Raw genomic sequence first — 144,179 nt, 5'->3', positions numbered from 1 at the left:
AATCAATTATTGTTAGCAGCACTATAAGTAAGAATTCTATTTTTTACTTTAGAATATTCTGACTCATGCTAAATTAGGTTTATTAATTTACTTTTCTTATTTTGCATATTTGAACCTGTACCAATATACCCATAATTCCCCAATACATCAGTGTAACTTCTTAGTAACTAATAGGTTTATTAAATTATGAGTAGTGACTATTATATTAACATGACTGTCTGTATTATAGATTAAGCTGGAATCTTGATTAGAAAGTAAGTAAGAAAAATGTAATCTTAATGTAATGGAACTCAAATAAAACAACACATATTAAAACACTTGTTTTAATATATTAATTAGACTACTCCATAAACAAGAAATTACTTAATGGGTTCGAAATATTTGTATAAAGCTGATGACTGATAGCATATTTGTCAGCACCATACGCGTCGAACGCACCACATAGTACACGAAATGCGGCGCGTATTCGGACGAATGTGCGAGGTTTCACATAATTTCATACACGAATTCTAAAATGCAGCGCGTGTGTGCTGATAAATGCGCGATCACCTTAAAAACAGCCTCTTCATGTTGGTCCATGATGGAAAAACAAAAACGAATTCCAAACCTCTAATAGAGGGGCTATAATAGTAATAGGGAATATTTATATTACGCAAAGGTCGCACCAGAGAGCGCTACGACCGCATACAGTAAAGTGTAAACAATCCGACGTGTTGCATAAGTCATAATAGGCACACCGCACAAGTCATAAATACATGAAACTGACAAACTTTGTCAAACGTCGAACAAAACTTTCTGTTTACTGTCTGTGCTGGTGCTGCCTCTACCGTGAAAACATTGCAGTAATATATCCTATTGCCAGTGTTCGTCGCTAGTACTATCATGTTTGTCCATCATAGCCCAACGTGAAGAGTGGCCTTCAAGTGCATTAGTTTCTTACAAATACAATCTCTGATGTGGAAGGATAAATAAACTTATTGCTGGAATTCTGCTTGTAGGTACTTCATATTGCTTAATATTAAAACAATAATTTGGAACTTTGAATTATATCAAACTAAGATATTTGTTATATACCTACATATTCCGTGATCTGTAGCTGTATACTGTATAACATATAATTTTATCGCTTTTCTAAAAAAAAGAAAGCAAAGGCCCCCATTCTCGGAATGTCGGTTCGATTCTAGTAGAGTTTTGACTTACGAGAAACCTGAGCCTGAGCACAAAATAAAATAACTCTACATTCCAAAATAACTTTGCTCTTAGATGCTTATTGTGCTTTAACCAAGCATTGATACAAATAATAACTAAGTAGCAAATGTAAACATGAGTGCAGCCTGAGAGTGCAGCATTTCAAGCAGAAAAATCGTATACTTCTGAGGTAATTTGTAAAATTAACTTTCTAGCTTTAAACTAGAATCTAAATATTATGTCATCATTATAAAGACACTATACTCCTTAATAAAAACATTTACTCTAGTCTATAGCTATTCAAGGTTTGTTGTCTTGTCTGTCACATGTCTTTTCTAATGGGCCAGACAAAGACAAAAATACCTTAAATAGTGAACTCTGTGAATATTTTCATTAGTAAGGTATAATAGTTTTAAATATGAGGGACATATCTTAATATGTCCCTCATTTTTTAAACTATTCTCCCTTTTTTACTAAAATGACTGAAACACTTATGACATTTTAGTAAAAATGTGACTTTTAGTAAAAATACTAATGAAAAATAAAATGATAATATTATGGATTATGGATATATTACAAAATAGCTGTTTCCAAACTTCTGCGAAGTCTACGGGAAATAAATGATTTAAAGTGGATAAAGATCATGTCATAGTTTAAAGAGTGGTCGAAGACAATAATTATTATTATTAAGTAAAGTGCTTGGGAATCGGGTTGTTAAATAAAATAACATCTACTTTTGTGAAACTGCATTTTCATCAGTTTATTACGACGTTCATCTTATATAATAGCATCGAGTGAAATATGAAAAATGCAGTATTATCAGGAAAATAAAGGTGTGGCGCATGATTTTTGTAAAAGTAAAAATATTTTTATATTAATCTTCGCCGTTTTATCCATTTAATATCCTAAAAAAACTATCGTAGGACTAGTTAAATCTATGTACATAAATTTATGTAATTGATTTCAATATATTAAATATAATAAATATTAGAAAAAAAGCGATCTAAGAGGTCAATGTAACATATGCTAAAATCTACAGTTAAATATATGAAAATTATACCTATGTACGAAAACTACGTCGCTATTATAAAACTTGTCCAAATGTTACATAAAATAACTTCTTTATTATTTACATAATCCAAATGCCTTAATGCGATTAACGATAAAAAAATATGTGCACTTGTAGTTTTTTATATTTATTTTTCATTATACTCTCATACGCAGCTCGATCGTATAACGACACGATAACATCCAATCTTTCTTAGTTGTAAAAAAAGGAGTATGCATAGTTTTAAACGCTTGACGCGTCACCTTAATACCTAAATTTTCCTTAATTTTTCTGCCGCCATTACATAGTTTTTCAAATTTAAAATAGAATCATAGCAATATTTTGCAGTACCTAAAGAAGGCAAAAAAGCTTTGCTTGTTCAACATTCATATTTTTAAACCTTATCCTTTCTAAAATTAAATTATGAGAATATAACAAGTTCAAAACGCACCAAAAAATATAAAATTGAAAACAAAAACTATCAAAGAATCTTACAATAACATTAATAAAAGTTCAGCCGACGATATATAATGCGATGTACCACTTAACACTAGAAAGACCGAAATTCTGAACTTCCTAGAAAGACCAAGAGCAGTCAAATGACCCATCGTATATTTTTACATTTTTTGTGTGTTTGACTTTTACATTTTATTGGTCATGTAATTATTTATAAATATAACTAAATTAAATTATACAGCAAATATTCAAGAAAATTATTTAAAAAAGCATTTTATAGACCTTCTACTGATATAATGACATTATAATGACTCCACAAGATTTATTGGTTTTGTTCCTGTATTTGAGCATAAAACACCATTTTTTTCAGATTTTATATTTTCTCATTTTAGCAATAGAATGATAAAGTTATTCTTATGTACAGTAATTCACGTCTAGAAGTCATGAACATCTTATGAAAATACCCTATTGGAGGACAAAACTATTATTTTTTCGTGTCGTACTTTTGGTCACAATATAAAAATATTTTATTACTAAAGCTAAAAAAGTACAAAAATATGCTTTAGAAATGAAATATACTTTAATTTAGCATAAATATAACAATTTTTATCATATTTTCATAGAACTACAATTCGCAACCTTTAGTTTGTTATTTGCTTCGTTTGTGTAGGTTAAACAAAAAATAAAACTAACGCAGCATAAATATACTATCGAAATTCGAACTACTAATAAACCCTGGCTGTGTTAGGTCAACTCAGGCAACAATACTATGAAAATTCAGTCAGATTTTCCTAATAACATTGATAATTTTCAAAAACAGGGTTTCATTAGGCAAAAAACTTGAAATACGTTACAATATCAAAACAGGCAAGGCAAAAGGTTTTATTTGTGCACATACTATATTTGTAAATATATTGTTATTATTTTTACATATAAAAATGTGAAAATTTAGACCATTTATGTAAATAAAAGTATTTATCCCACTTTCGTCCTATGAGTCATTGACAAGTCTATTTCAGTCGAGTTTTTTATAAAAATTTAAATCAAATTTCAAATACAATACACAAAAAAAACCATAATAGTAATAAAATATTTAAAGAAAAATAAAACTTGCAAGAAAAACCCTTTCTTTAGAAATTTTATTCAAGCGGTCAATTGACCGCTGTGGTCTTTCTAGGTAGGTTGTTATATATATAGTTGAACTTATAATTATTGAGCAATCATTAAAAACAGGTTATCACAATTTAAACAATCGAAAATTATTAAATGTCACGAGAGGAAAACGAATTTCACGAAACGGTAACAAAAATATCGCAAATTAAAAACGAAAATGCGGTCATTTGACCGCTCCGGTCTTTCTAGTGTTAAACCTTATGGCTGGTTTACACATATTAAGTAGATAAGAAGTCAACTAAATTTTAACTTATGACTTTATACTTACTTAACTAAATTTGAACTTGCTACTTGCAATAAATTTTGTGTTTACATGCAATTAATAACTTAAAATTAAGTCAAAATTTAGTTAACTACTTATCGACTTAATACGTGTAAACCAGCTATTATGCTTACAAGGTCGAAAAGTGGCACACCGGATCTACCTTCGACTATATGTACCTACTTAATTTCTGGGAAGCTTCAGAATTGCTTGCGATTAACATCTAATACACTATCTTGCAGGGTAATCTTACATACAGTTCAAAGTTGAATAAAAGCAGTCAAATCATCCCTCGTAAACGCAAGTCACAACAAAACATAATATTGCTGTAATTTTGATACATTATCACAGAATTCATTTTACCAAACAATTAATGAAGTATCGCATACAATACACATACAAGTTTAATTATGCTTAGGCGCTCCGACTTCTAATTTTGTTGCCTTATTTTTTTTTTTGGACGACATTAATTGTCAGACGTGCCTCACTCGAGTTTCAACCAAAAATCGGGGCTTTACATTTTCACTTACATTTTAAGCCTACACACTTGGTAACGTAAAAATATCACTACAAATTCAAGTCCATATAACAATGTTAGTATAATAAATGCTCCTTTCTGATATTAGTAGATTATTCTAAGAGGTAGGGAGAGCCATGCTTACCGGCGCTTTAGGCGGACCACAAACTAAAGGCAACGCACACTACGGTTTATTAAGGCAGTGAAATACCTAGTGACCAAAAGGAAATATGCATAGTTATTAGTTATAGCTTAACCATGGAGAGTAGAAATTAATTGAAGTGGAACCATAATTTTTCTTCAGAGCTACGAAGAAACTTTCAACCCGCATGCTCGTAATCACAGAGGACAGTATTATTCCTCTGTAAACATATTGTGCTTCTCAAAAATAAACTATACATATTCCCAATTCTCTTGACTGAACTTAAATATGAACTTGTCAGTTCATATTTAAGTTTCAGCTTATATACTGTCTCATCGTACACTTGCAATATGCTAAAATACGCTACAGACAACACTGTCGCTTATCGCAGTATTAATAGGTGAAACTGGTGAATCAAATTACCATTATGAAAACTAAATTGCAACTTTTATTTCGATTAAAACATATTACAGGGATAACGATAAAATACATCGCATATATCCACCCAACATAAATAGGATCGTGAGTTCTATTACTCAAAGACACGAATTGGAATGCTACCGAGTAAAGCCATGTGTTGTGTATAATCAGTGTAATCTTATATGTCTTAACGAGCAATTCTTGTATATAATATATATAATTGGAATCTCGGAATCGGCTCCAACGATTTTGATGAAATTTAGTATATAGGGGATTTCGGGGGCGATAACTCGATCTAGCTAGGAATAATTTTTAGAAAATGTCATTTTATTCGTGTTTTATCGAATACCGAGCAAAGCTCGATCAAATAGCTAGTGTAAACTTACAAGAATGTATGGCGGAAAGCCAAAATCAGAACTAACGACCTCCTCTTAAGTGACACTTAAAAAGATGATGGCATTAGTTCCCAACACGGCCACGCGCCAAAAGATCTTTGCATGTATTTTTTTCAACCCAACGTACAAGTGCTTGAAAAGTTACTTTACAAATCAAGCGTACGTAATCGTAACCAAAGTCGAGCAGAATAATAAACATATTTTGATGTAGACTAAACTAGCAAACTGCAAAATCAGATATATACAACTTAAATTACTTATTACTATTATATTTACAGGATTTTAACTATTGAGAATAACTTAATATATTAGTGAGCTGGGTTCTGTGTTGTGTTCGAGCAAACGAATCAATTTATGAGCTATCATTATGGCCACAATTTTACAGGAGGAAAAGTGGCTTTAGTAAATTGTTACCGACGATTTTTTTTATTCTTTTGACGATTGAAATAAGTAAACCGTAGTGTGCTGATCTTACAAATCTGTTTTCACCGCATATTTACCATTTTACTTTGCAAAATACAATGTATTCCTATCGTAAAGTTAAAAAGAGAAATAAAAGAGAAACATAAACGGCAGTTAAGGGTAGTTTAAACCAAGTCTAACGGCGAATTACACTTATTTCACTCTGAACCTGGGTTTTAGGTCTCGGTCTAAACATTTTATATTTTAAGACTACAAATCTAAAAAGCGGTCGCGCAACAAGTTGAATACAATGATTTTAAAAGTAGGAGACAAGTGACTCAACGCTACTTACATTTCACTCCCGTTCTAATATAATATTTCTATCCCTTTCTCTCACGTTTAGCAATATTATATTATTCCCTCTCGATAATATAGAATGCGAGTCAAATGGTTGCACTCATCTACATTTAATGATAAGTTAACTTGAATTAATTAGAAGTTTATCAGAAAATTTATAAAGTTTCATTCCATTAAAGCTGAGTAATCATTGAATGCCTCCAAGTGCGACCGAAATTCCGCAATAAGTTAATACACGACCGCAATTCAGCAATTGAGATCAAAATAAAAAGGCAATCAGAGGCTAATACTAGTGAGACTACACATATTCTTTGAATAAAAACTTTCAAAAGGTTTCAGTTAAAAATCCTTAAACTGTGCTGTTTACAAAACAATATTTTTAACTTTAAATGTAAAATATAAAATATCTAAAAATACATTTTTTGTTTTTAAATTATTATAAAAATGATTGGGGTAAACTAAAGTTATGGTAAATATAATGTACAGTGAAACAGATAATATTATATTTAGTCAAACAGTCACTATCAACAACGACTATGTTAATTATATAGGTGAAACCTTTTTTCTTTTTCTTGTTCAATTTCTAAAAAGATTAGCATATTTAGGTTTGTCTCTTTCTTACTTCATGAAGAGCGACAGAGACAAAACACAGAAAAGCGGTCTGCCTCTTATAAAATCTATCTTTGAAATCCGATACAGTTTTTCTTTATTTTAATAAAGAAAAACTGTATTGTATTAATAAATTATAAAGCCATACTGTATCACCTATATTAATTAACATTTTTACATTTAACATCAAACACGTGTCTAAACGCTAATTCTATAATAATTTAATTTTTTGTTATTATACTCCACTCGGGCTAACTTGTCGCTAGCGGTCATTGACTTCCTGTCAAAAACTTGTCATTTTCAATATAAAACCACGATTGACAATTTCTGACATTTCATTGTCAATCGCTGTTTATATGGAAAGTGGCAGGTTTTTGACAGTGGGTCAATGACCGCTGGCGACAAGTTAGCCCGAGTGGAGTTTAAAATAACATTTAAAAAAATAGGCCAGGTGGGAGACGAACTCCCGCAGGAAGCGTTCCGTACCGTTATAGAGCAAAAATAGGCCAACATTTTTGTTTTTTGTATGGGAGCACCCTTTAAATTTTAATTTTATCTTAATTTAATTATTAACTATTAAAGTACACAATATATAATTGAGGATTTTGCGAAAATGTCAAGTGCTTTTCTGTTGCCATTATCAATATCGAGCAAAAAAGGTAAAAAAATCACGTTTGTTGTATGGGTGCCCCCATTAATTAATATTAATTTTATTTTGTTTTTAGTATTTGTTGTTATAGCGGCGTGTATGTTTACACAATCTGTGAAAATTTCAGAAGTCTAGCTATAGCGGTTTTTGAGATACAGCCTGGAGAGAGACAAACAGACAGACAGCCATTATTTGTAGTTTTTTAGTAAATGACAAAAAATGTTATTGTGGGATATCCTTAAGATGTAGACGTATACCATCGCGAATTTTTCTGTAGACCTTTTCATAGTGTACATACTTGGTAAGTACATTATTTTGACAAATCTCATAGGGTTCAGCCTGCGTTTGCAATGTAAGCGGAAAAAATGTAATTATTTACGACATCACATTAGAAACCCCGAAAATAAAAGTATTTCTCCACTATTTAATTAATGTTTTGAAACTTATAAACCTTCCTCTTTAATCACTCTATCTATTAAAGAAAACCGCATCAAAATCCATTGCGTAGTTTTAAAGATTAAAGGGAACGAAAGGACATGAGGGAAAAAATCGACTTTGTTTTATAATATGTAGTGGTTTTAAATGAAATAAATAACTAAGGGGGCTCTCATACAAAAACAATTATTTTCCTACTTTTGCTCTTTAACGGTACGGAACCCTTAGTGCGCGAGTCCGACTCGCACTTGGCCGATTTTATTTTTAATATACCAGATGAATCGTCGGTGAATCTATATAACTTTTCTATAGCCTCTAATATTCATTTATTAATATCAGAATGCAATAGAGAAGTTAAAACCTACGATAGTGACCGTTTACATTTTGATGTGGTCGTCTGTGCCAATGTTCGCCAAAGTCTTCTTAATCCGTAGCGCCGTGAGTCGAGCCGCGGGGTTCTGATACCAGCACTCTTTCATCACCTTCGCAATCGCAGACAAAATCTGGAATTATTTGAACAAGTTATATTTTAAGATTTTTTTAGTTAAGAGGATACACCAGGGGCTAGAGAAATGAAAAAAGTACGTGTAGTATCTATAGCTGTCTCCCTTACCTCAAGCCTATACCGCAGGACGCGATAAAGACAACTGCAGAAAATCAACGATTCCTTGTCCCCATGATTCCTTTTCCAAAACTTAACCGATTTAAGTATTTTTTTTATTAAAGATTAAAGAAAGGCTTGAGCTGTGTTCCTAAACTTTACCGATTTAAGTACTTTTTTCATTAAAGATTAAAGAAAGGCTTGAGCTGTGTTTCTATGTTTTTTTTTTTTTTTGCATAATCTAGCCAAATCTGTTTTCTTTATGTTTGAACACAGCGGAAAATCTGGCCATTTTTTTTTGGGTTTTTGAACGTTCATATCTTATTTAATAATTAAATTATGAAAAAAAAGAAAACATAGGGACATTTTATTAGTGACCGTGGATATTCAGGAAAAAAATTATAACTCTACTAGCATTATCCAGGGAGGACACAGGGGACAACGTTTGTATGGAAAAAAGGGCGGTGTGGACTCCTCTTAAGTTATATTTATTTAAGATTTAAATTAAATTTCGATTTAATGAAGAGTTTGACAAATTATGAAAAGGCTATAGGGCTTATATCAAAATCTTAATTTAATTACAATTAAGAAATATTCGTCTCTGAGCGCGGCAGTGAGTTTAAGCGCTCGGTGCAGTCGTTACTGCCGCAGAAGTATTCAGGGCAATGTCGCCGGCAGTGCAGCGCGAGGAGCAGCGGCAATAGCTGAATATAACCGTCCCACTAAATCAGGGATCAGAGAATGAGACGTAATTGGAAGATATTAATAACGTAATTGGAAGATATTATGTATTAGCGTTAAAAACGACCGAAACGCTCAAAATGCATATTTTGAACGCGGGGAATATGCTCGATTTACACGGGTGACTAACGGGTCGATTTTAGTCACGCGGCAAGTCACTAGTCGAATCGCCACCCCATTTACACATTCTACAAAAATCGCCTGTGCCGCCCGAGATCTCCGCTATGTGTTTGCAGCAAGCGATCGCTTGCGACTGAGCGTTTGCACGGTCGATTTTAGTCACCAGCCGCATTGACCGCACAACTTTTTGGGCTTGCGGCTTTAGCCGCATGCGGCGTAGTCGAATTGCCATTTAGGCGGTCGACTTTCGCCGTGCGACGTAAATCGTGCGGCTTTAGTCACCCGTGTAAATCCACCATTATGCGCCAATTGCCAACTTCAGCCTAGTATAAAGAGGGGAAATAGGTTATCTCCGGCCCAATCCGCGAGTTAATTGCCTACTGTCTTAGGGTTGTGTTGCTTATACTATGACTTCGGTCTCGATGAGCAATCTTAAAGTTGTACGCGTCATATTACAAAAGGTTGTCCACAACATATTAGTATTTTTCTCATTCTAACGCATACATTTGGAATAGAGATAGCGTAATTTCCTTGGCGAAAGTAAGAGACGGAAGCGATAGGTTGTGTACAAATTTCTCTTTGATTCCTGAGACTTTAGTATATTACGCTGCATAAAATAAAAAAAAGTGAACAAAGTTCACTATTGACAGCTATAATGCTACCAATTTAAACGTGACGTGTTGACCGTGAAGTCAAGAGATTCAATGACACATGCATTTGGTTGATATGCAAGTTGTTTACATTTATATCAAAATGAATTAAATGGAGTAGGTATAGTACGTTATTAGTGATTATGGTAAACAATATTGTTTTCTTTCCTTGACCTTATCACGTTTATCTGCTAATTATGTTGATTTGTACTTCGGATGCGTAGAAATCACGCGATCTTCTTTATTTCAAAACAAAACACCGAAAGCTTATCACGCCAATTTTCTGCCAGGCTTTGGTATTTGTTCGAGTCTTGTGGCTATTCGCTTTAAGGTAGCGAGTATTATGTATAAATCGACGCATATACCTATCAATTAATTAGTAATTATGGTTGGGATGCACCAGAGGCGTGGTTAAAGTTATGGTTATAGTTAAGGCTAAATTTAACTTTAACCTTAACTTTGACCGGAGAAATTGACAGATGACAGCTGGTCCAACAAGGTTATAAATTAACGTGGGCGGGGGCGCTGCCGGTAAAGGAGAACTATCAAAAATGGCGTTTTTGTATGATGACAGCGTCCATTTTTAACTTTAACCAAATATTTGACATTTTGCATTGTAGTTAAAGTTACAGTTATACTTAAAGTTAGTTGGTGCAACTCAAGGTAAAACTTTTTTTTTCTTTCTTTACACAGCAAAAACTTTGCAAAGTCTGGTTGTCTCTGTCTAGCACATTGGAAATGCTCAATACAGACAAATACGGCGAACCATGAATACGCTGCATAAATGTATTTATTAGTAACTGCTGCACTCAGAGTTTCACAGGTATTATTTATGGGGCTTAAGTATGTCAAAATCATCATTTAATAAGGGCTGTTCCTCACATACCACAACAGTCAACAACACCACGACCGCAACCACACCATGTGGTCTGGCTATACTTTGTATTTAAAACTAGCTGTTGCCCGCGACTTCGTCCGCGTGGACTTCAGTTTATAGCGCGCGATGTCAACAAAATTGGTGTCAAAAGCTTTTATAAAAAAACCCTGGTACCCCTTAAATCAATACAGCTGTGCAGTGTGCAAACAATAAGTACTTCATTTTTGTATGTTAAACTTTATATATTATGCCAAATTTTAAAGCTTATTTAGCCCCCCAATTACACAACTTTACCCATAAACTATTTATCATTGATAGGTTTAGCCCCAATTTCACCAACGTCTGTTAGTGTTAACAGCTTGTTAAAATATCCTGTCTTCTCTTTCATTCATATGAAAAACGAAACAGCTAACGTGATACTAATTCGAGCATTAACTTTAACAGTCGTTGGTGAAATTTGGTCTTAAGGTTACGTCACTGCCTGCACAGATAAAGTACTGAGTTATTTAATACCGTAGAATAGATATAACAATCGAAAAAAATCGAGACTTAAATGTAAGATGATACCACCTCTTATAGAAAGACTTTTGAGCAAGCGTCAGCGCGATGTAGAAGACGCACGGCGCCATCTATTATGAATTTTTTGAACAAATTTACGACCCTTACAACCCTTTTTTCCAGTAAAAAAGTAGCCTATGTCCTTTCTCAGACTTTAGACTATCAGTATACAAAATTTCATTACAATCGGTTCGGTAGTTTTGGCGTTTGGCCTGAAAGCGAGACTGACAGACAGACAGACAGACAGAGATACTTTCGCATTCATAATATTAGTACAGATTATGTGCACACTGCACAGCTGTTTTTGGGTATTTTGATTAATTAAGGGCCGCGCTACACCGGAATGGCAGCGGCGAGGCGAGCACTTTCAGCGCTGCCATTCCGGTGTAGCGCGCTGCGCGGCCCTAAGAGGGGTACCACTTACCAGGGTTTTAAAAAGTTTTTAAATTTGACACAAATTTTGTTGACACCGCGCGCTATAAACTAAAGTCCACGCGGACGAAGTCGCGGGCAACAGCTAGTTATGAATAAAAACAATAATATATAATAAAGTAGGTATGATTAGTTCTGTTATAATAATGAAGTAAAAAATAAAGCGCCATCTGTTTTCATATATTAGAATTAAAATGTAAAAATATTTTCTGGATGGAATATAGGCCAACACAACACACTCGAACTCCTTAGAAATGCAGTAGGAGTTCTATAAGATAAGATAGATTGATTATTATTATAGCAAGTGATAATATTATTAAACATAATATTCTAACGTATTAAAAACTATAAACAAAAACATAATAACTAATAAGTATGATTAGTTCTATGTTACAACGAAGTAAAAAAAAGCGCCATCTGTTGAATCGTATTAGAACTAAAATGTTCATTGCATCGCGTCGATATATTTCTGGATTTTTTATAATATTATACATAAAATATATTTAAGATTTTTGAAATATTATTTTAATACACATCCAAGACCCAGGAACATTGAAAACTTTTTGTTCCGCCTGCGGGACTCGAACCCAGGACCCCCGGGATGAGCGCTGGCCACGCGCAATGCGAAGTAATTTTCATCGATATTTTCATGGAAATAAGATATTTTCCCACATCAAAATGTAGCCTATGTCCTTTCTCAGACTCTAGAATAACTGTGTACAAAATTTCATTGCAATCGGTTCAGTAGTTTTGGCGTGAAAGCGAGACAGACAGACATACAGACAGACAGACAGACAGACAGAGATACTTTCGCATTTATAATATTAGTATAGATGAATATTCACACTTACCGCATTTTGCAGTCGTTATCAACCGCGTGTGTGATTCAGTCTACAGATAACCACATTTGTGTGTGGTGTGGTTGTGGTGTGGGTCAACCCTTATAGTTGAGTAATTAATATTAGTCTCTGAGTGAGGCAGTAAGTTTGCTATATCAGAGAAGTTGATTTATAGGCAGATTGCGGAACTGCATATTTTGGTCGCGTTATGTCAAACCCAGCAGACAGATGACGACTAACATGTTGACATATTCGGACCAAATGTCGTAGGTCCGTCAAATGCCTATGAATTAGAGGTGGATAGTGGGTAAAACCCATTCATTCCATTTGGGTTAAAGTGATTTTTTACATAAATTTAATAAAATAAGGTAAGTATTGTAAATGTAAACCAACAAATTAGGTGATACACCGATTAATCATCATCATCACTTTCAGAAATTTGGTTACAATCAAAATTTTCAAATCTGTTAAGATTAAGACCAGATGTAGATAGATGGTCAGGACTTTGAAATTCCTTTGGGACTGGCGGCAAATCGGGCACGCAGTCATCGGAAACATCATCAGCGTATTTTTTTTAATAAATTCCAATTGTAGCTTATAAATACTAATTTTGCTGCTCCTTTCGTTGTCAGTCTATTTCTTTATTTAGTGTGTGTGTTACTGTGGGCACTAAAGGACCGCTCTACAGCAGTAGAAGTGCGCGGTGCTGTAGGAATCCTTACAGCGACTTTGCTCAGACGTGCAGTAGATCCACATAGTATAGCCCCTACTAATATGTTACAGCGCTCACATCAATACTATTATCCCAAAAAAGACGCGAACACATTGCCGCAAGCGATTTTACGTGCACAATTCAGTGTGGATGACACGGGAGCCGTGCCAGACATGTTTTTAACGTGTGGCGTATGACACGTGAGTCGTGTCATTTAAAAAACAAGGTGCATTCATTGCGGATTACACGGCAGCCGCGTCTTATATGAGTTTTTAACGTGTGGCGTATGACACGTGAGCCGTGTCATTTAGAAAGCGATTGTATCTCCCTCAAATTACACTTTAGAAGGTTCTACTCCGAACAAAACCGTCTTAATTTTCTACGTAAAACAAGCCTATAGACTTCATTTCTGAATATTCTGTGAATTGGAAAAGTAGGGGCTGTCTTCTTTTTTAGCCCGGCCGCCGGGCCCCTGCCTGAACGCACTCTGTTCATACATATTGTTGTGGACCCCGCATACTATCAGAATTCTGACGTGTCAAAATGTATTTTTCTGATCAGAAATTCGGATAATGTGCGACCGGGCTTTTTAGTAGTAAACTTTTAAGAAAATAAAGAAGTAATATTGGGAGCCCATATTATTCTATATTATTTTAGACTTTCAAGTTTTCGCAAAATTTTTTAAACAATCATGTAGAAAATACTTACGTTGGCATAAGTTGTTTCTATCGAAAATATTTCTAACGAGCTGTTTCCGCAAACTTCCTTATCCATTGGAATAAAACGTTTCTCTGCTGTTAAAAGTGGTCTTGTACCTTAAAGCTTTATTATTGGAACCCAATTATCGTGCTTATAAAAATTATTGAAAATCGATATAATATTATATCTAGAAAACTTAGTTTTTATGTATGGAATTGGCTAGTTCTAGGTTCCCATCATCAAACCACCACTTTTGTGAACCTGGTACCAACTCGGAACCGGATCAATCGCAACAAATACCCCATACAACAAAAGAAAAATTTGGAAAATCCGTTCACAAGTGGCGAAGTAAAAACACACAAAAAAAATATCCACAGCCGAACGTATAACTTCCTCCTTTTTGGAAGTCGGTTAAAAAAACTTAACAACGAACTTCTTTAAATTTATCTACGAACGTCTAAATTACATCGGAAACGCAGATCTTCTTAATATACTCATTTTTCTAACTTTGAAACCTACAAAAGGTTTGCAACATCTGACCAAAAAAATCGTTTCCTGCCATTTTCAGGTTAAAACTTAGTAAAACTACTCGAAATTAACTCAAAACAACGTAGCCTTCCGTTAACATCAATGGTTTGGGTTCAATTAAATAAATCAAGTTAATAAACACGTAAAAACCAAGAAAAACATTAAACCTTTTTGAACGTGGCGGGTGACACGGTAGCCGTGCCATCTACTTCTATGACACGGCTCACGTGTCACGAGAAAATTGTATGCCGCCACGACTGAAAGTCTTAAAAAAGGTGCGCCGCATTGAATCGGTTAAGTGTCGTTTCTTTTTGCGTAGTATTTATTATTTGCCACTCTCAAGCGAGAGCGCGCATAGCTCGGTGCACCTATTTTTGTGTCGATTTAAATTTATATACACTCGAAAATATAAAATGTTTAGTTTTCACCCGCCCAAACCACCCAATGGGTGGAATGAAATGAGTGATAAGTGGGTTTTAAGCCAGTGATGGGTTTTAACCTGGGTGATTACTGATTAGTGATTACCAATCTCTACTATGAATCAGTTTCCTCCATGGAACATTTCCCGCGTAAGCATATTATATAGTATTACCGCGTATCTTATCTCTATTATTACAAACAACCAGTAAACGTAATCACTGACGAATAACGACAACGCACTAGATTAGTGTATAAAAGCCAGAACCCTGATTCTACTATATTTTTAATAATAATAACTAGTTAAAAAATATAAGAACACTCTTTTTTGTGTAGCGACCAAACCGCTGTCAATGCGGACGCATTTAAAATTTAGAGACAAGCCATCAATTTTTTTTATGTTTCTAATGTGTATTTAAATTTGTCGACCACTAATTGGTGAATCTATAATATAATATATCTAATATATAAAATTCTCGTGTCACGGGGTGCGTGGTTGAATACCTCTGAAACGGCTCGACCGATTTTCGTGAATCTTAGCGAGCATATCGGCTAGGGTTGAGAATCGTACAACATCTACTTTTTATATTGATAATTGCATTTGTTGAATAAATAATAGTAAATTATTACTCGAGACTGCCGGCGACCATTGTTTGTGAGACGGGATAGCGATAGACGCTGCCATGGTGCCATACTTATTTAGTCACTTCAATAAAATAATACCTATGGGCAAATCGAAATACTTTAATGAAACCGGGCCAGCTAGTAATCTATATATATAAAAATCAATTGCTGTTCGTTAGTCTCGCTAAAACTCGAGAACGGCTGAACGGATTTATCTTATCTTGGTCTTGAATTATTCGTGGAGGTCTAGGGAAGGTTTAAAAGGTGAGAAAAATTCGAATAATTGCCGGGAAAATCCTCAAAACAGCATTTTTCTATTTCCCATACAAACGTTTTCTAAATAAAATGGAGAGTCAATTTGTAATTTATTACCGCTGCATAAAGTTCAAATTCGCGTGCGCGTTGGAGGACCTAATATCGCGTTCTGAAACTCAACAAAAGTGAAAGTGAATCGCGAACGCGACAAAATTGCATAGTCTCAAAATACATAGTACATAAATAAACACAATAGTATTAAATAAATAACACATAGGCTACAATTTTAACCGACTTTCAAAATGGGGGAGGTGTTATGTTCGTTTTCTTATATTCAACGATTACTCCGCCGTTTGTTAACCGATTTTCAAAATTTTTCTTTTGGTATATAGGGTATCATCCCAATTTGGTATTATATTCAGAAAAGTGGTGATCTGATGAAGGATCCATAAGTAATCGAGGGAACTCCTCAAAACTTATAGGGAAACATATGGTGACTTCGGTTTCGTGAGAAGTATTCTAAGCATATGCTACCAACAAGTAAGATTTTGCACCGAGATATACCTGGTATACCGTGGTTCGGAAGGTGCTGACAGAATTCCTGATTCTTTATAGATACAAGTTTGGGAGTTTCGGCGTTGTTTTAAGAACAGAAAGCATATGCTATGCAAATTACATTCTTCATCATCATCATCATCATCATCACTACCATATTATACCATTTCATAGTCTTTTAGATCGAGACTCGAGTTTGTCAAGCGATAATTAAAAAAAATCTATATCTACCTAATATTATAAACCTGAAGAGTATGTTTGCTTGAACGCGTCAATCTCAGAAACTACAGGTCCGATTTAAAAACTTATCTCAGTGTTAGATAGATCATTTATCGAGTAAGACTCATCATTTATCAAGAAGGTTATATTATATTATTACTCTAAGACTAATACGACAGAAGAAACTCAGGAAAATGTGGGAAAAACGGGGGATATATTTTTTATGGGAAAATGTACCTACGGATTCTGTAAAATTTCTAATTTACGCGGGCGAAGCCGCGCGGGACATCTAGTTTTATAATAATTTACAATTGTCATTTTCTTATCAGTCGCGTGCTATCGCGTGCTAACTGCTAATGATGACATCGTTGTGACATTGGTGCGTCCAGGGCCCCCGCTACCATATGTGCAATGTGTGCAATGCACACGGGCGCCATCTTCTAGGGGCGCCAAATTGCCATCTTTATGGGCGCCAAAACCAAGGTCCCAAAAAAATTTGCCTAAAGGGGCTCCAAAATCCTTTTTTTGCACACAGGCGCCAGTAGCCCTTACGCGGGCCCTGGGTGCGTCATCCCAGCTCTACTGTAACATTTTTACTACCTTTTTTACTTTCTATTGTAACATTGGATCTAGTTATTCTATAGTATGTGCGTTTTAAGATGATATGGGTGACAGTTCTCATATTCCTTGCTACGGATTTTTTTTACAAGAAAACAAAAAAATCTAAATGTAATAAATTATATTCCATCTACAAAAACAAATGTTTCCTGTATTTGTAAATGAATAAAAATGAAAAGTTGCTAAATGCTAACTTATTAATATAAAATTATAATAAACTGTGAAATAGGAGTATAAAATTATTGTTACGAAAACATATTTTGAAAAATGTCAGATGCATGAAACGGAACTTATGTCAATTGAGATTGACTCTGTTGAATCGAAATCAAATCGATAAAAAAGGGTTCGATATTTTTAAATTATTATCGATTAAATTTAGTTAGGTAACTTCCTTACTATTGTCAATTATAATGTGTCACGCATATCATCATAAAACGCACAAACTATAGTAAGGTGATAAATAAGCCAGTCCAGGCTCCACGAAGTAAGAGACTTTTCGGAGGTTCTTCCTACTCCTATCTTTCTTACCCTTTTGTTGTGGGTCTATTCAGTCTTAGCTTGTCCCTCGGACTCTCTAAGACTATATTAAAGACGGTCATGGTAGCCGCTGTCGATCCTGGTTAACAGGAGTTGCAGTGAGTGTTGAGTTTGAGAGTTGCATGTGTGGTGGGTCATCACCCAAATAATAATAAAAAGGGACACCTGGATGGAACGAAGTTCCAGTTTATTACTTCTTATATAAGTACAAAAAACCTGTACCACACAACGGAAACACACTAAAAAAAAGACAAACAAATTCGCTACACCACACTGTTAAATGCGAGAGTCAGAGAGAGAAACATATGAATACATATAACAACTATAGCATTTTTGCTATAGTTGTAAGCCGTGTGGTTGTAACGACACTTTGGTGTCGTTACAACTTTTCGTCTTAATTTTTTCCGTCTAGCCCCCATTCGCAGCGCGCTATAATGAACTTCGTTCCAGTAAATACGTGTGGCACTCTAGAATTACCGCGGTAAAGCTATTGCATATATTGTTTATCAACTTTTAGCGATTATAGCGATTATAATTCGCATACGTCTAGTCGCACGCAAAAAAACACTGTGGTGGGTGTGTTAGGTTTTGTTCGATACGGGATTTCTTCATTCGGTCGCCGCGCTCAAACCCCGCGATAAAAGCTATGCGATAGATTAGAAAAGTGTGACACACGGACAAACTTTTATCGCTCGGGTACGGAACCTTACAAAACTTGTCGGATCTGTTTGCGGACACGGAACCCCAAAACTCACCGGATCAGAGTGCCATCGGTTGGGCACGCTCGGGCGGCGTCTTTCAATGCACACCACACGCTTCATGTCGTCCAAAGCTGGGTCGGGAGGTACACACTCGTAGTACGGAGGCTGGTACTCATCAGGTGAGACTCCGCAGCGCCGAGCCATCTCCCATAGCACCAGCCCAAAGGAGTAGACGTCGGAACGCTTGTACGGATCGAACTGACGACAGTCCATCGTCTCGTCTAGAACCTACAAAAAATGGTAATTTAAACTGAAAATCTTTAAGATGTAATTGGATGCAAAAAATCAAACATCTTCCTTCTCCCTTCCCACTCGCCCGTCTTTCATAATTGTGAAAAAGAAAAATCAGCGCCAAGTTATTTTTTTTATTTAGCTTTTAAAAATCCGCTAGTACAGTCCCTCGGTAATAGAATTTCATATTATATTTTGTTAATTTCTATTTAGTTAAGTGCACCGTTTTGAAAAGAAATTTAATATTCGTGAAATTGAATGCATCTTTCTATCGACAATTTTTTAAGATGTGTACTTATCTTGTTTTCGTTTAGTGCAATGTTGTATAAAATGATTATGAATTAAAAATGAAACAATTCGTAGCATATTATCGAGTATAAAAATGTTTACAAGATCATCTATTTTGCTTTAGTCGTCCCCTTAAATATATTGCTTACAATAATAAAGTTTTGACATGGTTTTGATGCACGTTCTCATCACAATCGAAAGTTCAATACAACTTATCGTCTGATAGGACTATTTTAACATTGGATTAAAATTGCAGAATCGAGGTATTGATTTCAGATAAGATTTTAGCGATGCCACCTCAGACTTCAGAGCAAGGCCACATTGCTGTGTTCCCAAAAATAGATCCACTATCGGTGTTGTAAGGTGCCAATTTGTAGTAAGTACGTTATTGACGTTAATTACCCAACTTTATAAAATATTCTCGTGTCCCAGTGTTTGTGCGCGAACTCCTCCAAAACGGCTTAACCGATTTTATCTACTTATTATATTGATACTAGATATAATTTATATGGCAAAACAACGTTTGCCGGGTTAGCTAGTTATATCTATATAAAAAAATTAATTTGGCTAATTTTCACCTTGAAATATTCATGGAAGACCAGGGAAGGTTTATTAAGATGCAAGTGATACGAAGTTCACTGTTCACCGGGTAATCTAGTTTTTTTTTGTGAAATGTAATTTCGTATAAGAGCGTCGAGCACCACCTATATTTGAAAGAAAAATCTCAAAATCTTGATGGGTGAATGCTCGGGCATGTCGGACGCTTATGGGTGTGTATTTTATCTGTCTATAATCTATATGGATTATGGATAAGAAAATGCCCGGGTCCTTTAGACCCCATAATATATGTTTTCCTACCTAATGTTGTATCATTATATATATATCTTTAAATCACTTACCTCCGGGGCCATATATCGTTTAGTTCCGACACGATTCGTTGACGGCACGTCGACGGAGTCGCTAGCGACATTATGTCGCACTGCCAGGCCCAAGTCGCCGATAACACAAGTGAGGTTACATTTCACTAGAATGTTCTTAGACTTGAGATCACGGTGGGCTATAGCCGGTTTGCCTGTAACCAAAAGGTTGATATTATATTTCAATTTCTTGTAACCATAAAACCATATTATTATTATCTATCTACACAACTATTATAAAGAGGAAAGATTTGTATTTTTGTGTGTATGTTTTAATTTATAAACTCAAAAACTACTGTGTCGATTTCAAGAATTCTTTCACCAGCTACATTCACCCTGGCTATATTTATTTTCCGTGAAATTCATAATTTACGCAGGAGAAGCCGCACGGAACGTCTAGTGTAACCATAATTTTGTATTTCATTTCTTACCTTTAGTTCCAACGATATCCATATGCAGGTGTGCTAATCCGGTGGCGATGGACAGAGCCATCATGACGAGAGTGGTAGGTGAATCTATAGTCCGGCCGGTGAGGAAGTCGAAAAGCGAACCGTTTTCATGGTAGTCCGTTATCAGCCATAGCTGGGTCCATGTGCCATTGTCTGTAACAAATTAATTTTAATTACTTAGGAGCTAGCATACATACAAATATTTATATTCTGACACTTTGTTCACTTGAGCAATAATTCTTAGACTTGATAATAGATGTGGTGAAATATTTACCCAGTCCTATGTTTGTCTAGTGCCTAAGCTACTGATCGAATTTTGATGTATGGTTTTATATTGTACATAGGTTAGACAATTTGTATAAACGGCTATAGTTTACTTGAGCTTATAACGCAGGAACTATATTATATTTCCTGAGCTAAAAACCTCCTTTGTCGTTTACCAAAACTCTTAGTATCTCCGTACATATCATCACAATCGCTACAGCGCGAGCGGTTTAAACATGAATAGATGACAAACAGACAGAAACAAATTAATTTGTAACAAAACTAAGTGATAATTACAACACATACACATTACACACTCTAAAGTATTATCACTTATAGAGTTCAATGTGAAAGGAGTAGTGTTGAAAGAGCAATATTTTTGTGATTTGTATGGGCAAGCGCCTAAACGTCATGACTTTGCCCACACCCAGTATAACATGGAGTATAATATACAATATGTAACATAACATTTCAACTAGATCCTACCTTTATTATCAGCTGCGATGAACCCAAGTATATTCTCGTGACGCAGCATGACAGTCTGATAGATCTCCGCCTCACGGAACCAGGAACTCTCCTCGCGAGAAGAGAATATCTTCACGGCGACATTCTCTCCCCGCCAGCGGCCGCGCCAGACCTCGCCGAATCTGCCCTTTCCTATTATGTCCACCAGTTGGATCTGCCTAGCTATAGACCGCTGGACTAGGAGAGGTAGGCCTGAAAATATATTGGTAATTGAGATCCGAACTTAGTAAAAGACAAACAAGAAATTAACGTGTAGGTATGTCGATTTGAACCAAATGTTGTAATTGATTTTAGATTTGCATAATCATTATTCATGAGTAACTCTTAGGCCGCGTCCGCATTAAACAGTATGGCGTCATCGCAGTGTTCCGACACGACGCCGCCACCGTGACACAACACGGCGCCCGCCGCGCCGCGCCGCAGCACGGTGCCGCGAACGGTGCAAAGGTACGCTATAATTCATCTGAGTGAAACTTCCAAACAAAAAATGCGTTCCTTTAAATGAGGCTTATAAGTTATAAATCTACTCTTTTTTGCAAATTATTAAGCTCTTGCTTAAAATTTCGACTGCGATTGCCTGATTAAAAAAAGTCGGCCAAGTGCAAGTTGGACTCGCGCACGAATTGTTAAGTACCATTATAGAGCAAAATAGTAAAAAAATGTATTTTTTGTATTTGATTATGAATTTTATTAAAATTTTATTATTAATTATTAAAGTATTAATCCAGCTGAGTATATTGTGAACATTTCAGGTGGCTACCTGTTGTCATCATTGATACCGAGCAAAAAAAGTTTGAAAAATCACGTTAAATATTTAATTTATTTTGTTTTTAGTATTTGTTGTTATAGCGGCAACAGAAATACATAATCTGTGAAAATTTCAAATCTCTAGCTAGCTATTAGTTCGTTAGTAACAGCTTGGAGACAGACAGACGGACAGACATCGAAATTCCTTTGGGTACGGAACCCTAAAAACGAAAAAGAAGAATTTACGAATATACAAATTGACCCAAAATTTCCTCAGATTTTTTTTCATTCGTTGTCTTGGAACAACAGGATAGGTATATTTACAATAACTCTTTCGCTATCCATATCCAAACAAGAACGTTCGAGCGCACCATATAAATCTTGTTAATAGGAGTTAATAGGCATTCACATAAATTTATGTATAAACCAAAATCTAATAGTTACAATATCGCACGAGAACATTGTATTTTCGGGATAAAAGTAGCCTATGTATGATGACTCGAAATTAAAGGGATGGTGCTTTTGCTGAAAATAAGTAAACTATCCTAAAAAGTAATGAATATATTACACACTCACAAACTTTCGCCTTTAATGTAATAGTGTTATAACTTATAACATGTGTGATAATAATATAGCAATGTAATTTACCTGAACCAGATCCAGAGGTGGTCAGTTCAATCATGTCCTTGATGGTGGCAGTGATCATGGGGTGCCTGGTCTCGCAGCACGAGTCCTCCGGTGGGAACAGCGAGTGGGAGCCACGCTTTATCAACTTCGGAGACCGTCGGGCCCACCAGAAACTTATGGCCGCGCATATCCCGAGGACAATCAATCCCATGATCCATGGTATCACTTGCCACGCGGTAGCAGACGGGCTCGACTCTTTATTTTGAAAAATATGTTAGAATCTCTTGTAAAAATGAATATAATGCGGCCTCTGCGTTTTGGGCCATGATGGACAAATACGCGATGTAATAAGCTTGGTCAACTATTTATTGGCCAATAGTAGTAGCAACGACCATGATTGCCCATCATGGCCTAGTGTAATGGTCGCATACATACTGGTTTTTGATTGATAATAACGAATTTATTATGATAACAATTGCACGTGTCGAAATGTATTGCATAAAACGTTTTACAATCAGCAAAAATTCAGTTCGTACGCGGTTTAGATTTAAAGAACAACTTAAAAACGTTATTTTGATAATATAATTTTTCCTGATTGTGGCACACGCCAATATCATGCATATTCCTGTGTACCAATACCAAAATGCCATTAAACTTACAAGATATTACAACTCTATACCAATTACCAACCAAATCAGTCTAAACCAAGAAATCTAGTAAACACTTGTTTACAAAATTTTGTAAAAAATAAAAAATATAAGTAATCAAAACTATGTATGTACTTAGGTATTTAAGTAAATAATAACATTTACAATGAAAATTAATACTTATTATGTATTTTGTTATGTATAAAATATGCAAATGTAAAACATTATGTAAGCTGTTATGACGAGGACTGACAATTATAATTTACCCAATGTACCTTGTACCCAGTACCCACCCACCCGTATAAGCTTACTGGTAACAACAATAATATTATATACAATTTAGAGCAAGCTCTATAAGCCCTAAAATAAAAGATACCTGTGATTTAATAGTAGCACAGTACCCATTTACAACATTCAATGTAATTGTTAAATAAAAGAAGATTTAACTAAATAGCCCTTTCAAATAAGAATGTAGCCTGCTAGTTAAATCTATTACCTATTGTATGATAGTTAAAAAACTCGCAAATGTAGCACTTATTCTAATGAGATAATATATTCTAATGGGATGATAGGATTATTACCAAAAATGCTTAGTGCCTACTCATACCATGCTTATGAATTAGTGAACCAAACTCCATGCAAAAAAACATTAAAACCGGCACATGATCACTTACGATAAGTCTTACCGATGACTTTCGACATTCCACAAGACATAAAATGAACCTACCAACGTTTCAGGTCTGATTATTCTCTGCTCTGTTAATTCCTTCTTCTAAAGGTACCCTATTTTTAGACAAGATTTCAGGAATTGAGTACAATAATTTAACAATGCGTAATGAATTCCCACATGTGAACAGCACATAAGCGCACAAGGTACTGATGAAAATGTACTTCACTTACAATACTTTTAATTGTTTTGATCGTCAAACGTCCCAAGTAACTCCGACTTCATTCTCATGCATTTCTGTATATGCATTAAATGATAAACCACATTATGGACCTTCGAGAACAATTATACTAGAAATTATGCTGTGGACATCACAATACAAAGCTACCCAGTTTTGGCCCGACGGTACAATCTAGCGCCGTACCTGGGAAGAAGTCACGGTTACAGAAGTCCGTAGCACAGCAAAATATATCGGCCGCCTCCGATTCGCGACACCAAATCGGTTTGTCGCCGGGAGGGAATATCGTTTCCTGGTGCCAACATCTACGTCACAAAAATCGAATTAGTTCCATAGGTGATCAACGCCGGTCTTAGAAGTAGGGTTAAAAGAAAATCACAGCTAAAAAGAGAACATGCAGGGTGAGCCAAACACCGCAGGGGTAAGGCCGGTGGCGACAAGCTACTGTGCTAGTTAGCGGCACATCCGGCTACGTCGCTCCTACCTGGAGGCTTGGTGGGTATCTTCAGGCGGCGCCCCCGGTTGCACATGTCAACCTTACAACACTCAATCACCACCGACTCATTCCTAGTTCGCGTCGTGGAGCAACTGAAGGGGTGCTCCTTCGGTATCAGTGATTTCTGGTCGATGCAGCTGAACCGCGGAATCACCAATCATGTTTAGTTAAGCAAAACCAATGCACACTCGGAAAATAGTGTTTGTTAACTGCACATCATTCAAAACAACTAGATCTCATCATCCTGAGTCTCATTAGGTACATATTCACTATGGAAGCATACTTGTTAGAATTGGCATCTCAACACAAAACTTATAGTAGGTATGGCAAGACATAGTCTAGGAGTACATTCAACAAACTCTTTGCATGTACGTATCGCACTCCCACAAGTGTGCATGATGATCTTACCCACGGACGAGGCGTGCAGTATGTTTGAGAATTTCTCTCGGTAAGTGTCATCTGAGTTACAGTAATCTCTGTCACAGCAATATGTTCTTGTGTCTCTGCACTTTGACGGATACACGGGAGGGAAGGCTTTGCCATTCAAACAGCTTAAGGCCACCTCTCTACACAATATGTCAATGAATTCAATTATAATATCAATAACTTTATGAGCCGATAAAAATAATTTAGAATTGTGTTGATATTTTGCCAATTGTTTTTTTTAATCCAAAATATGTACCTTTAACACTTGATGTGTTGTAAACAAATTTTGAAGTGTGGGTTTTATAAAAAAAAATATAATTGAGTATATACCAACCCCATAAAATTTTTGCCAATAATTGATATTAGATAAGTTATGAAATGGATACAGCCAGCATCATAAAACTGTTTTTGTCACATAATCTATAGTACTATTAAATATTAATAATTATCGTTAGTAAATTTGTTTGTTTTTAAATTAATTATAACGACTACCATTAAAACTGTGTTGATACCAAAACAACACAATAACAAATCCTTTATCAGAACTAATAGGATACAATATTTTATATAATGTTACATGAATAAAATAATTACAATTAATGTAATATTTACATTTTAACTTAAAACCCCTTATGAATAAAGAAATTAACGCTACACTAATTTGTAATTTTCTTTGTATGACCCATAAAAGGAAATTTAACAAACAAGCAGCATTTAGAGTAAGTGTAGAGTAAATATTCTCACTAATAAGGGGGCATTAGTAGTAATTATGTCACTTTGCTATACATGTATAAAAAGGTAAGTTCTAATATCATAGTATTGTTGTAAGCTCAGTGCTCACTGATGCTGACTGTAATCTATTCAATGCAATACTAAAGAAAATTAATGAGTGAGAATATTGAAACTTACTGGTATGTGTGTTTCTGAACTCCATTCTCGAGATTTGTGGAGGCCAAGCAGTAGCCATCAGTTTCACATGTTGAATTCGGACAGCTCGGACTGTCACTGTTGCAATAGCATTTCAAGCCTAAAATTCAAGTATTCGATGTTCAGACCAGACAAATCTATTATATTATTATGTACATAATATTAGTATTTTAAGATAAAACCGGCTTCGAAATTGTATGTAATTGAGAAATATTATAACTTAATTCTGAGTACTATTCACCATTCCATGAGTCTGATTGTCTTGTGATTATTAAGAACATTAAATTTACTTTAATGTAACTGATACAATATTTTGTATCAGTCGACATAATATTGTTATTACATAATATTTTACATAATGTTTTATTTCATTAAACTACAGACATGAGAATTTGATAAAAAACCTTATCCTATATTATATAAATTTTTATCATATTTCTCCACACAAGTCAATAGACTCTAATTTATACAATTTGATCTTGTAGTGCATAAAATGTGATATTAAAGGCAAGTGATTCCTTTCCATTATTAATTTCCGGTTTGGGCAATACATTTGCAAAGCACATACAAATTCTCTATGGTCATTCTCTTTACCAGTTTTATGCTGCATCGCCAATGATGTTTTATTAAAGATGGCGTATGCTCATACGAAGCGGTCCTCAGAATTTGTTCCTGTACGACATATAAATACCTACCTCTAGTATATTTATAAATTACAACAATGAATGCGACAGATAATACATTACGAATGATATAGAAAAGGATTGCTATATGTATATTTTGAGTTGCACATCGGCACGCATGCGCGATTATTCTGTCACACGATTATCTGTCCTTATCACGTTGCAGTTGTTGTCTGTATTTTCTATCCTTTTTTAGTTTATTTTTTTGCATTAAATAATTTGTCGATAATGTTAGAAAATATCCAAATAAAAATTAATTACTCACTGGCAACATGCAACTAATTCAAATGAAGGGACTTACCTTCGTTTGGCCGTATCAGGCTGTATGCGCTAGTGCGATATCTACCTTTTTTTAAATAGAATATCATAGTGCATCACCAATTTATTTGCAAGCATTAAGTTTGTATATTTTTTTTTACTTGTAAAATGTTGTTATTTTTCTATTTTATATGCAAAATGTGCTAGCTTGTAACTTGAAAATAAATAAATCTATTGTTCAAAAATACTTACAACATTACAAACAAGATACAAAATTACAAGAAATTATTGAGTTTCATTATTTGAGTTGAGTGACATTTTTACATATTGTTATGGTCACTTTTGCAGAGCACTTACATACTAAATTATTTATTGATAAACACACACAAAAACTTATAATAATAAACTTCGCAAGCCAGTTTCTATAAGATGTTCTATTTAGGTATACAATATATTCAAAGCAAACTCAATCACTTACCTTCGACCACGTCCAATTTTCGACAAACGATTAATATAAATAGGATAAACCACTTCTTCTTATGTAAGTTGTCCATAATCGCATTTCTAAACAGTAATTTAACCATATTGTTAGTACCATACGTTTATGCACTTGTTATTGACACTCCAATAGCATGGGTCTCAGCCATTGAATAATTTTGAGAGCATTATACGTCATTTTTCTGGGGATAAACGAAAGATACCTATTCTCTTCAGCTCGAGAAAATTGAATTCACTAGTCGTCTAGTTGTCACAATAGTAAATAGTCTATTTAATGCTTTAGATCGGAATTAGTTTCATCCGGTAGACAAAAACTTGGCGTGAGCAACAAGAGTTTTTCAATTTTCACATTCACAGACAGAGTACACAGTGTTGCCAACTATTCACAACATTTTCCACCTAAAGCAACTTCAAATTCAAAACCATAGATAAAGTATTATAGTATAGGTGAAGTCTGCCCCTCATCGCGTGGCCATTTTGTGCTTATTTTCATACAACTTACAAGTAGAATGCGTTTTTTTTCTTGAATATTTCTATTTGTCGATTATTTCGAAACACATTATGAAACAGGAAAGAAAGTCAATTAGTTCATGATATCGATTAATTAACTATAGTTCAAGTGATGAGAATCCGTAAACACACGTAAAAAGCTATGCAATTTTTATAGCCAAATTATTAATTGATTTAACATTTTTAGCATAGCACGAATAAAGGATTAATAAAGTTATAAATTAACTTTTTAGCTTACCGATTATTTTCTTGAATATTTCTATTTGTCGATTATTTCGAAGCACAATATGATACAGGAAAGAAAGTCAATTAGTTCATGATATCGATTAACTATAGTTCAAGTGATGAGAATCCGTAAACACACGTAAGAAGCTATGCAATTTTTAAAGCCAAATTATTAATTGATGTGACATTTTTAGCACTAATGCCTTATATAGCACGAATAGAGGTTTATAAACTTATAAATTATCTTTTTAGCTTCCAAAAATACCCTGTTAAAAAGCCCAAAAAACGTTGTTCAAAACTTACGTATTTAATGTTAAATCCACGTGTTTGAGGCATTCTTTGGCCAATCCTATGGTTTATTATTTAGCGGAACCATAAAACTCAACAATATCTAGCATTAAATGTTCACTTAAAACCTTTATTAACACTTTTATTACTTGAAATATGCAGACCGACTCCTTTGTTATGTCCTAGTAAGTAGGACATAACATTACACGCTTTTGAAGCTTATACACCGATATAAGACTCTCTCCAGTGTATAGTCACAGTATAGCAATATGACATATCCCTACAGTACTGAAACGAATGTACTTGCGCAGAGCAACGGAGGGGTACCCGCGAGGAAGCGGGCGGCGCGGGCCCGCGTACACAAACTCGCGGAGTTTGTGTACCTGCGCCCATAGAGGTGACGTTGGCGCGTTGTCTACGAATTTTGTGTTGTAAAACGATAACTTATCTTATAAACAATGGGTTATTATAATAAATGTTCAGTGTACGGATGTAAATCTGATTCAAAAAACAAAAAGGATTTAAATTTTTATAAATATCGGCTCACAGTTTACACTAATATTGTGTTGGCCTTGGCGGCGTGTATTTTTATCTCTGTTTTATTGTTTACGTTGTAAGAAATGTAACAAGGAGATTGTAAGAATGTACTAATTAGTACCTACCTACCCAGGTACACATATCAAGTGTAACATACCGCGCCCTTACCGCGCACGTAATAAGAGTTTTGAAGTGCTTCTGTTACACCTGACGTGTGGTTAATTATTGGATATTTTATATATTCGAAATTTCGAATGCGTCTTCATTATTTTAATCCTTCGATCGTGATTCGTGGATCCTTGGAAATCTATTGTTATTCTATTGTGTCTCGCTCACCGGTGAGCTTATGGGGCTTGATGGGTTAATTAATTTTTTAAATAGAGAACTAAAATCATCTAAAAATAAAGTTTCACATAAATATCTGGCAGTACGACATAATATGTACGATTCATCTACCGGCTCAAAAATTTCCTTTCCACTCCGGTCAAGACCTTGCTGGTCCAGTCCCTTATCTTTCCTATAATTAACTATGGTGACGTGTGCTTTTTAGATCTTAATGCCGACAAACTCGATTAACTCGACCGACTGTTTAATAATTGCCTCCGATTCATATTCAACCTTCGAAAATACGACCATGTTTCTTCTTATCGCTCCAAGCTACACTGGTTACCAGTACGTCAGCGCCGCTCTGTGCAGGCACTGTGTGTGCTATACTCACTGCTGCATCATCCCCATACTCCCGAATATCTCGCCCCTCACTTTCAATACCGTTGCAGCAGGCACGATAAAAACCTCCGATCCACTTCAAATCAGCTTTTAAGTTGCCCTTCTTACAAGTCAAGTTCCGCCCACTCTTCTTTTAATATCCAGGCTATTCTCCTCTGGAACGCTCTTCCTCCGGAAATCAGGATGTCAAAAACCAGAGATACTTTTAAGCGCAGGGTACGTGAGTTTTACTTGAAACAGTTGGCAGACTCTTAGTTTTCATAATTTATGGCATAAATTAATATTTATAATATTTTTAGCATCATCATTGATCAACTATATATTATTATAATATAGTTATTATATAATAATATATTACGTATGGTTATTGGTTTTATTTATATATAATTTTATGTGTGATAATATGTATATTATATGTATAGTATAATATTATACAATATATATTTTATAAGTATAATATATATTTATTATTTTTTTCTGTCTTTTTCTCTTTCAACTCGACTGGCACTTATACAACTTTGTCCTTGTATCGCCCAAAGGTTGACTGGTAGATATTTAGTTGCATAAAGTTTTTAAAATAAATAAAATAAATAAATATGTAAATATAACACGCTGATTAAACAGATTAAATGATAACGTTTGCATTACAAGCACAATATTTTATTTTATTTTCCGTTTCGTGGCAACCCTGGCATATCTGCTCGGTACCTGTCATCAGTGGCGGCATCGTGCGACGTCAAAGGCGTTTCGTTACTGTAGGGACTAATATTGCTATACTGTGGTATAGTATATAGGTACCTCCATAGACATAATATATACTGATTATATTATGTCTATGGGTACCTCAATGCTGGAAGCCTTATAACGGTGTATAAGCCTTATATGTCCTACTTACTAGGACATAACAAAGGAGTCGGTCTGCATATTTCATGTAATAAAAATGTTGATAAAGGTTTTTAGTGAACATTTAATGCTAGATCATGCTAGATAGACGCTTGATAGCTGTTTTTTGACGGAGTTACTTTCCCTTAGTGTTTATTATTCGTAGGCGGAACCACAAAACTCAACAATATCTAGCATTAAATGTTTACTAAAAACCGTTTGGGAGAGCCATGCTTCGGCACGAATGGGCTGGCCCGACCGGAGAAATACCACGTCCTCACAGAAAACCGGCGTGAAACAGCGCTTGCGCTGTGTTTCGCCGAGTGAGTGAGTTTACCGGAGGGCCAATCCCCTACCCTATTCCCTTCCCTACCCTCCCTTATTCCGTTCCCTTTCCAGTCCTACCTTCCCCTATTACCCTATATCCTCTTAAAAGGCCGGCACGCACCTGCAGCTCTTCTGATGCTGCGAGTGTCCATGGGCGACGGAAGTTGCCTTCCATCAGGTGACCCGTTTGCTCGTTTGCCCCCTTATTTCATTAAAAAAAACCTTTATTTAACACTTTTAATACATGAAATATGCAGACCGACTCCTTTGTTATGTCCTAGTAAATAGGACATAACATTACACGCTTTTGACGCTTATACACCGATATAAGGCTCTCTCCAGTCTATAGTATCTCAACGAGTCATTCAGAATGCTCAATGCTGTCATCAGACTCATCAGCTATCATGATTTTTTGTGGGATTTTATATTATTAACGCTTAACAGCGTCCAATTATTGCCCTACTAATTACTAAATAAGTATAAAAAATTAATAGCGAAACATTTTTTTTTGTATTGCATCTACCCCCTTACCCTATAATAATCCTAAATCGCACTATCAAAGTTTTTTATTTTTGCAGTGTATAAGTACGAATTAAATATTGGTACATCGAGGCCAAGATGCAAGGCTGACTATTGGTACAGTCGATAAGCGACTGTACTATTAGTGAGCACACGCTGGCGGGCCTCAATTTTGCTGAATCAGAAAAGACTTAACGTGCCATAGATAAAGTATTTTAAATTGTATAGTAGTAATAGTGTCTCAATGTAACGTGCACAACCAGTGGCGGATTTACCAATAGGCTATACTTGGCCTCCAGCCTACTGGCTGGAGTCTAGGGCGGCAGATTTAGTGGGGCGGCAAATTTAGCCCCATTTTTTATCTTACAGAAATAAAAAAATTGAACTAAAAACATTTCTTGTAAAATATTGCCGAGAGGACTTTGGAGGTTTACCCTGAGAAAAAGATATGAGATCTCATGTAGAGCCAAGCTTCTGAATCTACACGGCCTAACTCTACTGACCCTAACTTAAACAAATTCTACATACTTACAAGTAAATATGTAAGTCTTCGCCGTTTCGCTACCGCACAAGTTTCTTGTGTGGTCGTCTCAGCAAAAATTTTCAAAAAATGTTTTCGGTGGGATATGATTGTGAACTAAACTAACGTATTGAATTTCAATGGTCAGTTATAGGGGCAGCTAAAATTGAATAGCCTACTGGCGGCAAATTTGTAAATCCGTTTGTGCATAACGTGCATGAACTAATAAGACTAGATATCGCCCAATGGTCGAAATTCGACCTTAATTTCAACGACATTAGGACTACTACCTATATTTTGTAAAAAAACATTGACTATAATTTTTTTTCAACTCTTGTCTCTTACCTGATCTCAGACTGGCCGTGTAAGGGTATGCGCGCACGGGCAACTTAGTTGCTCGGCGATTTATTTGTCTCTTGAAGAAGTCTAGGAGCTAGTATGAAAGTGCGCGCACGTAGCGACGCAACTCTGTACAACTTTTTCGTTGCCCAGAGCCCGCGTCGCAACTGTCTCCTTCCCTATTGGTTTCTATGCAAGTGCGCGCACGGGCAACAAAAAAGTTGCCGACCGGCCAGTTGCCACTCGACCGCCGCTGCGTGAGTTTGTGTGTACTTGCAGCAATGAGTTTCTAAAATACTAGAGTTAATACCAGGCGCGGTCGCAGCCTGAAATTTTGGGGGAGGGGCACTCAGTAGTCACTTCACTATTTTTTTTATCTGCGCCCTCGGACGGTTCTGGGTTCACAGCAGCTGTCTAAGGTCGGCCGAAGTGGTGGTTAGGGGAAATCTAGAAATTTCCTTTTATTATTTAGCAAGATTTTGAGATTTTTAAATTTTACCTTAGATTTGGGGGGGGGGGGGGGGGGCTGACCCCCCCCCCCCCCTTCGGACCGCGCCTGGTAAATAATACTAGAGTACTTTCGACACTCATTCTAAAGTAACTAAAATTTTTTTTTGGGTATGCTCTCAATTTCATAAAACTAGTATAAAATTTCCCGAGAGTCAGCCGATCGCTCCATAGTGGATGCACCCAATATTCTATTTTTCGACGCTTTCTTCGGTTTTTTATAGCGATTGCAACGACCACAGCCGTCTCGACCAAATCCATGTTGATGACTGTCAAGAAGAAAACTGAAAAAAGTCGGGTTGCTGTCGCTCTCGTGCGCGCACCCCGGCGACATGGCAATTATTTTTTCGAAAGAGACAAATAAATCGCCGAGCAACTAAGTTGCCCGTGCGCGCATGGTCTAAGGCTGATTCTCCAAACCGCAAAATTTTGTTGTCCGGACGTCTAAACTACCCGCAGAGTTACATAATATGTAGACCTTTGTATTTTTTTTATAGTAATATAAGGTGTGCTCTAACTGGGCCACTTAGGTTCTGTAGAAAAACTTAATTGTAAATATAATTAAAATTAATTTAAAGGTTACGTGTCCTGTCCCCAGAATTCACTATAAATTCCCAAAAAAATCCCACAAATACGATGAAATTCTAATTTCAAAGTAAATAAATCGTAAGAGTATAAACAAAATATTTATAAAACAATTGTATATAAACGTATATACCGTTATATAAATAGAAAAAGTCATTTTAAGATTTGTCCCGGCTCACATAGTGATTCCCTATACGCTTCACTTGGAGGCTCGTACCTCCCTAGTTATAAGAAGCACGTGGTTGCGGGTGCGCAGGGCGGGAGGTTCGGTAGCCCTCTAAACATCATGGAAGGAGGTCACATAAATTACATAATCTTCATATACTGATACAAATAAATGACACCAATAAGTAAAATATAAAAAATATATATATTTTAAAGTCAAAATATTTCAAATAAATTCATTTTCCATTCATTGTATTTGGTTTTAACGAACAAGTTTAGTTTGTAGACAATTTTATACATGTTTATATTTAAATTGAACATGTTTATTTAGCTGAAAAAGCTTTTTTCTATTAGCTTTGTTGATTCCCTAGGTTAGAAAAATTTTAATCAAAATATCTTCTAAAATTGTGAAGTGAAAAAGGGGCCAAATAGATAATTATTTTTATAATTCACTTAAGAATAATATGCGATTAATGATTTTAAAAAATATGCAGAAATAAAAATGTACCAGGGAATCAACTAAATAATCCAAATCCGGAGAAATGCCAGTAAGTATTGTATAATTGTATCTAAGATTCAATAAAAAAACTATAATCCACTAGCTGTTGCCCGCGACTTCGTCCGCGTGGACTTCAGTTTATAGTACTTTATAGCGCGCGATCTCAACAAAATTGGTGTCAAAAGCTTTTATAAAAAAACCCTGGTACCCCTTAAATCAATACAGCTGTGCAGTGTGCACACAATAAGTATTTCATTTTTTTATATTAAACTTTATATTTTATGCCAAATTTTAAAGCTTATTTAGCCCTCCGATTACACAACTTTACCCATAAACTATTTATCATTGATAGATTTAAGGTTACGTCACTGCACAGATAAAGTACTGAGTTATTTAATACCGTAGAATAGATATAACAATCGAAAAAAATCGAAACTTAAATGTAAGATGATACCACGTCTTATAGGAAGACTTTTGAGCAAGCGTCAGCGCGATGTAGAAGACGCACGGCGCCATCTATTATGAATTTTTGGAGCTAACTTAATTTGAACAAATTTACGCATTTTCACCCCCTTACAACCCTTTTTTCCAGTAAAAAAAGTAGCCTATGTCCTTTCTCAGGCTTTAGACTATCTGTATACAAAATTTCATTACCATCGGTTCGGTAGTTTTGGCGTTTGGCGTGAAAGCGAGACTGACAGACAGACAGACAGACAGAGATACTTATGGCGTTTGGCGTGAAAGCGAGACTGACAGACAGACAGACAGACAAAGATACTTTCGCATTTATAATATTAGTATAGATTATGTGCACACTGCACAGCTGTTTTTGGGTATTTTGATTAATTAAGAGCCACGCTACACCGGAATGGCAGCGGCGAGGCGAGCACTTTCAGCGCTGCCATTCCGGTGTAACGCGGCCCTAAGAGGGGTACCACTTACCAGGGTTTTAAAAAGTTTTTAAATTTGACACAAATTTTGTTGACACCGCGCGCTATAAACTAAAGTCCACGCGGACGAAGTCGCGGGCAACAGCTAGTTAGTTAATATTAACGTGTATAACAATCGAAAGAATCGTAAAACTTACCTCAACATGGTACCACCTCTTATAGAAATACGCATGAGCAAGCAATAGCGCGATCTAGGGGACTCTTGGCGCCATCTGTTTTGAGTTTTTTGGAACTAAGTTAATTTGAACAAATTTACGCATTTTCACCCCCTTACAACCCCTTTTTCCAGTTAAAAAGTAGCCTATGTCCTTTCTCAAGCTTTAGACTATGTGTACAAAATTTCATTACAATCGGTTCAGTAGTTTTGGCGCTGTTGTTTTTGAATTTGATGTCTAAGTTGGTAGGTGAGTTATTAGTTAATAACGTGTATAACAATCGAAAGAATCGAAAATTCTAGCTCAATATGGTACCACCTCTTATAGAAATACGTATGAGCAAGCAATAGCGCGATCTAGGGGACTCTTGGCGCCATCTGTTTTAAGTTTTTGGAACTAAGTTAATTTGACCAAATTTACGCATTTTCACCTCCTTACAACCCCTTTTTCCAGTTAAAAAGTAGCCTATGTCCTTTCTCAGGCTTTAGACTATCTGTGTACAAAATTTCATTACTATCGGTTCAGTAGTTTTGGCGTGAAAGCGAGACAGACAGACAGACAGACAGAGATACTTTCGCATTTATAATATTAGTATAGATAATATTCTAACGTATTAAAAACTATAAACAAAAACATACTAACTAATAAGTATGATTAGTTCTATGTTACAATAAAGTAAAAAATAAAACGCCATCTGTTGAATCGTATTAGAACTAAAATGTTCATTCCATCGATATATTTCTGGATTTTTTATAATATTATACATAAAATATGTTTAAGATTTTTGAAATTTTATTTTAATACACATCCAAGACCCAGGAAAATTGAAAACTTTTTGTTCCGCCTGCGGGACTCGAACCCAGGACCCCCGGGATGAGCGCTGGCCACGCGCAATGCGAATTCATTTTCATCGAAATTTTCATGGAAATAAGATATTTTCCCACATCAAAATGTAGCCTATGTCCTTTCTCAAACTCTAGAATAACTGTATACAAAATTTCATTGCAATCGGTTCAGTAGTTTTGGCGTGAAAGCAAGACAGACAGACAGACAGACAGACAGACAGAGATACTTTCGCATTTATAATATTAGTATGGATTTTCAATTTGTCAACTTGTTGTCAACAGACTTCAACCATAAATAAAAAGAGTATAATTCGTATGTGTAGGCTTGTCACTCAAAAATCTGTCATTTCTCATGTGTGTGTGTTGTAGTGTGTGTAATATTTTATTTGTTAAAAAAATAAAAGCATAATTGTGTAGGTGAATATCAAAACCCGGCAAGTCACACCCATACTCGAAACTGAACTCTTGTCGATTTTATTGAATTTTGTGAGAAAAATGGAACAACGCAGTATATACAAATTAGTGTGGTGAATCCTGAAAGAGTAAAGAAGATGTCTGTGTCAAAAGTTAAAAAGAAAAATGCCGAGAATAAAGTTAAAAAAAACATATTTCTCTTATTTGCCAAGTTTCGCTTATGGAGGACATACCGGGATTTGATATTTGCCTACACAATTTCAAAATAATATTAGTTCGATGCACTCCTTTACCATATAAACTATAACTGTGCAAAATTTCATGCACCTACGTTTCCCCATTTTTCATAAAAAGGGTTACAAAGTTTTTCGTTCGCGTATTATGATGATGATGATAGGTGGGCAGCACACGTTTCAAAGTTAAGGGCGCATTCTGAATAACTTTGGGAGTACCTACTAGCTAATAATAGAACCTAGTAGTTATAGGGGAGGTGGTGCTACTCATTTCATACCGACCATTTTAAGTCATTTTATACCGACCAAATTTTTGTCCAGTATTAGATTATTAATAATCAACATAGTAAATGTTAGTCGCCGCACCCGTGGTGGAATATAAATTGAGGGAATCTCAAGGATGTCACAAAAAATTTTAGTAATTTATACCGTATGAAAATTTAATGGGTGATTAATTGATTATTGAGATCATGTTTAATAAAAAACCACCGTCAGGCGTATGGCTGACGGAGTTCATGTGCCAAAGTGATTACGCGACGCCCTCAGAATTATTTTCTAACTTCTAAAGTATCATGATAATAAGTCTAAAAAAATATATATTATGATGTAGGTACTTATCTTAATATATATATTTCTTGTGTGCGTGTGTATGTGACTGAACTCCTCCTAAACGACTGGACCAATTTTGATGAAATTTTTTGTGTGTGTTCGTGGAGATTCGAGAATGGTTTAGATTTACAGTTTGGTCTACTGGAAAATGTTTTTTCAATTAATTTCTTATTTATAAGGAGTTGTTGATTTTGGAATGTTTTACATTAGATCCGGCGGACGGCGCTATCATCGCATTCAATATTATTCTATTTCAATTTTAGTTTGTCCTGACAGATGGTGCTACGATTAATTTGAAAAAAATTTTGTTATTCAATTCATGTGCTGATTAAAATATTAAATAAATAACACATAGGCTACAATTTTAACCGACTTTCAAAATGGGGGAGGTGTTATGTTCGTTTTCTTATATTCAACGATTACTCCGCCGTTTGTTAACCGATTTTCAAAATTTTTCTTTTGGTATATAGGGTATCATCCCAATTTGGTATTATATTCAGAAAAGTGGTGATCTGATGAAGGATCCATAAGTAATCGAGGGAACTCCTCAAAACTTATAGGGAAACATATGGTGACTTCGGTTTCGTGAGAAGTATTCTAAGCATATGCTACCAACAAGTAAGATTTTGCACCGAGATATACCTGGTATACCGTGGTTCGGAAGGTGCTGAGAGAATTCCTGATTCTTTATAGATACAAGTTTGGGAGTTTCGGCGTTGTTTTAAGAACAGAAAGCATATGCTACTATGCAAATTACATTCTTCATCATCATCATCATCATCATCACTACCATATTATACCATTTCATAGTCTTTTAGATCGAGACTCGAGTTTGTCAAGCGATAATTAAAAAAAATCTATATCTACCTAATATTATAAACCTGAAGAGTATGTTTGCTTGAACGCGTCAATCTCAGAAACTACAGGTCCGATTTAAAAACTTATCTCAGTGTTAGATAGATCATTTATCGAGTAAGACTCATCATTTATCGAGAAGGTTATATTATATTATTACTCTAAGACTAATACGACAGAAGAAACTCAGGAAAATGTGGGAAAAACGGGGGAAATATTTTTTATGGGAAAATGTACCTACGGATTCTGTAAAATTTCTAATTTACGCGGGCGAAGCCGCGCGGGACATCTAGTGTACATTTAAATACATAAAAATTGGTTTGAACCATAGACATAATATATACTGGTTTGAACGACATCTAGCTAGTAGTTTTTTTTTAAATACGTCATGAATGGTAAACCTTAAATTAACTTTTATTAAATCAACTGAAATATAAAAATAAATCAAAAACCTTTTAATTTCATAAAAATAAACCTTATATCTGCTGCGGAATCCTTCATGGGAGAGTCCAAATCGCACTTGGCCAGTTTTTTATAACTTTTGTAATATGGTCAACGAATGCACATTTATAACGTGTTTTACCAGCGGCGTAGCTAATAAGGGGCTAGGCGGGGGGCACTGTCCCGGGGCCCTCAAGCTCAAGGGGCCCTCGAATCCTCACCAGAGATTTCGATCGAAGTGAACTTTTGGCTCCCATTTTCAAAATAAATATGTCAGGTTGCAACTTCACTTTCATCATGATAACTCAGTTGAGAGAAATTCGAAAGTTGTGCGTGGGAATTCACCAAAATTCTATCTTTAGGTTATAGTAGTGGTCATGGGCGTACCGAGGGGGGATCATGTTGACGTCCCTACTAAGTATATTATCTAGTACTTTCATCTATAAAAATTAAAAATAATAAAACGAATTTTTGCCATTTCTTTGCAATATAATATTTTTACAACTAAAAATTATTAATTTTTTATTCTTTATAAACACCTAGCTTATAAAAAAATCTGATTTACCCCCGCCTGGCCCAGAATCTGCGTAATTTCCCCCCCCTGGCCCAAAACCGGGGTAATTTGCCCAATATCCTATTTCACAGTCATTTCATACCAAGCGAAAATCGTAACAATAATAGTATTCCACCAATACATAGGAGTTTTGATCGTCAGCTGCTTCAGCACGGGTGGAATAAAAATTGAGACTATCTCAAAGTTGTCGAAATTTTTTTAAGTGGCAACATCGTATAGTGAAGAAATTAAAAATTTTCAAGAAAGTGAAGAAATTAAAAAGTGGCAACATCCCTTTCAAATCAATCTAAGAAAAAAGGGATGACACTACGATGTTGCCTCTTTTTACCCGACTACGGCAAAGCAAAAGGAGGGTTATGATTTTGACAGGCTATGTATGTTCATCTGTTCCCTCGTAAATTCTAAACTACTTATCAGAATTCGACAAATGACCTATCATTAGAAGCGTCTTAATTGTCCGCTGGTTATAGGCTATATGGGATTTCACAAAATCTAATGTGGCGGCCTCTAGCGGACAAAACATAAAGAGTAAAAAAATAAAGTAGAGATAAATGCCCTGTTTGGTAATTTAGATATTAATAATTCAAACACATATTATACATCCATCAATATAATTTATTATCATCATAACATAGACAGTGAAGTACAGAGAAATAACTTTAAATAAGCTTTTCATATATCATTATTCATTACATTTATACAGTGTGTAACAAAAATAAGTGATAATACTTTAGGGTGTGTACGTGTTCTTCGTAGAGAGTTCACTGTGAAAGTAGCAGCTCTGAAAAACGAAAAAAAATTTCTTTTATATGGGCAAGGGCTCGAGCGTCACGACTCACGAGTTTCCCCATACAAAAGTGAAAAAAATGTTGGTCTTTCAGCGCTGCTACTTTCACAGTGATTTCTCTACAAGGAACACGTACACACCCTTAAGTATTATCACTTGTTTTTGTTACATCCTGTATAAGACGCTACTGCGTAAATATGCTAATAGGGATGATGACAAGGTCAAAGATTAGCGAATTTTGTTAATAAAATAAAGAAATCACGGTAAAAAATAAGTTTTTCCAAAATTTCAGCTTGATAGCATTTGTATTTTTTTTTGTTATGCGCCTTCAAAGTTGGATATTCAAGTCGAATTTTTTTTCAATTAAAGTCCTTAATATTTGGATACAATTCGATAACTTATGCAATTAAAAGCAACTTTTGTTATGAAACCACTTTCATAAACGCAATATTTAATATACCTGTCGAACAAAGTTGTCTCCCGATGCGTACAAACTACGAAAGACTGACGTCATACTTTCGTAGCACTTTGTATGGAGCGTTTCGGGCAGGTCTTTTTTATGAGACATTTGAATTGTCATATCTTGGTGAATTTTTAAGCTTTCAGAGTCATTCTTTCAACGATGTTTCTATTTTTGAAGTGTCTTTCAATTACCGATAAGAAAAAAAAATAGTCATCATGCCTATTGCATACCTATTAAGAAATACAAAATGTAACACCTAAATCTAATATAGCACTATATTTCTATTCATAAAATAGCATGGGTATCATTCTAAAAATCGTTTATTTTGGGGTTTTTACATTGTAATGTTTAGTAAATAGTAGGGTACTTAATTTATGTGATTAGTGATTACTAGACATCGGATTATATATGCATTTGCATATTGGCACTTTTTAGGCGATATTTGGCAATTTTTCGTTGATAGTGCATATTTCGGTAGTTTTATGCCCTCGTAGTCTCCAAACTAGCTATAACATGACCGATGAGTGATGACACACACAGAGGCCACAAAACAGAGGTACGATAGATCAAAACACTTAAAATATGTGGCTCCATCCCCATTTAAAGAATGCAACATTAGTAAGAAATTTGAATAAAGTAGTTATCGATATAGGTATTAAACTTCCATGGGCTTAAGATTGCAATCGGAAAATGTTGGTAAAAAATTATTATTGGTGCTGTTAGCTGTATAAAAAATGAAAAACCCCGGATTTGATGAAATTATAAAAACTAGAGATCGCCCAATGGTCGAAATTCGACCTTAGTTTCAACGACATTAGGACTACTACCTATATTTTGAAAAAATATATATATTTTATCATATTTTTTTCAACTCTTGTCTCTGGGACTCAGCTGATCTCAGACTGGCCGTGTAAGCATTGTGTAATAGTATCTAAAATTCTAAAATATATATATATATATATATATATATATATATATATATATATATATATATATATATATATATATATATATATATAATCCATTTTCAATTTGTCAACTTCTTGTCAAAAAATTGACTGCATAATACGACAAAAATTGACTGCATAATAAGCACGTATTTCAAAATGCAACCAGTCTTGTCATAGCTTAATAATGTATTCGGCAAAAGTTCAGAGAGGACTTAAATATTCGGAAATTCATATTTCCTAACATAATTAATAAAAAATTGCATTATAATCAAAATATAACAATTATTGTTACGTTAGACAATAATATTATGTTCATAAAACAAAAAAATATCTACAGGGCAGTTCCATGTAAAAGTCTACCATAAACTAAAAAAATAAATACCTGATTTTGGTATTAAAAATACTTAATTATAGTCACAACATTATGGCACTATTAAGATTTTATAGAAGCAACAATTTCTAAGCATTACTTTTCTAGAAAAGCTGCCATTTATGAGATGATGTCGTGAGATCGGCTGAGTGTGGTTTTGTGTGATGAAGTTCTGACTTAGTTTTCACGTTATGCATTTTAAATTCTTTTCATATTTTATTACACACTGATTGTTCAAACAATTAAATACCGATATACCTTTTGAGATTCGAGAAAATTCATTTTTATAAAGATATAATAGGCTTGTAAGATCACAGTGTCAGAGTTGTAGTGTCGGTCACATAAGAATCATTACTTTTGTCTATAACTACAGTAAAATTACTTTTACGTGTTTACATCAATAAAATTAGAAACTTTCCTACGTGACGGCGTTACTCAAATGATACCGGCATTAAAAAATTGTCATCTTTTTTTATAACACCTAAACTCTAAAAAATATTTATGTAGTGTCGGTCACATTACAGAGTCGACCACGCCCAAAAGTAGCGTTTGGTTTGTTATTTTTGCTCATATATGGCGAAAACAGCTATAGAAAGCAGAGAGAGAAACAGAAAGCTAAATTATTATTTTAAGAACCTGTCAGACCACCTCAAAGTCAAATAAAATCCAAAATTTTGCGATGTCTGGAAATGGGAAAGCAATTGTCACAAAAATCTGGCAGTAGGATATGAGATTATTACAGATATCGCAAGAAAATAAGATAATATAATTGATTTTTAAACTTTATTGAACGTAAGATAGACCTTTTTTTTTTTTTTGAGACGGGGAATGGCTGTTGCGCATGCCGGAGGGTTTGGAGACAACTCCTCCGTGTATGTAGGACTCGCTGCGGCCGTAAAGATGGTGAATTGACCGCAGCCCTACCCACTAAAACCCGTCTATACTCTTCCACTCTTCGCACGCAGGATTGCGAGAACGCGCGAGCTTTCTTTCCGCAGTTCTGCGAGCGTGTGCCTGCTTATCACCAGCAGGCCCTCCTCGAGCCCATACAGGCTCCGTGGCCGAACAGAGGCCCTTCCACTTTGGACGTAAGATAGACCTGCAGAACTGGAAACCTTCAAAAGTAATAGCGACCGAAACTCCATACTGTCTGGTCGTTCTTACCTATATAGGGCTCATATAATGGAAAATTTTTAGCTTAAAAAAAATGACGACAGTCTGCCTATCACTGCCTTTTGGGTTATTATGTTAATAGTTTTTGAGAAGATATCGTGTTGAGTAATTTTTTGACTAATTATTAGTGATTTCGTTTTTGTGACGTTTAAGTTCAAAAAAGCATTTTAATGAATTAACTAATTACTGATTAGCTTCTATATACTTTTAGAGTTCTTACTGTACGTGCTGAGATACATAAATTTTAAATTAAATAAAGTTTAATGTAAAACTACCGACTTTTACCTGCACAAAGTGAGTGTAGTGTCGGTCACGTTTTGGGCTGTAGTGTCGGTCACGATTTCTTTTGCTAGTAAATATTTTTTTAAATAACTTACAGGTTATTGGCAACCATTTTATAATAGTTTGTTTCATGAACTTTCGATAAAAATACAAAGTAGAGTTATTTAGCACACAGAGAGGAAGATTATTGGTGTTTACAAACACTCTTGGAAACGACTTCCTTTTGCATGTAGTATCGGTCACGTTTATGTTTGACTAAATAAATGCTATTTGAAAACAACAGTGTATACCATTTTTTCTACATAAGTTAACTTGTTTTATCTGCTACAAAGCCATCTTAAAATTGATACTAACAACATGATAGTAACCATAATATATGACAAAATAAAACGCAAGTCGTATCAAATGTAGAGTCAGTCACATATGGAATTGCCCTACATATTTTGTACTTGTAAAATATCTAATTCAAAAATTTTTAACCATATTTTTAAAACTTAATAAATGAAATAATTAATGGTCAATTTAATAGAATGGGATACCCCACAGTTTTTGATTGCAGATTGTTCATCTACCTTCTAATACCTACAGTCTTATTTTACGTTCAAGATCTAGTCCACTTATGCCACCCTGTTTGTCATAACAAATTAAAAAATATATATCGTGTCCTCTCTTCATAAATGAAAAAGATATCTTAGATTTATTATCTTTCGTTTTTATTATGAAAAAGAAAACACGACAAAAACTAGCCTTTAATAATAATAATACTATAAATATATATGCGGCATGACAGTCCCATTATAATCATTTTGAACCATAGAGTTCACAGTCACGTCACTATTCCTCGAAGGCGGGCAACTGAATAAAGAGTTTATTGCGGGGCCTAGATAATGCAATATAATTATTATTATATGCGAGGTGTGCCGCCGAAAAAACGCGCGGGCGCAAGCCCCCTTGATGGCAAGCCTGTCTCAAAATAAGGGCGCCGGCTTTGCCCAGAGGGTTCGTGCCGCCGAGCCTACAGCTTTGGTGTTTAGACAGCTTATAACAGCCAGCCTGGCACAAGTGGACTTGAAGCTTATAATAATATATTAAGTATATGACATCAAATACACCAATAACATCGTAAACTATATTAAGATTAAACCCTTAATATATTGGGCGTTTTTTTTCGATTAATTAAGGTTCGGTGCAAACCGGGGACTTTAACACAAATTAGGGTTTCGATATTTCATTTTAGCAATTATTCTGAATGTAAAACGCCTTGCAATAATAATAATCGATGGACCGCCATTGAGGACATAATATTATTAACAGTCATTGTTCACTGAGATTCATCAATCAATAAATCAATAATTGAAATTGACGACATGATGGCCATTAAAAACTACTAATTCAGTAAATAACTACATAATGTCCCAAACTAAAGTTATGTTATTAATATAAAGTTAGTTTATGTAATTCAAAATGTATTATATTATCTTTAAATGGAAGTTCTTAATTCAAAAATTTAAATGTCGCCCGTTGCACTGATTATGAAATTACGCTGATCGAAGTCACTTGGATTTAATGCATATTTTTATCAGCGTAATATCACCCTTTAGAAATACACATAAATATTAACACCAATAGATTACAGAATATATGTTATGAATTATCATTCAACATTACTTTTAACAAATACCGTACATTCATTTATAATAATATAAATTTAAGATACAAGAGTATAATTGTATATAATAATTAATATATTATTATTCTTAATGTTAAAAGTACTCAAAAACTTAAGATGTCGAAATTTTAAAATAATTGGTACTTACTATTATACACTGGAATTTAATATGACCACATACTCAACGGTTTTGCAAGTAAAATGTTATTTAAAGCACTTAAATATTCGAAAAATCATAATTTATAATATACCTAATATAAATCATTATGATTAAAAATATTACAACCATTACGTTAGATAATAATGTGTTCTTATTTCTTAAAACAAAAAATATCTACATTTGCACTTTTAAATCAAAGTAAATTTTTTAAATCATTTTAAACATAATAAATGAAACGATAAATGGTTAGTTAGTTAGTTATTATTCATCTACTAATACAATCTTAATCTAGGCTTATACTCAAGATCTAGGTCCACTTATGCCAACCAGTTTGTAACAATTAAAAAAAAAGATGTAGATAAAAGATGTCTTAGATTTTTTGAACTTTCGTTATAAATTTAAGAAAGAACACGATAAAAAAGATATCGATAGTTTATGCTTCTATAATCTAAATAAATCTTTTTCATTTCATATACATACTTAATATATATTTTTATTATTCGTAATAATTATTATAAAAGAAAATACATGATACCTTCAAACAGTAATATAGCCAGTCTGACACAAGTGGACTTAAACATATACCTAATAATATTATGACTTACCGCCGTACTCAGAGACATTTAATTACGATTAGCCTTCAATTTAATGGAGAGTTTGACAGATAATGTATGGGGCTTATGTCAAAATTTTGAATTAATTACATTTAAGTAATTAATGTTCCACTCTGAATGCGGCAGATAGAAGTGTACAGGGGAAGAAGGATCACGGTCAACTTTTTAGTGCAAAATGAAAAGAACCTTTCTGTCCATATTAACGAAAAACACTTAAAACGATCATCGTGCACTAGGGACTCAATAAAAGATTGTATGGCTGTATCATAGAAAGATCAATGTCACCCTAATAACAGAAAGAAAGATCATTGGTCTATGGACATTGATCTTTTTTTCACTTTTTTTTAGTTTGACAGCTGGCTGTCAGTGGCTGTTTGTACTTTGTTATTTCGTACATGTGGTTTTCGCGGTATTTATTGGAGTTATGCAAATTAGAGTTGATTTTTCATTTATTACAAATAGCTAGACTATTTTGATTAAATTGTGCTACAATTAAAATAAATAAATACTAAACTTAGAAAGAAATATCAATGTCAGTTGACTATGATCTTTGTAATAAGTAACATTTTCTAAAGAAGAAGGGGCATTTTTGTATGGGACCCGTACCCAAGCTGTAGCACGTTGAGACATATTAAATGAAAGGGCTTGAAAAGTTGTACATTTTCTTGTATGACATAAAATCTCTAAACCATGGGATAAAAAAGTTAACGGGGGTAGAAAGTAAGAAAAAAACACAAAAACTATGACAATCTTGAGGAAAGTGTTGTATTTTAGTATATTCAGAAATGTATGAGAAAACAATAAAACCTTAAAAATCTTACCTTTCCTGGATTTTACCGTATATTGTTACCTTGGAGAAATAGTTTATAATAAGCAATACTAGCGAATGGCGCAATAATACGGGTGTTTTATTTTTTTCCGAAAATGAACAAATAACATCCTGTATTACTGAATTAATTTGTAGTGTTGCTAGTAAGGAATAATCTCTCAAAAGTAATCATATATGGAAAACTCAAGGAAACTGTTGTATTTCAATATATGAGAAAACAATAAAATGCTGAATGTCGAACCTTTGCCTGTTTTTTTCGTTAATTATCACTTTATTTCTTAGGAAAAAATAAAATAGCCAGTATTATTGCACCATTCGCTAGTATTGCTTATTATAAACAATTTCTCAAAGGTAACAATATACGGTAAAACAGGAAAGGTTAGATTTTTAAGGTTTTATTGTTTTCCCATGTACATTTCTTTAAAATATGAAAGAATATACTAAAATATAACACTTTTCTTAAGTTTGTCATATATACGATTACTTTCTAGAAATGATTCCTTACCAGCAACACTATAAATTGTTGCAATAATACAGGGTGTATTTTTGTGATTTTTTCTTACCCTCATTAACTTTTTTCTCCCATGGTTTAGAGATTTTTCGTCATAATATAAAATGTTCAACTTTTCAAGCCCTTTAATTTGGTATACGTCTCAACGTGCTATATTGGTGGGTACGAAGTGCCCCCCCCCCCTTCTTTTTAACCGACTTCCAAAAAGGAGGAGGTTATATTATGTTCGTCTAACATCTTTATCGTTAACTTAATTACAAGTAAATAAATAATAAAGAATTCAAAACTAAATTATTATTTATACTATACTGTTTTATAGTTGCTAAAATGTTTTATAGTTTGCGCGTTATAAGATGATATGGGTGACACGTCTCATATTCCTTGCTACGGGTTTTTTTTACAAGAAAACAAAAAAAATCAAAATGTAATAAATTATATTCCATCTACAAAAACAAATGTTTCCTATAATTGTAAATGAATAAAAATGAAAAGTTGCTAAATGCTAACTTATTAATATAAAACTATAAATTTTAACTGTGAAAATTATTGTTACGAAAATATTTGAAAAATGTCCAGATGCATGAAACGGAACTTATACCAATAGAGATTGACACTCTTGAATCGAAATCAAATCGATAAAAGGGGCGGCCATTTTAAATCGCCGGCGCCACTCTGAAACGTCAGTACGAAATCGATAATTTCGATTGCAATTCCTTTAAGAAGTGATTCGATATTTTTAAATTATCGATTAATTTTCTTAGGTAACTTCCCTATTAATGTCAAATATAATGTGTCACCCATATCATCTTAAAACGCACAAACTATAATTGCTGCTGTTGTGAATTGTTTAATAGATAATGATGCAAAGTAAATTAAGTTTTTTCCATTTTCTCACAATGATTCACTTTTGACAATGATCCTTTTTCCCCTGTACCCTTCATATGACATCTAATAGATCAATAACATCGTATACTATTTTTAAGATTAAGCCCTTAATATATTGGGAGTTCTGTATTTTTTTTCTTTTATTTAATTAAGGTTCGGTACAAAGGGGCGACTTTTACAGCCGTTTCCGACACTTTCCTACCTACGGGGGATATTAGATTACCATATACAGGGTGTAAAAAAAATAAGTGATAATACTTTAGAGTACGTGTTCCTTGTAGAGAGTTTACTGTGAAAGTAGCAGCGCTGAAAGACCAAAAATTTTTTTCACTTTTGTATGGGGAAACTCGTGACGCTCGGGCCCTTGCCCATACAAAAGCGAAAAAATGTTTTCGTCTTTCAGAGCTGCTACTTTCACAGTGAACTCTCTACAAGGAACACGTACACACCCTAAAGTATTATCACTTATTTTTGTTACACACTGTATATTGGATCCGAGATCATTGAGTCAATGATATTGGATAATGTAATATAGACATATGATTCATTTCTTCCTTGATCATAGATTTTTGACATTTGCTGAGAGATTGGATCCAATACGGTCATAGAAATAGGTGTTGCCAGTTATTTAATATAAAAAAGAGTTTTTAATTTCTTGTTTCTTATTATGTTTCAAATAATGTAATGTAATTATTTTTCTAATTATATACTTGGATAATCTTGCTGAAATAACAAAAAACAAGCCATATTAAAAATGACGATGTCTTTTGACACATCGAATTCTCTGAGATCTAGTAACCCTGACGTCAATACCTGTCAGCGTTAGCGCTCTCCATTGGCTATTGAAACCACATATGACGTAAAATAGGATCAATGAAATATGATAATGTAATAAGCAGATATGATCAAATGATCATAGAAATGATCCAATATAAATGATAATGTAATACCCCCCTAACACTTGCCACCAGGCTACGTATGTTTGGTCCTTCATGTCAATTGGGTGTCATAGCATTACATTAATTGAGATTCCATAATAAAAATTAACGACATGATAGCCATTAAAAACGACAAATTCAGTAAATAGCTACATGATGTCTTAAAAATTTAATATAATATAATTCAAGTTCGAAATTCAAACATTTAAAAGTCGCTCGCTGCACTGAGAAATTACGGTGATCAAATAAATTTAATAAAATATTGAATCAATTAATTTTCTCTCGCTTGTGTTTTAATTAACTGTTAAATTTGTGTATAATTGTTCAATTCACTTGGATTTAATGCATATTTTGATCAGCGTAATATCACCTTTAGAAATACACATAATTTACTAACATCAATAGATTATAAATGTTATCATTTAACATTACATTTAACAAATACAATCATTTATCATTATTTTAAGATACAGGTGTATTTTTGTATATTATGGAACAAAAAAATATTTTACTAGCTGATATTATAGTCTAAGAGCGAGTATTCCGCAGACTTACAGAAAGTAGCCAACTCCATATTAACGCCAGGTATAGTGTTTTATCTGCTACTTTAACGTAAGTCTGAGGAACACTCGCTCTTAGTCTAATAGTTACGTATAACATGAGACTTGTCATAAAATAGAACTGTCATAAATGGACAAATAGCATTGAATCACAATATAATACGTAAAAAATTCTTCGAAAAATTAAATATTATATTGTTACTGAACGATTAACGATATTCTACATAATATATAAAACATTTGTGTTCATTATCCGGTTTCTGAAGTTTTTGACATGACTTGAAAAAAAATTAACTGCCTATTCAACACCGTTGTCGATTTGTCGCAAGCTAATCAGAATAAATGAACTTCTGTAGAAAAATATCAGAAATTATCAATTATATTCGTAGGTAGTGAAGTTAACAAAGATGCAGAATAAATACATTCTTGAGTTAACATACTTTAAAATTGAGCACCTCAATTGATGTTTATATACGTGAAAAGAAATATATTTTTTAATCACATTAAGAGTTATAGTTAGTTATATAAAATATTATATATTTTTCATATTATATTTAATAGCAATACCTACATAATATACAATGTGTCCCAAAACCGAGATTGGCTCTCAAATTTTTTCTCTCTCACGGTTGTAAAATGGCAGCCATTTTAGTTTTCTCGGACTTTCACACTAATCTGACCAATACTTCTCATGTTAATATCCTATGAAGATAAATAATCGGCCAAGTGCGTGTCGGACTTGCGCACGAAGGGTACCGTACCGTCATAAAGCAAAAATAGGCCAAAAATTGTGTTTTTTGTATGGGAACCCCCCTTAAATTTTTATTTTATTTTATTATTATTATTAATTATTGAAGTAGACATATATTTAAGACTTTAGTGAAAATATCAATGCCTACCTGCTGCCATTATTGATACTAGAGATCGCCTAATGTTCAAAATTCGACCTTAGTTTCAACGACAGTAGGACTACTACCTATATTTTGTAAAAAATATTGACTTTATCATATTTTTTTCAACTCTTGCCTCTGTGACTCAGCTGATCTCAGACTGGCCGTGTAAGCATTGTCTAATAGTATCTAAGATTCAATAAAAAAAAACTATACTTAATCCATTTTCAATTTGTCACCTTGTTATCAACAGACTTCAACCATAAATAAAAGAGCATAATTCGTATGTATAGACTTGCCACTCAAAAATCTGTCATTTTTTTAGTAGTATGTGTAATGTTTTATTTGTGAAAAAAAAATATGATAAAAGCATAATCAAATAAAAATGTATCTCTAGTTTTAAGTTTTCTATGTAAACTGGTTATGTGTACATAAATTGTTAAATAAATAAATAATTTCAAAATAATATTATCTCGAAGCACTCCTTCACCATATAAACTATCACTGTGCAAAATTTAATTCACCTACGTTTCCCCATTTTATGTCAAAAGGGATACAAAGTTTTTGGCTCACGTATTAAATATTATGGGGGCCTAACCCTAAAGTATCGATTTTATAATTCATTTTTATACTTGAAAATTAGCCCCGAATTGTTTCATTTTCTAAAATTAGATACTACATTATATTTCTGAGAATTCGATCTGAGCAAAAACACGATATCTTAAAATTTTCTCGATAGAAAAGAATCACAAAGATGCATCTAATTTTCACGAATTTTTCATTTATTGCTATAACCGTGCATTGAACTAAGTTAATATTTTAACACATTGTATAAAATTCTATCATTGAGAGATCGACCTAGCGGATTTTTAAAATGTTGTATATTTATCGAATTATTGAGAAAAAACTAATTTGGCGATGAATCCGAGTCGTCCTTTTTCACCTGGCATATAAAAGACGGGCGTGCCGCGTGAGTGTGAAGAGAGAAGGACGATGTTTGATTTTTTGGGTTAGTCGCCCTCTTAATATATAGATAGAGCAAAAAAAAAACAAGTTTGTTGTATGGGAGCCCCCTTAAATATTTAATTTATTTTGTTTTTAGTATTTGTTGTTATAGCGGCAACAGAAATACGTAATCTGTGAAAATTTTAACTCTCTAGCTATCACGGTTCTTGAGATACAGCTTGGAGACAGACAGACGGATAGACAGACATCGAAGTCTTAGTAATAGGGTCCCGTTTTTACTCTTTGGGTACGGAACCCTAAAAAGGTCTCATTTTGATGATAGCTAAACTTGTGGACTACGCTTACAGAGGCAATATGTTATAAATTTGGTGGAATTAAACATAGAAAAACCAAATTTTAAGGAAAAAAATGTATTTTTTAATTAATGGTTTTTTGTGAAAAATCTGGCGCATTAAACTGGTTCTTTTTATTTTAAAAAGATAGAGGAGATTTTCATCTTAAATAAATTCCTTTACTTCTATGCTCTAAGTCAGATATTTAAACAATTATCTAAGTCAGATATTTTAACAATTTACTTATAAAGTATTGGTCAGAATTTTTTTTTCAAAACTTGGAGAAAAAAAATATTTAAAGCCAATTTGTCACTAAAATATGCCGTACATCATGACATTAAAGGATCTGACACCGGTGTCGGGACACAATATTGTATATGAAATAGACCTCATTTATATTTTCAAATATTTTTTTAGGCTTTTTTCCAAAATATTTATTTATTAAAATATAGTAATACACTAGTATAATAAGAATTATGCTATTTAATATTATTTCATGTTTTGTTAATTCAAAATTGTAAGATAAATTCGTAGATTAAAGCAATAGTTTTTAAAGTCATATTAATCACAAACAGTAATAATGTACAATTATAAGTAAAGGTTAAAACACCAATATTATATTTAAAATGGCTTCTCGAACCAAGTTACCTACATTTTTTTTTCAGTATATCACTAACATCAAGATTCATTGTAAACATTTCAACGGTTTGAAATATGGATAATATTTTTTTAATACCAAGAGAATATTGTGTGAAGATTCTTTCTACTTTATCGAAGACAAAAATCTCATTTCTCAAAAAAGAGACATACATCCAATTTTTATATGGAAGGTAGAATTATTACTAGATATTTGGTTTGATACAAGACAGTTACGTATTTAATTAAACATTAAGGTGCCGTGAGGATCGGAAAGTAAAGACTTTCCGATCCTCACGGCAAGTGACCGGGACCGACAAAAATTCTGATATAAAATGCTCTAAAAAACCCTATGACCCTAGGCTTTAGGTTTCATTTTGGTCTACGCAACTATAACGCAGCAGCTGCATGGGTCGCTAGACCGATGTCGGTAGAAAATAAAGATCTATTGGTTCGGAAAGTCTTTTAATACTCATCACGAGTACCACTAAATTACGTCACTATATAGATTTTAGTCAAAATAGATTGTTAGGATGGAAATACTTATGATTACAATATACCTACAAAACAAAATTAAAAATAAATCGTGAGCCTGCACGGAGTAGTTGCCGAAATATCATTAGTATTTCCATTTATCCTAGGAGGTCGTAATTCAGTAAATTTGGTAAAATATTTACCATAGAACATCAATATAGGTCAATTGTAGTCAAAACTTTGAGCTGAAACACAACACTTTTTATTGACATACATAATTTATGAATTCCGTACCACGTTTTACGGTTTTGACTATAATTCACCATAGATAAGTCAATTCCGGATAAGTCTTGATTCAAAATCGCGAAATTTGACTCAAAATGGCAGATCACCACTTTGAGTCAAGTATTATCATCCATATCGTAAAGTCACTTTTTAAATCCTTGTCACTTGAGATAATATACCTCTTTATAGAACTTACTAAACTGTACTTAAAATATTTGCATAATGTCTTTATGGCAGCGGATGCCCGTGTTTGACGTCTCGATATAATTTAACAGCAGCAGCAAAACTTTTTGACCTTCATCCAGAAAGTCAATTGTTCTGGCTCCTCAATCTCGAATCTCTCAACTTCACGTATAATTTCTGATCTCGGTATATCGGGCTCTCTAATCTCGTATATCTCTAAGCGGCGGACGTCAAAAACACTGCCTGCGGGCAATCCGCCGCAGGTAACTCTAGCGTTTGTTAGTCAGGGTAATATGAACGAGCAAAGAGGACAGTTCCAAGTCCTCAGAATACGCATTCCGTAGTATAATACTGCGGTATCCAGTCCGCAAGCATTTTATGGGGTACGTCGCTTGGCCAATGAAATTCGGGTCGCCGAATATATCTTCGTCTTGTACCAGAAACCGCATCATAGCCAAATCTGGGTTTGCGACTTCGAACTCGCAAATGTCGTTCCACACCGGATTTATTCCATTGTCGGCTGAAAAATATTTCTGATTAATAAATACTATTTTGGGTAGTAGCTAATCAGGGTAATTACAGATTCAGGGTAAATTCGGATAATTGAAGTTACCGCTAATTGCCATGCCATTTTGTTGTGCCACCGCAAAACATATGGTGTCAATCGAACAAGATACCTGTTTGTTTAGCGTTAACTTGAATTATCTGGACTTACCCTGTTTCTAAACTTACCCTGATTTCCCCTGTATATTTAATGAGGATTGGAGTGTCATGAAATTATTATTTTTTAACAAAAAATTGAAACCGACTTCCAAGGTAAAACCAATATTCTTAGAAATATGATCTAAAAAGTATGAAATCATTCTTATTCTTCATTAGTGCCTTTTTCGAAATTCGACTTAACCTCAACCAATTCCGGACTCAATTTTCATTCGTTTGAAGTCGACACCAGCCCAGAACTGAGATACTTGACATAAAACTTGGCCGGTACAGGAAGTCGGTTTCAATTTTTAGTTAAAAAATAATAATTTTACTCTTTTTAGTTATCTACAAGATAAGGATGTATAATTGTATACCTAAAAGATACGCATAACGATGGGTAAATAAGCATTACGAATGTTAACTATTCCCATTAAGTTACTATAAGCGAAATTGTGGTAAATGCTTGCAGTTATCTAAGCGATGCTGCAATTCCCAAACTTTTATCTTTAAAGGTTCATGAGTTCTATTCAGTGGCTTCGGATCAAGAGACACCTTCGTATGAAATTTCACTTTTTATGTTTAAGTTACTTACTAGAAACAACATCTTAACCACCATTTGTGTTTTAATAAATTTCAAGGATTTACCTTTATTGCTCATAGATCCCATTATCAGATCACCACTTTCGTAATGTTTATATGAAATTAAGATTCTATCCTATACAACAACAGAAGATTTTTGAAAATCGGTCTACAAACAGCGAAATAATCATCAAAATATCGTGAAATAAAAAAAATATCATGAAAATTGAAAAGTACCAATAAATGTGTCATAATGTGATGATGCATAGCATAATTATAGTTGTGATGATGATTAATCAAATTGATATATTGGCTTATGCCTTAAGTTGTTTAAACAACGCCAAAATCCCCGAACCTGTATCTATAAGGATTCAAAGTTCTGTTGGGTACCTTCGGAACCAGGGTAAAACCTGGTGCGAAATCTTACTTTTTTGTAGCATATGCCTCGAATACTTCAGAAAAAATCAAAATCACTACTTATATGTTTCCATACAAATTTCAAGGAGTCCACTCGATTTCTCATAGATCCCATCATCAGATCACCACTTTTGTGAACATGGTACAAAATTCGAGTTAAACCCTATATAACACAAAAATAATTTTGAAAATCTGACTACAAACAGCCGAGTAATCGTTGAACATACATAAAAAAAGATACATACAGCCGAACGTATTACCTCCTCCTTTTTGGAAGTCGGTCAAGAATAGTAACAAAAACAGTGCCAATGCTAGCAAAACCCTGACCCGGTATAACAACGCGAGATTATGCTCGAGCTTGCATTTTGCATTGCGATCGTATGCATTAAATCAGCGACCGACCGAATTGGGAATAATACATATTTTTACTTTCATACGAAGGTTGAACAAAATATCCATATAGATGACAGATTTCATTTCACTTTCAACACCATTCGACTGATCTGAACGTTGAACAGTTTTGTTGATATCAAACTAATAGTTAAAGCTTACTATCGGATTAAAACCATCTTAAGTTATTCTTAAGGCGCTGAGAACGTATCGGCCAAGTTTGTTATTGAGTAACGGCCATTCCCAATATTTGATCTATCTCTGGTTTTGCCCTACTAGAGATAGGAATAGCTCAAATTAGACATTAGAGACATATATTTTATGTCAATTGTGAGCTATTCCTATCTCTAGTAGGGCAAAACCAGAGATAGATCAAATATTGGGAATGGCCGTAAGTGTAAAATAGTAGTTAATACGAGCCTTAGAACAACTCACCCACAGTTTTGGTTGCCAGCTTGAGACCAGAGTCTTGTTCGGTGCCGAAAATCTCAACTTCGACAAAGGGGCTAGCGGTTCCTCTGCCAGACTTAGCAAGATGTCGAGCAGCAATCACTCGGAGCGACACTATTATGGCCTTCGAATTCGTGCGAATCGGCGCACGTCTATCAAAAGGATTGTAACCTTCTTCCATCATAAAGCTCGGTTTCAGGACAAACCCGCATCCACCATTTTCCCTGAACTTTCCCATGTTGAGCTGCATCGCTTTGTCCGGCGTCTGGTAGTTAAGTGCCACCATTTGGGAGCCAGCATTCCAGAAGGGTACAGGATTATAGTTGGACGAGTCGATTCTTTGACCCTTGGGATAGATCCTGCTCATTTGAACCCCATGGTACTTCATAAAGAACGCCGTTTCTTGCTGGCACATGAGTCTCTCTGCTTTGGTCTCCGGGAAAGAAGACATTTCATTGAAAATGAAGCCATTATTGCGTAGTTTTTCCTGATTAAACGCAACGGACCGGCAGTATACAATCAGATCCGACATTTCTTTAGCGATGCGCCATTCCCTCTCCATTTTGCGGTGTCTGAGAGATCGGGCGCTAGCGCTTTGGGCCGCTTCTTTGATGGCGGAGAGCCATTCTAGGGCGTTTTCTCGGGAGGAAGCCGCCATGTCGAATGGCGCACACATGGATGGGGTTTGAATGCGAACAATCCACCTCGCGGAACCACCTTCTTCGCCTACCACCAGTTCGACAACTGCACCTAATACATCTACCACTCCCTTCTGGAGGGATCCCAGTGCTGTATCGTTCTCCAGGCCACTCTGTAGACAAATTTTTTTGATTAGTACTTTAATGGATAGATAGGTTAAATGTATTTTTAACAAAAAAGAGAGGTGTTATAAGTTTGACGTGTCTGTCTGTCTGTCTGTCTGTTTGTGTGTGTATCTGTCCGTGGCATCGTAGCATCCAAACGGGTGGACCGATTTTGATCTAGTTTTTTTGTTTGAAAGCTGACATGATCGAGAGTGTTTTTAGCTATAATTCATCATCATCAGCCTGCTCAGTGCTGGACAAGCAGGGTTTATCTAGTTCATGAAAGGCCGTTAGCAACTTGTAGTCGTTTGATGGGTTTTATATTTCATTCTAGTTCGTGACATTTGTGAATATACAATATACGTATACACATAATAATGGAAAGTATAAAATGAATTCGCATTGCGCGTGGCCAGCACTCATCCCGGGGGTCCTGGGTTCGAGTCCCGCAGGCGGAACAAAAAGTTTTCAATGTTCCTGGGTCTTGGATGTGTATTAAAATAAAATTTCAAAAATCTTATGTATAATATTATAAAAAATCCAGAAATATATCGATGGAATGAACATTTTAGTTCTAATACGATTCAACAGATGGCGTTTTATTTTTTACTTTATTGTAACATAGAACTAATCATACTTATTAGTTAGTATGTTTTTGTTTATAGTTTTTAATACGTTAGAATATTATGTTTAATAATATTATCACTTGGTATAATAATAATCAATCTATCTTATCTTATGTAGAACTCCTACTGCATTTCTAATCCATACTATCCATACTAATATTATAAATGCGAAAGTATCTCTGTCTGTCTGTCTTGCTTTCACGCCAAAACTACAGAACAGATTGCAATGAAATTTTGTATACAGTTATTCTAGAGTCTGAGAAAGGACATAGGCTACATTTTGATGTGGGAAAATATCTTATTTCCATGAAAATATCGATGAAAATGAATTCGCATTGCGCGTGGCCAGCGCTCATGCCGGGGGTCCTGGGTTCGAGTCCCGCAGGCGGAACAAAAAGTTTTCAATGTTCCTGGGTCTTGGATGCGTATTAAAATAAAATTTCAAAAATCTTCAACATATTTTATGTATAATATTATAAAAAATCCAGAAATATATCGATGGAATGAACATTTTAGTTCTAATACGATTCAACAGATGGCGTTTTATTTTTTACTTTATTGTAACATAGAACTAATCATACTTATTAGTTAGTATGTTTTTGTTTATAGTTTTTAATAGGTTAGAATATTATGTTTAATAATATTATCACTTGGCATAACAATAATCAATCTATCTTATCTTATGTAGAACTCCTACTGCATTTCTAATCCATACTAATATTATAAATGCGAAAGTATCTCTGTCTGTCTGTCTGTCTGTCTGTCTTGCTTTCACGCCGAAACTACTGAACCGATTGCAATGAAATTTTGTATACAGTTATTCTAGAGTCTGAGAAAGGACATAGGCTACATTTTGATGTGGGAAAATATCTTATTTCCATGAAAATTTCGATGAAAATGAATTCGCATTGCGCGTGGCCAGCGCTCATCCCGGGGGTCCTGGGTTTGAGTCCCGCAGGCGGAACAAAAAGTTTTCAATGTTCCTGGGTCTTGGATGTGTATTAAAATAAAATTTCAAAAATCTTATGTATAATATTATAAAAAATCCAGAAATATATCGATGGAATGAACATTTTAGTTCTAATACGATTCAACAGATGGCGTTTTATTTTTTACTTTATTGTAACATAGAACTAATCATACTTATTAGTTAGTATGTTTTTGTTTATAGTTTTTAATACGTTAGAATATTATGTTTAATAATATTATCACTTGGTATAATAATAATCAATCTATCTTATCTTATGTAGAACTCCTACTGCATTTCTAATCCATACTATCCATACTAATATTATAAATGCGAAAGTATCTCTGTCTGTCTGTCTTGCTTTCACGCCAAAACTACTGAACCGATTGCAATGAATTTTGTATACAGTTATTCTAGAGTCTGAGAAAGGACATAGGCTACATTTTGATGTGGGAAAATATCTTATTTCCATGAAAATTTCGATGAAAATGAATTCGCATTGGGCGAGGCCAGCGCTCATCCTGGGGGTCCTGGGTTCGAGTCCCGCAGGCGGAACAAAAAGTTTTCAATGTTCCTGGGTCTTGGATGTGTATTAAAATAAAATTTCAAAAATCTTAAACATATTTTATGTATATCCATACTAATATTATAAATGCGAAAGTATCTCTGTCTGTCTGTCTGTCTGTCTCGCTTTCACGCCAAAACTACTGAACCGATTGCAATGAAATTTTCCACACAGTTATTCTAGAGTCTGAGAAAGGACATAGGCTACATTTTGATGGGTCAAAATATCTTATTTCCATGAAAATATCGATGAAAATTAATTCGCATTGCGCGTGGGCAGCGCTCATCCCGGGGGTCCTGGGTTCGAGTCCCGCAGGCGGAACAAAATGTTTTCAATGTTCCTGGGTCTTGGATGTGTATTAAAATAATATTTCAGAAATCTTAAATGTATTAATTTATGTATAATATTATAAAAAATCCAGAAATATATCGATGCAATGAACATTTTAGTTCTAATACGATTCAACAGATGGCGTTTTATTTTTTACTTTATTGTAACATAGAACTAATCATACTTATTAGTTAGTATGTTTTTGTTTATAGTTTTTAATACGTTAGAATATTATGTTGAATAATATAATCACTTGGTATAATAATAATCAATCTATCTTATCTTATAGAACTCCTACTGCATTTCTAATATATGTGACAAGTTGACAGCAGACGGCGCTCTAAAATAAAGGAGTTCGAGTGTACCGTGTTGACCTATATTCCATCCAGAAAATATATCAATGCAATCAACATTTTAATTCTAATATATGAAAACAGATGGCGTTTTATTTTTTAATTCATTATTGTAACAGAACTAATCATACTTACTTTATTATATATTATTGTTTTTATTCATAACTAGCTGTTGCCCGCGACTTCGTCCGCGTGGACTTTATAGCGCGCGGTGTCAACAAAATTTGTGTCAAATTTAAAAACTTTTTAAAACCCTGGTAAGTGGTACCTACCCCTCTTAGGGCCGCACTACACCGGAATGGCAGCGCTGAAAGTGCTCGCCTCGCCGCTGCCATTCCGGTGTAGCGCGGCCCTTAATTAATCAAAATACCCAAAAACAGCTATGCAGTGTGCACATAATCTATACTAATATTATAAATGCGAAAGTATCTCTGCCTGTCTGTCTGTCTGTCAGTCTCGCTTTCACGCCAAACGCCAAAACTACCGAACCGATTGTAATGAAATTTTGTATACAGATAGTCTAAAGCCTGAGAAAGGACATAGGCTACTTTTTTACTGGAAAAAAGGGTTGTAAGGGGTTGAAAATGCGTAAATTTGTTCAAATTAAGTTAGTTCCAACAATTCATAATAGATGGCGCCGTGCGTCTTCTACATCGCGCTGACGCTTGCTCAAAAGTCTTCCTATAAGACGTGGTATCATCTTACATTTAAGTTTCGATTTTTTTCGATTGTTATATCTATTCCACGGTATTAAATAACTCAGTACTTTATCTGTGCAGTGACGTAACCTTAAATCTATCAATGATAAATAGTTTATGGGTAAAGTTGTGTAATTGGAGGGCTAAATAAATTTTAAAATTTGGCATAAAATATAAAGTTTAATATAAAAAAATGAAATACTTATTGTGTGCACACTACACAGCTGTATTGATTTAAGGGGTACCAGGGTTTTTTATAAAAGCTTTTGACACCAATTTTATTGACATCGCGCGCTATAATCTGAAGTCCACGCGGACGAAGTCGCGGGCAACAGCTAGTAATATTATAAGTAGGATGGGTATTATTAGTGACGTTTAAAAAGTGGGGTAGAATCTACGGTAGAATTGATGTTTCTAACCACTCATTTGATTTTAAAAAGTTTATAAAGAAAGTTATCTTAAAATACTATAAAAATTAGGTGAGGTAATAGCCATTTATATAAGTACTAGCTGTTGCTCGCGACTTCGTCCGCGTGGACTTCAGTTTATAGCGCGCGGTGCCAACAAAATTGTTGTCAAATTTAAAAGCTGTACTATAGGTACCGTGAACATGTCATGCCTTGAGACAGCATCTTGGCGGTTGTAGTCGAGATCAGAGCCGAGATCAAAGCCTGGGAGGAGTGGCTTTCCACTCTGGAGCGGGGTCCTTAAGGTATGCCCTATAAATGGGGAAGGCATAAGTTTCACCCCGCCCACCACTCACCAAGAGTCTCGATCCAGAGCTGCGCTAAAATGTCGTTTCTGCCCTTTTTCCATCCAGAGCTGACTGATCACCACTGATAATGGCCCAGTCATCGGATGACTCTGATAAGGAGGAGGTTTCGCCTGTGACCAGTAGTCAACCATGACGTACCTACTACCTCTGCCTGGTTCTTGACAGTCTCTGGACGTTTAAAAACCACTTCAAGCAGCTGTCTGAAAAGGTGAAAAAGACTGCTGGAGCATTGGTATGGCTCCTCCCGAATCTCGAGGGTCCGACCTTATTTGCCGCCGTCTTTACCTTGGCGTCTTTATGTAGATGGCATTAGTTACTACCTAAAAAACGTTCCGAAATTGTTATTAAAAAACGGGCAAGAGAGTATTAAAACAAAAACATATTTTTAATCCCAGGCAACACCATAGTATCTTCAAACATTTCTTTTAAAGTCGGGTTTTGTATAGCTTATCCTCATTTTTATAGCGATTTTAGAAGATTTCTAATCAGATACGTAGTATTAATTCTATGATTACATATTTGAAATTTTCAAAACGCGTTTTCTCGAAACTCACTTTTTTGAGATAATACGGTATTTGGTTTCATGTGCGATTTATGCCAAATTTTAAAGCTTATTTAACCCCCCATTACACAACTTTACCCATAAACTATAATTTATCATTGATAGGTTTAAGGTAACGTCACTGCATACTGCATGGATGAAGTACTGAGTAGACAGTTATATAAAATCGTAGACTGTAGCTTGAGATGGTACCACCTCTTATAGAAACACTTAAGAGCAAGCGATAGCGCGATGTACACGACTCTTAGCGCCATATGTTATGAATTTTTGGAACTAACTTAATTTGAACAAATTTACGCATTTTCACCCCCTTACAACCCCTTTTTCCAGTTAAAAAGTAGCATATGTCCTTTCTCAGGCTTTAGACTACCCTGTGTACAAAATTTCATTACAATCGGTTCAGTAGTTTTGGCGTGAAAGCGATACAGACAGACAGACAGACAGAAATACTTTCGCATTTATAATATTAGTATAGATAGTATAGATTCATAACATATCCGATTTATCTTCAAATCTGTCATAACTCATACTTACTGCTACAGCGACAGTTAAAGTACACCTCTTCCACGGCGAATGGCATATTTTAAGCTATCTTCTTACCTTTTTTATTATTATTAAAAGCTTTTATTTAACTTGCTCTGTATGTATGTAAGTATGTACGTTACGGTGGAATTTTGGACCTCAATTTTGAAGTAGATAAATTTATCCGATTGAGCTGAAATTCTACGTACTCGTTTAGTTTGGATGACCATGCACGATATGGTATGTGACATATCATATCGTGCATGGTCCTCCAAACTAAACGAGAGTAACTCGGAGACGAATGTAATGTCGTTTATATCCAATAATTATGGCAACTAAGCCAAGATAGGGGAATAGACAAACAGTTATTTTAAAGCACTTCTGTAATATGGGTATCAAATAAAAGGGCTAATTGAGAATAAATTGAAAAGTCATTGTACAGTCGTGTCGTGTCGTGTCATGTCGTATTGTGACGTGACGTATCGTGTCGTGTCATGTCGTAATGTTACATTACGTGAAGTGACGTGACGTGTCGTGACGAGACGTGACGTAACGTTCGTGTCGTGACTTTACGTGAGGTGACGTGAAATGACGTGACGTGACGTGACTTCAAGTCAAATCCAGCCGGGTTTCAGCCGGTTGATTCCGGTCACTTTCGTTAAATGAAATTTAACTTTTTAGTCATGCAGAAATAAAGAGAATATAGCAACTTGCTAAATATAGATTTTTCTTAAGGACTTAAGTTAATTCTTCGAATTCTATTGTTGTCGCGGTCACCGGTGTCCTTATGGGGCTTGAATCTTGATGGGTTAATCAGAATTTAAGAAATTATTGAAATAAAACAAATTACTATCAAACAGACTAAGAAATCTAGCCAGATATAACTAAAAAACAAAAAATAAATTATAAACAAAAAACTTTTTGATAAAAGCTTTTATTTAAATAGTCTAAAAAGAAGAAAATCAATTTCTCCTTAAAAATTTTAACTATTAAGTTTTAATCCTCAATCTATACTTAATATTATAATTGGGAAGAGTTTGTTTGTTTGTTTGAACGCGCTAATCTGAGGAAGTACTGGTCCGATTTGAAAAATTCTTTCAGTGTTAGATAGTCCATTTATCGAGGAAGGCTATAGGGCTATATATATATATATATATATATATATATATATATATATATATATATATATATATATATATATATATATATATATATATATATATATATATATATATATATATATATATATATATATATATATATATATATATATATATATCTTCTCCTATTAGTTTTAGCGTAATAATATATATATTATTACGCTAAAACTAATAGGAGCGAAGAAATAGAGGAAAATGTGGAAAAAAACGGGGGAAATTATTTGAAAGGGCTTATCTCACGAACTACTGGAGCAATTTTTCTGTTACTGGGCACAGAGACCACGTGAGGCATCATAGGCTATTTTTTGTGGACTAATTTGTCTGTGAAATATCTAATTTAAGCGGGCGAAGCTGCGCGGAACGTTATATTTCGCGTGGTCACGACATCACGCGTAAATGGCTGGACCCATTTTGCTGAAATTTGGTATAAAGATACTTTGAGTCCCGAAAAAGTACAAGGTATACTAATTTTGTCCTGGAAAATGTACGGTTACCGCACAATAAACTTTTATGATTATCGCCTAAACTATTCAATCTATTTTGATGAAATTTGGTATGGCAATACTTTCAGTCTCGGGAAAGGGCAAGGGATACTTTTTATCCCGGAAAATATACGGTTCCCGCACAATAAACTTTTAATGATTCTAAAAAAAAGCTAAGGTTTGCGCGGACGAAGTCGCGGGCAACAGCTAGTACTTTATACAATTTGCATGATACTAAAAGCTTGTCGCGCGATTTGTAAATAAACTATAGTTTGTGCGTTTTATGATAATATGCGTGACACATTATAATTGACAATGACAACAATGACAATAGGTAAGTTACCTAACAAAAATTAATCGATAATTTAAAAATATCGAATCCCTTCGTAAAGGAATTGCAATTGAAATTATCGATTTCGTACCGACATTTCAGCGGTGCTGGCGATTTAAGATGGCGGCCTTTTTTATCGATTTGATTTCGATTCAACAGAGTCAATCTCTATTGACATAAGTTCCGTTTCATGCATCTGAAATTTTTATGTTTAATTGTACTTAAATATATTTTTAGACTATGATTTGAACCGAAATAATTCTAATGCATTTTTGAGTGCTTTATTTTGTTCGTTTGAATCAGTTTTCGAACGTAAGTTAAATACAATAATTTTTAAAATGCCGAGGGTGGAGAAAAATATTACCAAATCCAATTGGCGGCTTCACCAATTGGAATAAGAGACAGAAGTATATTTATATCCCTATCTCGCACGGAAAACCAGATTCAGAACAGGTTTCAACCTTTATGCTACACTTACAATATCAGGCATGTGCGGCACTTCGATCTCTTGCACGTAGTTAGCTGGGAACCAGTGGTGGCGTTTCCCTCCGTAGTCTCCCCTCCACCACCCTTCATCAGGTTTATCCACGTTCGTGATGATAGCGTGCTTACAGAAAGACAGCTCGTCGTCCTGCCGAGCGCGGTAGTCGTATAACGCTTTTACTGTCACCTAGTTGGAACAAACGTGAAATAATAAAATAAAAAATTATAATATAATAAAATAAACAACGCTTTTACTTTCATCTGGGTACAAGAAAATAAAAATAATAACGCCTTTACTGTGTAACCTGGGTGTTTAAAATAAAGGTAAAATAAAGGATATTCAATATCAACTTCTGAAAGAAACGTAAAATAAACAATAGACTATTTTTTTTTTCTTATCGGTAATTGAAAGACACTTAAAAATAGATACATCGTTGAAAGAATGACTCTGATAGCTTAAAAATTCACCAAGATATTATGACAATTCAAATATCTCATAAAAAAGACCTGCCCGAAACGCTCCATACAAAGTGCTACGAAAGTATGACGTCAGTCTTTCGTAGTTTGTACGCATCGGGAGACAACTTTGTTCGACAGGTATATTAAATATTGCGTTTATAAAAGTGGTTTCATAACAAAAGTTGCTTTTAATTGCATAAGTTATCGAATGGTATACAAATATTAAGAAATTTAATTGAAAAAAAAAATCGACTTGAATATCCAACTTTGAAGGCGCATAACAAAAAAATACAAATGCTATCAAGCTGAAATTTTGGGAACACTTATTTTTTACCGTGATTTCTTTATTTTATTAACAAAATTCGCTAATCTTTGACCTTGTCATCATCCCTATTATGTTTTTCTGTCCACAGGGTGGAATAAAATTTAAAAAGGTAATCAGACAATAAACGCGAAAAATAGTAGCAACTTTCTACACAGTGTTTATGTTACACAATGTTTTGTCCTCAATAAGTGTGAGCTACCAGGTATTAAAATAAAATATTTCTGCTGATAATAGTGGAGTGTATTCTAAATAGATTAACAATTATAGTATAATATTTGACTGGTCGCCTATGAAGATAACGTGGGAATGAAACGTCAAACTATTATAATAATTATATTAATATAGCGATCGCTGCGTAGCAGGCGCGGTCGCAGTCTAAAATTTTGGAGGGGGTCAGACAGTAGCGGGGGGGGGGGGGAAGACAAGACAGTAGCGGTCATTGTCTCCCTGTCAAAAAACTTGCCATTTTCTTAGATAGAAACTGCGATTGACAAATGTCAATGAAGTGTCAGCTGATGTTCCTAGTTTAAGGGCGATATGGTATTATCAGCGACCACATAGCCTCTAGACGCCTAATGCAAGGCGAATACTTTCAGACAATATGTAAGACTTATAGGTCTTACTTTAGATAATGATAGCGAAATCTGTCTTAGTATCGACCACATCCGTGACCCATGTACATCTCATGCGTTTCATACAAAATATTTTTTTTACTGTCAAGAATCAATTTATTCAGAGCTCAAGTTACACTGGTCTGAATCCATGACGAAAGCATTTGACATAAGTCATATCCCTTTCTATCAAATACAAATTAGTAATGCTTATCCTTTCTTCCGTTATCGTCACGCGCCACTAGTGATGTGATACCAACTATCTTTCAGAGGTATATTTTTTTTCAATCGAAAATCGAAACAAAGCGTGATATTATGCTCAAGTCATTTTGAGTAGAACTGTTGTTAAACAACTGATTAATGATTATAATTTATAGCGTATAGCTATACGTGGGAGAGCCATGCTTCGGCACGAATGGGCCGGCTCGACCGGAGAAATACCACGTTCTCACAGAAAACCGGCGTGAAACAGCGCTTGCACTGTGTTTCGCCGAGTGAGTGAGTTTACCGGAGGCCCAATCCACTACCCTATTTCCTTCCCTACCCTCCCCTATTCCCTTCTCTTCCCATCCCTACCCTCCTCTATTACCCTATTACCTCTTAAAAGGCCGGCAACGCACGCGCAGCTCTTTTGATGCTGCGATGTTCCTCTATTTCTTCGCTCCTATTAGTTTTAGCGTGATAAAATATAGCCTAAAGCCTTCCTCCGTTAATGGGCTATTTAACACTGAAAAATTTTTCAAATCGGGTCAGTAGTTCCTGAGATTAGCGCGTTCAAACAACCAAACTCAACCGCTTTATAATATTACCAGCTGTTGCCCGCGACTTCGTCCGCGTGGACGTTAGTTTATAGTTGTTCCTATACATCAATTGAGTCGTTTACGCGCAAATCAGAAAAGTATATAATTGTGTGGGAACCGCACATTTTCCGAGACTCAAAGTATTTCCATACCAAATTCCATCAAAATAGATTGAATAGTTTACGCGCAAATCATAGAAGTATATTGTGCAGTAACCGTACATTTTTCCGGGACAAAATGTATCCTATGTTCTTTTTCGGGACTCAAAGTATCTTTATACCAAATTTCAGCAAAATGGGTCCAGCCGTTCCACGCAGCTTCGCCCTCGTAAATTAGACATTACACAGACAAATTAGTCCACAAAAATAGCCTATGATCCTTCATGTAGTCTACTTCTTATCTGTGCCAAATAACAGAAAAATTGCTCCAGCAGTTCGTGAGATAAGCCCTTTCAAATAATTTCCCCCGTTTTTTTTCCACTTTTTTCTCTATTTCTTCGTTCCTATTATTCTTAGCGAAATAAAATATAGCATTTCTCTATAAATGGGCTATCTAACACTGAAAGAATTTTTCAAATCGGACCAGTAGTTCCTGAGATTAGCGTGTTCAAATAAGCCCTTTCAATAATTTCCCCCATTTTTTCCACACTTTCCTCTATTTCTTCGTTACTATTAGTCTTAGCACGATAAAATGTAGCCTATAGCCTTTCTCGATAAATAGGCTATCTAACACTGAAATAATTTTTCAAATCGGACCAGTAATTCCCGAGATTAGTGCGTTCAAATAAGCCATTTCAAATAATTTCTCCCGTTTTTTCCACACTTTCCTCTATTTCTTCGTTACTATTAGTCTTAGCGCGATAAAATATAGCCTATAGCCTTCCTCGATAAATAGGCTAACACTGAAATAATTTTTCAAATCGGACCAGTAGTTCCTGAGATTAGTGCGTTCAAATAACCCTTCAAATAATTGCCTCCCGTTTTTTCCACACTTTCCTCTATTTCTTCGCTCCTATTAGTATTAGCGTGATAAAATATAGCCTAGCCTTCCTCGATAAATGGGCTATCTAACACTGAAAGAATTGTTCATATCGGACCAGTAGTTCCTGAGATTAGCGCGTTCAAACAAACAAACAAACTCTACCCAATTATAATATTAATATTATAGATAAGTATAGATAGATAGGCTAAGGGAATAAGCAGAAGAGAAAAGGGATAGGGAATAAGGTATAGTGCAGTTGGCTAGAAGAAACACATCAGCGCAAGCGCTGTTTTACACCGGTTTTCTGTGAGAGCGCTGTTTCTAATCGGGTTTCTGTGAGTCTATACTCTGTGGTCTCTCATGCTAACACGTATTTTTTATTTGGCACGAGAAGTATTATATACTCTATTTTTAATTGGTATTTAGCACAAGAAACATACCAACTTATCTCATACTAACATCCCCCCTCTATATCAAGGGGATGGGATAGGTTAGGTTGGGTTTGATATTTTTTTGTTGTTTCTGTACTAATAGTATGTTACATACCAAATTTCAGCTTTCTAGGATTTAAGGAACTACCCTAACAGTTTTGATGATCGGTCGGACTGTGGGTTTTTGGACACCTATAAAATCCAAAGTATAATAGTAACAATATTCAAACTTTTCGCATTTAATTATTATGCTCATGTCATAATATCTTGAACATTTCAACTATCTGGCATTATCCAAACCAAAGTTACGAGGGTTCAAAAATACGACGAAACGTTTCGAGAAGAGGTAGGTAGTGCCCTTGCGAGGCACTGGTGGCAATGCTGAGTTTTTACCTACTTTATGTAAAATCTCCTAATATCTGCCATTTTTCGATACATTTGAACCTCAGACGGGCTGTGTACACAGTTTTTTCAAAAGAAGTGTTTATGTGACACAAATATAAGTATTACTGTTTAGTGTTTCACATAAAACTATCAATGCATCATGTGAGTAGTCAAAAGGGCCATGTTCGGGACTATAATACAAACCATATTGTGTATTATTTACAGAGATAAGTTTGATTTTCTCAACGCTACGGTAGCGTAGAAATAAAAATTTGCTACCATTTTAGTATGTAGAGTAGCGTAGAAACTTTCTTGCAGTAGAAGTATCTACGCAACCAACGCAATAATTCATTGCCAAATCAGCAAAAATTGGCGGCCTCACCCATAAGGGACCTGCGCAGGCGCAGCTAGCTGCACCCGCGCGCCCCGTTGCGGTGCAGCCGCAACAATTAGAAAATTCGTTTGACAGACAATAGCAAAACATAGTACTTATAACTTTATAGTTGTCTAAACTCAGAATACACTGTTAAAATATTTATTTTTTTAAAAAGAGGAGTTGATGAAATTACTTTCTGAAAATATAACATACTTTCGCAATTTAGATAAGAATACACTTTTAAAATATTTGTATTTAAAAAAGTAAGCGTAGCGTAAGTAGAGGCTTGATAATTTCAACAAATGGTTAACCCGAAGAGGAGTTGATGAAATTACTTCCTGAAAATATAACATACTTTCGCATTTTTTTGCGATGATATTGGCATTTCGCAAGCGGTTAAAACATTAAGGGCCTGTTTTACTACTTCCTGATAAGTGCCGATATGAATACACTGTTAAAATATTTGTATTTAAAAAAGGGGCGAATTTTGTACAGTTCTCCCATATAACGACTAAGTAGAAAACTGCCATATTATGATACTGTGCTTAGGAGAGCGAAGACGCGAGCTTAAGCTTAAGCTATCTTATCTTAAGATAGTAATAAAATATACGCAAATAAAACTATATTTAAATATATTTTAATCGTAAAGTAAAAACATCCAGTACCACAAGAAGTCGTGTAAATTAATAGACATTAAATCATGTCATTACAATGTGACCATGACAATAACAATGATGGTACCAGTCAATGAAAAATAGATATTGCGATTTGCATAAATAGTGTTATCTAGAAATTATGCAACTGTCTCATTATGCTAGTGATTAAACTAATGTATACTTAACAAACATATTTTACAAATACCATAATACATATAAATAGGTCGTCAGCTCGTCACATTATGTAGTACTACTTGTTTGTGTAGTTTCTCATCGTAAATGTGTTTAACTAAACTGATAATATTCGTAATACCTACTTGTATATCACTTTTTAATCAAATAATATATTTTATAATTTTTATGTTAATTATAATGATTGCTAATGTTAAGAACAAATTTTAACAATGGTAATGTTGAAATAACATTATATTACTATCTCTCTCGTTTCTCTATGTAAGCGTAATGCATATTAGTAAAAGCTTGATAATTTCAGCAAATGGTTAACCCAAAGAGGCGTGAAATTAATGAAAATAATGAAATTACTTCCTGAAAATGTAACATACTTTCGCAATTTTTAGCGATGATATTGGCATTTCGCAAGCGGTTAAAACATTAAAGGCCTGTTTCACCACTTCCTGATAACTGTCGACTGCCGGATATAGGCTATCTAAAACTTATTTGACAGATAAAATATGGATTACCTCTCAGATAAGTTGTGGATAAACTAACCGGAACTTATCAGAAAGTGGTGAAACAGGGGCTGGGTAATATACCTTACATTTGAATGTATTAGTATCCATGTAACGATGCCATACACGGATGTGTCGCAAATATTTGGTGATGATATTTTCATAACGCAAGCTGTTAAAACAATAAGTAACATACCTTAGATGTGAATGAATTAGGATCCATGTAACCGGGTGTGCCATACACAGATGTGTCATCAGGTTCCTGAAATATTAAACACCATTTAACATTGTCTGACTTTTTATTAAACACTCAAGTAAATAAATAACCCATGGGCGTATATAAGGGGGGTGTCCTGGGGGTCCGGACCCCTCCCATTACTATCCATCTTATCTGTCCAATTTCGACAATAATATATGTACCTCGGCGATTAAAACCGGTGCGGTACATGTATAAAAAAATAAAAAATATATAACTCCAATGCCAAAGAAATATACATACGTGTATTCGAAAAATACAATATTTGGTAATGCCGTATATGCAATCATAGATTTTAAGGAAATATTCAAGGTCTGCTTTGTTTGTCTGGCATATTGAAAACATGACAAAGATAGCGCTGCGATGCTGCGTAAATATTTCTATTTGGATGGGGGTTTACTCCCATGGTGCTGACAATATGACTCTTACTGCCACTTGGACCAGTGGCAGCAAGCGTAACGTGTTTTGTATTTATATACTCACAGCGATAATTTGCCTGACAATAGCTTCACTGATCGGAAACCACAGCTTGACTTTCTTGTATAGAGGATGTTTCTCATAGTACGATACCAGTTCTACCAAACTCTCGAATTTCACACTTCCGATAATATACAGTCTGCCCTCTTGCTTGATTCTGCAGTGTTTGATCTCGCGTTCGCTTCTAAAAATGTCACCAAGTTGAGTAAGATGCAGGTAGATATTGTGATATCTCATTCAACAGGTCTTCTCTCAATTATCCAGTTTTTTATTTATGTGCCTAATATTCGTTTAACCGTTTTTAAAGCATATGAGCGAAAATTAATTATTATGTATAAGTAATTTAATGTTGGTATGTAATTGTATCTGAGACTATAATTATTATTATTAACTTAAATAAATACATATATGTAAAACGTCGAATCTGTTCATCGATCGCATACTTCTATATTCCAACGGTAAGGATGATTTGAGTAGTTCATTATGTTTTTATTGAAATTTTATCTAAACTTCAAAATATATTAATGTTCTTAATAAAAAAAAACTTACCTGAAGCTGATAGCATAATATCCTTGTTCCTTCTCACTGGGTCTGACGAGGAAAGCACCTTCTGTATTGGCCTTCCTCAGTAATTCTTCTGCTTGTATTCTGGTACAGAATGGATGGTACCACTCTTTGCTCTCGTGTTTTTTTGGCTGTGGCACTGGTTCTTTGAGCGTAATAAGGAACTCCTTAAAGAAAAAACACTATTAAAAACAATAAACGGTATACTAGCAGCTAGGCTGCTAGCAATGATAATAATAAAAATAAAAACTTAAAATAACATAAAATTATGTTAAGTAAATTAAAATTTTCATCTGCTGTTGTTAGAAATAAAACACAAATCATAATAAAAATAAAATAAAATTAAAAGTAGCCTTAGGAGCCTTGAGAACTTTTTTTTTAATAAAATGAAAACCATTTCAGATATTTCAAAAAATATCGGGTTGTAAAGTACAATCAAAACATTTTTGAATGGAACTCAATTTCGCTAATATATAACGTGCCATGTTGGCCACGTTTGCAGCGGTCGATTCGTTGATCCCAATTTTCTATGACTCAGACACATTTCGTTTATTTCGCGTTTAATTTTGACTCTGACATCTACCAACGTCGTCGGCGTATCCAACGACTTGACGCAGCCCCAAAGAAAAAATTGAGACGTTAAATGGCACGAACGAGGCGGCCATTTCTTGAGATAACTTGCTCATTAAACTTGCTCTTCAATAAATCGATTGTAACGTGTGCTGTGTGGCTTGTGGCACCGTCCTGTCGAAACCTCATGGGGCCTCTACACTCTACAGTCTACACGATGAGCCATCATGGACAATCACAGGTGATCACGATCGTGTAGAAGGCATAATCGTTTGCGATTGGCCACGATGGGCGTCGATTGAGCACAATCGCCGCTGTATCGGTTTTTCGTACAATCATCAAAGGAAGTTCGGCCATGATTATAAGCGTGTCCAGTTGTCCACACGATCGCCGATCACTCAGTTCGTATTTGTTTACGGTACGGTACGGACGCATGCGGTAATTGACATGTGAACAAAGTTGCTAAAAGCTCAGCTAGCTGATTATTCATACTTTGTCTGAAATTATAAACTCTTACTATTTATAATTATATTAATATAAATTATTTGTACTATTATTTATAATTATTATATTTTTATTATTTAATTGAAATAATACTTCATTTGTTTTATTTATTATTATTTTTATTTAAGTAAGCTATTTGACTGACCCTAGCCTATACAAAAGTGAAAAAAAAATTGGTCTTTCAGCGCTGCTACTTTCACAGTGAACTCTCTACAGGGAATACGTACACACCCTAAAGTATTATCACTTGTTTTTGTTACACCTTGTATATTAAAAACATATAATATACAAGAATTGCTCGTTTAAAGATATAAGATAAGTATAAATAAATGTAAACTCTTATTATTTATAATTAAATATATATAAATGTTTACTCTAAAACAGTAAACATTTTTATAATGGTTATAGACACTAAATAAGTAAATAGTAGCAGCTGCTAATGTTTCGACGTCCATTGATAACCGATGACAATTAACAAATGGAGGTGCTGCGATGGTGTAGACAGATCCGCGATCATGGTCACATTAATTGTGACCATGATCGCGGATCTGTCTACACCATCGGCACATTCTAGATTGTCCATTATGGCCTATCGTGTAGAGGCCACATCAGGCTGTCCAAGTCCAAATATTCCAATTAGGGCCAAAAATAATCGATAATCATGGCCATACTGCCTGTCTACTAGGGCGAGAATTACGATCGAAAATCAAGTACCTAGCGGCCACCGACTCCGAATTTCTGTACTAAATTTTTAAGATCTGCAGACGTTGTTCGTTCGTGTACTTCACCATGATGAAAATGTTATGTTTACTGAATAAACTGTCAGTGACAGTTTGGTGTTAAGTGAAAGGGTGCGTTCACAAAATAAATTCAAAATTGTCAAGTCCCTATTGGAAAACCCTTTATTTACATATTATTTTACTTAAATATTTCTCCCATTCCCAACAAAAGTAGCTTATGACTCATATGGTTTTCTGTATGTAAATAAATAAAATAAGCAGAAAATATTATTATTTTTAACAAAAAATTAAAACCGACTTCCAAGGTAAAAACAATAATAATATGAACTAAAAAGTATTAAATAACTCTTACTCTATAATAGTGCCTTTTTCAGAATTCGTCTAAATCTCAACTATTTATTTCTGTACATACTACAGTCTTCATTATTTGAAGTCGGTACCAGCAAATTTTATCGTGAGTTCAGTCAATGTCAGAATATCTGGAAGCTTTTGGGACTGGTACCGACTTCAAAGTAATGAAGACTGTAGTATGTACAGAAATAGTTGAGATTTAGACGAATTCTGAAAAAGGCACTATTATAGAGTAAGAGTTATTCAATACTTTTTAGTTCATATCATTATTGTTTTTACCTTGGAAGTCGGTTTTAATTTTTTGTTAAAAATAATAATTTCACTCTTTTTAGTTATTTACAAGATAAGGCTTTATAAATAACCACTACGAATGTTAACTTCATATTCACATTATGTTACTGTAAGCGAAATTGTGGTAAATGCTTGCAGTTATCTAAGCGATGCTGCAATTTAAAAACTTTTATCTTTAAAGGTTCAGGAGTTCTGTTCAGTGCCTTTGGACCAAGAGACACCTTCGTATGGACTTTCTCTTATTCGTAACATATTATGTTTATGTTACTAGAAACAACATTTTGAGGGAAATCCTTGAAATTTATCAAAAGACTCATAGTGGTTAACTATGAGTCTTTTGATAAATTTCAAGGATTTCCCTCGATTGCTTATAAATCCCATCATCAGCTCACCACTTTCGTAATTATTATACAAAATCAAGGTTATACCCTATACAACAACACAAGAATTTTGAAAATCGGTCCACAAACAGCGAAATAATCATCAAAAACATCTGCTTCGATGCAAAATATCACGAAAAGCATCAATAATTGGGTCATAATGTGATGACCCATGGCATAATTACGATTTTGATGATAATGATCAAATAAATTTATGTGTTGGCTTATGCTTTCAGTTGTTTAAACAACGCCGAAATCCCCGAACCTGTGTATATATAAGGATTCAAAAGTTCTGTTGGGTACCTTCGGATCCAGGGTATAAACTGGTGCGAAATCTTACTTTTTGGTAGCATTTACCTCGAATGCTTCAGAAAAAATTAAAATCATTATATGTTTCCATACAAATTTCAAGGAGTCCCCTCGATTCCTCCAGGATCCCATCATCAGATCACCACTTTTGTGAACATGGTACTAAATTCGAGTTAAACCCTATACAACACAAAAAGAATTTTGAAAATCGGATCACAAACGGCTGAGTTATCGTTGAACATACAAAAAGATACATACAGCCGAACGTATAACCTCCTCCTTTTTGGAAGTCGGTAAAAAAAGGGTCCCGTAACCCTAAAATCAGGGTTTTTGTATGCTCTTGTCATTTTGTAGTAAGTTATAACTAGCAACTTTCGTCCAGCCTTGAAACAATTATTTTTTTACATTGTTTTAAGGCTCAATAACTGTTAAACATTATTTTAATTCAGCAACATAAGTTACAAAGCGCGACCTCCAGCAGACTTTCATGCACCTTTACAAGTAAATAATCTTAATCACTCTCTCAATTCTAAAAGCTGCAAAACAGAAAACAAAGGCAAAACTTTTATAATTTAAAATAGAAACAGACCTGGCTTCGCAGTGGATGCTGTCTGTAGTGGGTGATGAGGCTATATAGGCTATCAAAGCACACCGTATCTATCAGGTAATATTTCGTCAGTCCCTTCTCTTGTTTGATCTTGATTCGGCAGTGATTAACTTTGCCCTGCCTCCAGAAGGATAGGCAATAGTCTCCGACGAAGGTGACACTTTCTCGAACTAAGAAAGTCCCATCTCCCAAGTGAGCATGGGCCTTCAATAGCTCCTCTGCCTCCTGACGATTTCCAGCCAACTTTCCATGAAACCAGCATTCGCCGAAATGCAATTCATCCTGAGGAATGCTTTGCGCTTCACCTTCCAAGTCGCTGTCGCTTTCAGCATCAGTTTCCGCTTGACCACTGTAATGCTCCGTGTAGTACAACTTGTTTTCGGTTAGAACGAACGCGTGAGGGTTCCATTCCTTGTCGACCGGATCTTCTAGAAGCAAGATACCGTTCTTGATCGAGTGGCGGAGATCCAAATCCTTTCCTTCCTCCTGGCGGATGGCAAACGAGTTTTCTTCAGCGCCGTCCGGGAGCTTCTTGTGTTTCAGAATGATTTTTCGTCTCAAGTCGTGGGGGGATGGGAGGGCCGTTTCGTTCTTCTCTAACGGTTGGACGAGGAGCATGTCTCCGAAGACGTCTTGAAAGGCACCGGCCATGCGTCGTTGCTGGGGCAGCGAGCAGTTGTCTTCGATGGACAGAATGAGAGGATAATCTGATGCGACGAACGCATGCTCCTTGATGGTTCGTAGTACATCCATGAATTTGATCTTGGTAGTTAGGGTGTGACCGTGGTATATGAATGGGGTTCCGTCGGGCCCGTCCCAGCAGTCTAACTCGATGCACCTACAGCCTGAACGTAAGCAACGGACATACGCCTCTAATGAGGATTCGCTTGAAAACTGATCTCCCGTTAAATACCTGTAAAAGGATCATATTATATTTAGTTGTTTTTGTATTTTATTTTGATGATGACTATTTCAAAAACAATAATATACGAACGTGTTATGTGACGAAGAAATCCAGTAGTGTGAGAGTGGTTTGGTCATATCCTGGTTGACAGTGTCGTGTTTAGTATCCCATATCGAATTCTGCTTCGAGAACAACATCTCCACGAACTAAAATAAAAATGACGAGTAAAGAAGATAATCCAGCTTCAGCAGCAGCGAATTAATGAACTACAAGCTCAATTTGTTTCGAAAGCTCGTGAATGCAAAAGGCCTAACGACCGAAATGTCGCACATAAATATAAGAAATTGATTTATCCGGACTTACTCTGTGTTACCCTTATTAACTTTACTACTAGTACTACTAAATAGTTACTACATACTTACTACGTAAAGGAAACCCTATAAATACCATTAACTTACCTCATTGAGGGTAAAGTATGGTTCATAGATATCCCTCTGTGGGTCGCGAAGATAATCTCGGATGTACTGAGAGGTTTTGGGCTCATCTTCACCCATGCGATCATTTTGTTCCACAAGCAGAAATCTTTGGAAGTCCTTGAGCGTAATGGTAGTGCCGTTATTGCAATATGTCATACATTTGTCGAAGATTTCGAGAACATTCTGAAAGATTGACTGTGATCAATAATGACGTAGAAGATCGACTAATCCTTACTGATTATAAAAGCGAAGGTGTGTCTGTCTGCTACCTCTTGAGGCTTAAACGGCTGACTCGATTTAAATGAAACTAAAATGAAAGTAAATAAACTTGGTATGGACTGGAGATACTTTGAGAAAGGACTTTATCCTCTCTTAAAGATCTTTCGCCCGGGCCTCGAAATGGGTAAAGCCGCCACTCATGGCCTACTATACACAACGCGAATGTCATGACACGCAGGTACTTAAGGTCGTAGTATTTATCCAATCCAGCCAATCCATTCATGGAGAAAACTTGGAGTTAAAATAGCCTACTATATACTTACATTCTCATCAAATATCAATCGGTGGTAGAGGATAGAGAAGTCATCGAAGCCGATTTCTCCTCGTCTGTAAGTGTCTACTTCTTGGAAGATATCTCGCAGCTTACTGGTTGATACTTTGCAGTTGATTTTCGGCAGGAAAGCCTTCACATCTTTAAGTGTGACCCTGTTGGAGGTAATAAATGAGCTAATGTGAAGATACAATAAAAAGCTGTGTAAGAGATAAAAATAGTTCTTGTGTTAACAAAATTAACAGTTATGTCATATTTGGCGTGTAATATTATAAATGCGAAAGTATCTCTGTCTGTCTGTCTGTCTGTCTGTCTCGCTTTCACGCCAAAACTGCTGAACCGATTGCAATGAAATTTTGTACACAGTTATTCTAGAGTCTGAGAAAGGACATAGGCTACATTTTGATGTGGGAAAATATCTTATTTCCATGAAAATATCGATGAAAATTAATTCGCATTGCGCGTGGCCAGCGCTCATCCCGGGGGTCCTGGGTTCGAGTCCCGCAGGCGGAACAAAAAGTTTTCAATGTTCCTGGGTCTTGGATGTGTATTAAAATAATATTTCAAAAATCTTAAATATATTTTATGTATAATATTATAAAAAATCCAGAAATATATCGATGCAATGAACATTTTAGTTCTAATACGATTCAACAGATGGCGTTTTATTTTTTACTTCATTATTGTAACACAACTAATCATACCTACTTTATTATATATTGTTTTTATTCATAACTAGCTGTTGCCCGCGACTTCGTCCGCGTGGACTTTAGTTTATAGCGCGCGGTGTCAACAAAATTTGTGTCAAATTTAAAAACTTTTTAAAACCCTGGTAACTGGTACCCCTCTTAGGGCCGCGCTACACCGGAATGGCAGCGCTGAAAGTGCTCGCCTCGCCGCTGCCATTACGGTGTAGCGCGGCCCTTAATTAATCAAAATACCCAAAAACAGCTGTGCAGTGTGCACATAATCTATACTAATATTATAAATGCGAAAGTATCTCTGTCTGTCTGTCTGTCAGTCTCGCTTTCACGCCAAACGCCAAAACTACCGAACCGATTGTAATGAAATTTTGTATACAGATAGTCTAAAGCCTGAGAAAGGACATAGGCTACTTTTTTACTGAAAAAAAGGGTTGTAAGGGGGTGAAAAATGGGGTTAGTTCCAAAAATTCATAATAGATGGCGCCGTGCGTCTTCTACATCGCGCTGACGCTTGCTCAAGTCTTTCTATAAGATGAATGTTTGTATGGAACTTGGCTCTCCATTTTTATTAAATTTATGTTTTTGATGGGATAAGAAATTTTAAAATCAATGTTTTTTAAAAAAGTTTAAGGTTTTTTAAAAAACATGTACAAAATTGTCAAGGTAAATTAAATGTGCAGTTTGATCGATCGATTATTATTATCGTTACATCCATAACGATTAACGATCCCACTAGGTCTTAACTAAATAAAAATATGCTTTAAGGCATAATAATGTTATGTAAGCTTCAACAAAATAATATTATGTAAGTTTCAACATAATAATAATTAAGATTTTACTTCGTAAGCAAGATCTGTTTTGAACCACCCCTCTTTCCTTGTACATATTAATGTTGTTTACACAACCAATCTTGGTCAGAGAGATCCCCTTCCCCCTACGTTGCTATAGGATACCTAGGCGCAGATTTTACGTATTGATTTATAGATGGGCGCATTGCAAAATGGCGACATCGCCATCTTCTATTATAGCTATTTTGAGAACTTGAAATAACTGAGATTACAAAATAAATTATATTTTAACTTTAATTCAAACGAAATTAAAGAAATTGTTCGGTAGGTAAAAGACTGAAATTAACATGAGTTTTTCTTTTGTATGAAAAATGAACTCTTATTTATTACTATCTACATCTATCTACTTTAGGGAGATCGCAGACGGCACACTTGACGTGCGTTGAGGGGGGCTCCCATACAACAAACATGTTTTTTTTGGCTTTCTTTGCTCTATATCAATAATGGCAACAGGTAGGTACTTGATTTTTTCTCAAAGTCCTTAGTATTATGTGTACTTTGATATTTAATAATAATATTAAAATAAAATAAAAATATAAGGGGGGCTCCCATACAAAAAAAAACAATTTTTGGCCTGATTTTGCTGTATTTGAGTCCGACTCGCACTTGGCCGATTTTTGTAGCATATCAGTTGCGTATCGGGTCACGCGCAATTCTAAGTAGATGAATTTCGGAGTATACACGTTATAAATATAATGTGTTTTACACTACTAACAATATCATCTCAGTTACGTTTAAAGAAATTTGAATGAGAGCTTGCTTTATACTTCTCCGAATAGATTTTTTTTAGTTGATCGACTGTTACTCAATAACTTATGAATTCTTCATACTTCATAGTTTTCCTTTTAAATTCAGCATAATACCTACTCCTGTGATTTTTTTCACATTTCCAGACGCAACCATTTAGCTGGTAGAAAGAGAGGATACTGGATTCTAACGATTTTTTCCACTTTAAAACTTCATACTGCACAAATGGATCCCTAAATCGGAAAATGATCTTTGAATACTCGCAATAATATTTAAAAAAATCTATATAACGACACCCAACACGTGGGGTGGACGCGATAAAATATCATCCCCGCTTGATATGTAGGGGAGGTACCATAATTTTTTTTTAAAGATTTTATATACCATTTTGTCGGCATCAATTAATATGTGCATTCATGCCGAATTACGCCTTTGTAGGCCCTGTAGCACAGAATAATTCTGTGCCCTGTAGTCTCTGAAAAAAACCACGGGCAGACGGACAGACTAAAACTATAAGGGTTCCTTGTTGACTACAGAACCCTAAAAAACAAAAGTTTTATTCCTATCAACAACAATAAACAACATTGGTATTTAACTAATTAATAATTATTAACAAATAGAATAACATATAACCTGGGTAATTACAGATTTTTGTTTTTTTTTGGAAGCAACAGTAGACAAAGATAACTTAATTTGCTCATTTTTAAGGGGGCTAAAAGGAACAACACGTTTTTAACCGACACTTATTTTAGTGCCTGCGAAGTAGGGGCAGAGGGCATTGATGTGGCGATGACGTCAACTGGCGGGTTTTTTTTATAACTTCATTCCATCTGGGTGTCCCTTGACACCTCTAATTTTTTTTTGCGTGATTGGTCAGTGCATGATAAAAGCAAATTACAGAGATTTCATAAAGAATCAACATTAAAATAAAATATAACCAATTTTATTTTGATATAAATGTTTGTTTATATGTGCATCTTTATCAGATGAGAAACGCTTGGTTTATTTATACCCCGATTCTTCTCGCAGGGCTAGTTCCCGAACCGGTGGCAACAGAAGCACCAACATTCAGAAAATATTTGAAAAAAAATATTCAGAATAAAAGTTTTTGAGTTTGAGTTGAGTTTTATAAATACTAAAAGATTTAAGTTTAAACATTAATGGCATACATAGCTGTTTAAAAAAACTGCTTTTCAAACAGTTTTTACACTATTAAAACATTAAATCGTTATTATTGATTGCAGGAAACATATTCACACAACATATTAATAGTATATACTAGCTGTCCCGGCAAACGTTGTTTTGCCATAAAATTATTTTCCCTATTTTCCTGCTTTTCTCTTGAAGGTTTTTCTGATTTTTTTTCTATAGACCTCACGGAGCCCGAGACCTTTCCAACGAATGCAAAACCGTGGAAATCGGTTCGTGCGTTCTGGAGTTATAGCGCCAGGAAGGAAAACCGAAGGAAAATGTCGTGATTCTAGTGTTTCGCCATAAAGCAGGGAGCACAATGGCTCTGGTGGCGGAACCAATAATGGCAATCTTAGGTATTATTTTCGGTTAATAAAATTTTTTCGAAAATTAATGTCTAAAACAAACAAATATAACAGTACCTGAACTTTGTAGACATTTTACAAAAAATAAATACACTCCCGGGGGAGGCAACATGTGCGCAATAATCATCAAAACCTATTTTAAAAATGCTTCATAAAAATAAACATAATCAATAAGTAATAAAATAAGTCTTGTCTTCTAAATTACAAAATTATAAAAATTCCCGGTGACTCTGCTGGTAATTTTCGCCGGTAAATTTGTCATGACCTTCTTCGCCCTTTGACTCCTGCAAGATGACGTCTCGTACTTTATCGTCTAGTCTTGCCGGTTCAGCCAGCTTCCGACGTAGTGTGCGGTGTGGCGGTCCGGCCGACGTTCAAATGTTTCGTATCAGAAATTTCGGACAATGTGCGGCCGGGCTAAAGGTCTCAGCAACCAGGCCATAAGCTCCAAAAAAAAATAGTTGTTACACTATTTGACAGGATTGGACAACAAATGTTTGACATGTAATAAACAAATCAGCATCTATTGAAATGATAAAGTATTCATTAATCATTACACATATCGAGTTTTCATTGTTTTTAAGATGTATTCTGCTATTCGGGATGGAAACAAATCCAACAAATCAAAAACCATGGCAATCGGTCCAGCCGTTCTCGAGTTATAAGTGTTGTAACAAACACGACTTTCTTTTATATATATAGATTAATAGTAATACCTTGATTGTAGGAATCGCATTCACAATAGATTTTCAATTGTTGCAGAGGGGTGACGCTTGGGGATTGATGGGTAAAATTTAATGAGTATGAGGTATTTGAAACACAAAGACCTAAGTTGCTAAAGTAACAGTTACACAACTACATAACAGTTACACAACTACATATCTATATCAGGGGTCACCAAATGGAGGACTGCGGTCCACATCCGGACCGCTGACCCATTGTGTGCGGACCAAGCATGGTCGAAGATGATCTTCGTTCATCTTAGGACTTCAAAATCTCCAGGATTTAATGTCAATTTCTATAATAGCTTGCACCAATATTTCACTCCAAACTTCAGAGAGATAATAATTAGCAACAAAAAATGGTTACTTTTCTCATTGATATCTAAAAATACCTTTGTAATTTCCGCAATTACCTATGTTTAATATTTTTTTTTATATAAAATGTATGGAACGTACAGGTCATTTCATGTCTTAAAATGGACCCTGGGCGAAAGTTATTGGTGACCCCTGGTCTATATTTTTTAATAAGTACAAAAATTAATGCAACTTTTAGCACCAAAAAGCAATTTTTGTTCTCAAGCAACATAATATAATTATGATATATTATGTTGCTATAAATGACTTTTAAAACATAACAAAACTTACTTTTCATGTGGATTTTCTATGACGTAAAACTCTTTCCGCAGCCATCTCTCTATCAGCAACGGGTATGATGCATTGATGGCTTCATCGATCAAAAACTTCAGTCCTTGCCTCCAAGCTTCACATTCCTTATCCGTTTGAGCTAAAATACAAACTAAACTAATTTTAAATGCTGAACAACACCAACACCAATAAATATGCATAGCAGCTGCATTCGTAACCTTGACTCAACAATTCACGGCTACAATTTGACTCATAAATCTATTATTACCATAAACACTGCTGAAAATTTTACCTGCAAATGACACGGATCGAAGTTTGAACTCTACGCCGAAGTAAATAGTGAAGCATTTGGAGTTTTCTAGCCTCTTTGTTTCATCGGGCCATCTTTCAAATTCTTTGGAGGATTTACCGAGGCGCACTTCTTTTATGTCTCGGATATCCAGGGCTCCTTCGAACGCTTGTCTTTGGTTCGCTGTCCCATTTCTGTACCAGATGACCTGGTGGGTTTCTCGGCGAACCGACAGGAAACGGCGTTCAGGCCGCTTCCGTGGATAAAATTTGAGGACGTTGGAGCCACGTTCGATATACGATATTAATTGATCAGCTTCGTGTATTAGTCTGTCGTTGCCCCCGTTGTAGCAGACGGAATTCATTGCACTTCCGTTCGCGGCGGCTTACAGCAGCAGACTGCGACAAAACCGAATGTCACTTGTGATACAACCGTGAATAAGTAAGCCGGGAGGAAATTTGGTTAACTAAATAAATCAATATATTCTTACCTGTTACACCTTCATGTACACATAGCACACACAACTCCGCTGTCTTGACCGCTGTTTTGTTTGTTTGACATTTCCAAACCAAATTTGTGATCGATCAGCGGTGAGCGGACCTGGGTAATGTTGCCAGCAGTTTTGAGCTAGGTATTCCCAATAAATAAGTACAAAGTAGTAAATTATGATTAATTAGGTTTTGAGTTTTGACAGAGTATGTACCTACAGTGCGTATTTTGTAGTGGCCGCAAAATAATAATGGCCGCTGTACTATTCATGAATGAAGTATGAACCCTTTCAAATGTCAATGTCATGTACTTTACCTGTAAATTACAGTAAAACAGAAATCGGAGAAATAAGTATTTGTAATATTTTGATAATATTAAATATGGTAGTCCAGAGATACAAAAGTTCAATTTACCTATAAATTTTTTTTATAAAATCGTTCAAAAATTACAAAAATAATTCAATTTTTACGTTTGACACTTGAATGCAGATAAGTCAAATCCAGATAACATAATATTAATATTCTACTTAAGGCTACGAGCACACATGTGGTAGGTAGCCTTTAAAATGCGCGGAGCCACAATAGCGTGAGCGGAAAACGCTTGCACCACGGAAAACGCTTGGATTTTGTTTAGGGACCCTGGAATCTATTCGTATGTAATTTCTAAAGTCTGCTGGTTCCAAGTAGTTCAGAGAGTTCAAGTTTGATCATTTTTCGTGGAGCAAAAATTCTTTCATCTATCTTTTTCGCCTTTTATTTATTTTATTGCCTACGAGAAGGTCAATTTTTTGTTGCTTTGACAGAACTGGAGCCATTAAGAACACGTCTGGCCGAAGTCGCCGCTCGGTCACAACTGATTTAGTTACGAAATTAGGACAAGTGGAATCAGAAGCTTCTAATTAGTCTTCTTTTTAGGATCCTAATTAGAACTTCTAAATTTAGTCAAATGGAATAAGCGCTTAAATTCTAATGATTCTAATATATAAAATTCTCGTATCACAGTGTTTGTGCGCGAAATCCTCTAAGCCCGGGTGCGCACTAGCGGCGCGCGCGACGGCCATCGAGATAATCACCTTATGGTCCAGTCAAATAAGACTTAAATTAGGTAGGAACCTCGGAATTCGAGATACCCAGCTGTAAGTCTGTAAATATTTGTATATTGACATTGCAACCCTAAATGTTGTCTCAAAACTTGGTAGGGTGTGCGCAACTAATAAATTTCAACGTCAAAAGGTCACAAAAATAAGTTTTTGCACTTTTTTTGTAAATATTTCATTTCCTATGGATTTTTTGCTATTTGTATTTATAAACATGATGTAGAATACAAAATTCTCTACAACTTCTGTTCAAAAAAATTTTTTATACGGTGAACCGTTTCCGATAAAGAGGGCGGATAGCGCGCGGTCAAAGTATCACTTCAGGTTAACCGGTGCCTCCGGTCGAAAACGCGCCATATTCAATGTGTCGCGACACCACTGTCTGATCCTTTAATGTCGTGATGTATGGCATATTTCCTCAATAAATTCGCTCTTAAATTATTTCTCTCTCTCACGGTTGTAAAATGACAGCCATTTTAGTTTTTCCCGGGCTTTCACACTAATCTAACCAATACTTCTCATGTGAATATCCTATGAATATAAAGAAGTTCTTATTTAATAGCTAAACTTATGGACTACGCTTACACAGGAAATACGTTATGAATTTCGTGGAATTAAACATAGAAAAACCAAAATTTAAGGAAAAAAATCCTGATAGGCTGCAGAGAATTGTTTCGCATTGCCCAACTAAATACTACACCCTAAACAAGACTTGCAATTGGGGTTGCAAGTCTTGTTTAGGGTGTCAATATACAAATATTTACAGACTTACAGCTGGGTATCTCGAATTCCGAGGTGAACTTACTATACTAATTGGACTATCTATCTATATATTAATACGTGAGAGAAAAACTTTGTAACCCTTTTTACGAAAAACCTAAGTGCATGAAATTTCGCACAGTTATAGTTTATATGGTGAAGGAGTGCATCGAGCTAATATTATTTTAAAATTATGCTTTTATCATAATATATATTTTTAACAAATAAAACGTTACACACACTACGACACTACTACTAGGAAAAATGACAGATTTTTGAGTGACAAGCCTATACATACGAATTATACTCTTTTATTTATGGTTGAAGTCTGTTGACAACCAGTTGACAAATTGAAAATGGATTATTGTTTTTTTTATTTAAATTTAGATACTATTAGACAAAGCTTAAACGGCCAGTCTGAGATCAGCTGAGTCCCAGAGACAAGAATTGAAAAAAGTATGATGAGGTCAATATTTTTTACAAAATATAGGTAGTAGCCCTAATGTCGTTGCAAGTAAGGTAGAATTTCGACCATTGGGCGATCTCTAGTTAGTATGAAACCGCCAAAAACCACGCGTGACGCGCTTTCGATGGCCGCTAGTGCGTGCCCGGCCTAAAAAGGCTCAACTGCAGCTTGCCCGGCCGCACATTGTCCGAATTCTGATCAGAAACAGTTGAATTTCGCTGGACTGCCACCCCGCACACTACAAAATGTAAGAGACAGTGCGGACGTTCAACTGTTTCTGATCAGACATTTCGGACAATGTGCGGCCGGGCAAGCTGCAGTTGAGCCTTTTTCACAGATTACTAGTATATATTTGTAGACCTTTTTAGGCCGGGAGCGCACTAGTGGCCAGGCGTCACGCGTGGTCTATGAATGACGGTTTCATATCGGTTACAATCGCTTAAAAAATATCGACAATCGAAAAAAGACAATCGATTGGTCGATTATTCGATTTCGATGTTACAACACTACTCTCCAACCGTCTTACTTTTTTCAATCAGCATGAGAATCTGACGCGAGTTTCGCAGTTTTTATCCATCCCACAAAAGTGCTGAATTAATAATTAAGGGAGGATCCTATACAAAATAAACACATATTTCATTCCATTTTTGCTTTATACAAGGTGTAACAAAAATAAGTGATAATACTTTAGGGTGTGTATGTGTTCCTTATAGACAACTCTCTACAAGGAACACGTACATACCCTAAAGTATTATCACCTATTTTTGTTACACCCTGTAGATATAATGGTACCTACGGATACCTTCGTGCGTGAGTCCAACTTGCACCTGGCCGATTTTTATATTGATACTAAAACACTCCACATACTAAATATACAACGTTGGCAGGCCAGCTAGGCTAGTAATTATAAAAATTGACAATGTTTTTATACAAAACAGTTTTTTATAACTACCTAGATAGTTTTATAACAACCTAGAAATTGACATTACCCAACCACTGTCCACTTGACGTACCTAGGTAGGTACGTCAACTGCGTAGGAATCAATTTCCTCGATAGTACATTTTTGTAGCATTATTCATTAATTTAATATTTATATTGGTCATTTGTATTTAGCTCTCTTGCAACCCTGTAATGTATAAATTTTGTTTACCTGGAGCACCTGAGCCGTGGGCAACAGCCAGGGCCTCAGGAGTATTGATTTACATTGTAGTACAGCCCACGTATTTGCCGTTACATAATTAATCTCGGGATTTTCCACTTCCAATCTAATGAAGTACGTCCAAAAATAGTCCCTAACCTAATAATATTGATAAAAACATTTTGAAATAGCTGTTGCGTTGGAGACCAGAGTACTGTAAAAGGGCCCATTCACGGCAGGACTGCACGGCAGTCCTGCAGTGAATGGGCTTCACTGATTGGTTCACACTCGGTGTTTCCGGCCGGCAACACCGAGTGTGAACCAATCTGCAGTGAGGGCGAATAGCCCTTTTACAGTACACGGTACAATAAAAAACGGCCAAGTGCGAGTTGGACTCGTGCACGAAGGGTTCCGACTTCCATACCATTATAGAGCAAAAATAGGTAAAATTGTGTTTTTGTATGGGAGCTCCTCATAATTATTTATTTAAATTTTATTATTAACTAGCTGACCCAACAGACCACAGAACAGACGTTGTCCTGTTTTAATGATTGTTGAACTCAGATTGGTATATATTTATAAAAAATCTTTCCTTGCCGTCGTGCCCTCATCCCAAACTATTTGATTGATTGTGTTTTTGTATTTTGGTGTTACATTTATTTGCAAGTTCAACGGAAACTTGAGTATTAAAGAGTAAGTAGATTAAAAAGTTTAGGCAAAAATCATAAAAGTTTATTGTGCGGGTACCGTACATTTTCCGGGACAAAAAGTATCCCTATTCCCTTGAATTCCCTTGTCCTTTAACGAGACTCAAAGTATCTCCATACCGAAATTCATCAAAATCAACTGAATAGTTTACGCGCAAATAAAATAAAATAAAAGTACCTATATTGTGCAGTAACAACACATTTTTTCAACAAGCCATGCCAACAATTTCAACAATCTGTGAAAAGCCATGGGCGTATATAAGGGGGGTTTCCTGGGGGTCCGCACCCCCCCCCCCCCCATTACTATCCATCTTACTTGTCCTTAAATATTTAAAATTTGTTTCCTTTTTAGCCGACTTCCAAAAAGGAGGAGGGACTCTAGGAGGAGGGAAACTAGGGAAGGTTTCATTCCCTTTAACGCAAAGAAAATGATTAATACATACTATAAAAACACTTAATAAAAACATGAGTAATTACTTAAAAATATCGAGTGTTATAATAGCAATACAAAGCAAGGTCATAAAAAATAACTTTTTTATGACCTAGCTTTGTTGCTAAATTGTGCCGTAATTATACGTACCGTACGTATAGTTACGTATAGTTCTGTGTCAAAAAAAATGTAAGTATATTTCAAAAGCGAAGATTTGTTTCAATTAATATCGAAATAAATGCATAATTTTGATAGCTGAAGGCCAAAATGTTCAAAAACCAGTAAAGTAAGTATGTTTCTCTTACCCCACCTGACCTTACCTACATAATATTATATAATACAAGAATTGCTCGTTTAAAGATATAAGATGGTAGTGAAGACAAGATTTGTGATGTTTTAGATCAACCCTATTAAAAATGTTAAAACAATGCTATTCTACTTTAAAAAGCACATTTTTTCCATTCCTTTCCTTCCTTTTGTCACAAACGCTCAAATTGTGACAAAAACTTTGCGCGCGTTTTCTCGAAACCGCCTTTTCTGCTGCCCTCTCGATTACCAGGGCAGCATTGTACTCCGTAGTTTAAAATTCTTTGCCTAGTTGAACGTGTAGGTACGCAAAATTTATATTCCAAATACCAGAGCAATTTGCTTCCACAATTAGTGGAAGTCAAAACATATTATTTATGAGCCGCGCGCGTGTTGTAAACGTCGCATAAATTGGTTCTAGTGGCGGGAACATTCTACCTACGCCTTAGTTAAGAAAATCTACTCATATTTACTAATTTCGTTTCGCCTAGTTTTGACGTGGGAGAGCCATGCTTCGGCACGAATGGACCGGCTCGACCGGAGAAATACCACGTCCTCACAGAAAACCGGCGTGAAACAGCGCTTCCGCTGTGTTTCGCCGAGTGAGTGAGTTTACCGGAGGCCCAATCCCCTACCCTTTTCCTTTCCCTACCCTCCCCTATTTCCTTCCGTACCCTCCCCTATTCCCTTCCGTACCCTCCCCTATTCCATTCCCTACCCTCCCCTATTACCCCTTAAAAGGCCGGCAACGCACCTGCAGCTCTTCTGATGCTGCGAGTGTCCATGGGCGACGGAAGTTGCTTTCGATCAGGTGACCCGTTTGCTCGTATGCCCCCTTATTTCATAAAAAAAAAAGTTTGACCATCTGAATCATCTGAATTCTGAATCATCCACATGACCATCTTACATCTTGCACAAAAGTTTACAGAACCACGATAGGAATAATATGAAGCTAGGCTTCCAGCCAGTGGCAGATTTAAGTCGGGGCTAGTACCCAGGGCGGCAAATTTTCTGGGGCGGAAAAATTCGGAAAGTGGCGAAAATTTTTTAGAGTCATTTTAATTTAGAATTGTTTTTATTATTTTATCAATTATTTATTTATTATTTTATCAATCATATTATATAAAAGTGTTTAAAGAATATTCATGAAATTCGAGTCAAATTTAAAAATTGAAAATCTTCATTACTTTAATGCCCGGGCCGCACCTGCGTCGTAGTGCTTCGTGCTTAAAATGATACCATTTGAACGAGCTGCGTGTAACGTCCAATGGTAATTGTTTGATTTCTGAATAAATTTAAAATAAATGTTTTCAGAATGTCCTACATGATGCCTACCACCGGTTCGGGAACTAACCCGGCGAGAAAAACCGGCGTAAGAAACTCGCACGGGGCCCGCTTTTTCACCAAAAAAAGTGAGAAAAAAATTAATCTTTTAAAATAAAGTTTACAATTTTGTAACTAAATATTATATACAATATCCACATACATAATTATAAGTCCTATAATAATGAAGAAGTAGCCTTGCAAGAAGCCATCCTACTCCCAAGGTGTGCCATCGTTTATGAAATCATTGACCTTATAATAGGCTTTGGCACACAAACGTTCTTTAACTACTTTTTTAAATTTATTAATGGAAAGATTTTGAACGTTTTCTGGGATATTGTTGTAAATGTATACCCCATACATTGACCTTTAAAAGATTTACTGACTTTACTAAGTCTGATCACCGGCATATCTAGCTTGTGCTTATTTCTAGTATTCCTAGAGTGAATGTCACTTTTAACTTTAAATTTACTTATATTTTTTCTAACATATATTACATTATCCAAAATGTATTGAGAAGCAACAGTTAGAATACCAATTTCTTTAAACTTATCTCTCAGAGATTCTAAAGCAGACATTTTATAAATAGAACGTATGGCTCGCTTCTGCAGCACAAATATTGTATTAATGTCGGCAGCGTTTCCCCATAAAAGGATTCCATACGACATCCTACTATGAAAATAACTAAAATATACTAATCGTGCCGTGTCTTCGTCAGAAATTTCCCTAATTTTTCTGACTGCATATGCTGCAGAACTGAGCCTACCTGCAAGATTAACAATGTGAGGACCCCACTGTAATTTACTATCAAGTGTAATACCTAAGAATAGGTACAGTGTTGTCTACTAGATTCATCTTCTCATCATTTAATACTACATTGGTTTGGACTTGCCTAACATTGGGCAAAGTAAACTTTATACATTTAGTTTTACTAGAATTTAAAAGTAAGTTATTAACATTAAACCAATGTAATATTTTTGAGAGAGCACTGTTAACCTCGTCGTAGTTCGACTGTTGTCGCTTCACTTTAAAAATAAGTGAAGTGTCATCAGCAAAAAGCACTATCTCATTATTATTACCCTTAACTAGATAAGGTAAGTCATTTATATAGATGAGAAAAAGAAATGGGCCTAATATAGATCCCTGTGGGACACCTAATTCTATTTTGGTTCCTTTGGACCTTTTACTATTTACCTCAACCCTTTGAGTCCTATTTTTACGGTAAGAAGTCAAAAGGCTGAGAGCAGAGTCTTTAATTCCGTAGTGGCGCAATTTCCTGATCAATGTAGCATGCTCAACACAATCGAAGGCCTTGGAGAGGTCGCAAAACACACCTAAGGCATCCTGCGACTCCTCCCATGCCTCAAAACGAACGTACGTACCTACGATAGACGCATGTGCGGCATTAGTGACATTTTATTATGGGGCGGCATTTTCGGTGCCCAAGGGCGCCAAAAATTTAAATCCGGCCCTGCTTCTCCATTGATATGCCCGAAGCCGCACTCAGCTGAAGTACTTATAGTTACTCAGTAAACTTCTATAGCGCGATTAATATTCTGTTCTACTGAAATAACAAGCAAACCACAATCCATACGAGGGCTGCTATTTATGTATCCGGAATTAAAAAAAGAAACAAATATATATCATTTAATATGGTTTTATTGCTTTTCAAAATATTCGCCGCGATGATCGACACACTTTTGCATACGCTGGAACCAATTTTCATAGCACTTTTTCCATTCTGATTGAGGTATCTCCAAAACGTGCATTTTGAACGCATCAACTTTTACAGGGAGTCGTTTTCTATCCTAATTCGGCTCCGGTGGAATGAAGTACTTTGTGAAATTAATAAAAAGCAATGTACATAAAGTATGGTTTTCTTTAGACAATCAACAGAACACTTAAAACAGACAAGGTGTCAAATATCAAAAACATAGGAAATAAACATCTTCTAAAATCTGAACGGCCAACACCATCTTACACTAAAGAGGTTTACCTCAACACCTTCTCTAGATGTGCTGGCCAAGACAGTTCGCCAGATGTTTAAACCGAGTCCTAGCAAGAGGCTTTGTAAAAATATCTGCCAGCTGCAGCTCAGTGCTGATCCTCTTCACAGTTATAGTTCCATTCGCCACTAGCTCTCGTACAAAAAAGTGCCGAATGTGTATGTGCTTTGTCCTTCTGTGAAACTCAGGGTTCTCAGCAAGACGTACAGCTGCCTCGTTGTCTACATACAGTACAGGTAGGCCTTCCGTCTTTACCAAACTACCAATAAGACGAGTTAGCCAAATGCTTTCTCTTGCAGCTTCACTGGCAGCGACTATCTCGGCTTCTGTGGTAGATATTGCAACGCTTTGTTGCCTCTGGCTGAGCCACGATACTGCTCCACCAGCATATAGGCATAGCACTCCAGAAGTGGATCTTCCTGTCGCAATATCTCCGCCGTGGTCGGCGTCACTATAACATTCTATGTTACCTCTTTTAAAATTCCTTTTATAAAGTATTCCCAAATCGGGTGCATACTGCAGATAGCGTAGAATGCGCTTCAACTTTACGCAGTCTGTTGGAGTGGGATTTTCAAGTTTTCTGGAGACCACACTCACAGCGTATGCGATATCGGGTCTAGTGCCAACCATCAGATATGCGAGTGCACCAACCACTTGCCTGTAGTTCCTGATAAAAAAGTCGTCGTCCTTCTCTGGTTTCTGAACTACTTCTTCTTTAACAATCGGAGTGGATACCGGCCTGCATTCTTGCATTCCAAACCGTTTCAAAATTTTCTTAACATAGGCTGTCTGGTGGATTCTTATATCACCACCTTCTCTGGTTTCTATCTCTATTCCCAGGAAATACGAGATTGCCTTCGTTGTAATTTTGAACCTCTCTTTTAGTTTTTCAAGGAACTTCTCAATTACACCTTCACTTGTACCAGCGACCAGCCCGTCATCGACATAGAGAGCCACTATCAGCTTTTCGTATCCAATGTCTCTTTTGAAGAGGCATGGATCTGCCTCACTGACTTCAAAGCCAATTTCCTTGAAGAAATCCAGAATAGTCCTGTTCCAACAACGAGGAGCTTGCTTCAGACCGTATAAACTTTTCTTTAGCAGGCAGACTCGACCCGTCCCGTCATCATACCCTTCTGGCTGCTTCATATATATTTCTTCGTCTGATAGAGATCCGTAAAGAAAAGCTGTTGAAACATCGAACTGACTTAGTTTCATGCCTTCACTAGCTGCAATACTCAATACCGCTCGAACTGTTGCCATCTTGGCTACAGGGCTAAAAGTCTGGTCGTAGTCTTCTCCCTTTCTTTGTCGAAAGCCTTTTACTACTAGTCGAGCTTTGTACTTGCTGACTGTACCATCAGGGTTTTGCTTTACCTTATAAACCCATTTGCATGGAATAGCTTTCCGATTCTTGGGTAACCTGTCTAGAATCCATGTCTTATTCTCTTTCAGGGATTCAATCTCGCTTTCCATAGCTTTAATCCACAACTCCTTATCAGGGCAGGCTATTGCTTCCTTGTACGTGTTAGGCTCTACATAGGAATCTGTACCGACATATGATACGAAATCATTGAATTTACCAGGGCGTCTGAGGAGAGAGCGGTCTCTTAAGAGCATCTCATGTCTTGCTAACTGCTCAATGATCTCCCCTTCATTTTCATCATTGACTCGTTCTTCATCTCTTTCCTCATTCTCCCCCCCTAATTCAATAGATTCATCTTCATCTGGCATCTCTGGAAGTACATTTCTTAATTCTACCTCATCACTGGCAACAGGGGCTTCAACAGCGTCTTGGCTTTCTTCCTGGGCTATGTCTCTGTGCCTCTCAACCAGTACGTCCTCATTCACATCAGTATTAGAGGTAGATTTCCTTCTAACATATAAAGGAACTTCCAGGTCAGTCAAATCTTTCTCCACTTGTGAACCATCGGAGTCAATTTTTGATTCTATGGGTCTTTCATCGAATGTGACATCTCGAGATCGTACCAGAGAGTTTGATTCCTTGTTCCAAAGTCTGTACCCATCGTCGTTGTCATAGCCAATAAAGATGCACTTTTGTGCCTTTTTCTGCATTTTCTTCCTTTTTTGTTTGGGAATATGCACGTAGCACGTAGAACCGACGATCCTCAAATGTTTAATTTGTGGTTTCTTACCAAACCACAGCTCGAATGGGGATTTATCTTCCACAGAAGTTGGGCCTGTTCTGTTCAAAATGTAAACCGCAGTCTTCACCAACTCAGCCCATAAAACTTGAGGAAGTTCTTCATGTGCATACATCATTGCTCTAACCATTTCCACGATTGTGCGGTTTTCCCTTTCACTAATGCCATTCTGTTCAGGCGTGTAAGGCATAACCAACCGTTGGTGTATTCCGTACTTGTCCAATTCTTTACGTACTTTTTCATTATCGAATTCGCCTCCGTTATCACTCAGGAATTCCTTAATTCGGTGACCTGCTGCCTTCGCATCTGCTAACATCAGACTTAGTAACTCAGGTACTTCCGATTTATTTTTCATGATGTACACGTAACGGTACTTGGAGAATTCGTCTTTGAATATAACGAAATACCGAGACTTCGAACAACTTGGTGGGAATGGACCACATACATCAGAGTGAATGCGTTCTCCTGGACTGACAGCTTTTTCTCGGACACCAAACTTCTTCCTATGTGTCTTTCCAAAAATGCATCCTTCGCATAGACTCCCACTGTCCTTTGCCTTTACATCAAGTTCTCGTTCTATTACTCGCTTCACATGGCGTTTGTCCTGATGACCCATACGTTCGTGGTAAAGCTGTAACGTGTCAATTGCATTCAACATCACCATTTTCTTGGGTTGAATCGGTTTACAGTTCAGTTTGTACAAACCGCCATGTTTTTGTCTACTTCCAGTCACGCACAATTCTCCTTTAATGCTAAATGAGCAAGTAGTGCCTTGTGACGTAAACAAACTTTCCGTGTTTATATCATGTGCTGAGAGCACCGAAAAAAGATTCTTCGTGACTTTCGGAACTAGCCACACGTCATTCATTAAGAATGTTCTTTTCTTTGTCTGCATAAGAATCGAACCCTTTCCTAGCGCATCTACCACTTTCCCATCAGCAGTGGTTACCATGTGTAGTTCTTGGAAACGCTCGAAATCCTGGAACCAGTCACTTCTCATTGTAACGTGATGTGTGGCGCCATTGTCAACGTACCACTCATCCCGATCCGTGTTACAATCAATGACGTTGACCAGCACAGCCATCATGTTGGTCATTCCTGCTTTTCCGCGCCGTTCCTTTTTAGGGCAGTCCTTCTTGAAGTGCCCAACTTCACCACAAGCATGACACTTAAACGCTTTGGGTTTTTTCTTTATAGACCTTCGCGTACGGTCAACAATCAAAGCTTCACCAGTGGATCTTGACACGCATCCAGTATCTTCCTTGGAGGTTGTCGTCAAGGCCCTTTCATGGGCACAAAGCTGACTGGTCAGATTGTCTATAGTTCTGTCCTTCTTTGACATCATTAACCAACTCGACTTGAAGGAAAAATATCCTTCCGGCAATGTATCCAAAATCTTGCATATAAGTAGTATTTCTGGCAGCTCCTTCCCATCATCAGCCTTAACTAGCTCTTGATTTAGATTATGCCACAAATTCTTCGCTTTGGATACATGAGTCGCAATGTCGTCTGAGATGTCCATCTTTAACTGAAATAGGCTCGTACAGGCGTGATACAGACGGTCATCGTTCACGCCGTCATATAGCCGATGTAGTTCATCCCAGACATCACTTGGACTTGAAAACCTGATCACCTTATCTAATGCTTCATCGGAAATATTGTTCGTAATCAATAAAAGAGCCGTACTTTCTAGTTTCAAGTACTCTCCTAAATTCTTCTTGTATTCGGCCATTGCCGCTGCAGCAGTAGCATCGCCACTGTTGATTGCTGGCTTCTCTGACTTACTAACTTTACGATTCACAATATCGATAAGCCCATCCATACCTCTCAGTAGTGCAGTCATCCTGTATCGCCACTGCACCCAGTTAGTACCATCCAACTTTGAGATTTGCATTTTACTTAATTCCATAATGAATATTTTTAGTACTTCTTACGTTCTGGGCACATAACCTTTTACAGGGAGTCGTTTTCTATCCTAATTCGGCTCCGGTGGAATGAAGTACTTTGTGAAATTAATAAAAAGCAATGTACATAAAGTATGGTTTTCTTTAGACAATCAACAGAACACTTAAAACAGACAAGGTGTCAAATATCAAAAACATAGGAAATAAACATCTTCTAAAATCTGAACGGCCAACATCATCTTACACTAAAGAGGTTTACCTCAACATCAACAGCCTCTTCGCGGCTCGAAAAACGTTGAACACGTAATTTGTTCTTCGCGTATGGAAATAAAAAGAAATCGTTAGGTGCCAAATCAGGGCTGTACGGCGGATGACCAGTCAATTTGATCTTTTGACCCTCCAAAAACTGAGTTGTTTCAGCTGAGGTGTGACAGCTAGCATTGTCGTGATGTAATATGATTCTGCGTTGTCGGTTGTCCTTTCTTATTTCTTCAAAGACTTCTGGTAAACAAATGGTCGTATACCATTCAGAATTAACCGTTTTACGATTCTCTAATGGCACTGTAGCCACATGTCCATTAATTCCAAAAAAACAGGCGACCATTTGCTTCAAAGTACTTTTTGCACGAGTAACTTTTGTTGGTTTCGGCTCATCTTGGAACACCCACACCGTTGACTGTTGTTTAGTTTCGGGGTCATATGCATAGATCCAAGATTCATCACCTGTGTAGATATTATAAACGGCTTTTGACGTACCACGGTTGTATTTTTTTATCATTTTTTTGCACCAATCGACACGAGCCCGTTTTTGATCGATTGTCAAGTTGTGCGGAATCCAACGCGAACATATTTTTTTTACAGCCAAATGTTCGTGTAATATCTTATGTATGCTCGTCATACTTATGCCTAAGGACGCCTCTATCTCGCGATATGTAACATGACGATCACGCATTATTAGTTCCCGCACAGCATCTATATTTTGTGGGACAACAGCTGTTTTTGGGCGACCTTCTTTATTTTCATCCGTGAGCATAGACCGCCCACGATTAAACTCACTGTACCAGTGATAAGCATTGGTTTTTGATGGTGCTTCATCTCCAAAAGTTGCGGTGAGTTGAATAAAGCACTGTTGTTGATTTAGCCCACGCCGAAAATCGTAGTAAATCATTGCACGAAAATGTTCACGCGTTAAATCCATGGCAAATGAAGACACGCAATTTTCAAAATGACGCCACAATGGAAAAATAATTGACAGTCACATGAAACAAAATGTATTCTTCAACCAAAGAGTTCTATTTTCAAATGTTGTAATTACTTTTTAAATATTGTTCTTGTAAGTGGCCAGTTCCGGATACATAAATAGCAGCCCTCGTAGGTACTAACTATCGGGACTGTACGTCTTATCTTTCATGCATGGACCATGGTCAATAAAAAAACACTGTTAATTTTAGACTTTATTAAAAAAATATACACATAATCATAATTGAAGTTCCATGAAGTTTCCATGACATCACCATGTCTACATAGATCGGAATTTGCAATATCTCATGAAGCTACTGCATTGATAAGATATAATACTAGGTACTGTGGATCAATTATGATGGAGAGGAAAACCGAGTTTTTTTAAAGCTATTGCATTACTTTTTATAGCGAGCTTTGAGCACGGCGATGGAATCAAGAAATTCCGTAAGGAAAATAAACCTAACAGCCCGAACTCCGACCGACACACGGGTTGGTGCCGCGGCGTTGCCGTGCATTGTCTCGTCGTTTCAATTCGGCAGACTTCACGGAATTTGTGTGTGTGCGACTAGACGTATGCGAATTATAATTGCATAAGTGGATACAAATTATATGCAATAACTTTACCGCGGCAGTGCCCGAGTGCCGCTTTTAAAAGTATGTAGACAACGAGGAAATTTTGATAACAAGCTCTTACATTGAGCTTGTTATGAAATTTTCCTCGTGCGTGTTAGGGTATAAATTCATCAGTAGGTACTATTTCTTAAAATTGATCTAGTTTCTAGGATAATATTTTATAGAAATGTATTATGTAATGATACACGAGCGTCGGCGCCTAATTTTACAGCTACTCCTATTCACGTAAATTTTCTTATGGAACTAATAAAAAATCAGTAATTATATTATTATTTAAACTATTAAAATATTTAGCACGGAAATCAATATACCAACAGTAAGTATTGTCTATTGACACATCAAAAGCAAAGATAGCCATAATATGACGTCACCAAAATGACGTCATGGAATTTTATTCTACTTTCATTTCTGCCTTTTTTATTTAAATTTTTACATAAAATAATAAGATATGGTGCGCTTGTCTGAGTCTGTATCATTGGAAACTTCAGATGAAAGACAAAGATAGCGAACCTCGAATAGGGAAAAAATGTATTAGTAAGGGATTCAGTGGTGATTTTGGATCTATCAGGTACACATCTCATATTCAAATTCAGATCTACGAGAATACGGTTATTGTATACAGTACATAATTCTTTCAACATTTACAGCTGAATCGCTAAGAAACTCTTACAACACCAACTAATATAAGTATATGCACATACCTACGTGTAGGTACATATATAAAGATGGTTGGAATGTTTGTGGCGTTTGTTCAGGCGGCTAACCGTTCGAATTCTACTGTGGCTTTTTGTTATAAACGAAAATCCACTATTAAAGCGGCACTAATAAATAACCTTATCGATTAATCGCTCGAAATTCGACAGTCTATATGATGCCTTATCGGCAAATTCGTCAGTCGTTCTAAAATCTAAACCATAGACAAAAAATACTACAATAGTCGCATTAGTAAATTGATGATCTAAACACCGTTAAAATAAGTGGTTTACCACCGCAATATCTCCACTCTACGTTAATAAAACGTTGGAAACCTAATTTTATTCTCTACGCCTAAACGGAATAATTGTTTTTTGACATTTCTTAAAAAATGAGATCTTACAACACAAGTAAATTACAAATGTGCTGTATCGTGCAATCGCATGTGCGATTCCATGTGTAATATCACAGCGAAGAACTCATGGACATTATAAGCATCAAAAACAAACTTACAAGGCTGCTCTGGCGCGCGGCAAAATTCAGAACTGGTGCCGCCATATTGCAAAGTGTCACCTCAATGACAGTAAAGGTCCTTCACACTTAATATGAGACCGAACTCACTTCACTGAAGTGGAGCGACGACAAGTATTATTCGTATGAAATCGCACAAGCTAAGCCACGTTACGCGACGCGCTCAGTGCGGCCACGCCTTTTTGAGATTCACGATTCCCGTTCGACACGGATTCGGAAACTTTACCGTGCGGTCATTGGCCAATGCCTAGCGCACCGAGCGTTTATTGGATGTCGCGCGATAAAGTTTCCGAATCCGAGTCAGCATTGTGAATTATCCTGGTATCATTTTAAAATGAAAAAGAGAAATGAAAGAGAGAGCGCCAAAACAACCTTGTCTTCCTACAAAAGTATCTGTTTTCCTGAAAGTTTTTTTTGACTAAATTATAAAATTACTCTCTTCCCTTTTGCCAAGGAAAGTGACGTGTTAAGGAAATTATACCACTTCTGGATTACGTAGCACTTCTTTTTATCTCAGTGATCGTTAAACAAAATGACTCTTTGTCTATGGACAAAACACCTAAAACTATTCAATCACCTAATTCTCAATTGAACGACAAAATTTTTGGGTAAATAAAAATATTATAAATATAATTTATACATACCTACAGTAAAATGCTAAAAGATCTCAACAAACTTCGTTTTTCTACAGAAATAAAATACTTAGCAGAGCTTTTGTCGACCACTCATTCGCGACTTACTACAAAGCCATTAAAAAAAAGAAAAAAAACTTGAATTGTCAATTCATACATTACATTATAAAAACGATGCTTGCCGAAATCCATTGGCATTGCGGTGTATACATTATACAATGTAATAAAATGTAGACAGTAAATAATATCTGAACTCGATTCAAAACATATAGAATCATAGATCAGGCCACATATGGACATACATCATTGTGATGTTGTATGTGATTGTCTTGTATGTAACATCATTTAATACACAATCATGAGTGTGAACGTGTATTTGTTTGTGTAAACATGTTGAGTCCCCTTCACATCAGCTACTCAGGGTACGCATTCGACGGCATTTATCGGATATATCGACGGATAGCTGGTGTGCATAGGAGCCTTTTTCTCATATTAATTTCTAATTCGCAGCAAAGTCCTAATGTCAGCGCTCATGCACCCACACATGTATCAATCTTTGTAGAATGTGTTTGACACTGAAACCTTGGAGACGTTGCAAATTTAAATGAAATAATTGCCCCTGAGATGTGTGTTTGCTAGAGCGTCGCTAAAGGTAGGACAGGTCAGACTGCCCTATTATGCCCTCCTGGCGACACTCTTATGTGTGTGTGCTTAGGGTGTGTTGGCTGCGGCCATCACTTCGTCGAACGCCTGCTCGAGACAGTGCTTCAGTTCCGCGTACGACACGACAAGCACGCTCTGTTCGTCCCGCGACATCAACTCCACCTGGACACAAAAAAAAAGTTTTTATACCCCAAATATGTACGGTCCCCTCCCGATAAAATAATTTTAGCGCAACGGAGTTGCGAGCGTCATCTAGTAATCCATAAATAATCCGACATGTTGCACACGTCATTTTAGAGTATTGACAGAGAGGAGGTACATTATCAAATGTTATTTTGTTTTTAGTATTTGTTGTTATAGCGGCAGGCCGGCAGCAGATATACATAATTTGTGAAAATTTAAACTCTCTAGCTATTACCGTTCTTGAGTTAGCCTGGAGACATACAGACGGACAGACATCAAAGTCTTAGTAATAGGGTCCCGTTTTTACCCTTTGGGTACGGAACCCTAAAACACTACCTTAGCGTTACTTCCGCCGTCTAGCTGGTTGAGGCAGTGCGTCAAGTGCGCCTGGTCCAGCCACGGCCGGCCGTCCTCGGTGACGGAGTGGAACAGGTAGTCCCGGAATAGCTTCAACATGTACCGGTCGCCCGTTTCCGACCATGACGTGTCCATGTTCAACCTGAATGAACAATAAAATGTATAAATATTAACCGTTTTGACACATTATGTTAATCAAATTAAGCAATTGCCTAAAGCATCGTAAATCGTAAAGCTAAGGTGGCACCAGAAGAGGTACAAAAAATCCGTCCATAGGGTATCACGCCTCACTCTCACGTCACTAAAAACCACACAATGCTTTGATTTTTATTGTTGTCGTACCTACTCCACTACTAAAACACGTTACATCACATCTTATTTTATAAAACAACTAATGTTTTTAGGCGGTAAAGGTTTAGAGCCTGTCCAGATGTGGCGTTTGACGCGCGAGTGAACGACTCGCGCGTTTTACGCGTGCACCCGAGATATTAGAGCTACAATATATCGCGTCCAGTTACCTACGCGCGTTTTCTTACTGCGCGTAAAACGCTTGCAATGAGCGGGACTCTCGACTCGCGAGTCGAGATACTTGGGTGCCATTGCAGCGTCCAGAACTACGCGCGAGTCCGTTGCGAATGATCGTATTTGATTGGAGTCGAGCGTGATAACTTCGAGTCCATGTTTGTAGCGTAAAATCGCGCGTAAAATTCGGTCTAAATCTGGATGCAATAGAAATTGAAACGCACGTATGAACTTCGCGCGTAAAACGCCTCATCTGGACAGGCACTTAAAGACCGAATCTATTGACATACGGATAAGTGGTCTCACAGGCATGGATTGCTTAGGCCTTAGGGCATCAAGTAGTCTTAATCCGTCACTGCTACTTTATAAAATCCAGATTTCCATACTAATATAATATAAATGCGAAATTGTGTCTGTCTGTTACCTCTTCACGCTTAAGCCACTGAACTGATTTTGAAGAGATTTGTTATGGTGATATTTTTAATTAGGAAAAATTTACGGTTCTCGCGGAAAAAACAAATTCCTGCCCACCGGAGTTTCGGACATCAAATAGTAATACATATTAAATGATAATAAAAAAAAAGAAACAGCAAAAAGCAAACCCTAATACAGTTAGGGGATTGGTATTAGCGGGCGCCTAGAGTGTAGAGTGTAGACTCTAAACCAGGGGTTCCCAAACTTATTTTGTCTACTGCCCACTTTGAGAACAAATTATTTTTTAACGCCCCCATTGTTTATCCTACTATCTTATCTTTATTTAAACTACTTTTACCGCAAATTTTATAAAAATAAATACAAAATGCTAAATTAGTCGTTTTCAAACCATATTTTTAGTTTTTACCATTACCACCGACTTAATTTGCATTCCCGATTTTTTTCAAATCCCGGATTTCCAGGAGTTTTATTTAACAAAATATTATATTCTAAGAAGTTGCCTCCAAAATCTGCTAGCCAAAAATTAAAACTATTGTGAGGGAATAGAGATGTATTTAATTTAAACTGCATCCAGATGAAATTAAATTACAAATCACCCCCCAAACCTCTCCCAACACACACAACGCCGTCATTTTTTTCTGGGTCCCACACCGCCCCCCTTTAGGCCTTCAGCGCCCACAAGGGGGCGTTATCGCCCACTTTGGGAAAGGCTGCTCTAAACGATCGACTTTGTTGCGCAATATCGCCCAAAATATTTTTGAACAACTTATTTGACAATAAGATTGAAAGATATATTCAATATTAACAATAGACTCTAGACGGTCAATAACACTGCATAATACGTGATACTGCACAACAAAATTGATCGTCTAGAGGCCCACATAAGGCTGCGTTTCCACTGAAGCGGAGCGGAGCTTAGCGGTGCCGAATTGACCAATCACCATGCTCGAAATCTTCGCTCCGCTTCGCTGTCATTCCGCTGGAATAGCACGATTGGTCAATTCGGGCACCGCTAAGCTCCGCTCAGCTTCAGTGGAAACGCAGCCTTAAGCTGGTTTTTATGAGGTCATGTTATACATACTCAGGTCGTTCATTAACGATTCCCAGCTTAATGAGTAGCCGCAGCAGTCGACCGTTGTCGATTTCCACCGCGAGCTGGTCTTCGAATGCGTCAGCACGTCGCTCCAAAGCTTCCACCTGTGCAAAATGATACTTAATAATAATTTAAATTATACTACTACTATAGTGGGGTGGCAAGACCGAAATTCGATGTGGGCAAGATATATTTTGCGAGGTCTCCTGGGGTCCTGATTTTGTTGAAAGAAATAATTTTTTGATACTCAAACTTTTATTTATAAAAAAATATATTTACCATAATATGAGTGTAAAGACTTGTAAATTCTTTAAAAAAAACCTCGTGAAGCAACGTGGGCACTAGGGCTAATCGGACCGCGAAGGCGTGGGCAGTCGCCCACGTCACCCACGCCTTACGCCGCGTCTATATATACTAATAGTGTCATGATGTAAAATGAGTATAAATAATAATTCCACGAATCATTTGTAAATAAATATTTAAACCAATAAAAGTTATCAGACAAAAATCATGTTTGAAAAAATATTATCATATACTTCGTCTACACGATGTAACAAAACAAGATGATATTACGGTGAGTATGAGTCCCTTATACAGATTTCACTGTGAAAGTAGCAGCGCTAGAAGAGTCTTCTAAAGTTTTATCACTTTGTTTGGTAACACTCTGTATAATTCTTCTTCATCGTCTCTACGTATTAACTATACTTGTAAATTAACCTTTTATTATTAGAAAGTGTAAATTATTTTAAAGTTTTCAAGATGGCGGCATCAGTTCTGATTTCCACGGCAACCTGGGCGGATCTGCGGGATCTCATAACAATATTGGTTGCCTGGAAGAAACCGCTGAAAGCGGTAAGACCGCCTATTTGCAATATTTGTGTTGTTTTTGTTGTCATATATTGTAGAATTTATAAATTACTAGACGTTCCGCGCGGCTTCGCCTGCGTAAATTAGATATTTCACAGAAAAATTAGTCCACAAAAAAAGCCTATGATCCTTCACGTGGTCTACTTCACCTTAATGCTCTAGTACAGGGGTCACCAATTAGTTTCGCTCGGGGTCCGTTTCACGACACGACACGACACGATTTTATAAAAAAAAATTATTAAACAAAGGTGATTACGGAAATTACAAAATAATTTTTTAGATCTCAATGAGAAAAGTAACTCTTTTTGTAGCTAATTATCTCTCTCAAGTTGGGAGTGAAATATTAGAGCAAGCTATAGATATTGACATTAAATCCTGGAGATGTTGAAGTCCTAAGATGAACGAAGATCATCTTCGAACATGCTTGGACGGCACACAATAGGTCGGCGGTCCGAATGCGGACCGCGGTCCGCCATTTGGTGACCCCTGCTCTAGTAGTTCGTGAGATAAGCCTTTTCAAATAATTTCCCCAGTTTTTTCCACATTTTCCTCTATTTCCCCAGTTTTTCCACATTTTCCTCTATTTCTTCGCTCCTATTTGTCTTAGCGTGATAAAATATAGCCTATAGCCTTCCTCGAGAAATGGGCTATCTAACACTGAAAGAATTTTTCAAATCGGACCAGTAGTTCCTGAGATTTGCGCGTTCAAACAAACAAACAAACAAACAAACTAACAAACTCTGCAGAATTATAATATTAGTATAGATAAATACCTGAGTATAGAATCGCGCTCCAATCATCGGCATGAGATCAGCAACAGATCGGCGGGTCGGTGCGGATAGCAAGTAACTGTGAAACAATTTCTCAAGTAAAAATGTAATTCGGCTTTATGGTGACATATTGAGAACACAGTTACTAAATGAATGAAACTTGACTAGTGTTACAGGAAGGCCGTATAAAATTCTTGAACAATACATAATAAACGAATACTGCAACAGTGGTTTCACTCGTAGAATACTGTTTGCTCGTAGAAAGATAGACTGGCCACCGACGGTCCGCAAGTTGCAGTCGGGACTCGGGACCGACTGCTACAGAGCGGTCGCGTTGAAAGCACCGACCGCTCAAGAACTGCTCGAGCGGTCCGTGTATTGCGGATACAAATTTACCATGGAAACTGCAGATCGCCGTGCGGCGACCGCGTTTTGCAGTGGGTCTCTACTGCAACTGCCGGCCTAAAGCTTAAAAAAATATATCGAAGCACTCGTACCTGCACGTCACCACGTGGCTAGTATGATGTATTGACTAGTGTTATAGGGTATTTGAAGTGGGTCAATAATCCCAGGCAATATAGTATTTGAAGAGTGGTTACGTAGAATACTGTATGACTTTGCTCGGACAATGTTACGCTATGAATCGTCCACAATGGATAAATCATTTTTGAAGTAAAACTTCTTTCTTCTTTCAATATACATATATTAGGTATCGATGGAGCTCAAGAAGTTTTACTTCAGTTGTGTGGTTTTTCTTTAATTATTTAATTAATATTCATACAGTATGAGGTTCTTGAGGTCCGCGGAGTATGTCCTGGAGATGAGGTCCATGGAAGCGGGCAGGTTGTCGCAGTGGACCGTGCGACAGGCGAGCGATAACGCCAGGCGACCCAGCGCTGTCAGGTCGTCCTGCTGCGCCTGGAACAACGGACATCATAAGAGGTATAATATCAATTCTAGAAACAACATAATAATATGGTCCATTTTTAAACTTTTAAAACTATTTTTGTGTTCGACTAATGCTGGCTTCTCACGGCGCGTAATTTTCACGACCGAGCTGCGCCAGCTCGAGCCACGCGCCGTGTGAAGGGGTTGGCTCAAGGTGGCGTGGGCTGGCTCGAGCAGGTGCGTCCGATCCGATTGAAGTCGGTTCCCAGAAAGATAAGACATAACTTACTCTCTGATGGATGAAACCATAGGTTATTAGTAGTGCCTCGTGTACCAGGAACCAAAGTGGACTAAAAATGAGTCTTACTTTACTTATTTTCAAATGGCTAATATTTATAAATAATTTGTAATATTTATAAATAATTTGTAGATTATTGTTCTGAACTAGTATCATGTAGTGTAAGACACTTTTCAATGACCAAAACTATTGTCAGACGTTTTAAAAGTAACTTTGTTGCTATTTTTTTTTCAAAGGCATTATTTTTATTTTATATAACTTAAAATTTAAATATAACACCTTAGAAAACAATACTATTTTATTTTCTATTAGCTGTTTCCCGCGACTTTGTCCGTGTCAGCATACTGCATAGTATAATAACGAAGATGGACAATTTTCCCCTGTTTCCTTACCCAAAGGGTAAAAACGGGACCCGATAACAAAGATATTTCAGCCTGTCCGTCTGTCTGTCTCTCGGTTAACTCGGTTGCGCCAAAATTTGTTCATCGCGCGGGAAGTGTACATTTTTCCGGAATGAAAGGTATCCTATGTCCTTTCCCGGGACTCAAAGTATCTCCATACAAAATTTCAGCACAATCGGTCCAGTGGTTGGGAAGTGAAGAGGTAACAGGCAGACAGACAGACAGATAGACAGACAAACACACTTTCGCATTTATAAGATTAGTATGGAAGTGTGGGGATAATTAATTAACAGCAAGTATTTGTTTATTTTTTAATCATCGTAATCATCAATAAAATCATTATAATTTTCGTCATTAAGGTACAGGTACAGTCTGGATATGAACAGACAGACAGACAGACGGACAGGCTGAAATATCTTTGTTATCGGGTCCCGTTTTTAGTTTTTACCCTTTGGGAAAGGAAACAGAGAAAAATTGTCCATCTTTGTTATTATACAATGCAGTATGCTGACACGGACGAAGTCGCGGGCAACAGCTAGTAGAAAATAAATTCTTGCAATATCATATTGTTTTCTAAGGTGTTATATTAATTTATTAAATAAAAATTATTCCTTTGAAAAAAAATAGCAACAAAGTTACTTTTAAAACGTCTGACAATAGTTTTGGTCATTGAAAAGTGTCTTACACTACATGATACTAGTTCAGAACAATAATCTACAAATTATATATAAATATTAGCCATTTGAAAATAAGTAAAGTAAGACTCATCTTTAGTCCACTTTGGTTCCTGGTATCTGACCAGGTGTCACACTTAGAGCTACACAAATTCGCAGGTATTCTAAGTACACGAGGCACTACTAATAACCTATGGTTTCATCCATCAGAGAGTAAGTTATGTCTTATCCTTCTGGGATCCAGGTCTATTACGCGCTGGAACGGGTAGCGCGGACTCGCATGTTGGCTCGTGCTCGCTCGTACAAATCGGCTCGGCGCGGCGCAGCTCGTGATATTACGCGCCGTGAGAAGCCAGCATTTGAGATCTCATAGTGATAGTAATATTGTTTTTTGTGAGATTGAATAAAGTTTTGTGGAATTTTGTGTGATGTTTAACGCATAACCATTAATTTTAAAATTGTGTTAAGAACACGAAACACACTACAAAAGTTAAAAACTATAGGGTCCCCTACATAAGCTACACTGTTTATGAGCTAATTCCGCCTGATTTACTGAAGTGAAATACATAGTATTCATGGAATATAAATTTTGATTCCCTATTTAAATATTTTAGCTTGGGCCAAAATTGAAGACACGAGTAGATGACGAGGATAACTAACATTTTACAACATAAGAGCAATTTACGAGGGCTGCTATTTATGTATCCGGAACTGGCCACTTACAAGAACAATATTTAAAAAGTAATTACAACATTTGAAAATAGAACTCTTTGGTTGAAGAATACATTTTGTTTCATGTGACTGTCAATTATTTTTCCATTGTGGCGTCATTTTGAAAATTGCGTGTCTTCATTTGCCATGGATTTAACGCGTGAACATTTTCGTGCAATGATTTACTACGATTTTCGGCGTGGGCTAAATCAACAACAGTGCTTTTTTCAACTCACCGCAACTTTTGGAGATGAAGCACCATCAAAAAACCACTGTTTATCACTGGTACAGTGAGTTTAATCGTGGGCGGTCTATGCTCACGGATGAAAATAAAGAAGGTCGCCCAAAAACAGCTGTTGTCCCACAAAACATAGATGCTGTGCGGGAACTAATAATGCGTGATCGTCATGTTACATATCGCGAGATAGAGGCGTCCTTAGGCAAAAGTATGACGAGCATACATAAGATATTACACGAACATTTGGCTGTAAAAAAAATATGTTCGCGTTGGATTCCGCACAACTTGACAATCGATCAAAAACGGGGTCGTGTCGATTGGTGCAAAAAAATGATAAAAAAATACAACCGTGGTACGTCAAAAGCCGTTTATAATATCTACACAGGTGATGAATCTTGGATCTATGCATATGACCCCGAAACTAAACAACAGTCAACGGTGTGGGTGTTCCAAGATGAGCCGAAACCAACAAAAGTTACTCGTGCAAAAAGTACTTGGAAGCAAATGGTCGCCTGTTTTTTTTGGAATTAATGGACATGTGGCTACAGTGCCATTAGAGAATCGTAAAACGGTTAATTCTGAATGGTATACGACCATTTGTTTACCAGAATTCTTTGAAGAAATAATAAAGGACAACCGACAACGCAGAATCATATTACATCACGACAATGCTAGCTGTCACACCTCAGCTGAAACAACTCAGTTTTTGGAGGGTCAAAAGATCGAATTGACTGGTCATCCGCCGTACAGCCCTGATTTGGCACCTAAAGATTTCTTTTTATTTCCATACGCGAAGAACAAATTACGTGGTCAATGTTTTTCGAGCCGCGAAGAGGCTGTTGATGCGTTCAAAATGCACGTTTTGGAGATACCTCAATCAGAATGGAAAAAGTGCTATGAAAATTGGTTCCAGCGTATGCAAAAGTGTGTCGATCATCGCGGCGAATATTTTGAAAAGCAATAAAACCATATTAAATGATATATGTTTGTTTCTTTTTTTAATTCCGGATACATAAATAGCAGCCCTCGTATATCGGTACTCATTTTTTCCCAAAAATTTTGAATAAACCTACTCCATCATTTAGCTAATATATCTAGCTATACATAGAATCCACATTTTTTTTTATTTTAAATCGTTTTCTTGACCCTAAGCCTCCATTTATGCAAATAAAAATGTCACGTTTTCAAATAGGGAACATGCAAATATTTAAATATTTATGAAAAACTTGCTATTAAAACGTTAAAAAAATATAAAAGAAGGTTAATATTCACTGCAAGGTTAATATTTTATAAAATATTGTTTAATTCCAAAAATTACTAATTAAAAGTAACTTGAAACGGAATGGATTTCAATACACCAATCAGCGTTCAGTGACGTCACATATGCTATCCCCGCGTTCCATTTAGCCCCAATTTCACCAACGACTGTTAAAGTTAATGCTCGAATTAGTATCACGCTACTTCTTTCGTTTTTCTTATGAATGAAAGAGAAGACATGACATTTTAACAACATTAACAGACGTTGGTGAAATTGGGGCTTAGCGTTAAAAACGTTGATCGTTTTTATCGTTTTTTACGCTAAATGGAATTCGGGGCATGACAACTTTTTGAGAGGTACGATCAAGTGGGGCCATTTTCAATAATAATTGTCAAACAGTTCCTAAAGAGTGGGTCGAAGAAGTGTGACATGGTGTGATCCTATGGTCCGAAGTTTTGTGACATCACATTTAAAATTAAATTAAATATCGAAATTTAAACCACCTCAGATTTTCATTTTTAGATGTAAAATAGCTTTGTGATGTCACACTAGGGAGGAAGGGGACCTCATAATGTGACAAGATGGGAGGGGGAGGTCTAAAAATCGTGTAACGTACTTTATGGATGGTCCCTAAGTGTGATAGTGTAATCCACCCACCTGCGCCATGTCGTTGTTGTTGGGATGTGTGATATCCGCGATGCCGCACCAAGAGATGCGCACGCGGCACCCGTTCATTACCACCTTCGTTGGATCCAAGGACCTGTGACAAGCAAAATAAACTCTAAAATATAGTACCTTAAGTATCAATAATATCATGTCAGTTACGTTGGAAGAATTTTGAACGAAAAGTTCCTTTATACTTCTATGAACACATTTTTTTAGTTGATCGACTATTACTCTTAACTCTCACGACCAATCTCTAAATCGGAAAATGATCTTTGAATACTCGCAATATTTAAAAAAAAACTATCCAACGACACCCACACGGTGGAGTTGAAGCGAAAAAAACCCCCGCATTGATGTGTACCGTGGGTACCGTAAAAAATACCGTAAATATATTTTTTTAATATTTTTATTACCATTTTGTCGGCATCATTAAGATGTGCGTCCATGGCGAATTACAGCTTTGTAGGCCATATAGTCTCTGAGCAAAACCGCGGATAAACAAACGGCCGAATGGACAGACAGACGGACGGACAGACCAAAACTATAGGGGTTCCTTGTTGACTACGGAACCCTAAAAAGTTATGTTCGACGTTTGACAACGTTTCTGTCAATGGTGTGATATGACGTGTGCAATATGTGGGATTTTGGTCGGATTATTTATGACGACCTCTGTGGCTCAGTTGGTGGGCTGTTGGTAGCTCAAGCCGGGCGCGCGGGTTCGAATCCCGCCGATGGAACAAAATGTTTTTCACAAGTTCCTGGGTCTTGGATGTGTATCATATAATAAAAATCTTAAATACATATATGTATAGTATAAAAGTATTAAATATATTTCCGTTGTCTGGTACCTGTAACACAAGTCCTTCAGGTACTTAGCACGGGGCTAGACTGACGTGGTGCACAGAGTACTATAATACTGACGTAACGTGGTGTGAAGCGTCCACAGATATTATATTATTATTTACTGTAAGTGTTATTAGCTCCCCGCGCTCCGACCTTTGCGTAACCCTGTTCTTAATTTGGTCGCATGGAACCTTGGAGGTCCTTCTGTGCTATGAATAAATGTACTATCAGAGAAGTTGATTCCTAGGCAGATGGGGGACCTACGTTTAGTCGCTTTACGCCAAACCCAGCCGACCGATCACAATTATTGAATTGAAATGATCCGACCAAATGTCGTTGGTCTGTCAACTGCCTGGGAATCAATTTCCTCGATAGATAGACGTTGGTCCTGGCAAGCCTGGTACCTGCAAGCGAGTCCCGCCCCATGTATAACCCGCAGCGCCGCCGTCAACTGCACAATGACGCTCCATACCACCGCTTCCGGCAGTAACGCACCGCAAGCCACCGCTCGCAGCATCGCGTTTTTCTAAACAAACAAGTATAAGCTGGATTTTGGACAACTTTACTTTTTTATCATGCCCTTTACTAAAAATATTTGTAACGTTTTTGGTAAGGGCTCCCACACAAAACGCGAATTCACATCGCAATGTCATTTTTAGTATGAGTTTTGTTGCAGATTTTTGCGATGCGAATTCGCAGTTTTATATGGGAGCCCTAAGATAGATAAAGACGCTTGATAGACAAGGACGAAACAGTGGTACCACATATCCATATTTACTATTTTCATGTGTAAGGAACCTTATGTTAGCTTTTACCTGATGAGTATAAGGTCTTGGAGCATCAGGATCGGACGAGAACGGATCCAGGTACCCGCTGTTAGAGTCCGACACTGTGCCACTGGTAGCGCCGGAGAGGTATTTGCTCATCAGCGTAGCGCAAGCCGGGTGGTAGTCATATACCAGTATCATTGCTATAAAAGAATTTTCTGCCTTTATTGTGGCCCGTTTACATTATTCCAGCCCAGTAAAGGTGGCACCGGATCGGAATCGGAGCGTACGCATTTGTTGCTTTGTATTGATTTCTATGGTACAGCGTGCACTAGAACGTCATTTCTGCGCTTGACAAATTTTAAATGACGACGCTCCGTCCGCAGCGTACGCTCCGATTCCGACCCGGTGGACGTGCAGCTTAATAGTAGCGCTGGACTGGAAATAAGTGGCGATATGGTTTACATGATTCCAGTCTTTTAAAAGCTGTCAAGTCTACAGTTACAATGAGTTCAGCACTGGATTGGCCGTCACAACGTGTAAATGTTGTCGTTACATTATCTTATCCGTATTTTTATTAATAAGGGGAGAAAATTCTAATGAAATAAATAATTTCATAGGATATCTCTATATCTTATAGTCTGTCGTTTACTATGATGTAAGTACTATCAGAGAAGTTGAATCATAGGCAGATCGCGGACCTACGTATTCTGGCCGCTTATTGTCAAACCCAGCCGGCTTACATTAAATTGTACATATTCGGACCAAATGATGTAGGTCCGTCAACTGCCTGTGATGTGATCAATTTCTTCGATGGTATCTGGAGTTGCAGCTTGCACTTATCGCGGACGCTACTCTTATTTAATTTCCAACGACCAACCATAATACTTACAGTGATCACCGAAAGCGTTGGTCGTGAAGTATTCGTGGAGACGAATGATGTTGGGATGGTCAATCTGTTTCCACAGATCGATACGTTTGGACGGCACGAGGGCGTACGAGTGGATCCGTCGCATGGCGAAACTGTTGCCGCTCTGTCTGTGGTTGGCGCGGAAACATGTCGACATGGCGTGAGGCGCGGCGCTCTCCAGAGGCACCAAGTCGGAGTACATTTCCACGTTTTCCGGGAGATCTAAAAAATATTAAATTCATATTTTCAAACTGGCTGACCAAGCAAACGTTGTTTTGCCATATAAATTATTTCTAGTATCAATGGTTTATCATGGTAGTAATGATGATGAATGTAATTTGCGTATTATGGTTTCCGTTCTCAAAACAACGCCGAAACTTTCAATCTTGTATTTTCATGAAACCGAAGTCATCACATGTTTTCATATAAATTTTGAGGAGTTCCCTCGATTACTTATCGATCGCTTCATCAGGTCACGACTTTTGTGAACATGGTACCAAATTTTAGGATAACCTTGCATAGGTTTCGAAAATCGGTTCACAAACAGCGGAGTAATCATTGAACATAAAAAATAAATAAATAACAAACATAACACATCCTCTTTGTAGCCTATATTGTGTTATTCTGGTGTATAAGCTATAGTTTCATTAAATTCCATTCAGTAGTTTTTGCGTGAAAGAGTAACAAACATCCATACATCCACACTTACAGTGCTCCCAAAGTGATAATGTGCATAGAAATTGTCGTAATTTTCCGGCAACGGTCATATTTCCCGAGCGTCGGAAGACGTCGCTGCAAGCGCTGTCGTCTGACATTGCTTGGACGTTGCCATGGTACCGCCGCGATGGCTTCTCGGTAAAACTTATTGACGAACCGGCGACAGCGGACAGCCACCGGCTACAATGATATTTACTTCTATTTCTTTTGAACAAGGTGCAAAATGCAAGTGCATTGTTTGGGGCTGTTACGTTTCATAGATTCGTTTACGACAATAAGCGAAGATTTCCATGCGCATTATTAGTTTGGCAGTACGGTACAAAATTTCGAATAATATAATAATGCCCGCAACTCCGTTGCACCAAAGTATCTCCATACCCAGTCAAATCGGTTCAACGGTTTGGGCGTGAAGAGAACAGACAGACACACTTTCGCATTTATAATATTAGTATATGGATAAGAGATAGAAGGAAGATATTTTACCTGGATATTGTCGGAGATCAGGCTGCAAGTAGATATCATCATTTCGCTGATATATTTCTGACCTTATAGTCTCTGGCATGTAAAATGAAGCTGCCAGACCTGCAGAAAAAAAATGCTCATCATTCGAGTTTATTACGTCTATGATGCCTTTTTCCCTAGTTTCATTAGGGGATGTGTTTTTAGACATCCAAACAAATCGAAGAGATAATACTTTAGGGCCTAAAGTTTAGGACTTAGGGTGTGTACGTGTCCCTACTCTCTTATACTGTGAAAGTAGCAGCGCTGAAAGAGCAAATTTTCTTTGTGATTTGTATAGGCAAGCGCCCGTTAAAAAAAGTTACTCTTTCAGCGCTGTTACTTTGCACAGTGAAATCTATACAAGGTAAACATACACACCCTAAACTTTGAAGTATTATCACTTAGTTTTATTACACCCTATAATATTATATTCGAGATGTTTCTCATCATCTAGTCTACACAACATAATATTATGACTTAGCTATTTTGGTTAGCAAATGGGCTAAAGTGATTATTTATTTATTCATTCCATCTTAAATCTGTCTTAAGGCGGGATTAATCTCAATCAAAAACGATAACCTTGCACACAACCAAAGACCAAGCGTATACGCATCGCAATAAGATTCATTTTAGCTTAGCATAAAACTGTAACTACTTTGGCGGATCTTCTCTATTTTTCATGTTTTTTTAAATATCTTTGGAAATAAATATTAAGAAACAAAATTGTTCGGTTAAAGAAATTTTAATATAGATTTACTAACAATTTATTCAAATAAAATGTATAATTATCCTAGTTAATACTTATATTTCGATGAAATAGATTTTTTTCGGAGGTGAGTTTGTAAATTAATTACAGCCAAAGTATTACGTTTTATTAAAATGTTTATGGTTTAAGGTATTTTAAATATTGTGCTTTATATCTCATATTTTTTAACACTTCGTTATTTTATTGGAACTAGGTAAACCGGGAATCACGGAATAACAAATTGGGGTTTATCCTCGCTTTAAGAGGATACAACAGGGGCTACAGAAATGAAAAAAAAGTACGTGTAATATCTATAGCTGTCTCCCTTACCTCAAGCCTATACCGCAGAGCGCGATAGAGACAACTGCAGAAAATCCAGAAAATCAACGATTCGTTGTCCCCTGATTCCTTCTTCAAAACTTAACCGATTTAAGTACTTTTTTCATTAAAGATTAAAAAAAGGCTTGAGCTGTGTTCCTATGTTTTGCTTTTTTTGTATAATCTAGCCAAATCTGTTTTCTGGACGTTTGAACACAGCGGAAAATCTGGCCATTTTTTTGGGTTTTTGAACGTTCATATCTTATTTAATAATTAAATTATGAAAAAAAAGAAAACATAGGGACATTGTATTAGTGGCCGTAGATATTCAGGAAAAAAATTATAACTCTACTAGCATTATCCAGGGAGGAAACAGGGGACAACGTTTGTATGGAAAAAAGGGCGGTGTGGAATCCTCTTAAGGGGCCGGGTGCCATCGAAATTCTCATACATACGTAATACCAAAATCATTTTCGCATACGAATATATATAACATGTTTGAGTTATTTTTCAGCATAAAATAGTAATTAAGTACCTAGGTTTCTGCGTAAAAATTTTGCTACAAAATATTTAAACAATAAAAAATATTTTTTAGTGTTTAAATATTTTGTAGTAAATTTACTACATTTAGTAGTAAATTTACTACTAAATATTTAATTTAAACACTAAAAAATATAGTAAAACACTAAAAAATATTTTTTAAAGTTCAAATATTATGTAGTAAATTAATACGCAGGAACCTAGGTAATTACTATTTTAAGCTGAAAAATAACTCAAACATGTTAAATATTTTCGTCTGAGAAAATGATTTTGGTATTACGTATATGTATGAGAATTTCGATGTTACCTCTTAACAGGGCAATATGTATTGTAATTGAGTATGTATTATTCTACAACTAGATGACGCATGCAACTCCGTTACGCAAAAATCCATTTATTGCGCGGGGCCGTACATTTTACTGGGAAAAAGGCTTTGGCCTTTGATCCTATTAAGCCTGGAGATGGTGACACAACATTCTTGGTCATTTGTACCAGGCTGGCGGTTCTACAGGGGTATAATTACGTAAAGGCAAAAAGGTAAATAATGATCATAGCGCTCGCACTGGCGGCCCAAGCGAAAAAAAAACATCACTCCTTTGCAGTGGTATGGCGGCCATAGAGACCTGTCGGAAAAGTATGGACAAAAATTAGCCTAGTAGAAATGGTTCAATTTTTTTATTAAAATTAATATATTCGCGTCGGTATGGCGGGCTGTAAGCCACACCCGAGAAGTATGGCATTACGCTATAGCCTACTTTTTTTTTCGGCTATCTGAAAATACAAGCATTTTTGTGGAACAAATCGTTCAACACTCGTTATTTATCCGACACGTTCGATTAAAGCCCACGCGTTTGGGCCGCCAGTGCGAACGCTATGACCATCATTTTCCTTTTTGCCTTTACGTAAATATTTCCGTATTTACGTAAAGGCAAAAAGGTCATTTGTACCAGGCTGGCGGTTCTACAGGGGTATAAACCCCTGTAGAACCGCCAGCCTGGTACAAATGACCAAACATTTTGTGTCACCATCTCCAGGCCTATATGTCCTTTCCCTGGTCTCAAAGAATCTGCATACCAAATTTTATAAAAATTGGTTCATTGGCTAATTAAGGGACCTATCAGACAGTGAGCGTACGCGTTCAAGCGTTCTGAGTTCGCATTCGACGTTCGAGCGGTCAGTCACACAAGTGACAGGACTACAGGAGCAGACAGCAGTCCTAACGCGATCAGAACGCCCCCTGTGAGTATAATATCTGTAGTAACGTCATACAACACAAGAACGCCAAACTGACTGCTTGAACGCTTAAGAGGAGTCCACACCGCCGTTTTTCCATACAAACGTTGTCCCCTGTTTCCTCCCTGGATAATGCCGGTAGAGTTATTTTTTTTTTCTGAATATCTACGGCCACTGTTAGCATGTCCCTATGTTTTCTTTTTTTTTCATTATTTTATTATTAAAAAAGATAAGAACGTCCAAAAACCAAAAAAAATGGCCAGATTTTCCTCTGTGTTCAAACACCCAGAAAACAAAACTGGCTAAAATATACAAACTAAATAAACCATAGGAACATAGCTCACGCCTTGCTTTAATTATTCATGAAAAAAGTACTTACTTAAAGTTAAGTTTTGAAGAAGGAATCAGCGGACAACGAATCGAAGATTTTCTGTTCTTTTATTAGAACTTTTGTCGTGTTGTCTCTATCGCGCTCTGCGGTGGGAGACTTGAGTCTTGAGATTGGTGAGACAGCAATACATTTTCAAATACCTATTTTCAATTTCTCTCGCCCCTGGTGTATCCTCTTAACGGTTAACCCATCAATCCAAGCGGCACCCGGCTGCCGCATAACAATTGAAAATCTATTGTGTCTGTCATTCCCACGATCGACGTATTAATTTATAAGATTTCTCAGTAATAATCACAATATTTTAGTCTGGCATATACTCCAGCGAGTGTGACCCATATCACTTCGCTCATCACGCGTAATCAGGTCAATCGATAGCAATTGCAGATATGCAACATGGACATCATCAATTATTTAATATGTCGACGACAAGCTTGTGTACTCTGTATTCAATTGAAGACATCATCTACAGGGGGAGGGTCAAAAGTGCATCGAAACGGTTCGTGACTCGTGTAAATAGTGCACGGCAAGCGCACGCCCATTTGCTGGAACTTAGCCTGCGCACTTCCGGGCGCTTAGTTAGTAAGGGTCTAATTACTGTACATTACATTATTATCTGTCAAACTCTTCATTAAATTAAAGGTTAATCGTAATAAAATGTCTCTGAGTGCGGCAGCACGGGACTTGGATGACGAATAAATTCGAGCATAGATGATAGAATTATCTTTATTTAATTAGTGTTAAAACTTTGTTGATTTCATGCTGTCACAGATAAAGGTTAATAATAAACTACAAGCACAGCAAATAATAATAGTCATAATAATATACAGTACACTAATACTAAAATAGAAAATAACAGATAAGTACAATCATTGTACGTACGTAATTATAATAACCCAATCATTGTGTTAGAACCTACTTAGAAGTTAGAACTGTCTAATTCGTGATCGTTTAACGTCCCGAGGTTTGCACATTTTGTCCCGGAACTTAAAATATCTCGAAATCTTTGATCAAAATAAGTTCAGCACAGCCAAACCGAGGTAATAGACTGACAGATAGTAAGAGTTGCAATTATTATAATACTTCATATTCGCAGATAATGCCATCCGCAATTAGTAAATTAAATAACATTCTTCACAATACAAATTGCCCTATTATTCATTCGCACGACACATCGTGTCTAGCAGAAAACGTACATCTTGTCATTATCAAATAAGTAGCCAAATTCTTTCTCAAACGTTTGATAAATAATAATATTATAATCAGTGCTTTGAGTGTATTTTCGAAACATATATTTCAGGAAAATATTTATCAGAACGGATAAATAATTATCAATTCGCCTAAAGGCACATAAATATTATGATATAAAGAAGACATGAAAACAACACAATATAATATTATGTCTGTCTGGCATAGCGTTCGATATTTGAATTGCAAAAAGATGATGCCTGCTTACATCTAGAGAACTCACAAGATCGTCAATTGTTTTAAGTACTACAATCGCCAGATAAAAACACATGCATAACATATAATCGCCAGATAAAAACACATGCATAACACATTTTTTAAATAATGCTATCCTACTAATATTATAAAGGCGAAAGTTTGTTTGGATGTATGGATGTGTGGATGTATGGATGTTTGTTACTCTTTCATGCAAAAACTACTGAACGGATTTTAATGAAACTTTACAATAATATAGCTTATACATCAGAATAACACATAGGCTACAATTTTAACCGACTTTCAAAATGGGGATGGTGTTATGTTCGTTTTCTTATGTTCAACGATTACTCGGCCGTTTGTAAACCGATTTTAAAAATTTAGGGTATCATCAATCATGCCAATTTAGTATTATATTCACAAAAGTGGTGATCTGATGAAGGATCCATAAGTAATCGAGGGAACTCCTCAAATTTTATAGGGAAATGTGTGGTGACTTCGGTTTCGTGAGAAGTATTCTGAGCATATACTACCAACAAGTAAGATTTTGCACCGAGGTATACCTGGTATACCGTGGTTCGGAAGGTGCTGAGAGAAATCCTGATTCTTTATAGATACAAGTTTGGGAGTTTCGGCGTTGTTTTAAGAACGGAAAGCATATTATGCTACTATGCAAATTACATTCATCGTCATCATCATCACTACCATATTACACTATGCGCCGTCGATTATGAGCCTATTATGTGTTATTGGTACTTTTCATAGTCTTTTAGATCGAGACTCGTTTGTCAAGCGATAATTAAAAAAAATCAAATTATAAACCTGAAGAGTATGTTTACTTGAACGCGCTAACCTCAGGAACTATAGGTCCGATTTAAAAACTTATTTCAGTGTTAGATAGCTTATTTATCGAGTAAGGCTATAGCCTTATATTATATGTATCTTAGCGTGATAATTCACGCTAAGACTAATACGACCAAAGAAACTCAGGAAAATGTGGTGAAAACGGGGGAAATATTAGAAAGGGTTTATACGAACTACTGGAGCAATTTTTATGCCAATATTTGGCACAGATATAGAGTAGACCACGTGAAGAGAGTTAGGACATAAGCTATTTTTTATGGGAAAATGTACGGTTTCCGTAAAATTCCTAATTTACGCGGGCGAAGCCGCGCGGGACATCTAGTATGTATATAGAAATAAAATTAATTTTAGCAGTTGACGCGTAGTATAAAAGAATCGCCAGCAGATTGTGCAATTTGTCTAGATTATGAAATAGATTATTAAATAATATTGTAATTGTTTTTATTACTACTCTAATGTTAGTCCATTCTTAGGCATTCGCCTTCTTTTCTAGAAGTTTTAAAATCTTTAAGCAGTTATAATACAGATAACAGAATATTTTTACAGCTTTGCAACTTACAAGCAAATATGGCATGATATTAAAAAATTCGCAACAAGCAACATTAGTACTTAAACATAATTTTATATTTGGATGCTGTTAAGCATTTGTGTATCATCCCACAAAAAATTACGTATTGAGTTATGAATGCAGTCATGTTCTTTAGATCATTTAGAACAAGTCGACTGCGTTCATAATTTAAAAAAAAAATGAGTTGTGGGTTAGTACACAAATTTTAACAACAACCATTTGGCCTATTACACAAAACACATACCTAAATTATATTTATCGTGAGCTCCAGAAACATACCATTAAGTTTTTAATGAACTTTCGAGTGTCCTTTCCATAACATTCGAATTATTCAAATCCTTAATAATATTATGTATAAATGTGAAAGTTTGTTACGCTTTCACGCAAAAACTACTTGAGGAATCATAACATACTCTTGGAAATATAATATATATTGGAAATAAAAATTAATATCAGAAGTAACATAGGACACTTTTTTTAAATATTTTTTACGAAAAAAGAAAATGTTGACGTGGACATGGACGCGGGCAAAACCTAGTCAATCATAAAAATACATCATACATTATTATCAACAAAGTTTCAACGTGTACTATATGCACTGTGCACATACGTGATACGACCGGGACATATGCATTTTTGTTATATTAGTCGGATTCTATCTTATCTTATATCTTTAAACGAGCGATATATATATATATATATATATATATATATATATATATATATATATATATATATATATATATATATATATATATATTTTTTTTTTTTTTTTTTCGGAATCTTTTCGTTTCGGGGGCGATAAATCGATTTAGCTAGGAATCATTTTTAGAAAAGGTCATTTTTTCATTTTCATTCATGTTTTATGAAATACCTAGCTGTGGGTGGTGTGGCATAGGCTGTGCCCCCCCGAACCCCCCTTTAGGGGGAGGCTGCGTCCATCCATTTCATAATCCCGTAATTTCTCCTCGAATATTTGTTGCCATTTTAATTCACTCTTATGTGCTTCCACAATTTTTGTCTCTTTAATAACACTTGTAACTTTTATTTACTACTTTCTTTCCGAAAAACAACCACAAACACCTGCTAGTTGACGCCATATTGTAAATAAAACGCACCTAGCGCCGCAGCGGTGCGTGCTGAACTACTTCAATTAGACGGCGGCTTTTGAATCAGATGTAGTGTTGAACGTTTTGAGCGACTAAAATATTCAATATAAAAGCTAGACGTGTGATTGAATGGCGTTGTTCAGTCAAAGGGCTAGATTTGATTGAACGGCTATTTAAACCAGTCGTCTCTGCGACATATATATATATATATATATATATATATATATATATATATATATATATATATATATATATATATATATATATATATATATATATAGTTTATAGGGGGTTTCGGGGGCGCTAATTGGAATGTCGGAATCGGCTCCAACCATTTTCATGAAATTTAGTATATAGGGGGTTTCGGAGGCGATAAATCGATCTAGCTAGGAATCATTTTTAGAAAATGTCATTTTATTCGTGTTTTATCGAATACCGAGCAAAGCTTGGTCAAATAGCTAGTTAGTTTTTAATCTCCACATTGATTGACTGATCTATAAAAGACATTTACTTTGACTAATTTTAAAGAAAGAAGGAAGTTTTTGCCTAATTAGGGCGAAATACCTCAAAAGGAAGAATAATTATTTTAAAGATCTATTCTGTTAATAGTGCTCAGAAATATCATAATTGCGAATATGATTTTACAGACAATATAATGATATTATTTAAAAATTAATACGATCAGAGACCAGCCAGTATATTTATTACTCTATGATACGATCAAGCATTTAATTAAGTATTGAATATTCTTGACGTTTTATAAACGTTCTTAAAAAACTAAACTTCTTGACGTTTTATAAGGTTTTAGTACAGTACCTAAATGCTGAAATATAAAATTACCTTGTTTTGAAGATGACGGCCCCATTATAGCTGGTGGAGTGGCATACATTTGTGTGGCATACGCTGACACTCCCGCCACACCCATGCATACCTCTGCACCTATTGGCACACAAGATTGTAAATTTTCCTTTCAATAGTTTAAGTATAATGCAACAAGTTTATTACACAATACGTATTATTTTCATAATGGTGTGTCTTTCTTTTTTGTCTGTACAGCAAGAGACAAACTTTTGTTTTCATTTATTAGCAGGTATAGAGAGATATTATGTTTTGATTCTATAATCTGTTCCAAAAAGCACTCTCACAACAATCAGTTTGTTAAGTTTGAAAAAACTAAAGAGTGTTAAGAGAAATACCTAGGGAAGCTGATGAGCTGAGTGCCCCAGAAGTGTTGATACTGTCATTTGTGGAGTAGAAGTAAGTTGTGCCACCAACATTTTCCTGCAAGAATAATAATACTATATTATTATATCTATGTTTTATTTTACTGTTACTTTTTGAACAATTACATTAAGACTCATATTTTTTAATATTATAAGCATTAAGGCATACTTTTGTATGACCATAAGCCACAAATGCTCACTTTTTTACTAACAAGGGTATGTTGAAAAATCTTAATCTATAATATAAAAATGAGTCGTTGAATGTGTTGCTAAGCGCAAAACTTCAGAACGGCTGAACGGATTGGGCTAATTTTAGTCTTAAAATATTCGTAGAAGTCCAGGGAAGGTTTTTAAGTGACACGAAGTTTACCGGGACAGCTAGTATTAAATAAATAAGATAAATACATTGAGCAGAGGTTCCCAATTTTTTGGGTTTCCAAGTCCCTCAGACCTTTGTATGGGAGCATAAAAGCCCTAGCCCGTAGCCCTAGTACTAGCTATTAGTCCATAACTCTTGAAGGATGATTCACTATCTCAAAGCCAGAGTCCTCTGAGATAGTGAAGAATGCTCTAGAGTCTAGAAAAAACATTTATCGTACCTGGTGTACTTGAGGATTAGTAGCAACTGTAGGCAAGTTGGCAGGCGGAGAACTCTCTGGGGATTCTGGCAGCATGTTTGCCGGGTAGTAGTTGATTGGCACAAACTCCCCAATTACAACCTGCTGTGATATTATTATAATCACCATAAGTATAACAACAAAACATTGTAGGTATGTATCGTAAAATTATTTGTAATGTATTTTATGAAGAAGAGAATATACAACTTGTTTCACATTAAGAAATTTAAGAAACCCCCCACCAAATAACTTTAAAAAGTAATGAAATAATATTTACTGACTTTAAGTTTAAATAATTCCTAACTGTTAAGTAATATTTTAGTCCATAATTGTTGCCACGGTGTGTCGGGGGACCGCCAAGTAAACTACGACAACATGCGACTTTTGCATTTTGTATCGCCATAATAGTCGCTGATTCTCTCGATTCGGGTCGCTGTAAATTGACCCTTAAACTATGATGTTATGTGAAATCAAACATCTACATTAGCGGTCCCCCAACACACTTTGACAACACTATGAGGACTAAAATATTACTTTACACTTAGGCTGCCTTCACATTAAGTCGCGAGTAGTGCGACAGCCGCGCGACTTCTATATCGCGCGGCTGCTTGTTATTTAAACTTAAAGTCAGTAAATATTATTTTAAGTTGTTTGGCGGGGGTTTTTTAAATTTCCTTATTTAATTTTATGCTTTTTAAAAGCCGGGGGTCGCGTGTTCGACTCCCGGCAACGGAGCAAAAAGTTTTCAATGTTCTCGGGTCTGGATGTGTATTAAATATGTGTATGATATAATAAAAATCTTAAATTATGTATAGTATAAAAATATTAAATATATTTCCGTTGTTTGGTACTGTAACACAAGTCCTTCAGGTACTTACCACGGGGCCAGACTGACATGGTGTTATATTATGTATTGTTATTATATTATTATTAAAATTGTGCAGAATAATTCCTATCAACAGGAGTCAGGATCATATCCAAATGAATACTATCTACAAAGGTCCTCTTGGATGAGGCCGTCAATATGAGCCCAAACATGAAACCTCCACTTTGGGTTCATACGGAGCTCGGCACCTATAGAATCCAGGTGATGCTGCAGCAGCAGCATGCAAATATATACTGTTTATCTACGTCTTACTGGTTGTCACAATTAAAATGAGCCCAAACACAAAACCTCTGCTCTAAGTTGGTGAGGAGTTGGGTATCCTATTGATTACTAGGTGATGCTGCAGCACCAGGTCAACTTTCTATTTATGTGTATAAATTATTCATAAGTGTCATGAACCAGAGCAAAATATAAAACCCATCAAATGACTGCAAGTTGCTAATCGCTGCCTATCACGGACAATATAAACCATGATTTTTCCAGCAATGAGCAGGCTGATGATGGTGATAGCTAAGAACTAAGAATATTCTCAATAATGTCAGCTTTCAAACAAAAAAACTAGATCAAAATCTGCTATGATGTCTGATGATGATGAAATCTGCTGGATGCTATGATCCCACAGACAGACAGATAGACAGACAGACAGCCGGACAGACACATCAAACTAATAACACCCTGCTTTTTGGTCGGGGGTTAAAAATGAGGAATAAGTAATAGTATAAAGAAAAGGAGAAATAAGTAATAAAATAAGTGTAACATTAGGTGCCAAGACTAATTGCTTTACCTCAGTAGCTGAAATATTATTAGAATAATTATTGTATTGTTTAGAAAACATCAAAAATCTCAAATTATATTAGTTTTCACTTTAAACTCTTCTTCTTCAATTACCTACATATTAAAGGTCATAATATACGGCCCGGGATTACTCAGTTTTGATCAATGATATATTATTTGTATTATTTTTCAAATGGCACTGTATTCAAAAAGTATTATTACTTGTATTTTTTTTAAAGATATATTTACACTATTACTTGTTATTACCAGAATGAAGGTAGAATATATAATACAAATCTTTCTTACCTTCTTCATGGAAGTTGGTGAAGACTCCAAGCTCAATTTACCCATTGCCTGGTTCAGGCTTCTCGTTGGAGTTGATGTGGAGTGGTTCTAAAATCATTCATTTATTAGTATAGGAATGAGGAAGAAAAGTATCCAGCAGTCTTCACTCACCATGTAGGTAGCCAGCTTTGACTCCTGGGGCAGCCCATTGGGCGGCGAGTATTGCAAGAACATTGAGGGATCCATATCTTCTGGTTAGCGATACTGCCAACTGAGAAAGGACAACCAATTATAGTATTATAATGACAGATGCAACAAACTTCTATCAACATTATTGATTGCTCACCTGTGTATATTATGTATAGATTATTGTTCCATATTTATGAGTACTTTCCTACTATATACTTACATATACTGTATAATCGAGAAGTTACCACTCGACCATTTTCATTCAGTTCGCCTACTCCAAACTTCGTGAACTATGCCACATAAATGCCAAATGGGGCCTATGTTGGAATCATAGTAGAAATGAAAGCAGCCACTGTGTATGATTGATAATTCGCAAGTGTATTTAATACATTATCTACAAATAAAATGATATTCGATTAAATAAAAAAGGACACGAAGACAAAATACAAAGACACAGGCAACTATTACTCGGACAGCGGACTCGACGGGCGACGTATAATTTTTTGTGATTGGATGTTCAGTTGTCATAATAAATCAGGGTAGCCAGTACTGGATTGCACCAATATGTAATGTCGGCTGTACACTCTCGCCGAGAGCTCTCGGGCGAGAGTCTCGTGCGAGAGCCCCTTGCCCGAGTGCGATCATGTACATTCTCGCTTAGTTCAATTGCAGTTATGAACTCAGAGAAGATGGACCATTATTTTTCTCTATGCATCGAAAGATATCATTGTAATCCAAAGATCTATAATCATATTTAATTTTATTTCTCACAGATAATGACTGATAATGACGTTTATTATTGTTATTTTTCTGTTCTGCACTGTCTAGCGGCGCGACTAGTAGTGAAAAACGCGAGTGTACAGTAATGCGCTCGCTTTCCTCGCGAGACCCTTTGTCTCGGGCGCAAAATACCGACACCGGACCGAGAGGGTCCGAGACAGGCGAGACGAGGCGAGCGCACCCATTTACACTCTCGCACTCGGGCCGCCTCGCTGTGTCTCGGCGAGAGTGTACAGCCGACATGAAATAGTACAAACCATAAACCTATAATGCTATATGTCTATGGTACAAACAATATTTTTAATATTATGCCGGCTCTTGATATAGGCGAACGCGTTGGCCAACGCGTCTGCAGACGCGTTGGCCCAATGTGTAGAACGGGCGTTCGCGCGTTGGCCGTAGGTATTTAGACGTTGGCCGACGCATCTGCGAGCTTGCCGCGCGGGTCGGAAATGTCGGCAAAAGATCAAAGGACATTTGTCGCAAGCTTCGCGCTCCATCCACACATAGGCCGCGCGATCAGTTTGCCCGGAGTTATAATTATGATAATTATTATAATATGTAATAATTTTTGTATGTAATAATTTAATAAATAATAAGTAGGTAATAAAATAATTACTTATATTATTTTGATATTATAAAATATTATGTAAAAGTGAGTTTATTTCTTTGTTTGTTACGTTTTCTCGCCTTTTATTTATTTATTTCCAGAATACTCTTTAAAAACTTTTTCTTGTCCACATTTACAAAGTAATTATAAGCTGTGAATAAATAGACAGCTGCAGCTGTTAGCGACTAAACATCCATTTTGAATCCGTCCGCACATTGGCGCGATCCAAAGCATACTGAACGACCTTCCTATGTGTGGATTACTCACAAACGCCGTTGCAAGCGCACTGCCAACGCGTCTGCAGACGCGTTGGCCAACGCGTTCGCCTATATCAAGAGCCGGCATTAGAACTTGTGTAGTGAACAAACAAAACATTAAAATTAAAGGTATGATAAATCTACAACTGCAACAACATAATTTTTCATTGAGTAAAATCCAGAAATGCGACTATATACGTCTTTTCGATAGGGTAAAATTAAAAATACAAGTCATTAGAATTTTTAGTAGTGGGACACTTTATACTTTGATCGTAAAAATAAAAGTTTGTGGTTATTATAAGACGTAAATAATAATGGAACTAAATATGGGGCATTACAATAAAAATAGAGTATTTTTTATTAGGTTGCGGTGTAACCAAAATATAAAACATCTTTTTGTCGTCATGGTCATCGCGTGCGCCTTGTGGTTCAGTCAACTTAGGCATAACTTAGGCTTAAATTAGGTGCGAACCTCGGAATTCGCGATACCCAGCTGTCAGTCTGTAAATATTTGTATATTGACACCCTAAATGTTTTCTCAAAACCTACTGGGTGTGCGCAACTATTAAATTTCAAGGTCTAAAGGTCACAAAAATCAGTTTTTGAACTTCTTTTTGCAAATATTTCATTTCCTATGGGTTTTTTGCTATTTGTATTTATCACCATAATGTAGAATACAAAATTCTCTACAACTTTTGTTAAAAAAAAAATTAAACGGTGAAACGTTTCCGATAAAGAGGGCGGAGAGCGCGTAGTCAGAGTACCACTTCTGGTTTACCGGTGCCTCCGGTCGAAAACGCGCCATATTCAATGTGTCTCGACATCGGTGTCCTGTCTTTTAATGTCGTGATGTATAGCATATTTCATCAATAAATTGGCACTCAAATTTTTTATCTCTCTCACGGTTATAAAATGGCAGCCATTTTAGTTTTTCTCGGACTTTCACACTAATCTGACCAATACTTCTCATGTAATTATCATATGAATATAAAAAAGGTCTTATTTAATAGCTAAACTTATGGACTATGCTTACACAGGCAATACGTTATGAGTTTCGTGGAATTAAAAATAGACAAACCAATATTTAAGAAAGAAATGTTGTGAATTTTTGGATTACTGGCTTTTTGTGAAAAATATAATAGCGCATTATACTTGTTCTTTTTCAACCCCCAAAAAAAAAGAGGGGTGTTATAAGTTTGACGTGTCTGTCTGTCTGTCTGTCTGTCTGTCTGTCTGTCTGTCTGTCTGTCTGTCTGTCTGTCTGTCTATTTGTCTGTGTGTGTATCTGTCCGTGGCATCGTAACATCCAAACGGGTGGACCGATTTTGATCTAGTTTTTTTTGTTTCAAAGCTGACATGATCGAGAGTGTTCTTAGCTATAATTCATCATCATCAGCCTGCTCAGTCCTGGACAATCAGGGTTTATCTGGTTCATGAAAGGCCGTTAGCAACTTGTAGTTGTTTGATAGGTTTTATATTTCATTCTAGTTCGTGATATTTGTAAATATACAATATACGTATACACATAATAATGGAAAGCTGACCTGGTGCTTCAGCATCACCTGGTAATCAATAGGATATCCAACTCCTCGCCAACTAAGAGCAGAGGTTTCGTGTTTGGGCTCATTTTAATTGTGACAACCAGTAAGAAGTTGATAAAGTATAAACAGTAAATATTTACATGCTGCTGCTGCAGCATCACCTGGATTCTATAGGAACCGAGCTTCGTATGAACCCAAAGTTGAGGTTTCATGTTTGGGCTCATTTTAACGGCCTCATCGAAAAGGACATTGATAATATACAGGACAGAATAATTCCTATCAACAGAATCATGAGAATATGATTCTGTTGATAGGAATTATTCTGCACTATAATCAACACAAGTTTAAAAAGTATGAAATGAAATGAAATTAAGAAATTTAAAAAAACCCCCGCCAAAACAACTTTAAAAAGTAATGAAATAATATTTACTGCCTTTAAGTTCAAATGATTCCTAACTTGTGTAAAGTAATAATTATTTTAGTCCATAATTGTCGTCAAGGTGTGTCGGGAGACCGCTAATGTAGATGTTCAATTTCACTTAACAAGTTTAAGGATCAATTCACAGCGATCTGAATCGAGATAGGTAATCAGCGACTTGGCGGTTGTAGGTTGTAGTTTACTTGGCGGTCCCCCGACACACCGAAAATGTATATACAGGGTGTAACAAAAATAAGTGATAATACTTTAGGGTGTACACACCCTAAAGTATTATCACTTATTTTTGTTACACCCTGTATATACACATTTTCCCGGGATAAAAAGTACCTACAATTTTTCCTTTCCTGGGACTCAAAGTGTATCTCTCCATACCAAATTAAATTTTTACAAAATCCGTTCAGTGGTTTGGGCGTAAAGAAGTAATTGACAGACAGACAAACTAATAGACTTTCACACTTATAAAGTTATAATATTAGTATGGACATGTTACAATAATACTATGTAAATTAAGTTAGAATTAAAAATTAGGTAGGTAAGAATTTTAATTTTTTTCAAGTCATTTTTTGTAAAACTAGCTAAAAGCTCAGCTTTGTGAGGGCTGCCGTCATCACACCTTGACTGACTGATATGAAAACACATCTACATAATAAGTATAAATAAAAATTACTATGTTAAAGCAAAAATCAATACGTGTGCCGTGAGATAGTTTTTCCGTAAAGTATACCACAAAATATACGTTGTGGGCTGTGGCCTGTGGGATATACTAGGGCTCGCTTCGCTCGCCCTGATAATACAATTTTTTATTAAAAATACCTTATTTCGTAATAAATAATACATTAATTGTAAAAACAACAATTATTTATAATTTCAATCTGCTTTTCCAATATATCTGGTTTTGGGTGTCCAATTGTCCAACTACAGAAATTCTGTCAGATGACAGTGTTATACCTATAACCATTCAGTTTTTACTAAAAAAATCAAAACTGAAAAACCATCGCATTATTATTTTATCATGTTTGCATATCTTATGTTACATAATTTATGAACTCAAATTATAATATCTTTATTATCTTTTTCATGCGAAGTATTTATTTTACAATGATTTTACAGCTATTTCTGTAAAAAAAATTTTAGCTGTCCAATGACTAGACGTGCTTTTACGGTAGTAGTTACTTGTTTATCAAATGCCTAAAGGTCTTTGATAAAAAAAATGTCTTATCTTCCGAGTATATAGCCCGTCAAAAAAGTCACGACATTAGAGTCGCCACTTGTTTCCGGTGTGGCCTCTTATGGCCACACTGTATCCAGTCACTATAAAATATTTTGATACTTTATATTAAATACAGTTTAAAAAACGCGTTGTAAATATTATGATTTATATATATTATGTAGTTAAGAAAATTGGAAATAATTATGATGTAGTTATAGTGTGTGTTTAATTTACGACATTACAAGAAACAATCTAATCTATGTTAAGTATTATAATCTTTGTATATGTCATAAGTCGTGTTCGTTTCGTTTTTCAATGCACATTGCGCATGCACAGGTTAAAAATTAGTGTCAGTGTGAGTGTCATATCCTAATATATGACAGAAATTGTTAGTATTTTATATAACATGACACTCAATAATTATGAAGTTGACAGTTACCTGCCAAACTGCGAAAAAATGAAACGAACACGGCTATTGTCTGTCTCTGTCAAGAAAGTGAATAAATTAAAAAGTGGCAACATCGTAGTGTCATTCCTTTCAAATCAATCTAAGAAAAAAGGGATGACATTACGATGTTGCCAGTTGCCACTTTTTAATTTCTTCACTTTCTTGACGGACTATATAAAAAATGCAATAACTCGATGAAACGGTTGAACCGATGTGGCTAATTTTAGTCTTAAAATATTCCTGGAAGTCCAGGGAAGGTTTATAAGTGACACGAAGTTCACCGGGACATCTAGTCACTAGTGTTACATATTATGAATTTATAACACCTGTTATTATTTAAGTACCCTCTCCCTGAGAGCTGCAGAGTTACTTTGATGACCAGTGAGAGTTGAGAGAAGCTCACTCATTTTTTATTAAGAAACTACTTATATAAGAAAATACAAAAAATAAATAAATGAAAAACAGGGTTTTGTTATTTTAATAAAATCATCCAAATAATATTCTACAATGCAGCCGGAAACAGAATCATCGCCACTTTCTAGGTCCATGTAGTTACAGCAGTGGTATCACAGTGAAGAAGCACTTTCATCTTCAATAATCAGCTCTTCAATATCCTAATAAAGGGTTACTTCCTACTCCTTGTATTTATTTTCAGTGGTTTTTTTTTTCAAAATGATAGTATAAATTCTCCCAGTCATTTCGGTTATTTCGTTAAATGCTTTTTCTGCTACCTACCTGTAAACATAAAACGTAATAATTATAATTATAATATTATATAACGCTGCATCAAAGTGTTAAAGGAGACACGTATACTGTGACACGAGAATTTTATATACATCTAAGAATAAAGATACATAATTTTACGCAAAGCACCTAAGTCAAAGTATCAATCAATGTTAGGCGCGTTATATGATAGATTTTTTTGACAGTTCATTGTTTACGTAAACAAAAGGTTTATGTAAAATTGTTTTTTTATTATTCCACATAATACTTATTCAGGCTACTTAAAATTGCACTATACAATAAAATTAACACTATACAATTTATAAAACAAACGCTTAAATACCTACTACTATGGCGATTGGGCGATCAGAATCGAAAATCTGGACGCGAGAATTTCAGTGATATTTTCGCGTTATACTACTTTTCTTCAATGAAAATCTTCAAATTTTCAGCACTCTGACACGTTTTTCACTTTAATTATTAATATTAATCATAGTAACATGTAGTTTTCACATTGTAAAACTAAATTTAAGCAAATTGAAAATCTTTGTTTTGTCAATTTTATGTCAAAGAGTATTGATACAACAAAGAGATAAATGTCAAAAGAGTGTTGCTATTGCTAAAAAAAAGTTTCACCTCCTAGATATTCTTGACGCACTATAGTATTGTTACATGAAAAGACAAAGAAACTTGACACTGGCAATAGTTTTATGCTAGTCGCCATATAAAAAAAAGATAAAGAAAAAATAAGAATGCAACTGTCATTTGTCTACTGTCAAGTGTCATGCTTGTCTTGACATTTTGACTTTTGAGCTTTACGTGTTTACTGCTAATTGTGATTTTCAATTTTTAGCCGTAAATAGTAAATATCGGTGAAAAACGAAACATTCCAAAGTATTTTTATTAACAAACAATATAATCGTTGCAAAAGGTACACATTGTGGAGTGTTTTTTATATTTTTAAATCAATGTGTTAGAAGTCGTAACTTCTATTTATGGCTAATCCAATTTACCTTTTAAAATAATTATACACAATTTCGCAATGATACAAGTTCCAAAATATACTAAATATTCGTAATGAAAAACAATAGTTTGGATGTAAAATGTAGTGTTAATATCTTTGAAATATTAGCAGATTCACAATGGAATCGTCATATCAAGGAGGAGTTTCTTTTGAAGACAACGATAATTATCAGCGATTATCGCAGACAATTACGAGCAATATCAAGAAAATATCTCAAAATGGTAAGTTTTAACTACGTTGAAATATTTTGTTTACGTCGCGTAAACTGCGTACAAACTCAATGTCTCATTTTTCGCTTGCTTGTCCCGCCCATATTACAATCAACAGCATTGGTTTTGTTGTTCTCTTTGTATTGCTGTCTGGCTTATAACCAATTGAAATGTTCAATACTGTATTGTATACTGTGTCCCTAGTCATGACTTATGATGCTTGTTCCTGTTTCTATATCCTTTCTGTATAAATAATTAACCACTTGATTGTGAGCATGACTAATGACTATTGAGTTTATGTATAATTTGCTTGCAAAATTTTTATACATACATTCATTGCATATTTTCCATTGTTTAGAACAATCTCACTATCAGTGATAAAGCTTGAGTCATTGAGAGACAAACAAAAGATTACAAATAGTATAGCTCGCTGTGTCAAAACTATTTGCATGTTTATGTTATGTATCAATATAATTAGCAAGATAAAAATATAACTTACATTATCCATAAAGACTATATACAGTAGAAACTTGATTATCCGGCCTGAGTTATACAGATTTCATTACCTAGACTATATTCTAGAAAAGTACACCTTATTATGCTAAGTACTCACATACGGTTTTGCTCAATAGTTTTACTCCAAATCGACCGCAAAACTCACAGCCGGCTCGATGGAACTAAATGTATTGATTTAGAGTAAAACTATAGAGCCATGCTGAATGTGTGGACGAAAGCCCGAGCCGCGGGTTTTGCTCGACGTTATTGGCTCAATCGAGCAAAACTATGTGTGAGTTATACTTAGCAATAGTTTCTGAATAAACACTGATTTTCCTTGTTTTTTTAAATAAATGCTGTTGATAATTTTTGACAAATTTAACATACTTTTTCTGTACTCAATTTTAATTTCTTCGAAGTCTAAGGCTAAGGCTATGGCTAAGTTCTATGTCAAGTATCTCAGTTCTGGGCTGGTACCGACTTCAAAATAGTGAAAATTGAGTACAGAATAATCTTCATAGATTCAATTACCCAGAGTTTCAAATTTTCAAATGCCTAAGTGGAGCCCTAGACAATCAATTTTATTGTGCAATATCACAAAACAATATTATTAAACAATTTATTTGACAATAAGATTGAAAGGAGGGTGCGTTCAACATTAACCCTAGACAGGCAATAATATTGCACAATTAATTTGGTTAATCAAGTCCCTATTGTCTACCATACACACTCCAGCCTATCTAGCATACGCCAACGAGATATCTCACTCTACATGTTTTCTCGATGTTTGATGGTTTGTCTCTTCATCTCTATTCACCCTAGCATGACAATCATTTTTTCTCGTGTAGATCTATCATCGAAATAACACATTTTTATAGAGTTTGGTCGAGATAATGTCGAGATTTTGACATTATGAGACGAGTAACTACTCGTCTCATAATGTCAAAATTTAATTATTTCGAGAGTGAGATATCTCGTTGGCGTAGGCTGTACATATTATTTATCCCACTCACTCACACATTTATATCATCACTCCAATTCAAGTGTGGGCAATTAGGAGTCTTCTTCATGTATTTTTGAATAATTTTGATTCAGTAATGGAATGTTTTGAATAAAAAAAAGAAACACCAAATATGTGAGAAAGATTGTTTGAAAGTTATTTTTATAGCATCCAAATAATAAATTAAGTTAATGAATCCTTCCTATTTATTAAAGAAAATAAAGCAAATGTGGATGTATACCCACATTAATTCTATTTTTACTTAAAAAAATTTAAACATTTGCAATAAAACTATATCAGTAAGAAAAACGCTAGTAATGGCTTCATACACCCAACCAAAATCTTGAATTAAATTTATATAGATATCAGACCTATATAATTTGATTGAGTGATGCCTATAGATTATAATTTACATCAACTTGACATAACTCAATAAAGAATTGTAGCTCTGCAATAACGGTAATAAAATAAGTAAAAATCATGTCTTATATCAGACAGCTGTAAAGATGCTTCAGTTCAATCAAATGTTAATCATCGCAAACACTTACAGTCTCCTCGATGTCCAAGATGGTCAATCAGCTGCAGACCCCGCAGGACTCCCAGGAGCTGCGGAAGCAATTGTAAGTTTACTTTTATCATAATCAAAGACGTGAGTGGATGAAGAGGATAACTAAGAATTTGAAGACTGTCGTTTTTTTGCACTAATGGAGGCTTTAGGACCGGTAAAATTATTTGAGTTACAAGGTATATTCAAATTGAAAGGGAAAAAACCGGCCAAGGGCGAGTCGAGTTGGACTCGCCCATGAAGGGTTCTGCAGCAGCGATAAGGTTTATTTTTATAAAATTAAAAGGTTTTTGATTTATTTTTATATTTCAGTTGATTTAATGAAAGTTTTAAGTTTACCATTTATGACGTATTAAAAAAAAACACTTGCTAGATCTCGTTCCAACCAATTTTCATTGGTAGTTTTTATAGTAATATTCATCATATATTTTTCTTAGACTTAGGTATCATGCCCCTGCTTTAGAAGTTAGGGACGACGACGACGACGACGACGACACACATTTTACCACTTTGGAATAGGCTCTTTCACAAACTATTCAGGTTTGAAAAAAAATAAATTAGAATATGATTTTTGAAGACCTATCCATATTCATACATAGTTGTACCTATGGGGACCCCTAATTTTATAGATAATTTTTCAATTTTTGTATCAAAATCTTAATGCGGCTTACAGACTACATCTCCTCACCAAGTTTCAATAGTGTAGCTCTTATAATTTCAGAGAAAAGCGGTTGTGACATACGGATAGACAGACAGACAGACAGACATGACGAATCTATAAGGGTTCCGTTTTTTGCCATTTGGCTACGGAATCCTAAAAATGAGTTACAACTCTTATGTTGTAAAATGTTAGTTACCGACTTCATCCACTCATTTCTTCAACTGTCCTCTTCTTTACAATGCAGCCAGTATCCTATCCAGTAGCTTCTACACAATACAGGACTTCCCTGAGATTTTTGTAGGTTGCCAATGGTCTTAATGGCAATGCTTTACAACTTTTATGGTTCTCTTAGCATCTAGCATATAGCCTGGATGATGATGTGCTAGATGCTAAGAGAACCATAAAAGTTGTAAAGCATATTTAAATGGCACCCTTTATCAAATGAAAAATTAAAATCAAAATCAATTTATATTTATTGCCAAATAGGTTAACAAAGTTAACACTTTTAGAACGTCGTGTCTACATGAGGCCTACCACCGGCTCGGGAATTACTCCGCCGAGAAGAACTGGCGTAAGAAACTCGCATAACTTTCATAATTACTTATTATGGCTCATATATATTACGGCTCATATGTTTAGGCATTTACCCGTTTCAATTTTACTTGCAGACGGCAGATACAGAACTATACACAGAAGCTGGCCAAGGATACGTCATCTATGATTATGGAACTGATGAAGCTACCAGCTGACAACCCAGCAAACAAATTGAACCGTGTTAGACTCAGCGACGAGTATATGGCTACACTCAACGCATTCCAGGCAAGTTTCTAATTGTTAATTCAAATTGCGAAATTGTCTGTCTATTTCTGATTTTGATAGGTAAGTATGGAGATACTTTGTATTAAGTTTATATAATTTAATCTCAGGAAAGGATATAGATAGATTTTATACCAGAAAATGTCCTTCTTCTTATATCTTTAAACGAGCAATTCTTGTATTGAGGAGGGAGGGCCCTTTAATGTTTAAATTTTCTGTTTTTAGTAGGTATTTGTTGTTTTAGCGACAATAGAAATACACATTACACAATCTGCGAAAATTTCAGAAGTCTATCTATAGCGGTTCTTTAGATACAGCCTCGAAAAGACAGACAGACAGCAAAATCTTAGTAATAGGGTAGGGTTCAATTTAACCCTTTGGGTGCGGAACACTAAAAAAATACAGGTTTTTCAACTTGTCTTTTATTGTCGCATTAATTATCGTGACGTATTAAACTGGTCTGAAATAACTCTGATATTTATATAATTAGTCAAGGTCGCAATAAACGAAAATATGTTATCTGGCATACAACTATTAGTACGATCGCATAACGATAATTTTAATGAACATAATTCTGATAAAATGCTCCCATAACTGTAATTGTTACTGTGTCTAATCAATAGTAGAGTAAACAGAACTAACGAGTAGGTCGACTCAGAAGAGATCTCGAAATTTATACGTTTACGGGGGCCCTGGTCTGACAATTAGTAAGATGATCCATGCGTCGGATGGGCATGTAAAATGTCGGTCCTGCGCCTGATCTCTCGCCAGTCGTGTCGGTCGTCCGTCCTACTGGGTTATAAGAGTAAAGGAATAGAGAGCGATCTTGTGTACTGGGCACACGCTTGGGCACTATAAAATTACTCCTGCGTAAGTGTCCTGGTTTCTATGAAACCTGCCACCGTCACCGAAATCAGGTAATGCGTTATTTAGCATTGTGAAACATGTTGTAAGTGATAGTTGCGCCCAACTCGCGTAGATTCGCCCATTTGTTTGAAGTCGAGGTACTCTATCAATAGCATATTTTATAACGTGACGTGGTCAAAAATCACGTCGTCCATATTTCTATTGCCTTAATATCTTGAACCCACAATTAGTTATCTGGACGCTGTTAAGCTTTTGTACTATCCCACACAAAAATTACGTATCGAGCTAAGAATACAGTTATATTCTTTCGATCATTTAGAACGAGACTGCATTCATAATTTAGAAAAATATGTGGGTTAGTACACAAATGCTTAACATCGATCATATTATTCTTTACCCACAAGGCCATACTTGTGGGTAAAGAATAATACCCATACCATACCCATACTTTTATTATAAAGCTGAAGAGATTGTCTGAATGGGCCGCCTCGATCAGATTAATACCGCGGCCGCAATGAAAACTCGCCGGTCCCAAAGAAACCACAGCATGAAACACGTGGGAGAGCCATGCTTCGGCACGAATGGGCCGGCTCAACCGGAGAAATACAATCTTCCCACAGAAAACCGGCGTGAAACAGCGCTTGCGCTGTGTTTTGTATTCCCTTCCCTTCCCTCCCCTATTACCTCTTAAAAGGCCGGCAACGCACCTGCAGCTCTTCCGATGCTGCAGGTGTCCATGGGCGACGGAAGTTGCTTTCCATCAGGTGACCCGTTTGCTCGTTTGCCCCCTTATTTCATAAAAAAACTGCACCTATATTTTTCATCAAATTATTGAATACATATATTTTCCATTCATATATTTTCCGGAATAAATAGTATCTTACGTCCTTTCCCGGGACTCAAAGTATCTTCACACCAAATTCGGCAAAATCGGTTCAGAGGTTTGGGCGTGAAAAGGTAACAGACAGACAAACTTTCGCATTCAAAATATTAGTATGGATTAAAGTATTCTAAAATACAAATATTATACAAATCAAACTTTGATAAAGGTTAAAGTTTGTGAGAGCTCGTGTTCGACAATACTTTACGCAAAAATACTAAACGGGTAATATAATGAAATTAGGTATGGCATAGTGGAACGAAAACTACGATTTTACACATCTATATATATAAAAGAAAGTCGTGTTAGTTACACCACTTATAACTCAAGAACGGCAGAACAGATTTGGCTGAAAATTGGTAGGGAGGTAGCTTAGAGCCAGGAGACGGACATAGGATACTTTTTATCCCGTTCGACAGCGTTCCTGTGTGACTTGACATGAAACGTCAGTCACTATAAAACGTGGTATAACAAAAAAGAATCAGACTTGGAATAACAAAACGAAAATGACAGCTATGTAATTGACGTAAAATGACAGCTATGTAATGACGTATGGATGACAATTTGATATTTGTAAGAAATCAATATTAAAACTATTTCTATTAAATAAATAATTAACAAGTGGATTGAAGTGAAGTGAAGTTTAATTAATAATGCCGCGACCAAGACGATCGAATCTTTCCCGACAAAGCCGTAATGCAAGAAGAATACAAAATACTGCAAATGAAAGGACTGAAGAAGAACAAGAAATTGCACGTGAACAGCGCCGCAATAGTATGGCTCGACTTCGTGATTCTCAATCACGAGAGCAAAGTGAAGCAGCCCGTGAAACAGCTCGGTTGGCAATGCAGAATCGTCGAGCGAACAACAGAAGTCAACAAATAGATAATTTGGGAATTGGGAAGGGAATAGTTGAGGGTAGGGAAGGGAATAGGGTAGGGGTAAGGGGATTGGGCCTCCGGTAAACTCACTCACTCGGCGAAACACAGCGCAAGCGCTGTTTCACGCCGGTTTTCTGTGAGTTTACTATGATGATAACTATGATTTTCACCTAAACCATTTAATCTATTTTGATGAAATTTGGCATGGAGCTATACTCATTTTAATCATGGTTAAATCGTCAAGACAGGACAACGTCTGTCGGGTCAGCTAGTATTGATATACAAAGGAAATATGTTTTTTTTTCTTAAGAACCTATGGTGTCTCACTGCTGGGCCCCAAATACTTCCACTCCTCCCGGTCCAACGAAACCGTAGGCCAGTCCGGCTCGTATTTATCTAATACGAGCTTTTGCCCGCGGCTTCGCTCGCGTTAAGAAGTATTATTATATACAAACTTTCATCCCCTATTTGAACCCCTTGGGGTTGGAATTGATCAAAATCCTTTCTTAGCGGATGCCTACGCCATAACATCTACCTGCATGCCAAATTTCAGCCCGATCCGTCCAGTGGTTTGGTCTGTGCGTTGATCACTATGTCAATCAGTCAGTCACCTTTGAGTTTTATTTATATAGACATACTAATATCATAAATACGAAAGTGTATCTCTGCTACCTCTTCACGCTCAAAAAGCTGAACCGATTTTTCTGATATTTCGTATAGAGATACTTCGATTCCAGGGAAAGGACATAGGATACTTTTTACCACGGATAAATACGATTCCCGCGCGATAAACGAAATTTGTCGTCTAGTTCGGATATAATTTTAATATGTATTTTATTTTAGGAAGTCCAAAGGTCCGCTGCTAAGAAGACGAAAGATGACGTCAAGAATATCAAGGGACAACACATCAACATTGGCGATCCGTTTGCAGTTGGTAAGGTCATATAGTTTAAAATGATTAGAATACCACATTCATATTTTTTACTAGCCTATTTTTTGTTAACTCTTTGCTGCATTAGGTAGAGCTTGTGGTGATTATAAACCTAATATAATGGATATATGTGAAGAAGTGGCACACTTGCAAAAACCCATATGAACATAAGTTTTCAACTTATATTATGGCTTCGGTAAACTACATATCTTGTTTTTTGTCTTATTGACAACCCTTAGAATCTGATACCTTCCTACCTATGTACTATCAGATAAGTTGATTCCTACTCGTAGGCAGATGGGGGGTCAACGTAGTTTGGTCGATTTACGTCAAACCCCGCCGACAGATCACAATTAACATTGAATTGACATGATCCGACCAAATGACGTTGGTCTGTAAACTGCATAGGATTCAATTTCCTCGATGGTACAAAAAAGAAGGAAATAACATATTTACTGCTCTTTACCGAGCATCTTCCACAGAGCCGAATTAATTTTTTTATGAGTGTAGGCCACTTTATTTCCGCCGCCCATGTACAAAATCTGGCGGCCTCCTAGGACGCTGCCTTTCCTACGCCGCGGCCTATACGGCCCTATTTATAAATGTGGGGCCGGTCTTCCAGGTGGCAACAAGGAGCAGCTGGTGGAAATGGACGAGACGAATGTGCGTAAGCAGGAACAGATCAACATACAGACTGAGCGAGAACTCCAGGAGCTGGAGGAGAGAGAGCAGGATATTAGACAGCTGGAGGTATGATCATGGGCTCGTAGAAAACCGGCTCGAATTAAGCCTTATAGTGGTGCCTTAGCCCTAGGGCCAGCTCAGACCGCAACGTGACGCGTATGTTGTTAGATGAATTGTAAAATTTGTATAGAATGGAAAGACTTTGATTGAAATGTCATTGGATTCTATCAATTTCATGTATAACTTAGAAATGCATCTCAAGGTATATAAGTCCGAGCTGACTCTTAGTGGTGAGACCTAATGCGGGGCTTATACAGGTTTACACAGGAATCGACTGTCTAAATGGAAATACGCCGCATGCCGAATTGCCATTTAGACAGTCGATTTTCGGCGTGCGGCGTAAATCGTGCGGCTGTAGTCACCCGTGTAAATAGAGCCTAAGGCAATTGTAGTTCCTTACTCTTGGCCATAATATCTATTTATTACAAGGAGCCTTACTTTTGTCGGATGTTACACGGCTAGAACTTTTTTCCTTCTGTAAAATAAGCACATCTACAGTTAGGTTTTGTCACTTCAACGACGATTTTGTTCATCGCGATATAGCCGGTTCATTTAATCCTTCGATCGTGGATTCTTGGAAATCTATTGTTATTCTATTGCTGTCGCTATCACCGGTGATCTTATGGGGCTTGATAGGTTAAGGTGACTTTCCGATCCTTGCCGCAAGCGACCACGAGCGACAGAAATTCAAATAAGTGACATTCACTTTATGTATGGCTATAAAGCTCTTAACACACTAGGCTGAATTACGCCGGCGTAAATTCCGCCGCGTTTAAATTGCATACAAAATACGGGCTGAATACGAGGGGTGACACACTATTACGTCGCGTTTTGTATGCGTTTGACATTTGCGGAGGAAATTACGCCGGCGTAATTCAGCCTAGTGTGTTTAGACACTTAGGATTCATTTTGCTTTAAGCCACTACCAAGTAGCATCGGTATTGGTCGCTAGGCCAATGTCGTTAGAAAATGAAACTTGTAGCTTAGTTCGTAAAGTAGCATTTTATTTGAATTTTTAACGGTCGCTGTGGCTTGCCGCGTTGATCGGAACGGTACCTTTACGTAGTGGACTGCGACTCTATTCGTTTTTTGGTGTGTACAAAAATAATAATATGAAAACTGGTCCATAGTTTTCAGTAGCTTAATTAGAGCTTCAAGTTAGTGCGGCGCAAGCGACGGTGACAAGTGCACGTTATAGGTAAGTTTCTATTCATTATTTACAATTTGTTTATTTAAATAGGTACTGTAATTTTTTTTTACTAACATTTAAATAATATTCCTTTATATTCTCAGTTTAGTTCTTTAGTACTTAAACTCTTGTTTTGGCTGTCCAATTTCCATTGTGCTAACACTGAAAGTCAGTGTAAATTATGATATAAGGCTAACTTTTTATCGTTTCATTTTTAAGTGACTAAATTTTATATGTACTTTACATTTATTCCTCTGGTAAAAGTACTGTCGATTCATATCAGCTCTTTATCATATTATACGTCAGTTAGCCTGTTATTTATGATAATATGCCTGAAATCAATTATTCTCGAGTCGTCTGTTTTATTATTTGATTTCAAATGAACATCAATAAAATTATTTGACGCAAATACTAAATACTGGCAGAATTTAATATGAAATATGCATTTTATATACATTAAAAACCACTGTACAGTTCATGATGATTTTGTTCTAGTTGTTCGACGATGGGCAATTGTGACTCTTGCTGTGATTGTTGCTGCGATGACTGCTGCGAAGACAGCAAGAGCTCTGCTAGCGGTCGCAATTTACCCTGTATCGACATAAACATCGATTTTGGCACAGTAGCTAACACGGTGTTATCAGAAATCATAGAACTACCTAAGGCTAATAGAAGTGTAAGAACCGATGCTGCCGAGGAAGTAACTGAAAGCCAGCCTAGATCAAAGGCAGACAGAACTGAAAATGCTAATGATACTGCTGAAAAAGTCAAGCAGATCAACCTAAGCCCTAAGGCAAACAGGAGCGAAGGATCTCATAATGATGAAGCAAAATACGCTAATATTAACAATGAAGATGTAGATTTAAAGTAGTACCTAAATCTGATGACAATACGATTTTTGTAATTTCCATTATATAAAATCATTGTGTATTTCTAAACTTTTTTATTCATCTAGTTTACAGATATTATGTTTTGTACTATGTATAGTGAATAAAGTATGTTCGGAAAGCTTCAATCTTGCATTTTTTAATTTAAAAAAGAGAGTTTAAAAAGAAAGAGATTTTTTATATCTGCCTAGATGTCTAATCGTCTCGCTATTCGACAAGATGTCTGCGATTGACAGTAGACTCATGCAAAGACTCATGAAAACCCGGACTCTTTTATAGATTGGTTTTTTAAAATATGTATTATGAAAGTTATGAAACTCATGAATCTTGATAGTTTTTGGCTAATTTTTGTATTATTATATATTTTGTATTAAAACTAAGTTATAATACTTCAGGCCTCAGGGTGTGAATGGGTTCCTTATTCATAGTTCTCTGTAAATGCAGCTGCGCTTATAGAGCTTTTATTACTTTTGTATGAAAAACTCATGACGCGGGGGCGCTTGTCCATAAAATCATAAAAAAATGCTCTTTCAGCGCTGCTGCTTTCACAGTAAACTCTCTAAAGGGAACCCATATACACCCTATTTCATTTAGTTTTGTTACACCTTGTATAAGGGACGCTAACACACCCTAAGGCCTAAAGTGTTAAAGCGCCAAACCTACGCGACCAAGCGACTGCGAACCGGGAGCGTCAAGTTGTTAAATGTGTGTTTTTAACTAGACTTCTTTTTTTAAACCATGCGCGTCGCGTAGGTTTGGCCTAAGCTTAATACTGTTTTGTTACACGCTGTATACAAGTAGATACCAACTCAAATCATTCCACGTACATTCCAGAGTGACATAATGGACGTGAATCAGATATTCAAGGAGTTGGGAGCGATGATACACGACCAGGGTACAGTGGTTAACTCCATAGAGTCGAGCGTCGAGTTCGCCTCGCAGAACATTGAGGCCGGCACGCACGAGTTGAGCCACGCTGCTAATTACAAGGTAAAACTAATAATCTACACCTGCAGGCTTAGCATGGTCACCATAGAAGCGGTTTCTTTCTACGGAAGAATAGACAAAGTGACAGACAAAAGAAATCCGCCATTTCGTCACTAAAATCTGTCAGTATGACCGTTCTTTCCCGTTTCTAATGTTGTTATGCTAAGCCTGCAGGGGTTCTATTTTGTCTACTGCCCACTTTGAGACCAAATTATGTTTTAGCGCCCCCAATGTTAAATGCATCCAGATGAAATAAATCACTCCCAAGAATCTACGCTCCCATATGATCTGGGTCCCACACCGCTCTCTAGACCTTCAGCGCCCACAGGGGTGGTATCGCCCACTTTGGGAAAGGCTGATCTAGACATAGACATAGATTATATCTGGACGCAGTTAAGCATTCGTGTACCCACGAAAAATCGTATTGAGTTATGAATGCAGTTGTGTTCTTTAGATGATTTAGAACACAACTGCAATCAAAATTTAACAAAAAAAAAATTGTGGGTTTGGACACTAATGCTATGAGGATTTACTCAACCAAATAACGGAAATCCTGCCTATTAATCAATTTCGTTAATAGTATACTTAAATCAGTAGCATTATTATAATTCTAAGCATTGTTTACAGTACATAATGGTTTTGACTGTCTTTGTGTTTCTAAATTAACACCTCTAAATATATTATATCTTTTTTCATTTCAGAACAAGCTAAGGAAGAAGAAAGTTTACCTAGCCATCATATTGATCATAGTTATATCAATAATTCTGATCATTATATTCCGTTCCTAAAATATTTGTCTTACATTGTCAGAGAACCTAGTTTATAAGCAATGTTCTCATAATTAACAATCCTACAAGGCTGCATTTTCGTGTGGTCGAAATTAAAACTAATTTTTCCATCTCGTAAAGTATGACATGCATGGCTTCACTCCTGTCAAAGTCAGCCAACGATCATTATCCTTGTTGTTTAAAAAAATACGCTGCAAATTTTAATGACAGCAGCCTTGCCCCAACGTTAATCTAAAGTCGAAACCGCACTAGTGCGACACGACCTGCGCGCGACACTTCATTTCCATACAACTGACGTAATGTAAAACATCAGATTAACGTTTGTACTTCCATAGAACTTACATTTCGATACAGAAGTGAAGTGTCGCGTCGTGTCGTACTAGTGCGGTTTCACCTTAAACGCTAATTCATCCTTGCAGCTCTTCTAATTATGGCATGTAGTCATATGATATTTTGAAAAAGACAAATTTTATCAACAAAATGCTTATGAATTAGATTCCCTGACATTACATACTCCCTTACTAATAAAGATATTTGCGCGGAGTTTTTAAAATTCGCTGTCTTTGTCTATCACATTATTTTAAAATATGCCAGAGAAAGGCAAGCGGACCTTTTCAACTTATTACATTTTTATAAGTAAGGTTTAATTTCGAAACGAGTTTAAATGAAGCTTTACAGCTTTATTTAAACTCGTTTCGAAATCTACCCGAAAATTTTTAATTCTTATTTCAAGAACTGTCTTAGGGACCTATCAGACATAGCGGTTACGCGTTCAAGTGTTCAAGCGGACACACAGGGGGCGTTCTGACTGCGTCAGAATTGCGTGACTGACCGCTCGAACGTAGAATGCGAGCACAGAACGCATGAACGCGTGACCGCTTTCTGTCTGATAGGTAAGGGACCTATAATAAGATATATAAGTTTTAAATCACATAACTTTAACCAAGCTACTTCATATTATTTGCAACATAAAGCAATAAGATTTTATCGACTATTATTATTGTAAGTTGTCAATATTGTTATTAGCTTTTGTAAGTTG

The 144,179-nt window shown here is 35.9% G+C and overlaps 4 protein-coding genes across 12 annotated transcripts; 1 reads left to right on the top strand and 3 right to left on the bottom strand.

Annotated features, from left to right (window-relative positions):
* Positions 1-8,282: 8,282 nt before the first annotated feature.
* LOC121739075 (TGF-beta receptor type-1) lies at positions 8,283-28,018 on the bottom strand. 3 transcript variants are annotated; one of them, XM_042131392.1, is made up of 9 exons: positions 27,665-28,018; positions 26,228-26,345; positions 25,301-25,458; positions 22,866-23,099; positions 21,432-21,662; positions 20,664-20,834; positions 20,215-20,387; positions 18,791-19,024; positions 8,283-8,556 (listed from the first exon to the last, which is right to left on the bottom strand). In XM_042131392.1, the coding sequence occupies exons 1-9, from the start codon at positions 27,768-27,770 to the stop codon at positions 8,431-8,433; spliced, it is 1,551 nt and encodes a 516-aa protein (XP_041987326.1). In that variant the 5' UTR covers positions 27,771-28,018; the 3' UTR covers positions 8,283-8,430. The 3 variants fall into 3 exon arrangements, with proteins under 3 accessions (XP_041987326.1, XP_041987327.1, XP_041987328.1); XM_042131393.1 differs by lacking the exon at positions 25,301-25,458 and adding an exon at positions 24,881-25,029; XM_042131394.1 differs by lacking the exon at positions 25,301-25,458 and adding an exon at positions 24,583-24,701.
* A 24,385-nt stretch (positions 28,019-52,403) lies between these two features.
* Positions 52,404-83,425, bottom strand: LOC121738739 (1-phosphatidylinositol 4,5-bisphosphate phosphodiesterase gamma-1). Of its 4 annotated transcripts, none has more exons than XM_042130971.1 (13): positions 83,234-83,425; positions 82,747-83,141; positions 82,455-82,605; positions 77,225-77,387; positions 76,665-76,865; positions 76,297-76,412; positions 75,285-76,215; positions 71,536-71,732; positions 70,993-71,170; positions 70,450-70,515; positions 64,537-64,728; positions 55,870-56,695; positions 52,404-53,866 (listed from the first exon to the last, which is right to left on the bottom strand). In XM_042130971.1, the coding sequence occupies exons 2-13, from the start codon at positions 83,105-83,107 to the stop codon at positions 53,616-53,618; spliced, it is 3,633 nt and encodes a 1,210-aa protein (XP_041986905.1). In that variant the 5' UTR covers positions 83,108-83,141; positions 83,234-83,425; the 3' UTR covers positions 52,404-53,615. The 4 variants fall into 4 exon arrangements, with proteins under 4 accessions (XP_041986905.1, XP_041986908.1, XP_041986907.1 ...); XM_042130974.1 differs by having other exon boundaries at positions 71,536-71,717; XM_042130973.1 differs by having other exon boundaries at positions 82,455-82,593.
* Positions 83,426-98,817: 15,392 nt separating this feature from the next.
* LOC121738735 (PAN2-PAN3 deadenylation complex subunit PAN3) lies at positions 98,818-124,689 on the bottom strand. 3 transcript variants are annotated; one of them, XM_042130966.1, is made up of 16 exons: positions 124,429-124,689; positions 124,191-124,290; positions 124,041-124,127; positions 122,057-122,179; positions 121,431-121,515; positions 121,075-121,173; positions 113,009-113,107; positions 111,791-112,030; positions 110,947-111,101; positions 110,536-110,657; positions 109,280-109,382; positions 104,936-105,072; positions 104,158-104,233; positions 102,506-102,621; positions 100,447-100,609; positions 98,818-100,089 (listed from the first exon to the last, which is right to left on the bottom strand). In XM_042130966.1, exons 2-16 carry the CDS (start codon positions 124,263-124,265, stop codon positions 99,976-99,978), a joined length of 1,794 nt encoding a protein of 597 aa, XP_041986900.1. In that variant the 5' UTR covers positions 124,266-124,290; positions 124,429-124,689; the 3' UTR covers positions 98,818-99,975. The 3 variants fall into 3 exon arrangements, with proteins under 3 accessions (XP_041986900.1, XP_041986902.1, XP_041986901.1); XM_042130968.1 differs by having other exon boundaries at positions 122,057-122,176; XM_042130967.1 differs by lacking the exon at positions 124,429-124,689 and adding an exon at positions 124,366-124,384.
* Positions 124,690-131,021: 6,332 nt separating this feature from the next.
* Positions 131,022-143,350, top strand: LOC121739406 (syntaxin-7). Of its 2 annotated transcripts, none has more exons than XM_042131870.1 (8): positions 131,022-131,147; positions 131,352-131,461; positions 133,495-133,564; positions 134,839-134,989; positions 138,458-138,548; positions 139,168-139,295; positions 142,200-142,355; positions 143,054-143,350. In XM_042131870.1, exons 2-8 carry the CDS (start codon positions 131,359-131,361, stop codon positions 143,138-143,140), a joined length of 786 nt encoding a protein of 261 aa, XP_041987804.1. In that variant the 5' UTR covers positions 131,022-131,147; positions 131,352-131,358; the 3' UTR covers positions 143,141-143,350. The 2 variants fall into 2 exon arrangements, with proteins under 2 accessions (XP_041987804.1, XP_041987806.1); XM_042131872.1 differs by having other exon boundaries at positions 131,349-131,461.
* Positions 143,351-144,179: the final 829 nt, after the last annotated feature.

The sequence above is a fragment of the Aricia agestis genome, chromosome Z, assembly GCF_905147365.1.
Source record: "Aricia agestis chromosome Z, ilAriAges1.1, whole genome shotgun sequence".
Taxonomy (NCBI): domain Eukaryota; kingdom Metazoa; phylum Arthropoda; class Insecta; order Lepidoptera; family Lycaenidae; genus Aricia; species Aricia agestis.
This window is presented reverse-complemented; position numbering and strand designations above follow the sequence as displayed.

Coding starts and splice junctions, on each gene's coding strand:
- LOC121739075 (XM_042131392.1), bottom strand. CDS start 27,770: ATGGTTAAATTACTGTTTAGAAATGCGATTATGGACAACTTACATAAG. Junction 25,459..26,227: donor GTTCAGAAACACACATACCA/GTAAGTTTCAAT, acceptor CATATTGTGTAG/AGAGGTGGCCTTAAGCTGTT. Junction 19,025..20,214: donor AACGATATATGGCCCCGGAG/GTAAGTGATTTA, acceptor CATTTTTTGTAG/GTTCTAGACGAGACGATGGA.
- LOC121738739 (XM_042130971.1), bottom strand. CDS start 83,107: ATGAATTCCGTCTGCTACAACGGGGGCAACGACAGACTAATACACGAA. Junction 76,413..76,664: donor CATACTTTACCCTCAATGAG/GTAAGTTAATGG, acceptor TTTTTATTTTAG/TTCGTGGAGATGTTGTTCTC. Junction 56,696..64,536: donor TGCCGCACATGCCTGATATT/GTAAGTGTAGCA, acceptor ATTTGTCTACAG/AGTGGCCTGGAGAACGATAC.
- LOC121738735 (XM_042130966.1), bottom strand. CDS start 124,265: ATGGATCCCTCAATGTTCTTGCAATACTCGCCGCCCAATGGGCTGCCC. Junction 111,102..111,790: donor CAACGCTTTCGGTGATCACT/GTAAGTATTATG, acceptor ATTCTTTTATAG/CAATGATACTGGTATATGAC. Junction 109,383..110,535: donor GGGGCGGGACTCGCTTGCAG/GTACCAGGCTTG, acceptor TGCTTGTCACAG/GTCCTTGGATCCAACGAAGG.
- LOC121739406 (XM_042131870.1), top strand. CDS start 131,359: ATGGAATCGTCATATCAAGGAGGAGTTTCTTTTGAAGACAACGATAAT. Junction 131,462..133,494: donor CAAGAAAATATCTCAAAATG/GTAAGTTTTAAC, acceptor AAACACTTACAG/TCTCCTCGATGTCCAAGATG. Junction 138,549..139,167: donor TGGCGATCCGTTTGCAGTTG/GTAAGGTCATAT, acceptor CCGGTCTTCCAG/GTGGCAACAAGGAGCAGCTG.